The sequence below is a fragment of the Lepus europaeus genome, chromosome 5, assembly GCF_033115175.1.
Source record: "Lepus europaeus isolate LE1 chromosome 5, mLepTim1.pri, whole genome shotgun sequence".
NCBI lineage: Eukaryota > Metazoa > Chordata > Mammalia > Lagomorpha > Leporidae > Lepus > Lepus europaeus.
Window position 1 is genome coordinate 122,602,094 of NC_084831.1, and position 144,179 is coordinate 122,746,272.

At 43.5% G+C, this 144,179-nt stretch overlaps 3 protein-coding genes across 3 annotated transcripts in view; all 3 read right to left on the reverse strand.

Annotated features, from left to right (window-relative positions):
* Window positions 1-13,207: 13,207 nt before the first annotated feature.
* FCRL5 (Fc receptor like 5) lies at window positions 13,208-76,816 on the reverse strand. Its single transcript, XM_062190158.1, has 21 exons — window positions 76,786-76,816; window positions 71,724-71,744; window positions 70,269-70,523; window positions 68,809-69,063; window positions 68,213-68,497; window positions 66,398-66,682; window positions 64,874-65,149; window positions 61,143-61,421; window positions 44,516-44,794; window positions 40,707-40,985; window positions 36,965-37,243; window positions 36,406-36,522; window positions 35,746-35,773; window positions 34,700-34,782; window positions 34,445-34,513; window positions 31,787-32,059; window positions 21,234-21,294; window positions 14,995-15,182; window positions 14,155-14,220; window positions 13,948-14,106; window positions 13,208-13,323 (listed from the first exon to the last, which is right to left on the reverse strand). Exons 1-21 carry the CDS (start codon window positions 76,814-76,816, stop codon window positions 13,208-13,210), a joined length of 3,684 nt encoding a protein of 1,227 aa, XP_062046142.1.
* A 23,732-nt stretch (window positions 76,817-100,548) lies between these two features.
* Window positions 100,549-115,209, reverse strand: FCRL4 (Fc receptor like 4). Its single transcript, XM_062190159.1, has 8 exons — window positions 114,960-115,209; window positions 112,417-112,680; window positions 111,828-112,112; window positions 110,459-110,746; window positions 106,529-106,639; window positions 103,954-104,022; window positions 100,765-100,796; window positions 100,549-100,665 (listed from the first exon to the last, which is right to left on the reverse strand). The coding sequence occupies exons 1-8, from the start codon at window positions 115,207-115,209 to the stop codon at window positions 100,549-100,551; spliced, it is 1,416 nt and encodes a 471-aa protein (XP_062046143.1).
* A 27,265-nt stretch (window positions 115,210-142,474) lies between these two features.
* Window positions 142,475-144,179, reverse strand: part of LOC133760289 (heterogeneous nuclear ribonucleoprotein A1-like) — a 1,890-nt gene continuing 185 nt past the window's right edge. The window contains 1 exon segment of the mRNA XM_062192545.1: window positions 142,475-144,179. This exon segment is cut by the window's right edge and continues 185 nt beyond it. Within this exon segment, the coding sequence (XP_062048529.1) occupies window positions 143,172-144,179 (1,008 nt within the window). The 3' untranslated portion in view covers window positions 142,475-143,171.

The following is a 144,179-nucleotide window of genomic DNA, read 5'->3' on the forward strand; positions in this document are numbered from 1 at the left end:
CATTGAGACTATTAGCAACTGCTGAAGGGAAAAAAGTCACTGGATATCTCTGAAGTGTTCTTTTTAGAAAAAAGAAGTAAAGACATTTTCAGATAAATAAAAGAAACGATGCCAGCAGACCTACATAACAAGTAATTCCATACATTACCTCAGTCTGAAGGGGAGTGACTTAAAGGCCATCTCTGCTCAGCACAAAGAAACAAAGACACTGGAATTGCTAAAAATGTAGGCAAACATAAAAGGCCATGTACAAGTCTGGTTTTCTTCTCTTGATTTTTGAAAAATAGGTATTATTGTTTAAAGCAAAAATAATGACTGTGTTTAGCTGGGTAATAAGGAAAATGATAGGATGCAAATTATAATGAGAGGGAACATCATTACCTACTCAACACACATCAAAATGATATTGGGGGGGGGGTTGGTGCTGTGGTGGAGCAAGTAAAACCAAGACCAGTGGTGCCAGCATCCCATATGGATGCTGGTTCAAGTCCTGGCTCCTCCTCTCCTGATTCAGCTCTCTGCTGTGGCCTGGGAAAGCAGTGGAAGATGACCCAAGTGCTTGGGTCCCTGCACTCACGTGGGAGACCCGGAGGAAGCTCCTGGCTCCTGGCTTCAGATTGGCCCAGCTACAGCCACTGCAGCCATTTGGGGAATGAACCAGCAGATGGAAGATCTTTCTCTCTGTTTCTCCTTCTCTCTGTCTGTAATTCTACTTTTCAAATAAATAAATAAATAAATATTAAAAATGATATTAAGTAAACATCACAAACAAATTTATCAACAGATTTGTCTATGTGACAGTACAAATTCCTTGAACGAAACAAACCCCCAAAGCTTTAAAAGGGAGAGATAATATAAATCACCTTACACCTGTTAGGAGACAGGAATCCATAGTTTAAAGTCTTCCCACAGAGAAAATTCCAGGCCTGTGACAATGAAGGCAGAAATAACACAAACTCTATATTAATGCTTCCAGAAAATAGGAGAGGCTAGAACACTTCTCAACTTACTTTATGAAGCCAGCATCACCCAGATACCCAAGTCAAACAAAGACTTGACAAACAAGTAAAATGATTGACCATGATTCCTCAGGAACACAGACAAAAACTTACTAATCAAAATGTTAGCAAGTGAGATCTTGCAACATGTAGGAAGTCTACCATGGTGTGATTACCCGGAGTTCATTCCAAGGCAGGCAGAATTGAAAGAGAGCAGCCATTTACTCTATTACCATGTGACCATCTCAGTAGAGACGGAAAAATGATTTGGCCACATTTAACAGTATGATAAAACCTTCGGAAAACCAGAAATAGAAGATACCTTGTCCAAACTGCAAAAGCACATGTATGAAAAATCACAAGGGCAGCCACAACCTGAGAGAAAACATTTGTAAAAAAGTATCCGATAAATGACTTTTATCTAGGATATATGTAGAATAATTAGAACTTAATAAAACAAATGACTTGTAAAAATGAGCAGATTCTTTCGACAGACATACACTAAAGGAGACAGATAAGTTACAAAGAAACACTTAAAAGTGAAAATATGCTTAATACCACTAACCACTGGGGAAAAGCAAACTGAAGTCCTTGTGCACAACTTCAGAATGGTTGACACAGGAAGACTAAGATACCAGCTGCCGGGGAGAATGTGAGGACTGGAGTTCTACATACTGCTGGAAGTAATGGGACATGGGACAGCCACTGTGTGACCTAGCAACCCCACTCTTAGATGCTGGCTCAACAGTGCTGTTACTAAAGCAATGAAAACCGTGGCTGAGACTGAGTCCAGACAGGTATTCAGGGCACAACAGGGAAGGAGGTGCACCGTCCACTGGCTGCACTTGCACAACTCCAAGTGCCTCCTAACATCCTGTCCTCCTCATGTCTCCCTTGCCTCACCCCTGACCCAGTCCTGAAAAAGCAGGACTACGCAAAGATGTGTGCGTGCACCGTGGCTTTCTTTGAAATAACCAAAAACTAGAAACAGCTCAAGTGTCTGGCAAAGGATGGATCAACCTGAGGCATAGCCATATAATGGGTAACACTCAACGAGGGGGAAATCAACTATGAGTCCCCACTGCTCAGAGGCGTTATGCAAAGTGAAAGAAGTCAGACACAAAAGGCCACTACTGCAGGATCCTGTTTATACAAATTTGTAGAAAAGGCAAACTCTAAGGTAAGAAAGCAAATCTGTGTTGCCTGGACCTCTGGGGATTGAAAGGGTTAGGGAGCGATTGCAAATGGTGATGAGATTTCAAAATATATATTCTGTATCTCGATTGTGGTGGTAGTTTGACTGATGCATGAAAGGCAAGCAGGGCGAGTCGGACAGGCTGGTGGCTCTGCAGGCTCAAGGACAGTATGGACACTGGTGGGGACTCTAAGAGGCCAGACAGGATTTGCTGAGTGTTCTCCATGAGAACTTCTGCCTTCCACCACCCAAGGAGTGGGTGAGAAGTGGCAGTTCCGCCTCTCCACGCAGATTGTGTTCATCCAGTGATGAGAAAACAGCCCTTAGGAACATCCATCTGCAGATGGGAGCACACACTGGAGAAACAGGCACACAGTGCCCTTCATTGTAAATCAGAATAAATGCTTCAAGAGCACAGTAGAATGCTGGAGGCCAGATCCATCAGGAAGGGGCTGGGGGCTGGGAATGAACGTGACCTTGCAGGCAAGGGGGAAGGTGTGGGAAATGCCCTGAGGGAGGAGGGTGGGAGTTCGTTACTCAGGGACTTTGTATTTTTCATTGCGGTCTAAATTACACCCATTTTAAGTAGACATGGGGATTTCTTAACTTTTTAATAGTCATGTATTAGATTCATGTGGTTCTGACTATTTTTGTCGGGATGGGGCAGTCCGCTCTCTCACTGGCCTGAAGGTATGGTGTGTAAAGTTGCGGCCTCCCCTTTCTGTCTGCAGCTGCCCCCAAGAACCACGTGGGAGGGCAGAGGCTGAGGCTGTCGGTCTTTGTTTAACGACTCGGCTGCTCAGAAGGTTGGGTTTACACACAGACTGTGGGGTAGCTGCATTCTGGGAGCTTTGTCTCTGTGGTTTTTCTCTGAATTCGTTGGAAACCCTTGCACTCGAGGCCGATGCCTTGGATTTAGGCATTGAGCCTGTTGCCCAGCGACAGTAGTGCCTTTTGATGTGTGTGTGTGTGTGTGCACATTTTCATCTATGCAGAGCTCAGCCACCTTGGTAGCATGCACCACCGGTATTACCACCTCCACCTCCAAGAAGCAGGGCCTGGAGGAACCAGCATGCTGGCAAATGCAGCTCAGTGCAAACCCCGGGGGGGGGGGGGGGATCCTTTTGTCTTTTTCTCAAAAAAAAAAAAAAAGAATTTTTTTAAATAAACATGATGCAAGTTAAAATAAAGTGGATGTACAGGTTATCTCATGGACCAGGAGGTGACCTATGAACCAGGAGAAATTCTTGAGTGAAGATGAAGAGCTTTGCACAGAGACTTTGTGGGCCGATACTCAGGTTCACTTGGAATTAATCGGTTCACCCTTGAGATGCTCACTCAGTGCAGGCCAGCTTGCCCTGGGGATGTTGGGATTATGGTGGACTCTTTGGGACTTTTTCAACGGATGCCTAGTCACATCCTCACATTTCTTTCCATCCACAGCCACACCATGGTTAAGAACTAGTAGCTCAGGTGAGAGTTTGCACTCTTTTTCTTCTACTGTTCAAAAAAGATTTTATTTACTTATTTGAGAGGCAAAGTTATATATAGAGGGAGATATATAGAGAAAAGTCTTCCTTCACTGGTTCACTTCCCAACTGGCCACAATGGCCAGAGCTGGTCCAATCTGAAGCCAGGAGCCAGATGGTGCAGGGGCCCAAGCACTTGGGCCATCTTCTGCTATTTTCCAGGCCATAAGCAGAAAACTGGATCAGAAGAGGAGCAGCTGGGACACAAACCAGCACTCATATGGATGTCAGTGCCAGCTTCTCTTTCTACTTTTTTTTTTTAATTTAAAAGATTTATTTTGTTTATTTGAAAGGCAGAGTTACAGATAGAGAGAGAGAGAGGAAGAAAGAAAGAGAGCATTCTTCCACCTGCTGGTTCACTCCTCAAATGGCTACAACAGTTGTGTTTGGGCCAGACTGAAGCCAGGAGCTTCATCCAGGTCTCCCACATGGGTGCAAGGGCCCAAGTAGTTTGGCTGTTTATTTTTTTCTCTTTTCCTAGGTGCATTAGCAGGGAGCTGGATTGGAAATGGAGCTGCAGGGACTAGAAGAGGTGCCCATCTGGAATGCCAGCCTTGCAGGTGGCAGCTTACCCTGGAGGTGGCTAGGGTGGGGACTTGAGACAAAACCAGTACCTCCAGGGTGGGGAGGAGGAGCTGCACACCTCTGCCTAGGTTGCACCTGGTGCGGGTGTCAGAAATGGTGGAATGGACTTTGTAGTTTCTGCTCCCTAAGGTCTGGCCAGCTCTCAGTAGCTAAAAGCCATAAAGAAAATATCAATAGCTACTGGAATGATTTGTATTCATATTCAACTCTTTGGGGGAAATATTTCAAAGGTAATTAACATTATAATACATTAATACCACAAAAGGTTGGTATGGCTGAGTGAACTGGGGTGGCATTCTTCAATCTATTGATTCATCAAAAGAATTATAGATGGATTAAAATTAATTTTTAAATGGGAATTTAAAAGATAACTGAAATGATGATCCGCCACATGTGTGGTAGACTTATGTCCATATCCATGGACCTAAAATGTGAACATACATTACTCCTGGTCAAGTCCAAATCACCACTTTAGTTCCAGCAGAAAGACATCACTCAAATATATTAACTTGGATTTTATTGCTTTGTTTCTATTTTTATACTTTTAATTGTATTATTTTTGAAATAAGCATAAGATATATACATTTTTGTGTTTGTATACCTTTGAGTAATGTGATAACAAGACAAGTCAAAATTGAGATCAGAATATGTGTGGTTTTCAGGCATGGAAAGCCAAGACACTGTGGCAAAAAGTGTCCAAATGGAGGACCTCGGCAGGTGAGACTCCGGTGGAAAGAAGTGGTCATCAAGGAAGGAGGCACTTTTCTCTGAAGGGAGGAGAGAACTTCCATTTGCTATGGCCTTGTCTAAACACTGATGGAGTTTGTGGATTCAAAAGGCTTCCATAGCCTAGGAAGCTCATGTCAAGCGCCTCAGGTAATCACTGACATCGTACATAAGAATGTTAATTGTTAAATTAACAACAAGAGTCATTGTGCACTAACTTCCCATGCAGGACCTCTGTCCTCAAAGAGTTGCATTATAATTATGTCTAAGTGCTCACAAAAAGATGTATCATTCTTAGTTGCTTCTTTAAAGTTAATTAAGTTTCTAAAAAAAAAAAAAGAAACTAAATAACTTCAAGATGCAATGACTGAACAGCCCTTGGCTGTTGAGCAACAGTTTTTTTTTGTGCAAATTTTTGAACTCTTTATTTAGTATAGAGTTGGTCTTTTGTGTATAGAGTTAATAAAAAATGGATCTTAGTGGAGAATGCGACTGGGATTGGGAGAGGGAGGAGGAGGAGGTGTGGGAGGGCGGGTATGGTGGGAAGAATAACTACATTCCTGAAGTTGTATTTATGAAATGCATGAAGTTTGTATTCCTTAAATAAAAGATTTCTTTGGGGGAAAATAAATAAAAAATTAAATAAACTGAAAGAAAATAAATTGCGTGGTTTTACTTCTGTAATCAATTTCATTCTCAGCGTTCACACGTCTGTTACCTGTGAATTCAGTGACACCTAGTGGCTTAATGCAGAACTGAAACTTCACAGAAAAGCCTGGTCAACGGAAAAAACGGCTCCCACCCCCTTCCTCGCCCACCTTAGACATTTTTCTGGGCTTTGGAAAGGAGGGACCTCCGGCGTATTCCATACTGTGGCTCCTCAGCTACTTGAAACAACTATACAGAGGATGGAGTTATACTTCGTGTGCAAGGAATAGGCAGAAACAATGACTTTTTCAAGTAAGTTTTCACGTAGGCATTTCTGAAGTTAGAGTAGTTCAGTAATGCACACAGTGTGGCTAGAAAAACCTCTTATGTTTATTTTTTTGTGTATCTCTGACATTTCCTGACCTTATGCCCAATGGGGAACCAGGTTGCCTGTGCCAAAGGTGCTTACACAACAGTAAATGACTAGGGCTACAGGTGCTCTGAAGGGTCTCCTGGGTTTGGCGGGAGGATCAAGCAGAAGACCTCCTGGTCCCACTGCAGTGCCTCTATGGGTTCAGGATTCGGTAGGGGCCCCATGGCTCTGTGCAGGTAGGAGGAAGGGAAAGTGCTGTCCAGTGGGTGGTCAGTCTTCCCACTTGGTGCCAGGCTGTTGGGTTCAGGTCCACTCTGTTCCATCCCCTTCTGGAAAGACTCTGCTCGGGTCTCCATCCTCAATGTCTCTGTCGCTTGAGCTCTTGCTAGGATCAGTTGGTGCCAGCTCCTCTCGTGGGTTTCCCAGATATCACTTTCTTACTAGGGAACAGAGATACTTATTCCCTGGATTATCTCAGCCCAGGATGGAGGGGGCTGGAAATCTGTCTACTGGGATACTTGGCCAAATGAGTGAGGAGATAATCAGAATCCTTTTTCCTGGGGGTGGGGTTGGCCTGCCCACACCTGGGTATGGTGCAGGTGCTCTATGGAGCTTGAGACACGAGCTGCCCCATGATTGGAAGCCAAGGAGGCCTTTTCTTGATCCTGCCTTGAGTAGCCCAAGGAGAAAAAAGAGAAAAGTGGAAGTTTCTACTTAGCATCATATATAACAGCTTAAATAAATAGGACTCATTTTTCACCTGAGGACACAGAGCACAGATGTGTTCTTACTCTAATTTGCATCTGGAACTTATGTGACTATGGGAGTCAAAAATATGTATGACTACAACTAAAAAACTGGAGCCATCCCCTCCAAATCAATTCAGTGTGAAGACCTACCCTTTAAGAGAGAAAGTGTCTTGTGGGAAATACATGTAGAAGATTTCCCTTAGAGAGACAAGGCTCTGGCTTCCCGGCTGTCACTCTTGCTCCACAGGGATGTGGCTTCTCTTAGCTCCCTGAGGTTGAAGGAGCCTCTTGGGAAGCTGTGGGTCTCCTCTGCTTTGGAAGAAATCAAGCAGAGGCCAGAGGAGCTCTTAGCTGGGAAGTAACAGCACAGTGGCTCTTGAAAAGTTTTACTGTTGATAGACAATGAACACACATTACATCACTGGCCTATGGCATGCAATGAACTCTGATCATTTCCCTCCTGTTGCCTCTCCTCTTCCTTTCTCTTCTCTTGGAATGGGGCCCAGGAGCCTGTGGTCCAACAGGTCTTTCCAGTGATTCTGAGGCTGCCTAAAGTTTGAGAGTCCCTGGCCTAGAGAAAGGAGCTCAATTGCAGACAGACTGGAGGAGAGAATCATGCCTCTGCCACTGTGCAAGAACCACAGGTGGTTGTGGACTTCACGTATCATGAACAGATGGAGACTCCTGTCGGAACTGTAGATTTACATGGCAATCTCACTAAGAACGGTAGATGCAACCTGCTCTCAATAAGACCAGTTGATGCGATACCCACAAACCACCTCTCATGAAGCACTGTAGGTGAAACCAAATGATTCCCATCTCAACTGGAACAGCAGAGGCCATATCCACAGACCTCTATCTCAAGAAGAACAGTAGTGGGGCTGGTGGAGGGGTGCAGGGGGCTAAGCTGCTTTTTGCAACTCTGGTATCCCTACCGGAGTGCCAGCTAGAGCCTTGGCTACTCTGCTTCTAATCCAGCTGCCTGCTATTTTGCCTTGGAAGGCAACATGAAATGGCTCAAATGCTTGAGCCCTGCCACTTACATGGGAGCCCAAGATGGAGTTCTTGGCTCCTGGCTTCTACCTGGCCCAGATTTGGCTGTTGTGTCTATTTTGGGAGTGAACCAGTGGATGGAATCTCTGTCTCTTTCTCTCCGACACACTGCTTTTCAAATAAACAAATCAGTAAATCTTAAAAATAAGAACAGTAAGAGCTACATCCTCAACCTCCCATCTCACTAAGAAGAGTGGGTACAACACCCACAAACCCCATCTCAATAAGAACAGCAGGTGTGCGACCCACAAACCTCCAAATCACTAAGAACATTTGGTGTAACACCCACAAGCCCTATACTGCTAAGGACAGTGGGTGCAATACCCACAAACCCCATCTCGACAAGAACAGTGGGAGCAGCACCCACAAACCTACTCACAAGGATGAAACCCATCAACTATGATGCAGTAAGGAAAAACCCAGAGGCCAGGAAGAAGAATGAAACAACTCAAGAGGTTTCAAATGAATGTGAAAAATTTAGGAAGTTCACAGGAAAGGTGCAATGACTATTCTGAGGCAGTCATTGCAAGTACTCCCATGACTAAGGCTCTTGGACAGAAACAAGACATTGTGATCAGTGCTGTGGCACAATGGGTTAAGGTGCTGCCTGTGCTGCTGGCATCCCATTTGAGGGCTTGTTCCAGTCCTGGCTGCTCCACTTCTGATCCTGCTCTCTGCTAATGCACCTGGGAAGGTAGTGGAGGATGACCCAAGTACTTAGGCCCTTGCTAACCTCATGGGAGATGCAGCTGGAGTTGGCCTGACCCAACCCTGGCCATTGCAGATTTGGGGAGTGAACTAGCGGATGGAGAAGATTCTTGCCGTCTCTTTCTAACTCTGACTTTCAAATAAATAAATAAATCTTTAAAAAAAATCAAACAAAGAATGTACCACTCTAGACCTGGAAAATGGGAGCAGAACAAGAAAATTCTCATTAAATGAAGGAGACAGATTAATCCGTTAGGAGTAGTCTCCAGCCTCTAGCTCCTCCAGAGTTGGACAGAGGCCAGATGCAAATGATCTCTGCATAGGCCTTCCTCAGCATCAGGTTACCGGCAACGCCATCGCCTGTTGCAGACTCTGGACCTGTGCTGTCTGTGGGAGGTGCTGCCCACCATGGACATCCTGTGCTGGGTGACCTGAGCGTTCTCTCCATGTCTGATTTCCTGCCTGCAGATAGCCAGCTGGAGACGGGATGACCTGCTTGCACTTGACAAGAGTTCCCTTGGAATCAACGTGATACCAGGACCTTTCTCCAGGGAGCATGTGAATTCTTCAAAGATTCTGACCTTTGAGCCCATCTGGGGAACCCCTGGCCACATGGTAGCACTAGTGAGTGCAATTCCAGGCATTCTGCCTGTGAGCAGGAAAGTCCCTAGGAGACACAGCTGGGTCTGATGTCCTGCAGGAACTGGAAGAGGTTGTGTGACCTGGGGACAGAACGTGGGTCTGTGAGTGCCACCTGTGACGACCACCTGATGACCTACACTAGGAACAGAGGTTCAGGCTGCAGGCTCTGCAGACTGACTCCCTGCTCTGTCACTTTCCAACCGGGTGCACTTGGACGACTTACTGAGCTGGTGTGAATCTTAGTTTCATTTTTCTCTGAAATAGGACAGAATGCATTGATTGTACCTATTCCGTGTTTTGAAAGGACCACACGGTGAAATGCCTGGTTAAGAGCTGGGTGTGTGGTGGGCCTACAGCCGAGGTGATGTACAGTTGCTTCAACACCTGTGGGCAAGCAGATCAGGGCCACTGTGGCCCACTGGGTTGCACAGAAATTTCATGAGAGGGACGTTATAGCAGAAACTGTTTTTTTTTTTTTTTTTTCCTGACAGGCAGAGTTAGACAGTGAGAGAGAGAGAGAGAGAGAGAGAGAGACAGAGAGAAAGGTCTTCCTTCCATTGGTTCACCCTGCAAATGGGTGCTACGGCTGGCATACTGCGCCGATCCAAAGCCAGGAGCCAGGTGCTTCCTCCTGGTCTCCCATGCGGGTGCAGGGCCCAAGCACTTGGGCCATCCTCCACTGCCTTCCCGGGCTACGGCAGAGAGCTGGACTGGAAGAGGAGCAACCGGGACAGAATCCAGCACCCAATCGGGACTAGAACCCGGGGTGCCGGCCTGAAACTGTTGTTAAATGGTTTGGATTAGGAAGGTTGTTGGATTAAGAAAATGCAGAAAACCAAGAGTGACCAATCACGTGGCAACTTTCTTCCTCCCCTCTCTTCAATCTCTGATTGCAAAAAAGACAGTTATGCAAAGTTCAGAGACGTTTGGTGTCTCCATGATGGTACAAGGAACTTTCTCAGGAAGAACTGCCACTCAGGTGGGCAGGACCGCATGGTAAAGGGAGTGAAGTACACGCAGGCTCTGAGAGGGAACATCAGAGAGACCACGGCGGCCTTTAGACTCCGGTGATCAGTGGATTTGACTTTCACGAGTAATCCGAAGCTCTATGGCAAGTAGTAATTCATGCACTTAAACATAAAACATTTGAATCATGTGTTCTATGAGAATGGCATGCATTATAAACCGCTTAGTCATTGAGTGAGTCTGTAAGACTGGCTATCTTAAAAATACAGTGTTTTCTATAAAGATGTGTTTTATTTATCTGAAAAACAGAGTGACAGAGGGAGGGGTGGGAGGGGGAGAGAGAGAGAGAGAGAGAGAGAGAGAGAGAGAGAGAGAGAGAGAGAGAGGGAGAGAGAAGAGAAAGAGAGATCTTCCATCTGCTGGTTCACTTCCCCAAATGGCCAAAATGACCAGGGCTTGGTCAGGCTGAACCCACGAGCCTGGAACTTCATCCAAGTCTCCTATGTGGGTAGCAGAGGTCCAAGCACTTGGGCCATCTTTCCCAGGCACATTAGTAAGGAGCTGGGTTGGGAGCCGAGCAGCTGGGACTCAAACCAGCACTCTATATAGGGGACGCAAGTGTCACAAGCAGAGGCTTCACCCACTGTGCCACAACACTGGCGCCCAACAACATGACTGTAATGATTCTCTGTTCATGGCATGGTGACTCTAGAGATGTGATTAAGCGTGTGTGTGTGTGTGTGTGTGAAAACTTCCCAAGAGAGAAACACTGGTGAAAACACAAAGGCTGTTGACTTGTGTCAACAGGAAACATGGGAAAAACTTGACTCTCCATGAAGGCATGATTTTGGGACCAGGAGGGAGCCGGCCCCAGTGGCTCCTGCTGTGTGAGCTCGAGGTCTTCGGAGGTGTCCAGATAGCTCCTAGGAGATGCGCAGATGCCCTGGCTGGTTCTTGTCCCCTGCAGCCAGTGAGGCCTCAGTGTGTGCAGCTTTTGAGGGTGCCCCATCCCGCAGGGCAGGCACAGTCACAGGCTCCCAGCTGCTTCGAGAATTTGGCCTTTGGGGCCTGTGGTCTGCAAAGAGGTCACAGCTTGCAGAATGTCAGAGTGGCAGTGACACACTCTGGTGACCTTTCCCGTGACCGGATCTCAAGCTTCCCCTGCTGATGCTGGAGGTCAGAGGAGGGTTGAGTGGTAAAGAAACAGCGCTAAGGAAAACCTCACACTTGTGACCACTTCCCCTTTCTACCCTTTCAGCCATCAGGGCTGAGAAAACACGAGTTGGAATAAAAGGAAGGTGTTTCCTCTGCTCTTCCCACTTCTCGCCCACGCTGGAATAAATCCACATATATCTTCTCTGTTGGTCGCTGGGCACAGATTTGAGGCTGCTTCAGTTCCTGGTAAAAGGAACTTAAAGGCTTAAACTTAAACTTAAAGGCTAAGCTGATTTTTGGAGCTGATATTGTGGCACAGTGGGTTAAGTTGCAGCTTGCAATGCTGCATCCATTTCAGAGCGCTGGTTCAAATCCTGGCTGCTCAGCTTCTGCTCCAGCTCCCTGCTAATGCCCCTGGAAAGGCAGCAGGAGATGGCCCAGGTATCTGGGCCTCTGCCACCCACATGGGAGACCCAGATGAAGTTCCAGGCTCCTGGCTTCGGCCTGGTTCAGCCCTGGCTGTTGTAGCTATCTGGGGAGTGAACCAGTGGATGGAAGATCTCTCTCTCTCTTGCTCTGCCTTTCAAATAAATATAAAAACACATATTAAAAAGATAAATTTATTTTTGTGGAAATTGAATTCAAAAGATGTTTTCTTTTTCTTTCTTTCTTTTTTTTTTTTGACAGGCAGAGTGGACAGTGAGAGAGAGACAGAGAGAAAGCTCTTCCTTTTGCCGTTGGTTCACCCTCCAATGGCCGCCGCGGTTGGCGTGCTGCGGCCGGCGCACCGCGCTGATCCGATGGCAGGAGCCAGGGGCTTCTCCTGGTCTCCCATGGGGTGCAGGACCCAAGCACTTGGGACATCCTCCACTGCACTCCCTGGCCACAGCAGAGGGCTGGCCTGGAAGAGGGGCAACCGGGACAGAATCCGGTGCCCCGACCGGGACTAGAACCTGATGTGCCGGCGCCGCAAGGCGGAGGATTAGCCTAGTGAGCCGCGGCGCCGGCCAAGATGTTTTCTTTGGTACAAAAAGGTTTAGAAATCCATGCATATGAGCAGTCTTCTAAAAGCTCACAAAAATTTGTATTATTAAAAAAAAACTATGCATGGATTACATTTTTTGCACCCGAATAAACTTGTGTTTGAATCCATCTTTCCAGGAACCTTTTTGGAAGCAGTTTCCATGCTTTGAACATCTCAGCTTCTTCCCATGGGGCTCAACATCAGGATTTTCAGTTTGCTCTGTACCTTGGTCCCCACTCTGGGAGACAGTGAAGCTGAGAAGCGCCCAGCCTCCTTGCTCCCCTTCCCTGCCGGGGCCCTACCCAGCAGCTCTCCCTGGATGCTCTGAGCTTTGAGAGTGAAGCGCTGGCTTCAACTTGTCTTGCATTCTCTTCCTTCCCCTTCCAACACAGGCAGCTGCTACCAAGATGGAGCTGTTGCGCCCGCTCCACATGGTCCAGCCCGGCTCCTCTGCTGTGTCCCACTGTCTGATAGGTTCTTCCTCACGTGCTGAGGCAGCTGAGGTCCTAACAGATAGCCTAGCACCTCTCCATATTTCCACACTTTCAGCCACAGCTCATTGTCAACCATTTGTGGCAAGGCTGGCTAGGGTGATGGTGTGAGAATGGGGGAGAGAGACTGAATTCTGTGCGGAGAAGCCGTGAGCCCTTCGGTGGGAGTGAGGGACTCCCTAGTTCATTTGGCTGAGGGCACGACCCTCACTTGCCCTGAGGGTGTGTGTGTGTGCGTGGTGCTTTAGAAAGAAATGATTGTATTACTTAGATCGGCAGTGCTGTGCCAACAGTGTTTCACAAAGGGTGGGGCTGAGCGATACTCTGGAAGACACATTGCAAGCGCCTTTGGCATCCGAGAGGCTTCAGCTTATGAGGTCATCAGCCGTCACAGAGTGGACGTTCCCTTCTTGAAGATGGCTGTCGCCTCTCCACCCTGACGACGGCAGGCTGGCCTTGAAATTGGCCTGTGGAATGAGCCCTGCAAGGCCACAGGGCAATGTTTTATTGTCACGTTTTAATGTTTTGGTTTTATTTCTTGATTCGTCTTTTCCAACATAGTGCCTTATGAGAGCAGGCAGAGGTGGGTGGAGGTGGAGGTGGAGGCGGAGGGGGTTCCCGGGGCACCTGGAGCCTCTGAGAAGGGGCGGTCAGTGCCTGTGAGGGGCAGGGAGTGCACATGCGCAGTTAGGGCACCTTTGTGTGTGTGCTGTGTGCTTTCTTCACTGAGGACTTCCAACGTGGAAAAATCCCTTGCTAATTATCTCTGAGTTTTCTAGAAAATGCTATGGACAATGAAGCCTGCCTCCAGAGCCTGGACACTCACTGATCTCCCTCCTGCTGCAGGTCCTGCATTTGGCTCCCGAGCCCACACCCTGACGTCTGGGTCTCCGTGTCCCTGTGTTGGTGGCCTGTGCCGTCCTTCCCCACCACACAGGGCTGGTAGAACTCAGGGGCCTGGGATGACCGTCAGTCCTGGAGTTCCCTCCCTGTTCTGAAGCCAGTGACACCATGGAGGTGTCTCCCAGCCCACCGTGGACTAGGGGCCCGAAGAGCCTCCTGTGGTCCCAGTACTGCCTGCAGTGAGAAGTCCCTGCCCCCCGACCTCCCACCTCGCTGCCCCTGGGCCCAGGCCCTCTCTTGGTCATCTTCCCCTTTAAAGCTTCCAGCAGTCCCTCTAAGTCGGTCTCCTCTGACTTAGGTCCCCGCTCCCTCGTGCTCGCCTGTGCCTGGGCCTTTGTTTTCCAGATGTTAATGGTCTTTGCTGGGGATGCAGATGGGAGCTGTCAACGTAGGCAAGTTAGAGACGTACACTGAGGCTCCAACCCCTCGCCGAGAGTTTCAGTGAGAACGTTGTGGGCTGCAGGCTCTGGGGTAGCTGCAGGCAAGAGAAAGGGGGGTCAGGGTGGGAGGTTCTGGCTGAAAGCTGGAGGTGTGAGTGGAACTGGGCCAGGGCAGCGAGGCCTTGAGATGTGGGAGGCAATGCTTACCCTGACAAAACCATCACACCAGGGCTCTGTTCACCACAGAACTCAGAAATCACTCACAGTGCTTTCACAGGAAGAGTGAAATTGTTCCCCTTGACACCACAATGGTTTCTATAGCGTGAAAAATAAGTCCTAGCATGCTGTTCACTTGCACCAAAGTTTGGCGAGTTTATTGCAACATCATTTACATCAACGTGTATAACTTTAAAATCACCATTAGTTTTCCACTAACTATGCGCTTATGACTTAAACAAACAACTTATCTACACAGGTATCCAGCCCTTCACATGAATGAAACATGAAGCTCTGAACACGAATGACGTGAAAAATAACAGCAAATTTCAGTGGAGCAGGGGAGTTCTATTTCCCGTGCTCTGTTAGGAGGCTGAGGACGGAGCAAGAGGAGGAGATCAGCTTTTGGGCTGACTCTTCTGGGCATCCTGCCAGCGAGAACTTTACTGACAGACCTAGACTACAATTAAAGACTCCTTTTCTCTCCCTGATTCTCTTCTGCTGACCTCTCTTTCACAGAGGCAACCTAAGAGATAAGAGTTTCTTCTCGCTCTGCCCTAGCTGGAGGCGTGCATGGGGGCCGTGGTGTCCCGACTGCAGGATGGGGAGGACAGGGGTCCGCCATCCTCACGCCCTTGTGCCACCTGCACCACCTCCAGGGTGCCTCTCGCCATGGCCAGCAGAGAGGGCAGCTGTGTGCCTCCTCCTCTCCTTCAGCACCCGGTAGCCAGGGGTGAGGTGGACTGCATACAGCACTGTGTGAGCCTGGGGTCCCTGCCCTTGACTGCAGGCGGAAATGGGAGCCAGTATGCTGTGCAGGGCTTTTCCAGCCTTAAGGCCTCTGGGAGTGGCAAGAACAAGCTGTAACGTGGGCCAGGGAAAGTGCTGCTGGGCTGCTGGGCAGCAGTGTCACCAAAGGCACCGGGGGCTGCTGGGACCCTGTTGCTGTGGCCTTCCTGGGCGGCTGATGTCATTTGTCCCTTCCAGATTTGTGATGCTGCTTACGCAGAATTCGTGTCACCCTGTTTTTTTCTGTTCTGATGCTGCCACCATCTCAGGCCGAAGGAGACCCACTGTCCTGTGCCTCACACTTGCCTCCGTGGTCTGCTCAGCCTGGCAGCGAGTCTGAGAGTTGAACCCCCAGCCCATCTTTCACAGGCACCAGCAATCTCTATGACCTGAACTGCCTGTGCTGCAGCCTAGTCCCATCTTTTGAGATTAGAGTCCTTTTTTTAAAAGATTTTATTTATTTGAGAGGTAGAGTTACAGACAGAAAGGTCTTACATCCATCGGTTCACTCCCTAAATGGCTACAATGACCAGAGCTGGGCAGATCTAAAGCCAGGAGCTTCTTCTGGGTCTCCCACGCAGGTGCAAGAGGCCCAAGCAGTTGGGGCATCTTTCACTGCTTTCTCAGGTCATAGGCAGAGGGTTAGATTGGAAATGTAGCAGCCGGCACATGAACCAGTGCCCTTATGAGGTACTTGTGCCGCAGGCGAAGGCTTAGCCTACTATGCCACAGTGCTGCCCTGAGATTAGAGATCTTATTTGCCACTGATGGACGTGTGTGTGTGTGTGTACAGGTGCTGAAGTCAGCGCAAGAGCTGAGAGCAAAGAATCAGGAGATCTAAGTGTTCCTTCATTCCCGGACCCCTTCTGAGCCTGGGTGAATCCTCAGAGTCCAGGGGACGGCCCTCATCCCCAGGAGGCAGGAACAGGGAGTTGGCCCATGAGTGCACGGCGGTTGGCCTCACATCACTTCTGTCACTCCTTGGACTTTGCAGCAGCGGTTGTGTACCTGGATGGCCAGAAAGATGACAACCTGCCTTTGTTCGAGCCTTTGCAATGTGTGTAGCCCCTCAGCTGGGGGAGAAGAGAAGCAGCCCACTTAGGGCACCCCCAATGCCCTTTGTCATTTTAATCCAGTTATGCAATAAACTGTAGTATGAATATTAGCATTACTACTCATAGTAATAGATGCATACAAATGCTGATCTATAGTGCTGGCAGCAGCTCATGTTTAAGGAGTTCTTTCCGTGCGCTGGACATGGCCCTACACATGTTATTTGCTTATCATTCCTAAAATACGTGCGGAGAGCCTCCTGTGTGTTGAGTATGGATCTTAGAGGGAGACACACAGAGAGCAAGGCTGACTCAGTTCCCTGGAAAGCACCTTGGGGTGGGTCGGATGGAAGAGCGACGCAGGGAGGAGCAAAGCCACGGAGCGTGAGGTCACGCAGCGGTAAGTTTCACGAGGAAACCAGATGCAACAGAAAGGGATGGTGGGCCAGCGGGTGGTTGTGGGGCTGGGGATAGGGCACACGTTTTAAGTAGACTGATTTGAGCTGAGTCCCTCAAGAAGTGGCCTCTGGACCTAAAGTTGAACGCAGCCCAGCAATGACCTGCAGAGAGCTCTGGGGAAAGAATGTCCCAGCAGAGGGCACAGCAGGGCGAAGGCTCCAGGGCAGGAATTACCTGCATGGCAGGCAGCTGCCCTCCTCACAGGGGATCATGCATATTCCAGTCCGCGCGTTTTGCACCTGTGAGTTTTGACAAATACCCTCACTCATCAACCAGCACGCGGTCCAGATGGAACGCTCAGCACTTCCAGGAATTCTCCTAAGCATCCTGACGGTGAACCTCCTGCCTCAACCCAGGTGCAGGCAGTCATGGACGTGTTTGCTGCCCTTAGAGTCTTGCCTGCAGCAATATCAGAAAAATGGAGGCATGCAGTTCCCAGCGTGTGGAGAACGGTTTCTTTCACTTGGCTCAGTGAACTTGACATTTGTTCATCTTGCTTACATCAGGAGTTCTGGCTTTTTAAGTTGTGGAACAGGAATCCATCATGTGAAGTTTGTCCTCCATGTTCCTCCACTTGTTGTTTTCAGCGTGGGGAAATCATAAACTGATGATGAGCAGATATTTGGGTAAATCTAAGTCTTCATTCATCTCAGGTAGACACCCAGGAGTGGGACGGCTGGGTCCCACAGCAAGTATAGGCTTAACTTTATAGAGACCTGCAAAACTGAGAAAAAGTTCCAAAATGCATGTTAAAACGCTGCTTGGGGGCAGGTTCTGCTGTGATCTCACGTTCCAGGCCCGGATGGTTGCCGGGTGGTGGACCCAAGGATGGGGCTGATTTGCTGCTCTCTCACCACCGGCTTCTCTGGGCTCACAGCTCTGCCCCTGGCAAGGCAAGCGGGCCCTCTGTGGTGCCTTCTCCGCCCGCGGTGATGGCATCCCAGCTGCCCGGGGCAGGTGCTCTTGCCTCTTTGTGCCCACCTCTGTCCAACCTGCTGCTGCCCATGTCTGAGGCACTGCATCTGGGCGCAGAATTCCACCTTAGGCCACCGGAGTTTCTGGTGGCCGCCAATGGTGGCCTCGCTGGGCCGCGCTGGTCCAGTTTCCAGAGGCAGAGCCTGAAGCTCCTCCTTGCACCAGCCTCAGGACCTAGCGACATCTAGTGGTCCTTTGGTGAAACTGCGGTTTCTCTTGGGATTAGCAATTGGAAATAGCACTTATTACCCACACTGCAGGAAAGCTAAAGAATTTATGACTTCCTCTGACTTTCCTTCTTGGTTTGGGTCTGTAATATTACTAGGTTTTTCTAGTGGTTAGATTCAGACTTAAAAATAGTGTATCTAAATCTCGACTCCTTGATGTACCATTTCTGGAAAAACTCTGTTGCCTCTTCACAACACAAAACACAGAAATTATCGTACGTGGGCTTCCCTCTGCTCCCTGCTTCTGGATTTCTGTCAGCCAGACTATCACTTTTTTCAATTGAGCATATTAATGGTATTCAAATACTGAAGTCACTGTAATTAAGTGTTCTGTGCTTGGGGCTGATTCTGAAAATGGAAAACCCTTAACCAGTATTTAAGGTGCTCTGATCATGTGAACATAGTCACTGCAGAACCAAGTCCTGTGACTAGGCCCAGGGAAAAGGAAACAAAATACTAGGTAGTTAACCCTTGGGCACTCCAAGATGAGCACTCTGTGGATGGAGGTCTTTTCTCCACTCCCTCAGGCGATCAGGCATCCACAGTTACTTCACACTTTAGTTTGCATCAGATTTGAATCATGACTCTCTTAGATGCCTTGCTTTCCCCAGGATCACTAACGGCCATTCTATCTGTTGTATTCGTTATTGGAGAACACATATCTTCATCTTATCATTAAGTATCAGCTAAGACCTGTTTAGAATTTTTTTTAAAGTTTTATTTGTTTGAAAGGCAGAGAGAGAGAGAGAGAGAGAGAGAGAGAGAGAGAGAGAGAGAGAATCTTCTATTTGCTGATTCACTTCCCAAATGGCTGCAACATACTGGGCTGGGCCAGGTTGAAGCCAGGAGCCAGGAACCAGGAACTCCATCCAGGTCTCCCACGTGGATGCCAGGGCCCAAAGTACTTGGGCCATCTTCTACTGCTTTTCCAAGCACATTAGCAGGGAGCTGGATTGGAAGTGGAGCAGCCAGGATTCAAACCAGCGCCTATATGGGATGCTGGTGCTGCTTGTGGCAACTTAACCTGCTGTGCCCTAGAGCCAGGTCCTGTCCTGGAGTATTTCAGAATGGGATGTTATAACACATGCACTACTGTGAAAGCAGTGGCTGATAAAGGACAATACTAAACATCTGGTGGATTTGGAGAGGCAGAGTCACAAATCAGTTTCAAAACCATGTTTTGGAAAAAGCCATGGAGACATGGCCTCGGGGCATGCCCCTGGTGATTTTAGGCTGTCCCTTATGCCAATGACTGACATGGAGGTCTGAAGACTTCTCTCCAAAACCCAGACTCCTGTAGGTGACCGCTTGACATCCTATCCCGGACACCCAAATGCAGCTTGTTCAGAGCAGACTCCCGATTTCCTCCTGAACACCTGATCTACCCACACTGTTCTCCATCTCTGGGGGAAGGTCCCAGCCTCCTAGATGCCAAGGCTGAAGGTTTTTGAGTCATGTCAACTCTGTTTTTTCTCTTGGCCTCCACATCTAACCCATCAGGAAATTCTGAGTACTCTGTCCCCCAAATCTGCCCAGCTCCCCGTCACTCCTGACCACCTCCTTCAGTCTTGTGAGAACCACCATCATCTCTTACCTGGGTTGTGTAGTGGCCTCTTATCTGGTCTCCCTGCCTCCATCTTGCTCCCTGCTGTCTGTCCTCAAACTTGTGGGGCATAATCCCATCCATGGCTTAGCTTCCCTTTGGGAACACGTCTTCTGGTGCCCACTGGCTGTCTAAAGGCCATGGAAACTTCATGCCTTTGTTTTAGGGTCACCTTCTTCTTTTTAAGATTTATTCATTTGAAAGGTGGAGTTACAGACAGAGAAAGGGAGAGACAGAGAGAAAGGTTTTCTCTCTGCTGGTTCACTCCCCAAATGACTCCCCAAATGGCTAGAACTGGGCCTATACAAAGTCAGGAACCAGGAGCTTCTTCTGGGTCTCCCACACTGGTGTAAGGGCCAAAGCTTACACAAGCCCACTGTAAAATACTGCACTACTTTCAAAAAAGGTCACGAATGGTCCTAACCCATAACTAGAAAAGGGAGCCTACTAATTGGGCCAGATTTTGACTGCTCTCTTTGTGACTTCAACCTTCCCCAGGCAGTCCCGATCCCCTTGTTCTGTTCTACACCTTCATATCACCTGGAAAACACAGGGTAAGGCACGTATTTATCGTGCTTGCTGTGAAAGCTCTGTCTCCCGGCTGGAATGCCAGTTCCTGGAGGAGAAGATCGGTCCCTTTGTTCACGAGCGTGTTTTCAGTGCCTGGTTCAGGGCTGGGCGCTGAGTCCATAGCTGTGTTAGTGAGTGGCAGTGAGGAGAGGGGATGTCCTCTCATATTGGCTTGCTCCACTGGTCCAGCCACTTTAAAGGAGGCAATCTGGTTAACCCATCCAGAGTAAGTATTATGGGAGGAAACTTTCCGAGTGTGAGGAGGGGGAGAGGAAGCCTGTGGGTTTCCCTCCCCAGCACGTGTTGAGCCAGCTCATCTCAAGGGCTCTTTCCAGCATAACCACCTGTGATGTCAGGCTGTATGACAGGCTGAGGTCCTTGGCCCTAGCACAGGTGGGAAAGCTGTGGAGCCACAGAGAAAAAGTGGCGAGTGGGTGACCTTTAAGATGTCCTCTGTTACTGGAGCTTGATAATTAGATGGCTGTCCTCTCCCTGGTCACTCCATATCCCATAGCCCGAGTCACGGTCCTTGAATCCCTGGGTGGAGCCTTTCTGCCATTGCCTGCCCCTGCCTACTCCCTGCTACTCTGTGGTTATGGCCACGGCATCTCCTCCGTCGTCTCCTCTCCCACAGAACTTAATCGATGGCTAAGCAAAGTGACAGTGACCCGAGTGACAGGGCAGCCTGGTCAGGGTCGCCTGCATCTCAGCCTTATTCCTTCACCTCTTCTCCCACCTTTACTCCTGGCCCGCTGGCATGGTCGTAGGCTGGGTTTTCACTGTGGTTCTGCACTTACAGGCACAGGTGGACATGGAGTTCAGGGATGTGGAGTGAGCACAAAAAGTAGGAATGAGACCAATGACGGGGAGATGAGAAGGGAGGCTGAGGGCTGAGCAAGAACGACACAGCCCCAAGAAACCCATTGGCTTGAGCACTCTCACTTTATCTTGTTTCATCCTGTGCTTTATCTCTCAAGCTGCCTAATGCCAGGAAACCTACGGCTGCAGGATGTGCTGGGCCTGCCCAGCAAACCTTTATGAGCAAACATTTTTTTTTTTGGTCAACAGGAGACCCAGGAGAGCGTCTCTAGGGGAATCACCTGTTGGCCTTTGTTTCTTTGGAAAAATGAACAAATGCCATTCAAGTGAAGGAGGTCGATCTCCAAAGTGCTGACTGGGTATGTTCCCACACCTCCCATCGACCTCATCCCTCTTACCTTTCAGAGGATTTCTGAGGCTTTCTCCTCATTTTCTTCTGAAGAATCTGCAACTGCTCCACTGTAATGATGGGAGAGGGAGTAATAAAGGCAAACGGGAACCGGCACAAGCCTGGTCATAGCAGATAGGCCACACCTGCCTCGGTGAACATCTGTGTGCTGTTTACACAAGTCTTATCTCCTTCCTTCAGTGATTCTCTCAAGCAGCTGTTACTGTCTTTCCTGTTCTACAGATGAAGTCCCCAGAACTGAGAAGGGCCAAAGAGTGCGCGGTAGTGGCCTGTGCAGAAGCCAGGCCTCCTGGCTCCCGAGCTGGGTGTGCTGTTCTACTCCTCCACAAATGCTTCTGCCCTCATAGGGTTCAGCAGCCCGGGAGGCCCACCAAGGTCATCTGGTGGAGCAACAAAGAGCAGAAACTTCAATGTTGGACAGTCCTAGCTCCAATTTAATAATGTGTGGCCTTAGGTTAAAATAATTTCTTTAAGTCTCAGGAACTTCATCTTTCAAACAGGGATAGCGATGGATTCTTGCTGTGTAGGCTTTGTTGTGAGCACTAACCTGACTTAGTATGATATCTGACCTGTTCTCTAATAAATAGTAGCTGTTCTTATGGCTAGGGCTCTGTTGGGTGGACAGCGTTGGTTAGAGGAGGAGAAAGACAGCAGGGTTGACTGGTCCAAGTAAAATTAAATGAGATATCATGTAGGGCACCAGATGTCCAAGAGCAAGGTGGGTGTTGAGGAGGGACAAAGGACGAAGCCATGAGAGAAAGCAGGCACAATCTTGGACTTGTCAACTTTGGGTTCAGGTGCCGGCGCCGTGGCTCACTTGGTTAATCCTCCACCTGCGGTGCCGGCATCCCATATGGGTGCTGGTTCTAGTCCCAGTTGCTCCTGTTCCAGTCCAGTTCTCTGCTGTGGCCTGGGAAGGCAGTGGAGGATGGCCCAAGTGCTTGGGCCCCTGCACCTGCATGGGAGACCAGGAGGAAGCACCTGGCTCCTGCCTTTGGATTGGTGCAGCGCTGGTCGTAACGGCCATTTGGGGGGTGAACCAATGGAAGGAAGACCTTTCTCTCTGTCTCTCTCATTGTCTATAACTCTACCTGTCAAATAAATAAAAATTAAATAAATAAAAAAATTTTAAAAAAAGTCTCTGGGTTCTTTAAGGAGGCTCCCATGTTAACAGCCCTCCTCCCTGTCAGACATATGTGCTGAGAAACAAGAGGGTTAGTGAGGCCTAGACCATCTTCATGATTCTGAGAGTTCATTTTGTGTCAACTTGGTTGGGCCACAGGGTGCCCAGATATGTGGTAAAACATGATTACTGGTGTTTCTGTAAGGATTTATTTGGATACGATTAACATTTGAATCAGTTCAATAGATTGAATAAAACACATTGGCCTCTCTAAGGAGAGTGGGCCCTGGGGGACCCATTGAAGGCCTGAGAGTAAGGGAAGGGCTGACTCTTCTTCTGGAGAGGGGGGATCCCCCCTGCCTGGCTGCTTGAGTGGGACATAGGTCTTCTCACCTTTGAACTTGAGCTGAAAAATGGCTCTTCCTGAGTCTGGCGCTTGCCAGCATTTGGACTGGAACGACACCATTGCCCCCCCCCCCCCCGCCCCCTCCAGGTCTCCAGCTTCTCACTGCCTCCATGGTCACAATAGTAAATTCTTTCTAATAGCCTAATTATCTGTCTATCTATCTACCTATCTCATCTATCTATCTCATCTATCATCTAGCCACACACACCTCATTTGTTTTACTTTTCTGGGAGCCCTAAAACAGTGATCAAAACCACTGCAGTGTGATGAACAAATGGGCAGGCCAAGTCCTCATTCCGCAGGCTGGAACTTGAGGCAGCGTTCCTGAGGGAAGGTTTCAGTCTTCAGAGAAGACAAATTATCCGGGTTGCAGCCTTTTACTGAATGGAGAGGAGGGAGGAAAGGAATATATTTCCCATGCTTTGGACTGGAACAGGTTAGACCCACCGTGAAGACATGGGAATCCATGGCTATTAGTCACTAACTGGGGTTTTTAGGGGAAATCCTTGTATACCCTAGTTTTTGGTTCTCTGACCCTACTGGGCTTATCCTTAAAACTGTAGTCAACAGGTCTGTGGTGAATAGGAAGAATATTCACACCATTACCCCAGTAATGAAGGGATACTCCCTTAAACAGAACACTCTGCTTCTGTAGAACCTCTTGCGACCACTGTGGGGCAGCAGAGAGTTTGTCCTTCCAGAACTCTGAAATAGATTAGAACAGTGAACTAGTTAGGGTCCACTCCCAACCCTCCGCTCTGTATCCATCCCAAATTATTTCACTCATACTTCCTAGAGGTTCTACGTGTGACCTGATGGTATCGTTAAGCAGTCTGATCATAAAATGCCAATACAGAGATAACTGTATTTGTGAAATTCCCAGGGAAGCATTACAATTGAAAGATTAAATTCCTAAGAAAATGAAGCTAAAATGTTTTAAGTTAAAAATCCTGGGGTGCTTCTGAGGTGCAGTGGGTTAAAGCCCCAGTCTGCAGCACCAGCATCCCATTTGGGCGCTGGTTCGAGTCCCCGCTGCTCCACTTCTAATCCAGCTCTCTGCTATGGCCTGGGAAAGCAGTAGAAGATGGGTCAAGTCCTTGGGACCCTGCATCCACATGGGAGACCCTGAAGAACCTCCTGGCTCCTGGCTTTGGATCTGCTTGGCTCCCACTGTTGCGGTCATTTGGGGAGTAAACCAGTGGAATGGAAGACCTCTCTCTCTCTCTCTCTGGCTCTACCTCTCTCTGTAACTCTGTCTTTCAAATAAATAAAATAATAAATCTTAAAAAAAAAAAAAAACCCTGGTCATCAGCCTCAATGTCTTGTTTGGGTCTTTTTCAGCCAGGGAACCCTTCACTGCCAAGGATGAGTGGTGGTTCTTTCTGTACCTGGAGTGGAAAGGGTGGTTCATAGGACAGGGTAAGGTTCTATCAGCACCTCAGGAACCCTATAAATTCAACAGGAGAGGCTGGTGCTGTGGTGAAGTGGGTTAATCCTCTGCCTGTGGCACTGGCATCCCATAAGGGTGCCGGTTCTAGTCCCGGATGCTCCTCTTCTAATCTAGCTGTCTGCTGTGGCCTGGGAAAGCAGTAGAAGATGGCCCAAGTCCTTGGGCCCCTGCATCCACGTGGGAGACCAGGAAGAAGCACCTGGCTCCTGGCTTCGGATCTGGGTAGCTCCAGCCCTTGCAGCCATTTGGGGAGTGAACCAACGGAAGGAAGACCTTTCTCTCTGTCTTTCCCTCTCACTGTCTGTAACTCTCCCTGTCAAATAAATAAATAAAATATTAAAAAAATAAATTCAGCAGGAGGTGTCTGGTGTGCTCCATTCTCCTCCACACAATGTTTTATTTTAAAAATTCCAAATATAAGAAAAAAAGTTGAGAGGTAGAATAGTGCAATGAACACTGGTTTTCCCTTCTTTATGTTCACCAATTGTTAATATTTTTGGAGTCACATTTGCATTCTCTTGCTCTTTCTCTATACACACACACTCATACCAACCTACCCACATACAGATTTAAAACAAACTATCTGAAAGTATTCAAGATATTTTAAAATGCATTTTGAAAGTGATATAAAATTACTGATTTGATAGCATCAATAATACATAATCCATATTCAACTCTCCATAATTGTGGCCAGAATTGCTCCTATGGCTTTTTTAAAATACAGAACCCACCAAGGTTCATATTTGGCTGTCCTGGTTCTTTAGTCTCTCTGGGTTACACTGCCCTTGTGTTGTCACCGTCCATGAATTGAAGTTTTGAGGGCTTCCAGTCAGAACGAATCATTTTCTGGATTAGTTTTTTTCCTCCTGTAGGATCTGGATAAGCCTTTTGACAAGAGCTCTTCATGAGTGGGATTATACTCTCCCTGCATTGCATTAAGGAGCTCATGGGGTCAATATTCCCCACTGCTAATGATGCTGCATTTGGTCACGTGGTGAAGGCCTTGCCAGATCTTTCCATTGTAAAAATACCTTCCCCATCTGATGAGCCAGTACTGGGGGTGGTGATGTGCTGCGACCATGAGGATCTCCTCTTGCACAGAAACCTCTCATTGTTCTGTTTCAACACCTGTTGTGCTCCAGCGTCAATTATTACCATGGAATGCAAAGTGTGATTTCCTCATAGCAGCATTCCTTCTATGTTGATTATCTGTTGTCTTCTGTAAGGAAGAATTTTTTTCTCTGCTCTCTTTTTTTATGGGGGGGTGTGTGTATTTATCTTGTGATTGCTTTAAAAATTTAGTGTATTCTGTGGCAAAAAAAGTCCTACATGCCTACATGAAGGATCTCTGAGAGTGAGACCCCAGTGGAAAGAAGTGGTCATCAAAGAAGGATGTATTTTTCTCTGAAGGGAGGACAGAACTTCCACTTTGTTTATAGCCTTGTCTAAATACTGACAGAGTTTGTGGATTCAAAAAGCTTCCATAGCCTAGGCAGCTCATGTCAAGAGCCTTGGGTGGTCACTGATCTCATACATAAGAGTGTTAATTCTTAAATTAACAATAGGAGTCGCTGTGCACTTACATCCATCCCATGCAGGACTTCTGTTCTCAATGAGTTGTATTATGAGAATTAACTATCAAATTTGTTCTTAAACAATTTTTTTTGTGTGTGCAAATTGTTGAACTCTTTACTTAGTATAGAGTTGATGTATAAAGTTAATTGAAAATGAATCATAATGGAGAATGGGACTGGGAATAGGAGAGGGAGGAGGAGTTGAGGTGGGAGTGGGAGGGTAGGTATAGTGGAAAGAATCACTATATTCCTAAAGTTGTCCTTATGAAATTTGTACTCCTTAAATAAAAGGTTTCTTTGGGAACAAAAAAATTAATATATTATAGTTTAAAAGCTTAGAGTATTGTAGTTTGTTATAGCCACTGTTCTTTTTTATGTTCAAATTATCCTAATTTTAACTAGTAGGTTAAACTTGCTAGTGGAAAGAGTCTGGAGACGTAGTAGGACACACCGGTCTGCACTGGCTCCAGACCACTGACTTTAGGTAACAAGCCAAGTCCTATCTTCTATTCAGTTTTCTCAATAAAAATTATGTCCACAGAGACCAATGCTTAGTGCTGCTGAAGAGGCTGATGCTTAAATCGTGGAGGGTGGAGTAATGTTGGAGGGTGGAGCTTGTAATGGTAGTCTCACCAGAATGCCATACGTCTGTTACGTCTGACCAGAGACTACAGCCTATAACTTTAACTCAAGTGGTACAAATATTCTAGCAAGAAGTTTTTTTTGGCCACTGAGCAATTATCATTCTGGAACAGGGGCTGGAAATCCATCTAGGCAGTGCCATTCCTTCCTACTGAGGAATTTTTTTTTTTATTTTATTTTTTTTATTTTTTTTTATTTTTGACAGGCAGAGTGGACAGTGAGAGAGAGACAGACAGAGAGAAAGGTCTTCCTTTGCCGTTGGTTCACCCTCTAATGGCCGCTGCGGTAGCGCGCTGCGGCTGGCGCACCGCGCTGATCCGATGGCAGGAGCCAGGTGCTCATCCTGGTCTCCCATGGGGTGCAGAGCCCAAACACTTGGGCCATCCTCCACTGCACTCCCTGGCCACAGCAGAGAGCTGGCCTGGAAGAGGGGCAACCGGGACAGGATCGGTGCCCCGACCGGGACTAGAACCCGGTGTGCCGGCGCCACAAGGCGGAGGATTAGCCTGTTGAGCCACGGCGCCGGCCCCTACTGAGGAATTTTAAAACGTCCCCCTTTGAACCTAGTGCTTCTGTCTTCTGAGCTACATTGGGCGATTTGGAAATGTGGCCTCCCTAAACACATTGTGAACAGACTTTTTTCTTTTAGTTTTGAGCTACCCTTGCTGCTTTCCTCTCTCGATCTGCAGTTAGGCCAAAGAAACCTGCTCCCTTGTTACACTTTTATGGGAGCTGCATTTTGTGAAAGGCTCTGCTAAGGTTGGGTCAGGAGACCCAGCCCTGCCTATGTAGTCAAGTCCTTAACATGGGAAAGCTTCAAAAGCCAGGTGGCACAAAGAGCACTCAGCTGCCTTGCAATGAAAGCAGAAAATGCTGGTCTGTTCCCAATATGTCAAAGGATTTAATGAAAACATTCTCTTTTAATGGTTGAATTTTTGCTAGGGTCACAGCCGCTCATAGAAGCTACATCAGTTCAAGGAAAAGTAGGCACCTTTTCAAAGCTCCTGGCTTTGCCGAAGCTGCCACCTGCTGAGGCCATGTGTTTGGCAGCTTACCAACAAGCCCCACGTGCCCACGTTTGGCTGATACTCACTTAGCTCTGGCTCCCTGAAAAACAGTCTGAGGTAGGAGGTTGTGTACCAATACAGGATGGCAGAGTATAAACCCATGGAGCAGCAATAAGAGAGAATGGGAGAGGATAGGGAGGGAGGTGCACATGCTGTAAGGGTGTGTGTTCCCAACCTGGCCACCACTTTGCAGCGAGTTGATTGCTTGGTCTCTCTGGATGTCCCCATATCAAGCTTTTACATCTCTGATAGGTGCATTTGGAAGGATGGAGGAAGGAACAAGATAGAGGAGTTTTTAACACCAATATCTCATTATCAAGGTCGATTTCTGTACATTTCTGCACCAGTCCAGCAGGGAAGCCCAGGGTGGAGGTGGGAAGTACATGGTGTGCTAAAGAGGGTGCTGTTGGGTCATGTCCCCAAGTGCCAGCAGGAAATAGGACTTTTTATTTCTTTTTTTAAAAAGCTTTTATTTAATAAATATACATTTTATAAGTACACTTTTGGATTATAGCAATTCTTCCCCCCATACCCGCCCTACCACCCCCAAACCATCCCACCTCCTATTCCCTCTCCCATCCCATTCTTCATTAAGATTCATTTTTAATTATCTTTATATACAGAAGATCAACTCTATACTAAGTAAAGATTTCAACAGTTTGTACCCACACAGATACACAAAGTATAAAGTACTGTTTAAGACTAGCTTTACCGTTAATTCTCATAGTACAACACATTAAGGACAGAGGTCCTACATGGGGAGCATGTGCACAGTGACTCCTGGAAATAGGACCTTTGATTGGCATATATAGCAGGCTGAATTTACAACCTCAGGAACAGCATAAGCAGTGGCTACAGCCACTCCAGCTACAAGGGTACAGCACACCTGCTTGGCATTCGAAGCCCAGTTGCCCTGAGACAGCTTTATCCAACTCTGGAAACCGAGCCCCAAACCCTGGAGCCTGGGAGCTGGCATGGTCAGTAGCTAAAATTCACTTCAGCTGCAAACTGCTGGCTCCAAAGTGTTTGTAAACAGCCATGGTGCAAACTGACATGGCTCATGCCAGGTGAGCGCCACCAAAGCGCAAAGCCATCCTCGCTGGCCGTAGTAGAAGCCGTCATCTTTTCTATGCAGTTTGCTCGCCTGAAGTCACCGACTGATTTCTCAAACTTTGAAGCCTTGTGTGTCTGAAAGGAGGTCAGGGTTAGTTCCTGAAACTGCAGGCACTTCTCGGTCAGTAGAGGCAGATCCTTTTAAAGTTCATGGCACGGGGTTGCTCTTGTGGGCACATTTCACAGGGGACAGATGAATGAGTTTTCTCTTGTGTTTCAGAAAACTGCCAGTCATGCAGGTTTTTTTTTTTTGACAGACAGAGTTAGACAGTGAGGGAGAGAGAGCAAGACAGAGAGAAAGGTCTTCCTTCCATTGGTTCACTCCCCAAATGGCCGCCATGGCTGGCACATTGCACCGATCCGAAGCCAGGAGCCAGGTGCTTCCTCCTGGTCTCCCATGCGGGTGTAGGACCCAAGGACTTAGGCCATCCTCCACTACACTCCTGGGCCACAGCAGAGAGCTGGACTGGAAGAGGAGCAACTGGGACAGAATCCGGCGCCCCAACTGGGACTAGAACCTGGGGTGCTGGTGCCGAAGGCGGAGGATTAGCCTAGTGAGCCACAGCACTGGCCTGTCATGCAGGTTTTGCAACAGACAGCATTCACCTTAGCCTGACAGGTGGATCTGGCAAACATTATTTTGCTGCTAATATAAAAAAATTTTGAGAGCCAAGGACATGTATTGAATTTCCCTTGATTAATAGTGAGTTGGTGGGGCTGATGTTGGGATGTAGTGGATTAAGCTGCTACCTGCAGTGCCGGCATCCCAAGTGGGCACCAGTTTGAGTCCAGGCTGCTCCACTTCCCATCCAGCTTCCTGCTAATGGCCTGGGAAAGCAGTGGAAGATGGCCCAAGTGCTTGGGCTCCAGGACCCACTTGGGAGACTTGGATAAAGCACCTGGTTCCTGGCTTCAGCCTGACTCTGCCCTCGCCATTATGGCCATTTGGGGAGTGAATCAGCAGATGGAAGATGTCTCTGTCTCCCCTTCTGTCTTTCAAGTAAATAAATATGATGATGGATCAGTGAGCACCAGCTGGATGCCAGACACCATGCTGGGCTTGGCCTATGGAGCTACTTGGAAAGGTTTGTGGAAAAATGGAATTAAAAGATAAGTTTTTTTGGTGCAAAAATTTTAAACCCCTGCAGGTTTTTTTTATACTACGCATTTTCCATGAAGACCCCTCATATACATGTAGTGGACTTTTGCTGTCACCCTTGTGGGGAAACAGAGGAAGGCATATATTTCTGTAATAGGGAGTAATGTAGAGGACAAAACATGGCCCTGGGGGTCAGGGCCCCTGGGTTTATTTCAGTGTTGGCTTTGCTACCGATGGATTGTGTGACTTTCAAATACAGCTTCTCTTCTCTGGTTGTCCATTCCCAACTGCAAATTAGGATTGGCCTCATAATATACTCTAAGCTCCCTCCTAGTTTGAGCTACAGGTGATTCCAAGTCTCACCATGCCAAAATGCTGTGGGAGTCCAAAGGAGAAACTTGAATGCTGGTGAGGGCTGACAGTTGACCGGGCGCGTGTAGAAGCAGCAAGATTCCAGCAGGTGGCAGTGGCTGGGAAAAAAGGCTGTGCTGGGCAATAGAGAGGCGCATCCTCCACCCAGGGCAGCGATGGGGAGGCTGGAGATGCGGGTGATGGTCTTGAACATCCCAGGCAGGATTTTATTTCAGGGCAATGAGGTTAGACATGATGCCCGCTGTAACCATCCGCTGGGGCAGAGATCGAGATAAGGTGCGACAGACATCATGGGTGTGGAACAGAGCATCCCGGGGCTCAGACGCGGGAGAGGACAGCTTTGAATGGAAAGGGCTAAGGGGTATATTCATGTACTCTTCTCATGGGAAAATGTGAGGCCTGAGAGGGGTGGGGGGGAATCAAGGGGTGGCAGCTACCCAGTGTGCCACAGAGAAGCTCTCTCAACAAGGGCAGCTGGTGGTGCCCTGGCCAGAGGAAGGCTCAGTGCGGAGCTGTGTGATCCTGTGAAGGAGTTAGCAGAGCACAGCAGAGCCCGCCCGTCTTCTACACAGGCGTCTCTCCCTATGGCCCCCGGACCGACAGCACCAGCCTCGGCCGGGAGCTTGTTCACAATGCAGGCTCAGGCTCTCCCCAGTCCCACTGAATCAGAGTCCGCATTTTCACCAGCTCCTCAGGAGATCCACAAGCACGTTATGATTTGAGCAACCCTCCTTCCTGCTGAACAGTTTTTTTTTTTTTTTTGAGTGCCTCATGGATTTCCTAGGGAGCACACAGGATCAAATTCCAGTCTACCTACTTATAGTGTCTTCCTCACTCATTCATTCACTCATTCAATAGTAACCAAGCACCTTCTCACCTTCTCTACTCCAGTATACATTCTGTCTGCATCCCTGGTCCTCCTGCCTTGACTTTGCTCAGTTACTTTTGGCAAGAAGGGAAGGACCTGGGACTGGGATGTGAAATCCATGCACTTGACTGGCACATGGACATTATCCTGGCATCGGGGGCTGACTTCAGACTTGTAGACAGGAGAAGGGTGAAATCCAGCCCTACTATGGGGAGAACCATGAGAGGCTCAGCTCAGTGTCGTTGGTGTGTGTATATCCCACGTAGCTGAGCACCAGAGCAGCCCCAAGGACTGATGGTGATCAGAAATACACCCACCAGGAGCAGGAGCTCTGTGTTGGAGTGGAGGTTCAGTCTTCATGGAGAGATGGTGGGGTGTGTATAAAAGCAGGGCCTGAAATAGCAACCAAAGCTGAAGCCCTCTAAGGAAGCCAGGAGACACAATGTGTCCCTTGTTGGGAGTAAGACTGTGGCCAGGCAGAGCTGTAGCCTGGGAGATAGATGGAGACCTGCCGGGCCCTGGCTCTGCTCAGGCTGAGAGCGCGGGCACTGGATACGGTGGGCACGGGATGTGTCTGGGGTCTTCTACATCTTCCCTTTCAGGGCGTCCTCTCCCCCAGGGGCAATGTTGGGAGCAGAAGATGAGACAGCAATTGGGTGATGTGTGGACTCATCTGTGAGGGGCCAAGGAGGTCAAGAGCTTGGGCCTGGAGGCGGAGGCCCCCTTCACCTGGGAGTAGATGACACCGGAATCCTGGGAGGAGAAAGCACATGTGTGAGGCCAGAGCTGTATGTCCACGGGCGAGGCCACCTGTGGCAGGACACTCACCTTGTTCCCGAGGAGCGCAGGTGCAGAGGGCGCTGTGGAGAGAAGAGAAGTGCTCAGCTGTGGCAGCTTCTTGGAGCTCTCCCCACAGCTCGGTGCCGCCCTCATCCAGTCGGCCACTCCCCCTGGTCCTTCCCTCCCCAGCCTCACAGCGCTGCCCAGCCCTCCCTGCAACATCCCCTTGCGCTGTGTTCGCTGTTCTCAGCTGCCCGGGGCCTCGCAGAAGAAAGGCATTTATGTTGTGTCTCATCGGTTCTTTCATCACAGATTCGTCTTCTGCACACCGCAGAGGTAGTGGGGCCTGGTGCCTCTTTTACAGGCAGGCTCAGGGCCCAGGCTACCTTGCCACCTCTGGGACATCCACCTCAGTTGTCTTAGCTGTGTGACGGGAAAAGCCGTATCATCTGCCTGTAGGGTTATTGTAACGATACCTGAGTTTATACCTATGTGCGTGTTTATGTTTGTGTATGTGTGATTTTCTACCATCCATCATGTACTGAACAATTTCTACGTGCCAGTTAGGGATCTGGGTGCTATAAATAAATCATCCCCTCATATGTCTTTATGGTTCCATATATGGTACAGTTTTTTCTCTCTCTCTCTCTTTCCACACACACACACACACACACACGACCCAGTACAGGTACATTTCTAAGGGATATATATATATATATATATATATATATATATATATATATATATACATACATATATAATATATCTCATGTGTTTATTTGTAGCACTTAGAAGTGTGATTTACTGGTAATGTGGCTTCAGGAAAGTGATTTAAGGTGCCCATGCCTCAGTTTCCTTGCCTGTGAAACCAGGGTAATAACTGTGTTCACCCCAAAGGGAGTTGTAAGTGGGAATGAGTTCCTAACTGTTGGAGTGATGCTATAGAACCAAGAATGGGCACAGACACAATGCTCTTGTCTCATAGAAGAGATTGGCACAACTTGTACAGTGCTTTTTATGAAGCAAAGTTAGAGAGGAAAGCCCGTGCCCCGATTCCCTCGCTGCAGACCACCTGCCAGGAGTGACGACTGAGGACACAGCTGGACTGCCAGCATCTGGACACGCCACAGTTGTTCAGCACTCTGCTGTTTTCACAACATTTCCACATCTGTTTCCTCGTTTAACCCTCAGAATGACACTAAGAGACTGTGTGGTAGCAAGGGTAATGTCCCCCCAAAGGTGTGCATGTTCTGTTCCCTGGAACCTGTGACTATGCCACCTTAGATGGAAAAGAGGACATTTCAGATGTGACCTTTGAAGAGTGTTCTAGATTATCCAGGTGGGCCCAATCAGATAATGTGAGTCCCTGAAACTGGAGCATCTTCCCAGCTGTGGTCAGAGGAATATGGAAGCAGGGTTAGAGAGCTGCTTTGAAGATGGAGGAGGGACTTGGGCTGAGGGAAGGGCGTGGCCTGCAGAAGCTAGAAAAAGCAAGAAGCACATTCACCCCTGGATTCTCCAGTAAGGAATGCAGCTCTCCCAACACCTTGACGTAGCCAGTGAGACAGTGTCTGACTTTTGACCTACTGAGCTGGAATATTTTGTATGTTTTAATCCTGCCAAATTTGTGGTAATCTGTCACAGCAGCAGTAGAAAACTAATGGTAGGGGGTCAGCACAGTGGCTCACTTGGCTAATCCTCTGCCTGCGGCACTGGCATCCCATGTGGGCGCCAGGTTCTAGTCCCGGTTGCTCCTCTTCCAGTCCAGCTCTCTGCTGTGGCCCAGGAGGACAGTGGAGGATGGCCCAAGTGCTCGGGCCCCTGCACCCATATGGGAGACCAGAAGAAGCACCTGGCTCCTGGCTTCGGATGGGCGCAGCGCTGGCTGTAGTAATCATTTGGGGATTGAACCAATGGAAGGAAGACCTTTCTTTCTGTCTCTCTCTCACTGTCTATAACTCTACCTGTCAAATAAATAAAAAAAAAAAGAACACTAATGGTAGGTAGGTAAACGTTGTGGACCAGATAGCTGTGTCCCTCTCTGAATTTGTGTGCTGAAGCTCTAACACCCAGTGTATTGGCATTTGGAGGTGGGGCCTTTGGGAGGCAATTAGGCCATGATGTGATTCGATAAAATGAGACAAGATGAGATGAGAGAGAGAGAGAGGAGAGAGAGAGAGAGAGAGAGAGAGAGAGAGAACTGATCTGATCTCTTTCTCTGCCATGTTTGGACATTGAAAGGGGGCATCTCTTCCTGCGAACCAAGAAGACGGCCCTTGACAAGAACCTTACAGTGCTGGCATCTTGATCTTGGACTTCCAGGATTTAGAACTGTGAAAAATAAGTTTGTCCTTTAAGCCACACAGTCTAGGGTATTCTCTTATAGCAGGCCAAACTGACCAAGGGAATGATAGTCCCAGTCCATTTACAGCTGGGAACACTGAGGCTCTGAGCAGTTAGTGGCTGCCCAGGGAGGCGGTTTTGTGACTCATGTTATATTGGGGCCACCTGGAGGGAACGGAGACTGCAGTGGTGCTTGGTGGGCTTGGAGTAATCCCGGCAGCATAGCACAAGAAGCCCAGTGGGAGGGGCGGCTCTGTGACTTGTTGGCCCAGACCTGCTGAGGGGGTGGGGTGGAGACTGAGCTACATGGCAGCAGGCTGTCAAAGCTGAGGTTTGATTAGAACAGACTTTCTCAGGCCTTACCTGTGGGTTTGGTTTCCCCTTGGATTCTCCGTACTTCCGTGTAAACCACGTCACTTCCTCTAGGATTTACTTAGAAAAAAAAGTTGATGTTTCAGAGGATGCTAAGTTTCTTGCCTCTTGCCTGACTTCTTCCTCCTCCCCCAGTCAGAGTTTGTTCTCTGGAAAGATCAGATCCTTCCAGGCCTCTGTACAGTCCCTTTTCACCTCCTGTCCCAACTCTGCAGCTCCTGCCCAAACAGGGTCTGTGGTCCTCACCATTACTGTACACTGGCTGTAGTTCTATCCAGGCTGGTACATTGTGGTAAGTGGGCTCTTGGGGGTCTGAGTCTGAAGAATTCCTGTAAGACATAGAAACGTGGATGATTCCCAGAAATCCTGGCAAAGTAGCTGTAAGGATCACTGGCAGTTACTGAGTTTTTAACACAGGGTGGCTGCCAAACCTGGGATACAGAGCACATAACAAATGGTCTATGAGTTTGCATTACGAATCATGATAAAGTAATATCTATACTTCCAGATTTTTATGGCTTCTTGGGATGTAACAAGCATGGTGCTAATGCTTATAACAACACCGTTTGCTCAATTTTATACCTGTTTTATAGGTGAAAGAAATGGAGATTCTACAAGGTGAAGTGACTTGCCAAGATCACATAAACCAGTCAGGAGGAAAGCCAAGATCCAGACCTGGCTCCAGAGCCTGCACTCTCAAAAAGATCAAGGTCCCAGAGAAATCAGTAAACCAAGAGGCCCAGAGGAGCTCAGCATGGTTTGGATACTGCTACCACGAGCTTGCCCAGGGGTAGTTTGTTAGCTGTAGTGTGGCTGTTAAAGGCAGCCTTCAAGATCCAAGATGGAGGCCCCTTCTTCATAGGCACAACATTTTTCTGCCAGAATGCCCTTTCTGTAGGTACAGGATTTAACTTTCTCCTTCTGGCTGCCGTTAGAAGAGATGTTAATTGGATTGACCAAGTCTAGAGCTTTCTAGGCTGATTAAGCTAAATCATCTCAAGACATGGATGGATTCAATGGTCATAGTGGTCACTCAATCAACCAAGGCAACAATGGTACAAGGAGGTGAGTTGATAAAGGAAAAAGCAACTAACACTTGATATGAGGAGAAGGCCTCTATGGCTATGGGGGTGGGTAAAAAGTCCTGGTCATTTCCTTGAGGTATCCCCAAGGGCAGTGACAACATGAAGTGGATGGAACACACCTAGCAACTTGAAGCAGAAACTGTGCTCTTGGTGATAATCGATTCAATTCCATTTCATTAACAACCCAGGAATATAGCCCTGTCTTACCTGGAGGGATTAGAGGCAGGCTTTCTCTCTGAAAAATAAAGCAGATGAGCATTGGATTCATGAAAAGGAGATCCTTTCCAGGTGCAAACCTCCTAGGAGTCTCACCTAGAAAGTGCCAGGAGCTGCTGTCACGGGACCTGAACCTTTCTTTGCTAGGTTCAAGGGAGGTAACTGATTGGACAAAACTATGGGCCCTGCCCTCCAGAGGGCATAATTATAATGTGGAAGGGGAGTCCATGGACCATAATCCTTCAACCTGGAGTTTTAAAGGATAGTAACCGATGGCCGGAAGCAGCAAAATAGACTTGACTAGTTATAAAAATTTCATACATTTAAAAAAATTAGTAAGTTACCCAACCCCATTTGCTCTCTGTTTTCACTTTTATTTCTCAGTCTTTCCCTCCTCTTTCCATTGTTTGGGAGTCTTGGGAGGGTAGCAAGGGAGATGCTGCAGTTTACAAGGTTGGATACACTACGTTTCAGCAGGGCATCTTCCACTTAACAGGGTTGTTTTGGAAACTTTACATCCCATAAGGAGGAATTCTCGGGGACCCAGAAGGGGAGGGGCAGGAGCATGGGATGGAAGGGGAGGAGAATGGAGATAGGAATGGAGTTATGTAGGGCATGGGTTCAGGCAGAGATATGCAGGGAGCTGTGTACCTGTTTTTCTTGAGAGCCAGCAATGGAACAGCAGTGCCCCTGCAGCGAGACCAGCTATGCTGAGCAGTGCCCCGGTGACTCCTGTGGCAACAGGACCACTTCTGTTCTCAGTCAGCCCTGAGGAGGAGACCCAATGCATAAGCTAGAGGGAGAGGCATGAACACTTCTCGCCCCTGAAGCTGATGCCTGGGCCTAGCAGAGAACATAACCCTAGGTGACCATGGATCTGGGGCTGAGTGGATGCTGGTGTGGCACAGGAAGTGGCCCTCATCTTTCTGTGTGAGCTCATCTCTGTGCCTGGGTGTGGCTGATGGGCAGGAGGGGCTGTGGTCAGTGGGGAAAGTTGAGCCAGTTGATGAGCTCTAAATGCAGGAGCGTCCTTTGCCCTCGTCTTCCTTCCCGAGAACCATTGCTTTGGAAACACTTCAGAAACAGTCTGGAGAGCCAGCAGCTCTGCCTACTGCCCCTGAGAAGACCTCTCCTCAGGCATCGTGCGCATTTCCAGTTTCCTTGGAGGTACTGTTTGTCCACATCTGTGGCCCGAGCATGAGAAACTTACCTGAGATGGAGAGTGTCACCACCTCACTGCGCTCAGTCCCCACGCCATTGTCAGCCTCACAGGAGTAGTTTCCAGAATGTTCTGCAGTCAGGGAGAGGTTGAAGGATGCTCCTCCTCCAGAGGGGGCTGAGCTGCTCCCCAGGGTGACATCCTCGTGATAAAACCGGTACAGGATTGGGGGAGAGCCTCTTGGGGTCTCACAGTGCAGCTCCACCACGTCCCCCACCACAACCTGGGCCCTAAGGACCCTGAGGGCGAGGACAGGGCGAGACACTGGAACTGAGGAAGACAAAAAGTACACCATAATTTCTACTTTTAACATATCCACAAAGAAAAATATGTATTACAAGCAAAAGGAAAAAGATCTCAGTGTTGGAAACTAGAGTGGAATACAAGTGATAGACAAAACTAATTACCTTGGTCTGTAAATAGCTGTTGAAGTACAAAAAGTACCCAGTAGAAGAGTGTAAAAGCATAGGAATCACTGAAAACCTCAAATAGCTAAAAATGCATAGAAAGAAAGAGTCTCATCTTTAATGCAAATGAAATATATTCAGTCTATTCAGCAGCCATAAGGTACTATTCTTTTCCCATCCATCACATTGGCAAAGCTTAAATAGACTCATATATCACTGATAAGATTGTGGATTATCAGGCATCTTGCTGTAGGTAGGAATGCAAATATAAGACCTTGCCTTGAATGGCAAGTTGGCAATATTTACCTAATTTAAAATGTGCATAAACTTTGACCTACCAAGTCTACTTCTAGGTTCATCACCTTTAGAGATGGTGGCATAAAATATGCCAAGATATTTGTGAAAGGATTTCTATTATAGCCTTTTAGATTACAACAACAACAACAAAAACTAGACAAGGTAATGAAATAAGAAAGCTATCCAAGTTGTACTTTTAAACTAAAGGAAAGATTTAGTTTTAAGAGACAACTGCAAATTGTATAATATTCTAGTTTTGTAATAACAATTCTGTGCCTTTATGTTTGTAGGCTATTTATAGAAGAATATACATGAAAGAGTTAATAGTGATCATGTCTGGGGTTTGGGAAGTATATGGATATCAAGGGTACATCAACAGGTAAAAAGAGATCTTTATTTATTTTATATTTTTAGAAGATTTGTTTTATTTATTTGAAAGGCACAGTGAGAGAGATAGATAGATAGAGAGAGAGAGGGGAGAGCGAGAGCGAGAGAGAGAGAGAGAGAGAGATACAAGGGATACATATTTCCTCTACTGGTTCACTCCTAAATGATCACAACATCCAAGGCTGGCCAGGCCAACATCAGGAGTCTGGAGCTCCCTCCAGACAGAGGTCCAAGTACTTGGACCATCTTCTGCTGCTTTCTCAGATGCATTAGCAGGGAGATAAATCGGAAGTGGAGCAACTGTGACTTAAACTAGAGTTCTGATGTGGGGATGCCAGCATTGCAAGTGTCTGCTTAATACACTGTGCCACAGTGCCTGTGCTTACACATTTATTATTTTTTTAACATTGTCTCTTTTATACCATTTGAAACTTTATCATCAAGATTTATGTATTATTTCAGAATAATAAATTATTAAAGGCTAAAATGTTTTGTTAAAATATAGCCATGAAGGATGACACAGTTTAGTGTTGAGAGTTGGATAGGGCTATGTTTCAATCTGGATTTACCATTACTGCTTGTGACTGAGAGCTACTTCATCTCTCTATGCGTCAGTTTCCTCTTCTGAAAACTGAGAACCCTCAGAGGTGTGGGTTAATGGTTAAATGAGACATTGCTTGTCAAGCAGTAAGCACAGGGCCTGCCGCATGATGAGGACCCAGAGTGTTGATGATGGTGACGTTGCTAAACATGAGAATGAGAAATGGTTTTTTTTTTTTTCCAACAGTTCTTATTCTCCAGAAGTCATGTTGTAGTTCCAGAACTCAAACGCAATTCATCCAGGCTGCTCAATAAGCATTTCAGTTGTGATAACAGCAGCATTAGAAACAACATACATTTTCACAAGGAAATCATAGAAACAAAGAAGGGAGGTGAGCAGAAAATCATGGATGTAGCATGTAGAAGCTATGATGTACTGGTTTATTGTTGTAGGGAGAGAGGAAGCAGTACTTGGTCACTAGCATGTGCCTGTATGGGGGAATCTAAGAGGTAAGTGTGAAATGCATGTGACAATAGTTCCTGTGAATCTCAGGAAAATTGGCAGAAGCAGATGTTGCTGATGAGGGAAGAAGAATGAGCTAGCTGAATGGGAAGAATCAAATCAGAAATCATGTCACCTTCTGTATGCTACAGAAATGGCCAGACTGGTCACCTTGGTGAGATTCTGGATCCTGGGCTAGCATTCTTGAATCAGCTGCTCATTTAGGTTTTTCTTTATTCCTGGGACAAACATGGGACCAAGAGGGCACTAAAAATATGAGTCTATATTTTGCTTATGTTACTCAGAGTGTTGCATACCATTGCATGATCTCCTGATTCTCTGGGATGTACCCAGGAGCAGGGACAACCAACTTATCCTTTTGCCCATTTACTTCCAGGAACATTTGAGACTGCATGCTCATATTCTCTGTCTGCCCAAATCACAGAATGCTAGAGCAGAGGATGACCATGACTTCTATCTTGTCTGATTTTTCCCTCATTTGAGTGGAGAAATTTAAGTCAGTATAAGGTCATACAACTATTTATCTTCAGAGCCATGTTTAGAATCTTCAACTCAACAGCCTTAGGCAGAGTTTTGCTATATACAGGTCTCTCCAAACAAGTTTCAGAGATCTGGCTTTGTAGAGGGCCAGCACCAAAGAAATGCAAAGGTCACAAGAAGCATTTTGTGTTGGTTATTACCCTTCATGGCAAGAGAACAAAGAACACTTTTGAGAATCTGATTGATAGGTGACTGTTTCCATTCTATACCATTCTGATCTCCCCTTCTCTGCCTTGGTAACTTGTGTCTATTGCTTTAAGGCTCACTGGGTCTCTCTTCTGGAAGGCTATAGCACAGCTAATATTAACAAGAGGCTTTATTGTGGAAATGTAAGGAATGCTTATTTTCCTTGTAATGAAAGAACCTTGAGAGGAGTCAATGAGAGAAGAACCCAGACAAGGAGTGGTTTAGTCAGCAACTTATACTCAGAATTCTCTGATTTCCTTTCTGGATCATAATTGCAGATCAGAATTTAGTCTAGGACAGGCACTTGGTGCAGCAGTTAATCTTGGGATGCCTGCGTTTCCCTATTGGAGTGCCTGGGTTTCAGTTCTGACTGCTTTTAATTCCAGCTTCCTACTAATGCACACTCTGGAGGCAGCAAGTGATTACTCAAGTACTTGAGTCCCTGCTACCTATGTGAGAGATCTGGATTGAGTTCCAGTCTCCTAGCTTCAGCCTGGCCTAGCCCAAGCTATCTGTGGATATTGGGGGATGAAGCAACAGATGAGAGATCCCTGTCTGCCTGTCTGTTTTCTTTCAAATAATAAAAAAGGTTGTAGCCTATGTTCTAGAAAAGTCTGCATTTTTATTGAGATTGGATCATATTCAAGACTATGTGACCTGTAAGCTGGAAAGTCTGGGTTCCTTAAAGCTACCATAGGAAGGACCCCAGACTTTCTATACTGTAGGCATGAAGGATGTGAGCTGCTATGTCAGCAAATAACCCTGAAGAGCCCTGTGTCTCCCTTTTCAACTGATGGGAAGAGAAGACACAGTCAGTTCTTGGCTGTGCTGCTGGTGGGCAGAGCCATCTTACCTGTGACTTTGAGTGTCACCATCTCACTCTGCTGGGCTCCCAGTGTATTACTGGCCTCACAGGAGTAGTTTCCAGAATGTTCTGCAGTCAGGGAGAGGTTGAAGGATGCTCCTCCTCCAGAGGGGGCTGAGCTGTTTCCCAAGGTGACACCCTCATGATAAAACCGGTACAGGATTGGGGGAGAGCCTCTTGGGGTCTCACAGTGCAGCTCCACCACGTCCCCCACCACAGCCTGGGCCCTCGGAGCCCTGAGGGTGAGGACAGGGCGAGACACTGGAACTGAAGGAGGGAAAACGATTGTCAGCTCCTTTTGCTGGAATATATTCCTTCCGATTAAATACATTTCAAGCAGAACAAAACCATTTTTCTTGGTCCTTAAGAATCTTGTGACATTACTCAGAACTAAGGTATAACTTTTTAAGGTTTCAGGAAATAATAACTTAAGTGCAAAGATACACACACACACACACACACACTTTGGGATATACAAACTCAGGTGTATTTGAGGAATCTGAAAACAAAGATTAAACGGAAACTTAGGCCTATGAGAAGTCCAAGGACAACTGGGGAAAAGGAGAAATCAGTGCAAAAGAATAGGAGAGATTCATAGCTAACATAGCTGGGGATGTGATTCAGAAATGAAACCCACTAGAGAATGAGTAGTAATCAATCTATTTGCTCATTCTTATGTTCATTCATCAAATATTAATTGAGTAATCAGTAAGGAACAAGACTCTGATAGAGATGCAATGGTGAGAAAGATGTAGTCTCTACTCTCATAGAGCTTACAGTCTAAAAGGGATGATACGGGCCCGAGCTGTGGTGCAGTGGGTTAAAGCCCCAGTGGGATGCAGTGCCGGCATCCCATATGGGCACTGGTTTGATTCCTGGCTGCTCCACTTCTGATTCAGCTCTCTGCTATGGCCTGGGAAAGCAGTGGAAGATGGCCCAAGTCTTTGGGCCTCTGCACCCACATGGAAGACCTGGAGGAAGCTCCTGGCTCCTGGCTTTGGATCCGCGCAGCTCTGGCCAATGAAGTCATTTGGGGAGTGAGCCAGCAGAATGGAAGATCCTCTCTCTCTTTCTGGCTCTACCTCTCTCTGTAACTGTCTTTCAAATAAATAAAATAAATTAAAAAAAATTAATTGCTGATAGGAAGCAATTAAATAAAAATACACACATAAAATAAACTGTTGTTAATTGGGGCTGGCGCTGTAGCATAGTGGATAAAGCCACCACCTGCAGTTCTGGCATCCCATATAGGCACCGATTCAAGTCCCAGCTGCTCCAGTGCTGATCTAGCTCTTTGCCATGGCCTGGGAAATCAGTAGAAGGTAGCCCAAATCCTTGGGCCCCTACACTTATGTGGGAGATCCAGGAGAAGCTCCTGGCTCCTGGCTTTGGATTGGCATGGCTCTGGCTGTTATAGCTATCTGGGGAGTGAATCAGCAGGTGGAAGATCTCTCTCTCTGCCTATCAAATAAATAAATAAATCTTTAAAAATGTTTCTAATTAATAAAAACAAAGGACAGGGTGCAATGGATTGTATAATACTGGAATTTGACCTAGTATGTGTCAGTCAGGGGGGGTGTCCTCATGAAGTGACATTTGAAATTAATCCCCACGTGAAGAAGGGATCCAGTACATGCAAGGGCCCTGAACTAGGAAGACTTGCCCCTATGAACTACTGAAGCAAGGTGCCAGCAGCAGTAGAAACATCCGAATAGGGTCATAAAATAGGAGGCTGGAGAGCTAGGTAGAGTTTCATTGGCCACGCTGAGGATTTTGATCTGTCTTCACAGAGCAATGGAAAGTCCGTAAGTCGACTTATACAGGGGTGTAAGGTGACCCAATTTGTCCTTTTAAAAGACCATCTGACCTTGTTTTGCAAAATGGACTTCACCGGGACAGAAGTAGATTAGTGGGCAGTTGGGTGGCATTGCAATAATTGGAAATAATGGTGCATTTGACTGGGATAGCAGTGGTAAAGAGAGAAAGAGATCCAAGAAATATTTAGGAAGCAAAACAACTAATGAGTAACTGACTATGAGGAGTGAGGGAGAGAAATGTCAAAGAAGACACCTATGTTTCTGCCTTGTACTGTCTGAATGAGGAGGAGTGTCTGCCACAAAAAGAAGGGGAAGTCAGGAGTTCAGTTTTAGAGAAACTCAGGTGATGAGTTTTGAGATACTGAATGGAAGTGAAGTATGTGCAGATAAGGGGTCCCATTTAGAGATAGTAGTTTAGGTATAATTATTTATAGATGTCCAGGCCATTTATGGGTGATGTTTTCAAGATTGTCCAGAGAAAATTTAGATAAGTGTTCGGATCAAAGTTCTGGAAGATGCTGGTGCTTAAAGATGTCTGTAACAGGAGCAGGTAGTAAAAAGGACTGAGAAGGAGTGGCTGGAGAAACAAGAACCGCAATAGGATGGAACTGACTGAAGTCAAGGAAGGAAGGGTTTCCAGAAGGAAGAAATGCTGAGCAGTATGGAGTATTTTTGCGAGATCAAGTAAGATGCGTGATGGAAAATGGCCATCGGATTTAAAGCCATGGAGATCATGGGTAGTCTCTATGAGAACCATTTTGGTAAAGAGGTCAGAAGAACCTAGTGTATTAGGACCTAGTGGGTAATGAAGAAATGGAGCAAGCCTGGGAAGGTATTTCTGGAAGTTTAGGTATGGTGGAGCAGGGGGTGGAGGCATAAGTGGGATTAAGTGAGGAATTTTTCCTAGATGTGGAGAGCTATATCATGTTAAATGCCAATGGAAAGTAGCCCTCTGGGGGCCAGAGATAAAGGGATAGCAGGTCACAGAGTTCCCGAGAATGCATTAAAGTATGGAATCTAGGGATCAGATGGAGATGTTCACATGATATGAAGGGTAGAGTCCTCCCCCACATACCTCAGGAAGAATAGGCAAGAATTAATAAATGGATACAGAGATAGATCTCAGTTCGGTTGTAGGAGTTGACAGTGTTATTGTCTGATGGATTAGGGAGGATATAGAAGTTGTAATAAACTGGGAGTTCTATTGAGATATGAAAGAAAGTGATAGTAGGAGTTGAAGGAAATAGAAGGATAGTAGATTGTGGTCAGGTAACAGGTGCTTAAAACTCATTTTGGAGATGGAGTAGTGTGCGTTTGTGGGAGAGGTAACCAATGTGGAGAGGAAGGCAGGGCATGGTGTTGAATGAGACATGTGGAAATCCAAGTCATGAGATGATGGCAGAATGTCTGGTAGCGAGGAAGACAGTGAGATGCTAAAGTCTGCATTGAAAGTGGGCATGACCAGGAGGTCAGCCAATGACCAGGGAATGTGGAAGACAGGGCTATTGCTGAATGGAACAAGTGTATGTAAGAAGGCAGGAGAATCATGTTCCTGGGTGGGGACCCCAAACCACCCTGGGAAAGAAGCAGGAGAAACTAGAGAGAAATTTGAGCGTCAGTAGAGGAATGTTTGGCTTTTTAACGATTGACAGAGAAAACTGTGGCCAACTATCTTCTGAGGTGAGACACAATGAGCTTCAAAGCTTTCTTACTGTAAACTGCTGACCAGGTTACAGCTTGTGTTTGGAAAACTTTTCATCTTTTGTTGGGGGAATTTTGGCGTGGAAGGGTACAGTGAATAAAGTGCAAGTTCCTGAACATGTAGAATCCAAAACTCCCAGATAGAAATCATGTTGGAAGAATGCATGTCGCAATATCATATATTGAATGGCTGAGGAAACTGAGCTCCAATCCTGGCTGCTGGGGAAGGTGGGTGAGATGATCTGTTCCTTGTGCTGCTAGTTAGAAAGATCAGCTTACCTGTGACACTGAGTGACACTGTGTCACTGTGCTGGGTCCTTGGGCCATTGTCAGCCTCACAGGAGTAGTTTCCAGAATGTTCTGCAGTCAAGGAGAGGTTGAAGGATGCTCCTCCTCCAGTAGGGGCTGAGATGCTCCCCAAGATAACATTCTCATGATAAAATCTGTACAGGATTGGGGGGGAACCTCTTATAGCCTCACAGTGCAGCTCCACCACGTCCCCCACCACAGCCGTCGTCCTGGGAGCCTTGAGGGTGAGGATAGGGCGAGACACTGGAACTGAGGAAGGAAATGACTTAGTTGACACCAGTATCTTAAAAAACAAAACAAAACAACAACAACAACAAAAAAACAGAGCTCCTCACTACACACACACACACACACAATCAAATCCTACAGAATCATTTAAAGTAAAATATATGAAGTTCTACAATTTCCTTTATTTTAATTTTCTTGAGATTACTTCTATTGAGTGGTTCGTGATACTGTTTAGATCTTCTCTAAGTATAAGTTCACTCACATAATCACATAAATAAATACATAAATAACTCACATACATGGCAGCACAATAAACACACTGGTCTACAGCATGATTTTTCCCTTAGCAACATGTCATGGGCATCTGCCTATGTCATTACTTAAAAATCTCTACCATTCACTTTAAAAAATAAACTTTATTGAGGTATAATTTGCATACAATAAAATGCATTCTTTAAAATTTACAACTTGATGATTTTTGGATTGTTTTTAACAATCATAAAGGATTTAGTTGAAGGGATTTCCATGATAACATTTAAGCAAATCCCTAATGATGGATAGTTAGATTATTGTTTCAAATTTCAAATAGTGCTGCTTTGAACAATCCTGCGGAAAAATCATTGTACATTCATACATGAATTTTCTAGGATAAATTCTCAGTGGAATTTCTGGGATGAGGCATATGAACATTTTAAATGGAGATATATAATGCCAAATTGATTAGACAAATTTATACTTGTATTAATGTTATGTAAGAGTTCCTGTTTCCTCACTCCCTGATCAGATCATTGTAGAGGTTTACTTTTATTACTTATTGTCCATCTATAGTTGCTCCGCTTGCACAATTCACCCATTTTGTCCTTTGTGACTCTACAGACTACTAGGTTGGTTTTCCAGGGAATTTTGGTAACTCCTTAGTGATGAGTACTGCCCATAAAGTATTCAGAAATGATTTACAAAATAGGAGTTTTGAAATCTATCATTAATTTTAAAAATGTCAATTATTTTTTATTTCCAACTACCAAAAGATTAGTTATGAGAAAATAACTGTTCTTTTATTTCTCCTTCTCCTTCCAGCCAACTGATTTTTCTTCCTTATTCCTTTTTATATTTTCAATGTTACAACAGTATTTACTTTCTATTCAGTAACCACAATACTCACCGTTGATTACCCTGTGTCTCAAAATCTATATCAGTGGTTTACAATAGTTACAATTCTTTTTACTTTGGTTTGCTAACTTAAGATATTTAATTATCCATATGTGGTAGAGCTCCATTGTCCGATATCCATACTACAGCTTACTGCCTGTATTTTCTTCTTGTATTTTATTTTCTATTTGTATTCTCTATTATTTTCTCAAATGGATTCTTCATTCAATTAACAGATTTTAGAGACATCCATTCTATTATTACTGCTTGAAATTTGGATTTCATTCAAGTTTTGTTATTTTTTTATCCCCCAGAGTTTTACCAGATTTTTTGGTATCTTTTCTCAATACCTTATCATATCTCATTTGACCTTTTAAAATTATTTCTTGTGCTTTATTTGGAGTCCATGCTTTGTTTAATTATATGGGGACTATCCACAGGACTTTGGTATTGTTTTCTGTTTCTTAAAGTAATTTTTCATCTTCTTTTATATAAATTCTTTCCTTTTATTATGTAATGATTTCAGAGGCCTTCTATAAGTTACAGGCACACAAACAATTGTGTGTTTTAAGAAATAGCTAAATTAAGAAAAAAACTAAGTTATTATAACAATTTTGCCACCATTAACCTGGCCAAAAGTTTGTAATGGAAAATGTAATGACTGGTATGATGATGATGTTGTTTTATTGTAAAATTAATACTGGACCTCAAATCAAGAGCTCTGAGCATGAGTTTCAATACTACATTAATAGTAATGAAAGTTTGGGCAACATATAGCAAACTAGATTTAAATTTGTTTTCTAATTTGTAAAATAAGTAAATTAGTAAGTGTTCCCACTTCTACATAAGATTGTCATATATATTTTTAAATATATATTTTAATTTTAAGAATTAACAATTTTTAATACTTTGCCATATTCACTTCATATGTAGATATGCCATACGTACACATATGTACTATATATTCTTGAATTCAGGAATACTAATGACACAAAATGTGAGATTCATGTCTGAGAAAGAGGTATATTGTCATATAGATGGTATAATTAAGTGCAAACAATATTTATAATTATCTATATACCAAATAATATAACAACCATGTTTACACTCTTCTTGTATTACATTCTGCATTTAAGAGAAAACATTGTATTTGTCTTTCTGCATCTGGCTTATTTCTCTTTTGATAATGATCTCCAGTTCCATTCATTTTGTTGCAAATGTCAAAATTTCTTTCTTTTTTATGGCTAATATTCCATCATGTATATATTCCACATTTTCTTTACCCAGTCATAAGGTGATGGACATCAGAAGAAGGCAAGATGGAGGGACAGCAACAGGAAGGTCTACTCTACGTGAACATAGCAGAAGGTGCACTCAGGGGAAAGTTGCAGGGAAAACTGCCGTGGGAGGTCCTGTGAACGCAGTGGAAATGGCCTCAACCCGAGTGGAAGGCACAGACTCACAGCAACGAGCAGAGAACACAACACAAGACCCCGCAGCCTGCTGCGCTGAGCAAGGTGAGGTCAGGCTGCACTGGTTGGAGACACTGTTGATACAGCTGGAGGGAGGGTCTAGTGGACTGCACTGTCCAGAACCCTCAGGGGTGCTGGGTGACTGCTCACCTAGAGGAGGAGGGCAAAGTGGCACATCTATCTCTCCCCTCCTCCCTCTCTTCACCGGCCCCTGTGGCTAGCTGTGAAAAGGCTAGCGCCATTTTGGACAGAAACAGGCAGCAGCTACTGCAGCTCTTCTGTGTGCACCCAGCAACTTGTGGGGTCTGTCAGCAGGGCCAACCACAGCAGTTTGAGTCAGTTGGACTGTCCCCACCTTGTCATTGGGGCAACAACACTAGCTCTGCTGTGCCAACCTGGCAACAGGTGGAGAGAGGGAGCCATCCTGACCGAAAGGAAGAGCTGCCCACAGGGCTCTTGTACTTCCCAGCTCGATTGTGAAAGGAGTAGGACTGCATCCAGTGGGTATTGTGCATGCTTGTGGTCCAGGGATTTTACCAGAGGGAAAAAAATCCACATTTGCTACTGACTTTGAGTCTGCCTGGGCGGGTTGGATTCCATCCACTTGGGTGAAACACACACTGGCAGTAGCTCTGGGAACCCCTTAGTCTCTCTGTGGACAGGGCAGGCTAGTGGAGCAGAGTGGACCCTCTTGTACTCCTTGACCATGGGAGCCCTGGGTGCTGAGATTGTGAAAACACTGTGACTGCATGAGGAGGGTAGAGTGAAGCTGGGGTTCTGGACAAGCTCTGAGTGCAGAGCCACACTCTCGGAACTCCATGGTTGCCGGGGCAGCTCGCTGCAGCTGGAACCATGTTCACAGTGAGGACTGCACAGGTCATTCATGCAGATGAGTGTTGAACACACTGGGGACTAACACCCAGGCATTGCTCAGCTTGAAAGAGACGAGGTGAGGGGGTGATCACAACAGAGTGACCACCCCCCTTACCCCCTTCTGTCAATAAGAGGAGAGCTATCACTTCCAACTTGGATGTTACCCTGGATACTCATTCCACACTAGAGCACCAACCAGAGCTCCCTGGATACAACCACCACATACCTCTTGGTGTTCATTGAAAGTACAGACATTCCACTAAACCACAGAGGCACTGCTGAAAGATAAAAGCAATCAGAGGAAAAAAACAACAATTAACTCCACAAATGCCTGAAAATAAGTGTAGAAATTCAAGAAACAAGAATAAGGAAGACACCATGATTCCCTCAAAGGAACACAACAACATTTCAATACTAGAATGTCAATATGAAGAGACTGATGAAATGCCAGAAATGGAATTCAAAAAATTAATCCTAGGATTACTCAATAGCAATCAGAAGCAAATTCACAAACTAAAGAAAATTACATGTGACATGAATGAAAATTTTTCCTTGAAATTGAATTTTAAAGAGAAATCAAAATGAAATATTAGAAATGAAGAACTCGATAGATCAAATAAAAAATGCAAAGCCTTAACAGCAGACTTGGCAAGGCAGAAGAAAGAATATCTGAACTAGAAGATAATCTTTGGAAATCTTACAGTCAGACCAAAAAAAAAAAAAGAAACAAGAATAAAATATAAAATTTAAAATCAATGTTGGACAGGAGTCACTGTGCACTTACTCCCCATGTAGGATTTCTGTGCTTAATGTGTTGTACAATGTGAATAAATGCTATAACTAGTACTCAAACAGTACTTTACACTTTGTGTTTCTGTGTGGGTGCAAACTGTTGAATTCTTTACTTAATATATACTAAATCGATCTTCTGTATATAAAGATAATTGAAAATGAATCTTGATATGAATGGAATGGGAGAGGGAGCGGGAAAAGGGAGGGTTGCGGGTGGGAGGGAAGTTATGGGGGGAAAAAAGCCACTGTAATACAAAAGCTGTACTTTTGAAATTTATATTTATTAAATAAAAGTTAAAAAAATCAATGTTGGGGATTTATGGGGTACTATCAAACAACCTAACATATGAGTATGAGTTCCTGAAGGTGTGCAAAGAAAGAATGGACTAGAAGGCCTATTTAGTGAAATAATTACATAAAAATCCCCCAATTTAGAGAAAGACAACAAAGTAGAGGCAGCACATAGAACTCCTAACAGACATGACCAGAAAAGATCTTCACCACGACACACTGTAGTCAAACTTTCCACAGTGAAACATAAAGGAAAGATTCTAAAGTATGCATGAGAAAAATACCAGATTACTTTCAGAATATTACCAATTAGACCCACAGCAGAACTTTCATCAGAAACCCTACAGGCTAGAAGGGAATGCTGAGTTATAGTCCAACTCTTTTTTTTTTTTTTTGCTTTGGGGGGGAATAGTCCCAATAGCTTGCTGGCTAGCTGGCAGCTAACACTCCCCCAAAACCCCAACAGCCACCCTCCTGATAACTGGTTTGATTCTGCCTTTCTACATCTTATTCCCAACTGGAAATTTGTAGTCTTTGCAAATAAATCCTTTATACATTCCTTTTTTTAAAACTTTTAATTAATGGATATAAATTTCCAAAGTACAGCTTATGGATTACAATGACTTCCCCCCACCATAACTTCCCTCCCACCCGCAACCCTCCCCTTTCTTGCTCCCTCTCCCCTTCCATTCACATCAAGATTCATTTTCAATTCTCTTTATATACAGAAGATCAGTTTAGTATATATTAAGTAAAGATTTCAACAGTTTGCACCCACATAGCAACACAAAGTGAAAAATACTGTTTGAGTACTAGTTATAGCATTAAATCACAATGTACAGTCCAAGTTTTAAAAGAAGAAAAACTGTCAACCTAGAATACTGTACCCTGCAAAGCTCTTACTTATGAGTGAAGGTGAAATGAAGACCTTCCATAACAGACAGAAATTGAAAGAATTTGTTGCCACTTGTCCAGCCTTGCAAAGGATGCTTAAGGATGTGCTACATACAGAAACACAGAAAGATAGTTATTACTATGAAAAAATGAGAAGACAGAAAATCCTCCAGTAAAAGTACAAAAGAAATCCAAAGTAAACAATAGGACAATTGGAATCTTTATGGAAAAATGGCAGGGTCAAGTAATTACTTATCAATACTCCCCTTGAATATAAATGGCCTCAACTCTCGAGTTAAAAATACAGACTGGCTGAATGGATTAAAAAACAAGACCCATCTATTTGCTGCCTACCAGAAACACATCTCATCGACATAGATATGTGCAGACTGAAAGTTAAATGATGGAAAAAGATATTCCATGCTAACAGAAACCAAAAAAGAGCCAGTGTAGCTGTCCTAATATCAGATAAAATTAGACTTTAACACAAAAACTGTTAAAAGAGATAAAGAAGGACACTATGTAATGATTAAGGGATCAATTCAAAAGGAAGGTGTGACTATGCCATAAAGCAAGTCTCAACAAATTAAAAAAAATCGAAATAATACCATGCATCTTCTCTGAGAACAATGAAATAAAACTGGAACTCAACAACTCAAGAACCTCTAAATCACATGGAAATACATGTAGACTGAACAACTTGCTCCTGAATGAAGAATGGGTCATAGAAGAAATCAAAAAATTTCTGGGAACAAATGGATATAATATATCATATCACAGTTTATGGGATATAGCAAAAACAGTGTTAACAGGGAAGTTTATAGCAATTGGTGCTTAAATGAAAAAATTGGAAAGGTACCAAATAAATAATCTATCAATGCATCTCAAGGACATAGAAGAACAACAATAAACAAATCCCCAAATTAGTAGGAGGAAAGAAATAATTAAAATTAGAGAAGAAATAACAAAACTGAAACAAAAAAATACAAAAAAGTGGTGAAATTAAAGCTGGTTAAAAAAAAAAACAAAATTGATGCACCATTAGTGCAATTAACCAAAAAGATAGGGAGAAAACCCAAATCAATGAAATCAGAGATGAAAAAGGAAATGTAACAACAGATACCACAGAAATAAAAAGAATCACCAGGAATTGAAATTGAGAAACCTAGAAGAAATGGATAGACTCCTAGACACACACAATCTACCAAAATTGAGTCATAAAGACATAGCAAAACTAAACAGACCAATAACCAAGACAGAAATGAATCAGTAATAAATACCCTCCCAACAAAGAAAAGCCTCGGAATTCAGCTTCACTGCTGAATTCTACCAGACATTTAAAGAACAACTAATTCCAGGTTTTCTCAACCTATTCAAAACAATAAAGGGAGGTAATCCTCCCAAACTCCTTCTATGAAACATGCATCATTTTAATCCCTAAGCCAGAAAAAGATGCAACAGAGAAAGAGGATTATAAACCAACATCCCTGATTAACAATCACAAAATAATCCTAAACAAAATATTAGCCAGTCAAATCCAACAACACATCAGAAAGATTATCCACTCAGGTCCAGTGGGATTAATCCCTGGTATGCAGGGATGTTTCAACATTCACAAATCAATAAATATGATACATCACATTAACAAATTGCACAAAAAACCCATATGGTTATCTCAATAGAGGCAGAGAAAGCATTTGATAAAATACAACATCATTTCATGATGAAAATCTTAAGCAAATTGGGTATAGAAGAACATTCCGCAACACAATCAAGACAACCTATGACAAACCCATGGCCAGCATCCTATTGAGTGGGGAAAAGATGGAAGCCTTCTCTCTAAGATCTGGAACCAGACAAGGATGCCCATTCTCACCATTGCTGTTCAATATAGTCCTGGAAGTTTTAGCCAGAGCCATTAGACAAGAAAAGGAATCAAAGGGATACCAGTTGGAAAGGAGGAAATTGATTACATGATACTTTACATATAGGATCCAAAAAACTCCACTGAGAGATGATTGGAACTCATCAAGAATTTGGTAAAATGGCAAGATATAAAACCAACAAAGAAAAATAAATAGCCTTTGTATACACAGACAAGGTCATGACTGAGAAAGAACTTTTAAGATCAGTCCCATTCACAATAGCCCCAAAAAGAATCCAATACCTTGGAATAAATTTAACCAAGGATGTCAAAGATCTCTATGATAAAAATTATAAGACACTAAATAAAGAAATTGAAGAAAAATTTTAAAAATGGAAAAATTTTCCATGTTCATGGATTGGAAGAATCAACATCATCAAAATGTTCATACTACCAAAAGCATTTACAGATTCAATGCAATCCCAATCAAAAGACCAATGACATTTTTTGATGACCTAGAAAAAATGATGCTAGAATTCACATGGAAACACAGGAGACTCTGAGTAGCTAAATCAATCTTATACAACAAAAACGAAGTCAGAGGCATCACAATACCTTATTTCAAGACATACTACGGGGAAGTTATATTTAAAACAGCTTGGTACTGGCACAAAAGCAGACTTGTAGACCAATGGCTCAGAATAGAAACTCCAAAAATCAACCCACACATCTAGTACCAACTTATCTTTGATAAAATAGCTAAAATCAATCCCTGAAGTGAGGTAAGTCTCTAGTGCTGTAGAAACTGGATCTCTATGTGCAGAAGTATGAAACTAGACTCCTACCTTACTCCTTACACAAAAATCCACTCAAAATGGATCAAAGACCCAAATTTATGACCAAATACCATCAAATCATTACAGAACATTAGGTAACTCTGCAAGACATTGGCATAGTCAAAGACTTCTTGGAAAAGACCTCAGAAGCACAAACAATCAAAGCCAAAATTGACAAGTGGGATTACATCAAGCTGAGAAACTTCTGCACTGCAAAAGAAACACTCAGCAAAGGAAGAGGCAACTGACAGAATGGGAGAAAATATTTGCAAGCAACACAACTGATAAAAGGTTAACATCAAGAACCTATAAAAAGCTCAAAAAATTCAACAACTACAAAATAAACAATCTAGTTAAGAAATGAGCAAAGCACTTGAACATGCATTTTTCAAGAGAGGAAATTCAAGTGACCAACAGACACTTGAGAAAATGCTCAGGATCACTAGACATCAGGAAAATGAAAATCAAAACCACAGTGAGGTTTCACCTCACTCCAGTTAGAACGGCTGACATACAGAAATTAAGAAATGACAAATGTTGGCGAGGATGTTGGGAAAGAGGTGTCCTGGTACACAGTTGGTGGGAATGTAAACTGGTGCAGCCACTGTGGAAGATAATATGGAGATACATCAGAAACCTGAATACAGACCTACCATTTGATTCAGCCATCCCACTCCTAGGAATTTACCCAAACCAAACGAAATCAGTATATGAAAGTGTTAGCTGTACCCCCATGATCATTGCAGCACAATTCACAATAGCTAAGATATGGAATCAACCCAGATATCCATCAACTGTTAACTAGGTAAAGAGATTATGGTATATATACACTATAGAGTACTACTCAGCTGTGAAGATAAAATGAAATCCTGTCTTTTGCAACAAGATGGTTGCAACTGGAAACCATTACATTTAGTGAAATAAGCCAGTCCCAAAAAATGATGTCATGTTTTCCCTGCTCTGAGGTAACTAATAGAGTACCTGAATTATAATGTATTGGAGTGAAATAGACATTTTGAGAATTAGTGATTGTTTACAGCCCTCATTTCTTTCATTGAAGGCCAGTTTTTTTTTTTTCATACTATTTGTTGAACTCTTTTACTTAGGGTACAGTTAACTATATGAACATTAAGTGTACTGAAAATAGATCATTGTAAAAATTAAGAGTGGAAATCTGAGAGGGAGAGAGAGGAAGGGTTGCAGCGTGGGTGGGAGGGAAGGTGAGGGGGAAGTGCCACTATGTTCTTAAAACAGTATAAATGCAATATATGAAACTTGTATAACTTAGATAAAATATAAAAAAGTTGATGGACATCTGGTTGATTCCATATGTTTGGTAGTATAAATTTTTCATCTAAACTTTCATATGAAGTTTCCATATAAATTTTCTATGCTATAAATGTAGGAATGCAGGTATTCCTTTTTTAAATAAAAAGCTTTATTTTATTTATTTGAATGGCAGAGCTACAGAGAGAAAGGGAAAGAGAGAGAGAGAGAGAAAGTGAGTGAGAGAAAGAGATCAGTCTTCCATCTGCTGGTTCATTTCCCTAATGGCTGCAATGGCCAAGGCTGCGCCAGACTGAAACCAGGATCCAGGAACTATTCTGGGTCTCTTACATGGGTGCAGAGTCCCAAGCCCTTGTGCCATCTTCTTCTGCTTTCCCAGGCATATTATCAGGGAGCTGGATCAGAAGTGGAGGAGCTAGGACTTTTTTTCAGTGCTCATATAGAATGATACCATTGTATGGTGCAGTTTGACCCATCATGCCACAACACTGGCTCCTGAAATATAGGATGTTGATTTCCCCAATTATTAATGTATAATAAGAGTCTATTTCTCCTTTTAGATTTAATAATGTTTGCTTTATGCAGTTGGGACCCCCAGCATTTAATTGCATATATGTTTACAGTAATTCTTTCCTTTTGTTGAGTTAATCCCTTCATCACTACATAGTAAAAAAATGCTCAACATCACTAATCACCAGGGAAATGCAAATGAAAGCCACAATGACATATCACTCATTCTACTCAGATTAGCCATCATCGAAAATACAGACGAGAAGTTCTGGCAAGGATATGGAGACAGGGAAACTCTTGTATACTTTCAGTGGTGATATAAATTAGAACAGTCACTGTGGAAAGGACAAGCCAGTTTCCTCAAAAACTAGAAAGAAAGCTACAATATGATCCATTTATCCCACTACTGTGTGTTTATCCAAGGGGAGTTAATTCTGTCAGAGAGACATCTGCACTCCCATGTTTGTTGCAGCACTATTCATAATTACTAATAAATGTAAACAACCAAGTTTGAATCAACTGATAAAGAAAATGTGGTACATGTATATAATGGAATACTATTCAACCATAAAAAGATGAAATTTTGTCATTTACAATAACATGGATGTCATGTTAAACAAAGTATGTCAAGTACAGAAGAAGTACTGCATTATCTCACCCACATTTTGAATTAAAAAATTGAATTCATAGAATTCGAATATAATGGTGGCTAAGAGAAGCTGGGAAAAGTAAGGGATAGGGGAGGATGAGATAAAGTTGATTAACATATTCTAAGTTATTATTAGATAGAAATAAGAAGTTCTATTGCACAGAGGAATGACGATAGGCAATTATGATGTACTATTTATTTCCGTAAGAAAGAGCTACAAGATAGAATTTGTCTATTGCATAGAAGGGTGAATATAGGTAATGATAAAGTATGAATAGTTCTCTAATAAATAGTAGGTTAAGCCTCTGCCTGTGGTGCTGGCATCCCATACGGGTACTGGTTCATGTCCCAGCTGCTCCTCTTCCAATGCAGCTCTCTGCTTATGGCCTGGGAAAGCAATGGAAGATGGCCCAAGTGCTAGGGCCCCCGTACCTGTGTGGGAGACCCAGAAGAAGCTCCTGGATCCTGGCTTTGGATTGGCCATTTAGGAAGTGAACCAGCAGATGGAAGATCTTTCTGTCACTCCCTCTCTCTGTAGCTCTACCTCTCAAATAAATAAATCTTTAAAAAAAGACAGGATTCTGAATATTTTTACTATAAATAAATATTAATTTTTGAGGATATGGGTATGTTTCCCATGATTTTGCATTACACAATGTATACATGTATTGAAATAGTACACAGTATTCCACAAATTAGTACAATTCTTACATCAGTTAAAAACAAAAAAAATGTTAAAAAAAGAATCAGTTCTGTTTGGGATAGACTCATAGTCAAATAAGAGAGAGAGGCTTGCACACTAATTTATTAACTTGTAAAACAGCCAGAAGTGCTTTGTGAATGCATGGTCTGAAGGTAGCTAGAAGCCATTTGAGACTCCTGCTTCAGATTGAGACAGAGGCATGGATAACTTATTATCATAGAAACACAAAATTTAGATGCTGTATTTTTTCTAAAAAAAAGACACATAATTTTGAATGTTTTCAGCATAAATAAATGATAAATGCTTGAAGAGATAGCTACATTTACCATGATTTGCACATTATAGAACATACACATGTATCAAAACATCACGAAGTTCCTCATAGACCTGGACAATTTTATGTGTCAGTTAAACATAAAAAATTAATCACAGCATAAATCTTTGGACACAATAGAATAAAAGTAGAAATCAGTAAGAAGAGAAACTTTAGAGATCACATGAAATCACATGAAAATTCAGTAACTTTCTCTTGAATCACAACTGGTGAGTCAATGAAGAAGTCAAAAGGAAAATTTTAAAAATTTCTCTAAACAAAAGAAAATGAAGATATGCTAAACCAAATTCTATGGGACATAGCAACAGCAGTACAAAGGGAGATGTTTTAGCAGTAAGTGCATACCTACACAAAAAGAAAAGATTTCAAACAAGCAGCATACTGATTCAACTTAAGAAAGCAAGAACAAATCAAAAGTAGTAGAATGAATTAAAAAACAAAGATTGGTGGCACACATAAACAAAATAGAGACTGAAAAAGCTAACTGGTAAAGAATAGCTGGTGTTTTAATGAGATAAATAAAACTGACAAACCTAGACTAAAAAGTCCACCCCCAAAACTGTTAGAATTGACAAACAAATTCATTAAGGTTGATAGATGACAAATGAACTTACAAATTTTATTGCTTTTTTACATACCAGTTATGAAACCGCTGAGAAAGAAATCAAGAAAGAAATATTGTTCATAATAGCTCTCCAAAATACCTAGGAATAAATATAATCAAGGAAATGAAGGAGCCTTACAATGAAGACTGAAAAATAGTGGCGAAAGAAATTGAAGAGGGGCCGGTGCTGTGGCTCACTAGGCTAATCCTCCGCCTTGCGGCGCCGGCACACCGGGTTCTAGTCCCGGTCGGGGCACCGGATTCTATCCCGGTTGCCCCTCTTCCAGGCCAGCTCTCTGCTGTGGCCCAGGAATGCAGTGGAGGATGGCCCAAGTGCTTAGGCCCTGCACCACATGGGAGACCAGGAGAAGCACCTGGCTCCTGCCATCGGATCAGCGCGGTGCACCGGCCGCAGCGCGCCAGCCACGGCGGCCATTGGAGGGTGAACCAACGGCAAAGGAAGACCTTTCTCTGTCTCTCTCTCTCATCCACTCTGCCTGTCAAAAAAAAAAAAAAAATTGAAGAGGACACAAAATTAGCTCAAAGTGGATTGAAGACTTAAACGTTACGAAACTACTAGAAAAAAACAGAGGGAAAGCATGTCAGGACATTGTTCCTGGCAAAGAAGTTTTAGATAGGAATCCAAAAGCATACACAACAAAAGCAAAAATTGACAAAATGGGATTATATTGCACTGAAAAGTTTCTGTACAGCAAAGGAAACAGTCAACAATGTGAAGAGAAAACCAGCATAATGAGAGAAAATACATATTTGCAAATTCTTCAACCATGGAAGAATTAATTTCTAGATTATAGAAGGGACTCAAACAACTCAAAAGTGAATAAATAACCTACTTTAAAAATAGGCATATAGGCAGGCGCCGCAGCTCACTAGGCTAATCCTCCGCCTGTGGTGCCAGCACCCCAGGTTCTAGTCCCGGTTGCAGCGCCGGATTTTGTCCTGGTTGCTCCTCTTCCAGTCCAGCTCTCTGCTGTGGCCCAGGAAGGCAGTGGATGATGGCCCACGTCCTTGGGCCCTGCACCCGCATGGGAGACCAGGAGGAAGCACCTGGCTTCTAGCTTCTGATCAGCGCAGCACGCCAGCTGCAATGTGCCGGCCGTATTGGCAACTTAGGGGGTGAACCAATGGAAAAACGAAGACCTTTCTCTCTCTCTCTCTCTCTCTCTCACTAACTCTGCCTGCCAAAAAAAATAGGTATATGACCTGAATAGAATTCCTCTAGTTAAATGGCCAACAAGTTATATGAAAAAATGTGCAACATCACTAATCTTCAGAGAGATGCAAATCAAAATCACAATGAGATAGCGCCTTACCCAGGTTAGAATGGCTATTATCAAAAAGACAAAAACTAAGAAAAACTGGTTGTTGGTGAGGATTCAGAAAAAGGGGAACTCTCCTACATGATTGGTGACGATGTAAATTAGTAAAGACATTATGGAAAATTGTATGAAGTTTTCTCAAAAACTAGAAAGGCATCTGTTGCATGATTCTTCTATCCCTCAACTGGTTGTATACTCAAAGTAATTGAACTCAGCCTGCCAAAGAAATATCTGTAGTCACATGATGATTGCAGCACTGTCCTTAATAGCCAAGGATCAACCTGTGTCCATTGATTGATAAACAGGTAAAGAAAAGGTCTTATATAAACACAATAGGATGCTATTCATTCATAAGGATGAATGTAACCCTGTTATTTGCAGCAATGTGGATGGAACAGAAGGACATTGTCTGGGACTTTGACAAGTGCTTCTCAGACCCTTTCTCTCTTCTTTCTCCTCCAGGGCTTCAAGAATTCCTGGTCTTTTCTTCCTGTTTCATCTCAGTAACAGTATTCTGGAGTGGAATGGATCCTGATTACTGTTCTACCTAACATTTAATATAAATTATGACACTGAGACAAACTTAAATGTTTTGTCCAAAGCACGAAACATCTATTTTCGTAGCCAGAGATGGAATTCAGGTCTTCTGACACAAGGTTATATGAACAACCCAAGCAAGATATTTTTGATCACAATCTCTAGGAAATTTTTATGGTCCCTGTTATGCATATAGTTCTCTTAAAAGTTATTTTCATAACTATAGTTCGTTATATACCATGTTGTCCACATGAACCTGCTGTCTTGGTCATAATTTGTTGAATGGGAGGGGGGCAGCTGGTTTAAGAACAGTCCATGTGTGGCCATCATGGTGCAGGAGGTTAAACTGTCACCTGTGACACTGGCATCTCATATCTAAGCATGAGCTTGAGTATAAGCTACTCCACTTTCAATCCAGCTCCCTGTTAATTCTTGTGGGAAGGAAGCAGAATATGGCCCAAGGGCTTGAACCCCTGCCACCCATGTGGGAGACCCAGATGGGGTTCTAGCCTTCTGGCTTCAGCCTGACTGTTGTAGCCATTTGGGAGTGAACCAGTTGATGGATGATTCTCTCTGCCTTTATCAATCAATCAATCAATTAATAAGTCTATGTTAAAAAAAAAAACAGTCCATGAATAAGGTTCCCAGTGGCCCAGGAGGGGCTCATAGGCTAGGTTGTTCAACTAGTCAGGCCAGTTAGAACCTTGACTTTGGCAGTGGCCCACATGGCTTTGCAGTTAGGGCAGGCACTGAAATATGGAGAACAGTCAATAACCAGAGAACCAAGGTGGTAGATTTTCATGTTAGTAGAAGGTTTTGGAAAATAGAAGTCACGGGGCAGAGGAAACAAGAGTAGAGAACACTTAAGACCAAGGGCAATGCAGGCAGGAGAACTGAGAATGAAAATAGTTGGTGGGCCAGGTAGTAGAAAGTAATGGAAACTCCTAGCTCATCAGGTGTCAGTGGAAGATATTTTGAGAAATACATTATCTTCTGCGGGATCTCTCAGTTCTTCCTTGAATTGTCTATGCTGCCTTTCTTGTGTTTTCTACGCCTTGGGCTGTCTTACAACTGACCTTCATCCACCAGGGGATCTTTGAGTCTCTCTTGTGATATAAAACAGTCTAATGTACCAGACTCAAATTTTTTTTTTATCACACCATTCTGCTTCTCTGAGAAAACACTCTCCTAAACAAAGATATTAGTGTAATTGCAAGTAATTTTTCTCCTAAAATGACACATTTTGGTGGTCATGTGGGTAACCATGAGTTAGTTATACACTTATGATTTGTACACTTTGCAGAATGCATGTCTAATTTAAACAAAATTTTTAAAAAGTGATGCAATAAATTATATTTATTTTAATGTGTTAGAAGATGAGGGATCACAAAACCCACAGACAGCTGAGGACTGGTTCCCAGGGAATCATTTCCTCCTTTCTGTATACATTCATCCCTCTCCAAATCTGTGAACGTTCATGCTGCTTGGGGACCCTTCTATGAAATTAAGGTCTTGATCAATATTTATCCACATGACTGTTTTTGTAGTTAAGTTAATATGTAGCTGTTCTGGTAAATGCACGATGCTTCTTTGCACCATGTCACAAACTTGACTTGGGACTGAACATGCAAGGCATGAGAAGACAATCTGAGACAACAAATTAATTTGGTTAAGAAGGGGAGTCTACAGAACTTTTTTAGCAGTCTGGCTGGGTCAAGACTGGATGAGAGGGTCGGTGCTTTGGTGCAGCCAGTTAACGCCCTGGCCTGAAATGCCAGCATTCCATATGGGCGCCAGTTCTAGTCCCAGCTGCTTCACTTCCAATCCAGCTCTCTGCAGTGGCCTGGGATAGCAGTAGAAGATGGCCCAAGTCCTTGGGCCCCTGCACTCACGTAGGAGACCCAGAAGAAGCTCCTGGCTCCTGGCTTCAGATCAGCGCAGCTCTGGCCATCGCGGCCAATTGGGGAGTGAACCATCGGATGGAAGACCTCTCTCTCTCTCTCTCTTTCTCTGCCTCTCCTCTCTCTTTGTAACTCTGAATTTCAAATAAGTAAATAAATCTTTAAAAAATGTTGGATGAGGACTGAGGCCCACAGATAGTTCACTTAGAGGAAAGACAAGAGTGGGATCAGGTTGAGTTGATTGGAAAATAGAAGGTACATACGGTCTTCTGAAGGGGTTGATGATGGGGGATGTAGATTGGGGATGGGTATTAGCAGAAACCTAGGGCTTACCAGTGATGGAGAGGCTCACTGGCTTACTGTTCTTGATGCCAAAGCCATTGTTAGCTGTGCAGTAGTAGTTGCCGGAATGTTCTGTTGTCGCAGAGAAACTGAAGGATGCTCCTCCTCCAGAGGTGGTTAGGCTTCTCTCCAGGGAGACATCCTTGTGAAAAAACTGGTACTGGATGGGGAGAGAGCCTCTCCAGGCTTCACAGTGGAGTGTCACCAAGTCTCCCTCCAGGGCCTGGCCCTCAGCCGTGCTGAGAGTGAGGACAGGGAAAGACACAGGGACTAAAGGAGAGAAAAAATTAGTCAACAGTTGCTTCTGCCTCTTCCTGTCAATTTTAATCCATGGCAGTGAAATGCCTGTCTCTGATCTCCACCAGCCCATTGGGCATCCCAGCAACCTTGCAGACTCTCCACAGCTGTCTTATACTCCAGGCTGGTTTTTCCAGTCTGTTTCTTTCCCATCATACTTTTAGTTTCTTCTTGCTTATTGGCTTCACTCTTAGGTGAGTTGCTTCTCTTTTGCAGAGATGATAACTTCAGGTAGAGAAGCCTCTTATCTCCCTCCTATCGGACATAGACCCTCACCCCCACCAGCTCCTTACTTCTTTCCTCTGCCTTGTGACCAAGGAAGAGCTGTTGCTTGTGTGAAGCGAAATAACAGAGAGAGATTATCTAAAGATGAAATTTATTTGGCAACAGAATGGCATCACAATGGGAATACACAAGCCATAGTGCCCTTGGAGGTAGAAGCATGAGGCGGTTTTTTATAAAAGGCAGAATGAGAAGGTTTACATAAGATATTTTGAAATAATAAACCTTGGCTATTAATGGTCAGTAACAAGGGTGTTGTCAGTCAAAGGTCAAACACACAGTCGGGCGGACGTCTTTGCACAAGTATTTTTTTGTGCAAGATTGTGGTTCTGGCAGGCTTTTGTGAATTGTTCTTATCACCAGGCACATATGCATAAGATCCTCTCCTTCATAATTTCCTGGATTTACCTATTTATTTATTTATTTCTGGTGAGGGCTTTTGAAATAAAATACTCCATTTTGATGGACAACTTTCCCAGTTTCCTGACCAAGGTGGTGTCTTTCCTGTCTCCTGACCCTGCACCCACCCATTTCTGTCTTGGGTGTAAATTCTCTGCCTCTCTTGGCTTCTTCCAAACACCACTTGGATGTGTTTAATGTTCTCTATATTAGAAAGCAATAAAACAACACAAAAGCAATCTTGGCATTTAATGTCCCCCACAGTCTCTTTCTCCTCTTTTCTGTGGACACCTTTATGGAAGAAGTGGTTTACAATTACTGTCTTTACTTCTTTACCACACACTAGTTTTTAGCTTGTTGCAACCTAGTTTTTATCCCAATCAGTCTACTAAAGTTGATTTTTCATATTTATGAATATGATAATGATGATACTTATAAACAGTATAGTGCTTTTTATCTGTGTGCCTGGTGTGTAGGTATATTTATTATACATAGTTTATAACTATATGTATGCAGAAACTAATTTAATGATCAAAGCAATTCCATGAGGTGGGTACTATTTTTGTCTCTATTTTACAGGTGAGGAAACTGGAGTCCAAGGAGATGGAGTCATGACACTAGTCAGCGATGGGGCAATGCTCAAAGTCTGTTCTGAGTCTAGCCTGTGCTCTTCTGCTAAAGAGCTCTCTGTGGCTTAAACTCAGTGCATGTGACTCATTTCTGATCAACCATCTTCCCTCAGCTCTGTCATAACTGAATTACTCTACATTTTTAAAAAAAGATTTACTTAAAAGGAGAGAGAGAGAGAGAGAGGGAGAGAGAGAGAAAGAGAGAGAGAGAGATTTCGATCTTGTATCCACTGGTTCACTCCCCAAATGGCTTCAATAGTCAAAGTTGGACTAGGTAGAAGCCAGGAGCTTGGAACTCCATCCAGGTCTCCCAGGTGGATGCAGGAGCCCAAGCACTTGAGTCATTTTCTGCTGCTCTCCCAGCCACATTAGCAGGGAGCTGGATCAAAAGTAGAGCAGTTGGGACTCCAACCAGCACCCATTTGTGATGCTGTTGGCATTGCAGGTGGCAGTTAACACGTTCCAGCACAGTGCCGGCCCCTACAGTTTGCTCAATGCACTTTCTTCCCTTGGTTTCAGTGGTTCACACTCCCTTAGTGCCTCTGCTGTCAGTCACAGTACTTCTCAGGGTCCTTTCTCCTCATCTGGGACCAGCTTGAGGGTTCCATCTGACTAGATATTCTCTTCATGGGCCCTCCCTTCAACGTCTGGCTGCTCCCCAAGTTAGCTGTCTTATGATTCCATCTTAACCCTATGGCTGTAATGATCATCCCCGGCATGCAGACCCTTTAGGGACCACAGATCACCATTTAAATGAAGCCCAATGCTTCACCATATCTTCTAAGGCTGCCCTGGCCCTGCCTCCTTCCTCACCTTGCATCTCCTAGCCCTTCACTCAATGCTACTGTCAGTAGGAACTGACCTTCTTCCAGTTCCTTGAACTTTCTAACTTCCTTCTCCCAACACATCCCTGTTCTCCTCAGATGCTCTTACTCATCCTCAGTCTCAAGTCACACGTGAACTCTCCTGAGAAATCTCCCCCCATCCCCCAACTCAGATTGATGCCTTCCCATTTGCTCCTGCATCCACCAGGGACTTTTATTGCTTGGGTTGGTGTTTTCTCTATCACTCATCTGTATCTGCCTCTAGGTCCTCACAGACAGGGCAATGTTAGTTTAGTCTGCTATGTCCTTGGACAGTCTGGTATGCAGAGTATATACAAGCATTATGTGCCAGGTGAACAGATCAGCCGTCATACAGAACTTTGTACATCCCTGACAGCACTGTCACTGTCTCTGACTTCCTTGGACCTTGGGATGTACAGAGCACCCTGTCTGTTTCCTCCATCTGAGATCTCCCTCCAAGGTTCCCTGATCCTTTCCTTTATAATCCTGTACATAATGTTGTGGAACAGAGTGGATTCTGGCTTATCTGCAGCTGAGTCCATTGTATTATGGGAGAGGAAACTCAGATTCCAGGCTTAGCCAAGACTGGATTCTGCCAGAGTACAGGCCCAAATTACACTGTCTCCCTGAAATCAGGCCTGAAATTTGGCCATGCAAGGATGGTGCAAAACTGAGATTCAAGGCATAACAGAAACTGCCTTAACAGCTATCTGACAACTACCGTAATAGCTGTGAAGGTATTAAGCCAAGCAAGCAGAGGTGAATCTGTCTTCTGATCTGCTTCCAGTCCATCCCCTGTCTGGGACCCCCTCCCATCACTGCCCAATCAGCTCTTAAAGTACCTGAGCAAGAGGGAAACCTTAGGTATGGGCTGGCTGTCCATTGCTGACATTGATCAATGTCAGATATGAAAGGGATAAGAGGCACCTCTGTGTCCCAGGGAACTGATTTTGTGTAGCTACTGAAAACAATTTAATGAATAAAAATCATGTGTCTGGAGAGAAAGACAAAGATATTTGACTCCTCAGGAGTTAGAGGTCAGGAGGGAGAAAGCTACTGTGAGATAGCCTGGGTGGGATGACCCTGGGCTGCACAAGGAGCAAGGCTTAAAGAGGCAGAGAGGTGCTTCTGTGAGCTGGAGAGTGAGGAGGACCCTGGCTTGGCTGGGGCCAGAAGCAGAGGAGTCTGGAAGGAGAGCATATTTCTGATGGAGTTGGTAAGAGAGAGACCAGGGCCAGGGATGGGTGAGCAGCAGGTACCCAGGGCTTACCTGTGATGGAGAGGCTCACTGCCTGGCTGCTCTTGTTCTTCAAGCCATTGTTAGCTATGCAGTAGTAGTTCCCAGAATGCTCTGCGGTCAAAGAGAAGCTGACAGACCGTTTCCATGAAGTGACTTCTATCTTCTTCAGAAATACATTTTCACGAAAAATCTGGTACAGGATCGGCAAAGAACCTCTCTGGGCTTCACAGCGAAAGATCACTGTGTCTCCCTCAACAATCCGGGACTTCACAGTGCTGAGGGTCAGGACAGGCTGAGACACTGGGACTGAGGGAGAGAAAATTAGTCAGCATTCACTTCTGCCACTTACTGCAGTCTGTGGCCAGAGCAAAAGCACGGTCTGCAGCCTCTACCAGCCTCAGAGCAGCCCGGCAACCTCCCAGGCTTTTCACATTGGCTCTGTCCCGGTCTCTGTGCTGGATTTTCCATTCTATTCCTTTCCCATCAGACTTCCAGCCCCTGCTCTCCTGGCTCCCCTTGCTATGTGATTACTTCCTGTTTTAAGAGATGATGTCTTCAGGGAAGAAGTCCCTTTTCCTGCTTTCACCTGTACTACTCCTCTGCTTGCATCCTTCCCACTGCCCTGGGACCACAGAAGAGCTGCCCCTCCTGTGCATGTCATTCTGCATCTCCTCAGTCCCTTTGGTTCAGTTGGCCTCAGGGCTCTGCCCTTGACCCCCTTTCCCATCTGGAGTCTTCCAGGTCCTCTGCTGTACTTCCACCCACCCTGCACCCAGACTGACCTCTATTTACAGGTGAGAAGACCAAGTCAAGAAGAGGCCCTAGGAGAATGGCTGTGGATGGAGTTCCTAGCTTGTGGGGAACACACAACCTGTCCCTGACTGATTCTAGTGGCCAGGTTAGCTCACTTCATTAGCTCACTTCTGACGGAGAGTGGCCTCTTCTTGCTGGTTGGGGCCCCAGGCCATTGTGTAGGCACAAGAGTCCTTCCCAGAGTACTGTGGGGACAGAGAGATGGAGGGATGATCCTCCTCTGTCCTCAGGATTTCAGCCTCATGATAAAATGGAGAGAGGACAGGGAGTGAGCCTCCCTCGATTAAGTGTATCTCTAGTGCATTTTCCACAGCATCCTAGTCCCCAGGAGGCTTGAGGATGATGAAAGGAAATGTCCTGGGGGCTGGAAAGAGACCACAGAATGTCCAGGGAGGGTCCCTGCACTTTTTTAAATCAAGGAGCCTTGTAGTCTTGAGGTTAGCACTCTACTTGTTCTGGCTTTATTTTCAAGGGTCATTCATTTAAACTGAGAAGTTGTATGCTAAACCACTGGACATTTCTTTAACGTCTATTTCTAAGCGTTTCCAAAAGCTCCCATTGTCTACAGCCTTTTATATCCCCAACTCCTTCTGTTCAAATCTCAGACTAACCTACTGGTAGGTTATTCAGAGCTTTGAGTTATGGATAACCGTCTAAACCTCTGCCAGGTGTGGTCTTCACTGAGAGTCCCTATATGCATTTTGAGAGCCCATTCCTCAGGTGACAGCTAGCAGGACGCACCTCTTACATTGATGGTTATGGGAATGCTGGTATAGGAGCGACGACTGTTGCTGGCTATACAGAAGTACTCTCCAGCATCGCTGTTTGCCACCTCGTGGATCTTGAATTCTGCTTCTTGGGAATCCTGAATTTTTGTTCTCTTACTTCTCTTGTTGAGTAGCTTATACCAGGACACTGTGATGGGCCCTGGGACCCCCTCTACCGAGCAGATGAGCACCAACTCTTGCCCTTCAAACACTGACTCTGCGGTTGGGACAGTGCGTATTTGAATGTTGGGAGCAGCTCCTAAATGAATAAAAATGACACATGAGAGCCCTGGCAGTGGAGTGCTATTGGGTGGAGAACAGTTACAGGAAAGAAAGAGCTAAATTTGCTGTTCTTATGTGGGAAGTTGGCCAGAAGTGGAGTTAGGCTTGGGAAGAGGGAGGAAGAGGGGAGAGAGCATGCTCCCACCTGCTTAGAGAGAACCTCTGCTTCCAGTGGTCTTGTGGAGAGTTTGGGAAAAGAAACAGAGGTAACTCTGTCTACCTCCTCTCATATTTACCTGTACATCCCAAAGAACAGACCAGAGGTTGGGGAAAATGGTGAGGGTGCCAAGGGGTCAGGGAGACTTTGCATCAAAGATGACCGTCCAGTGGCTTCAGTGACCACAAGCTAACTTGACAATGAACCATTGGCACATGCAGTATACTTGCTTTTGAGAGAGCACTTCTCAACCCCTCTGTGTGTCAGTTAGCTGGTCAAAGGATGTGGAACCAGGACAGTGCTTCTGAGCAGGAAAATCTGAGATATAAATGTCCCACATCTCAGATGGGTGTGGTTTTACACAATGATGTTGGCTTAAGGTGGTGCCTTTTTGAGTTATCCTGAGGTCTTGAAGAACAATAGAAGATAACTAAGAAGGGGAGAAAGGTTGGGAGTTTGGGTTCCATTAATTTTGTCGGGGGGAAGTTTATGTTGTAACTGATGGGTAATACCCTCTCCATCTTCTCTGAATTGTCCTTACTTGAACCAGTGCCCCAAGAAATACCTGTTACTTGCATCTGCGGAGAAAATCAGTAACATTTAGACAGTTAAGAAAAAAAAGTCAGAATAGTTCTGTTTGCTCGCCTTCTGCCTAAGAATGAGGGTAACTTTAAGGGAGAGGCTATCACTTTTCACTCTCTCTTTACTTAGTAAAGTGTGTGTCCCAGGCTATGTGTCCTTTCCCAATGCTCAACCATATTTCCCATGTAACAGACCAAATTTAATCTGGATAGCATTTGACTATCGGTTAGCAGTTACACTTGAGAACCTACACAAGTTTAGAAATGTAGGAAAAACTGACAGTGGTTGCAAGATCACCCCTGGTGGCATCGGGTTGGAATGGTTTGTGCTCCAAGCTTCTGTCTTTTGGTTTTCCTGTTCTTTAGCTCTTTGCATCAAGCTTCTAGTATTCTGAGAGTCTGTCTTTAAGGCTGAACAAGGTCTATTCAAAGCAGCCAGAGGGCTCTGCCATGCCCACAGCTTATACCTGCAGGCTCAGCAGAAAAAAAAATTATGGTGTCAGGGAAGAGAGCCTTCAGAGAGAAAACCAAGAGTTGTATCTAATGGCATTGGAAGGCAAAACAAACCTCTGTCTCTTTTCTTGGACTTTACTAGTTCCAAGCTCTTCTTAAGGGTCTTCAAGAGTTGGGGTCTCGTCTTTCATACAGTTCCCTTTCCTACACACATGAGAACCACTTTCTACGTGGACCAGTGGCCCAAACTGATGTGCAGCTCTGTCCATCTCTCAGCTCCATGCCTGGGAAAATCTTAGAACCCACAGATACTCACTTTGCACTTGAATTCGGGATCTCGTGCTCTCTTTCCAAATGAGGGAACTCATTGTGCCTGCCTTGCACCAGTAGGACCCCGAATCTTCAATCCACATGGCAGGAATCTGGAGCTCCGGAGAGTCACGCCAGTCTGTTTCCAGGGTCTGGCTGTCTCTGAAGAAACGGAACTGGAGCTGGACATGCGACTTCTGTGGAGGGAGCTGGGTCTTACAGGTCAGGGTCACTGGGCTCCCATCAATGGGCTGGAAGGAGCTGGCTGCCAGCACAGGACGTGGAAACAACTCTAGAGAGAGGGATCACAACAGCCTCAGAGCAGTGAGGCTTGGAACTGCTCTGGAGGAAACCGCAATTCACTCTCAACACATGCAAGCAGAAAATGTGGAAGCAAGCAAAACGGATGTCATTTTTGATTCCTAACACTCCTCACTGACAAGCACTAGTGTGCTTGCTCTGTCCATTTTGAGAATGGGCCCTGACATTCAGTGGTATTCCAATCCATCCTTTTCCTCTTCAACAATCCACCCTTTTCTTCTTCAACAACCCCAGGGACCCTCTTTTTGACTGATCCATTTCCCACTAACATGAAGGCTTTACCTAGAACTTGGATTTTGATTGCGTTGGAGGAAACAGCACAACAAGTTTGCTTATGTCCGGTACACTGATAGTCACCGTTGTCCTTCAGACTTGCATGACGAATGTGGAACTCCGGACTTTCATCAAGCCGTTCTAGGTGCTGATTATTCTTCTTAATGGTCTTTGTAGTCATTGCTACTTCTGCCTTTGATTTGCACCTCAGGACCACGGAGTCCCCTTCAAAAATAGCAAGTGGAGCCTGCAGAATCAGTGGAGCTATAGGAAACACAAGATGAGTTATTTGGTTCATTTCATTGTTTCCCTTTCATTTTAATTATCATCCTCATTGGATTTCATAGGAAAAGGGACCCCAAGAGAGGATTATTAAAAGGGACCTGGGGAAAGGATCATTATTATTATTCTTTTGCTGATTGTAAAATAAACACATGAACTTTCAAAAAAGTTGAAAGGTAGACATGCAAACAAAATCACCCATCACCTCAACACTCACCTTTAGCATTTTTTTTTTTCAAATTTCTTTCACCTATTCTTGTAGGTGAGAATTTGTATATTTTCTTATTATGGAATAAAGTAATATTTACATATTTGATAATCTGTCTTTGGCTTGCCATGCTATGAACCCTTTCCTACGTCATTATTGAATGTGATTTTCAATGGTCACAAAATTTTCCTTCAATGACACTAATGTCATTTACTTCATGAGTCATCTATTCCTAAACCTTAGGGGCCCTCCATTTTGGGGGTAATGTCTATGATTGTTTGCTTAGAGGGAAATTGTTAGATTGAAGAGCACAGGCCTATTTTTCACTCCTTGTTGCTATGCTGCTTTCTTGTTCACAAATCAAAGAGCATTGTATCTAGGACAACACAGCTGTAACTTCAAAACAGCAGCTTTAGGACTAAAAAGGAAAATTGGTCTCTGTCTCTTTTTTATCTATCTTTAACTAACTATCATTTATCTAGATCTTTAATGTGAAAAATCTTCATGCTACTTATTGTTTCAAGTAAATAATATGACTCAAAACTACACATAGAACCAGGAACAATTCATATAGATAACTTCTTAAGTTTCCTCTTATCTAGCAGGCTGTGAAAAAAGACAGATTCTCATGTCTCACCCATCAGATTTTGATCCAATAGCTTCATATCTACTTGATTAAAAAGCTGCATAGCTTTTGACTCAGATCAAACTTTTAAGAGTCCCAGATTGAGTAAAATTGTGTTTGTATGGTTCATCCATAACCTTTAGCTGTTATGCATGACAATTATTGTCTTCTGGATACATGACTTGGGGTCACTGGTTCAGTGAGTTTTTAACCCATTATCTTGCATTTTCTTAATTTTTGTAGAATCTAACCACAGTGTGGGATAAAAGTTGTTTACTCACAAGTTGTCTGACAACTAGAAAGGGAAAATGGATTGATACAGCTTCCAAAGTTCTCCTCTCAGGTCTTGCTCACCTTTAGAGAAGATCAGGTGCACAGAGTCACTTGAAGCTGAGCCCTTCGCCTGGCATCTGTAGTCTCCAGACTCATGGACCAGGAAGGTGTTTCCTGGGATCTCCCTTGACATCTCAGCACCAAATCGCTTATGGTACCATACTGTTTTCCGGGGTGAATAGGGGTGAAATCCATTGCAAGTCAGATTCACTGTCTCCCCTTCAAAGTTGACTGTCCACGGAGGATGGAGGGAAACAAAAGGTTTTGGCGTAGTTGCTGTGGAGAAGAGAAAGACTGAGTATGAGGTGGAAGGATCTGTGGTTCTGGCTGCAGGCATCAGTGCAAGACGGACTGGAGAAGGCCTCAGAAGGCCCCTGGGAAGGCTGTGTGTCATCCAGGAATGCTTGGTTCCTCCAGGGGAGAGTGAATGACTGCTCAGGGGATGGCAATGAACAAAATGATTTCAAAAGGGCAAAACCAGCAGGATCCTTTGTCAAATGCCAATGGTTGGTTTTCCCATTGCACAAGTAGATCCTACAGAAAATGACCCTTGCCTCCCATTTTATCATGCTCATAATGTCCTAAGAATTCTCAAAGGTGCTGTTAAGATCACAATTTTGCTCTTTCTCTGAAATATTAAATTACATTATCATAAGAATTTTGTCCTGAGAGAAGCTTGAGAGATCAATTTCTCTGACATCTTCAATTTTTCAGATGAGGATTCAAATACCTAGAAAAATCTCATCACAGCTAATTGTGGCAGGGCAAGGAATGGACAACTCACTCACAGGAATCCAGAAATGACGTAGACATGGGCACAGCTGGAGCAGCTGGTTTAGAATGAGAGGAGGGGTTTCAGAGAATTCCTGCTGTTCGTGGGTCCAAAACATTTTCTGACCCAAAATAATGGCATTATGAGTTAGAACTAAGAAACTGTGTGATACAGATGGCTTTTCTTCCTTATCAATCTCCCTTTTGTGCATTTATTTCTTGTTAAGGGCACACATGTTGGATGTTCTTCTGGGCCCACACATTTCCTGGAGGATTTTACTCCTAACCCTACAGAAGGTGCAATATTCCTGCTGGCGTGCATCTCCACAGTGGGGTGTTTTTAGAGGAGTTTTCCTGGCTCGCTGTTTGGAATGGACCCTATCCTGAGTCCTACACATTTACCATGGAGTTGAAGATGTCTTGCTGGGGTAAGAGGGGTCCATTTGCAGTATGAGTAAATGCAGGGCCTGGCAAAGGCCATGAGCTGCTTGTGCACACACCACCTTGATTAAGGAAGGTCAGAGGGAAATCATGAGGTTATCCTGGCCCTTGGGTGATGCCAAGAGACATTTTCGCATGTCTGCTGGCCTTGGCAAGAAAACAAGAGACATTAGAGATTCCCAGGCAGCTAAGGCAAATGTTGCCCATGTATTAGGAAAACACTCTTCTCCAGAGATATTGAAGGCAAAAAAAGGGAGAACTCACCAAACTGTCCACGAATAGAAGCTGGAAGAAAAAAAAAGACCAGACATGAACAAGGAGCAAGGTAATGGCCACTCTTTCCCCTCATCCATTTACTACTTATTTCATTAAAAATTCATTTAAAATAATTTAATAGTTATTTCCTATCCATATATACTCAGGCATTACACCTTGACTTCTAAAATGAATGAAAAATGATATCTGCTTGCAAGAAGTTGACTGGCAGGATCGGTGTTGTGGTATAGTGTGTTTCTATATCTGAGTGCTGGTCTGAGTCCTGGCTGCTCTGCTTTATATCCAGTTCCCTGCTAATGTGCTTGGGAAAGCAGTAGAAGATGGCCCAGGTCTTAGGGTCCCTGAACCCATGTGGGAGACCCAGAAGAAGCGCCTGGCTCCTGGCTTTAGTTGGGCCCAGCTCTGCTTGTTTGGCCATTGGGGAGTGACCAGCAGGTGGAAGACCTCTCTCTATCTATCTCTATCATCTCTATCTCTATCTCTATCTCTATCTCTATCTCTATCTCTATCTCTTTCTCTGCTTCTGCATCTCTGTAACTCTACCTTTCAAATAAATAAATAAATCTTCTAAAAAAACAAGTGGTGGAGTGTCCAAAAGGTATGGGGCAGTGGGGGAAATAATATTAATAAGGAATGCAGGGGCTGGTGCTGTGGTGCAGTGGGTTAAAGCCCTGGCCTGCAGTGCCAGTATCCCATATGGATGCTGGTTCGAGTCCCAGATACTCCACTTCGGATCCAGATCCCTGCTAATGTGCCCGGGAAAGCAACGGAGGACGGCCCAAGTCCTTGGGCCCCTGCACCCACTTGGGAGACCTGGAGGAGGCTCCTGGCTTCAGATTGGCTCAGCTCCAGCCCTTGCGGCCAGTTGGGGAGTAAATCAGTGGATGGAAGACTGCTCTCTGTCTCTACCTCTCTGTAACTCTGTCTTTCAAATAAATCTTTAAAAAAATAAGGAATGCAGGGCTCAAGTAAGTAGTGCTGATTTTATTTTGAAAGCCATTGGGAACCTTGGAAAGGTTTCAAGCAAGAGCATGACAAGGTTGAAATCTGGACCTTAGATGGAGTAGTCTGGCAGTGGGCAAACTTCAGTGGGACAAAATGTGAAGGGAGAGACTGGGTTAGAAGGCAGGACAAGAAGGAATGTTGATACATAGTTTTCTTTCGTGTGTTGATCTAAAATTAGTTTTTAAAGATTTATTTTATTTATTTGAAAGACAGAGTTACAGAGAGAGGTACAAACAGAGAGAGAGGTCTTCCATCTGCTGGTTCACTCCCCAGATGGACACAACTGCGCCGATCCAGAGCCAGGAGCTTCTTCCGGGTCTCCCATGCAGGTGCAGGGGCCCAAGGACTTGGACCATCTTCTAATGCCATCCCAGGCCATAGCAGAGAGCTGCATGGGAAGAGGAGCAGCCAGGACTAGAACCAGCACTTGTATGGGATGCCGGTGCTTCAGGCCAGGGCTTTAACCCGCTGCACCACAGTGCCAGCCCCTCTAAAATTAATTTTTAACTTGTTTATCTTATCTGCTTGGGTATTGTTTTCTCTCTAGAATGCAAGCCCTGTAAGAGCAAAGATTTCTCTTCTGTCCATTGTATATCCTGAAGGACTTAGATCAGTACCTAGCAGGGGTGAGACAGATGAGAGAGAGAAAGAGAGAGAGAGAGAGAGAGAGAGAGAGAGAGAGAGAGAGAGAGAGAGAAAGAGAGAGATCCCATCTACTACTTCACTCCTGAAATGACTGCAACAGCCAGGGCTGGGCCCAGCCAAAGCCAGGATCCAGGAACTCCATCGAGCTCTCCCATGTGGGTGTCGGAGTCTCAAGTACTTGAGCTGCCACTTGCTGCCTCCCAGGGTGTACATTAGCAGGAGACTAACTGGAGGTGAAGGTGAGAGAGACTTGAATCCAGGCATTCTGATAAGGGACATGAGAATCCCAAATAGTATTTTAACCACTGTGCTAAATGTCAGTTCCCCGTGAGTATATATTAAATATTAATTTGCTGAATAATGAACTAAAGAATTAGGTTGGCAACGGTAAAGAGAGAAGGATACAGGTTTGAGAAATGGGTAGTGAGAGAGAAGAGGTAAAATTGGCAGGATTATACATTGAGGAGATATTCCAGAAGAGGGACAGATTTGGCTGATTCCTTCAATAAAAATGTTTAGAACGCCAACCACAGACCAGGGCAAGGCAATGAAACTCCAGCAATGAGTGAGAAACACATTGTCCCTGTTCATGTATGGCTGGTGGAAGAGTTATCTAAACCTAAGTGGTTCTTTATTTCTGAGAACCATGGATTATTTTCCATTACCTAAATATCTTGGTCACCATGACTTTTGTATTATTTTAAAATCAGCTAATATCTTTCTGAGTGATTTCTATGTGGTATGCACTATGTACACTGTTTTATGAAATTTTAATAATCTTGTGAGGTAGGTACTATATCATAATTATAAAAATCAGCAAATTATTTAAATAGGTGATAAGTGACAGGATGGGGTTTTGATTCCAGATCCTTTTTGACCCCAAAGTACACAACCCTGGCTATTTCCCTATCCTGTGCTTCTATGTTGCTGCCTCACTGGGATGCACTTCCTATCTCTGGAAAAATAGTTCATGCACCTTCCAGTGTGGGGTCTTTTCGTCTTATATCATGCCCTGTTCCACCCCTCCCCCCTCATCTTTTGGGTTTTACAAAGTGTTTGTGTGTTTTATATAAGATACTTTTCAACTTACAATGTGGTTACCTCCTCATAAACTCACTTCAATTTGAAAATATTGTTGAAAGGCATTTAATAAACCTAACTTACAGAACTTTATACTTTAGGCTAGGCTAGCTTGAATGTGCTCAGAAAATTTACATTAGCTTACAACTGGGCAAAATCATCTAGTCCAAAGTCTCTTATAAAAAATCATGTGGTAGTTAATATACTACAATAAACGTATAAGAATGAAACTGACATCTTATGATTGATTGTTGTTTTAGCTCATGTCTATACTACTGTGAAAGAGTGGTCTTTCTACTTTTTACTTGTTGGATTTTATGGTTAGTGATGTGGTAAATCCTGTGATTATAAAGTAAATTGAAATTATGTTTTTGCAAAAATTAAAGAAAAACAAATAAAGGAAGGAGGGGGCTTGAGGGAGGGAGAGACATGGAAGGAGAGAAATATGGTTCTCTTATAATTAAATCTATGAAATAAATGAAATCTGTTCTCTTATATATATATATTAATATTTATTTTCATTTATTTGAAAGGTAAAATTAGAGAGAGAGAGAGAGAGAGAGAAAGATTGAAAGAGAAATATTTTGTCCACTGGTTCACTCCTCAAATATCAAATGGCTGCAACAGCTGGGCCTGGACCAGGCTGCAGCCAGGAGCCAGGAGCTTCTTCCTGGTCTCCCACATGGATGCAGGGCTCCAAGCACTTGGCCATCCTCCACTGCTTTCCCAGACACTTTAGCAGGGAGCTGGATCAGAAGTGGAGTGGCCAGGTCTCAAACCAGTGCCCCAGTGGGATGTCGGCCTCGTCAGGTGGTGGCTTAGCCCGCTATGCCACAACTTCAGCCCCCTCTCTTACATTAACAAAAAATGAGACATAAAAAAATCAGGGTCTCTGGGGGTGGGGCCCTTCACTAGTGCTTTTTTAAAAAATATTTATTTTATTTATTTGAAAAGCAGAGTGAAAGAGAGGGAAATAAAGAGACAGAACAATCCTGCCTCTGCTCCCCATATAGTTGCAACAGCTGGGACTGGGCCAGGCCAAAGCCAGAGGCTTTGGTAATACATGCATCCAGGTTTCCCATGTGGATGGCAGGGACTCAAGTATTTGGGCCAACATCCATTGCTTTCCCAGGCCGATTAGCAGAGAGCTGAATTGGAAGTGGAGATGCTGGGACTTGAATCAGTGCTCCAATATGGGATGCCAGCGTTGACTATCTTGTATAATATATTGAAGCCAGGACAGAATGCACAAACACAAGAACAAAAACTTTCTGACAACACAGTATGATATAGAGTATTTGGTTGATTCCCCTGGTGACTGAGTGAATGACTGGGAGCCACGGTTCACTACCACTACCCAGCATCATGACAGAGCACCGCACAGGAAAATATCAAACTTAAACATTTGGAAGACAGTTTCTACTGAATAGGTATCACTTCAACACCACTGTAAGTTGAAAAGTGATCTGTCAAGCCATTGTAAGTTGGATGCTGTCTGTAGTTCATGACCTGCCTGCACCGTGCTTTAGTACCTTTGCCTGAACGATTATTTAACTGGGATCTTGTTACATAGCTGTTTTGTATACATTGGTTCTATATCATGTGCTATATACCATGAGTTTGCTGAGCACAGAGATCATGTCTCCCGTGTATTACCAACATCGTCAGCAACTGGCACAGAATTGTGCACAGATATTACTAAACAACATTTGCTGAACAAATTAACATTGAATTTTAATATGTAAACCTTGATAAAAATCAACCAATTAGTGTACACCCAGGCGCAATAGGAATGTCATCTTCCTTGCCTGCCTCCCCCTCGGTATCTGCCCCCTCCCATGCTCTTAATGTCCCAGTCAGGACTGTGGCTTGCATTTGTGCGCAGAAGGAGGCATATCTCATGTTAGAAACCCTGCTCTCTTATGCCCAAGGCAAGGATCTGGCTTCGCCATACAAGAAATAAATTACTCTCTTTTGCAAAGAGGAGAGAAAGCTCTTCACTGAAAAAGACAACACAAATAAGCAAACTTAACACAATTACTGGACTTCATGAAGTATTTGCTGTAGAAAAATAAATGAAACCTTGATTGTGGTCACTATGGTTTCATTCTCAGATAAGGGGGAGGTTTTTTCCCACTTGTGACCACTTTCTTTAGCCTCAAGAGAGGAAGCTCTGAGCAGTACAGTAAAGCCTGAAAATCCATTCTGTTCATGTGGGAAAGATTCCCCAGCAGGGGCTGGACCCCAAGAAGGGGCCAGATACAGGGTGGGGGCGGGCTCCTCGGCCTCACCCAGTGCCCACGTGGGGCCGTCCACTCACCCAGGACCAGCAGTATCGCCCACAGCAGCATGAAGACCTGGACAGCCCAGGCCTGAGAGCAGCCGAGGTGCCTTCTCGGGACTCCTTGCAGTCAGTACATGGTTCACAGCAGCCTCGGGGGGCACAGCTGAGCACTGCTCTTTTGAAAGTGCATCATGCAATAGTGAATCAGAAAGAAGGAAGTAGGAGTTCCTGTCTTCAGCTACTAATCATAGTTTCCTGCTCTGTAATCAAAGTGAGAAATAAATGTTAGGGTTTTTAACCCTTGACTCCGCGCTTTTGCTTATAGGAAATTACCTTTAGGAAACTCCGTACTGATAGATCGATAGCATTTTTATTGTGGCATCGTTCACTATTGTCTACACACTGGAAGCTACATAAGAGACTGTGAATATAAGACTGTTCAAGAGTATTCTGATTCAGCTGTGCAACTACAAGCATTGAAGTTACTAAGAATGAGGTAAACCTGCATATTCCAAGAGGTAAGACACCTGGATTCATGTGAAGAGCAAAAAGTGAGGTCTTGATTGGTATTTGTAATATTAGTCTATTGTGGTAGATGCAAAAACCAAAGGAATAAACTCGTACATGTATGTTAACTACTGTACCTTTTTTCCCCCTGGAAAGTACATACACCAGTAATGGTTATATTTGAGGAACTGTAGGTGTGAAGGAGCTGTCTCAATTCACTGTCTCTATGCTGTCTGATTTTAAAATAATCCCATGTGAATGTAATAGATTTACCTTTTATTAAAAAGAGATTTATTTATTTTATTTGAAACACAGAGTTACACACACACATACACACACACACAGAGGTCTTCCATCTGCTGGTTCACTCTCCAAATGGCTGCAATGGTTGGGACTGCACCAGGCTGAAGCCAGGAGCCAGGAACTTCTTCCAGGTCTCCCACACAGGTGTAGGCCTAAGTGCTTGGGCCATCTTTTGCTGATTTTCCCAGACTCGTTAGCAGGGAGCTAGATTAGAAGTACAGCAGTCACGACTCGAACCAGCACACATTAAAATGCTGGCTCTGTGGGCAGCAGGTTAACCTGCTGTGCCCCAGTGCCGGCCCGACCTTTATATATATGTTTATATATATTTTTGTTTAAGGAATAAAACTTCACATATTTAATATACACAGATTTGGGAGCATGATGATTCTTGCCCCCATCTCCCTCCTACCCACACTCTCACCTTTCTTCCTCCTCCCTCTTCTTTTCCCTAAATTTACAGTAAATGTTGAGTTTCCATTCTTGCATACCGGTCAACAAAAGTCCCTGAGACATTAGCTGCTGAGAGGTGTGCCAATTTCTTCTTCCAAATAATTTTTCCCATTCTTTCTCTCTGGGCTATATCTTGGCCTGCCTAAGGAGGCATTTAATCTCATATCTATAAATGCACATCACCTTAAGTATATTATGTCCCATCTGACCTACTACATGCCAAGACAAGAAAAGCATACACAAATAAATAAAGATTGATCTGTCTCAGTCCAGCAGGAGGGCCTCAAAGGGGATACAGACTCCCTACATGCATTTGGAGCTAAAACAAATAGTATTGCTATGAACATTCTTGTCTATGGCTCCTGGTGCCTGTGTGTGCATGTTTCTGTTTTGGGGTGGAATTCCTGGCTCATGGGGTATGCATATACAGTATTTAGTTTAGAAATTATTACTAAATTGCTTTTTAAAGTGATTGTGCCTGTTTGTATCCAATCAACCAAACTCTGAGAGTTCTCGTTGCTCTAGAATCCATGCTGGTGTTGGTATTGTGATCTTGTAAATTTTAGGTACTCTTCTAGGATTCTGTGGTTTTCATTTTCATGTCCTGGTGAATTATGAGATTTAGACCTTTACATATCCAATTGGTGATCTAGATACCCTGTCTATGTCAAATTCTGTCTAAATCTTTCCCCATTTTTCTATTGGTTTTTAGTTTTCCTCTCTCTAGTTTGTAGCTCATTTAAACTCTGGGTATAGGTGCTTTGGTGCATATGGACATATTGCACTTTTTGTTCACTGATGGTGCCTTTTGATGAATAACCATTCTAACTTCAATATGGTCCAATTCATCAACTTTTCCTTTTATGGTTAATTTTTCATTCCTTCTAGGAAATTTTGTCTACTTGAAGATAATAAAAATATCCTCCTAGGTTATCATTGAGAAACTTTATTTTACTATTCATTTTATACCCTTAATATAACTGCAATTAAATTTGCTTATACCATGTATGAATGCTTATATTGACTTTTTAAAAAAAGATTTATTTATTTACTTGAAAGGCAGAATTACAGAGAGGCAGAGGCAGAGGCAGAAAGAGAGAGAGAGAGAGAGAGAGAGAGAGAGAAAGTCTTCCATCTGCTGGTTCACCTCCCAAATGGCTGCAAAGGCCAGAGCTGGGCCAATCTGAAGCCATGAGCCCGGAGCCTCTTCAGGAGCCTTTTGGGGAGTGAATCAGCGGATGCAAGATCTCCCTCTCTCTCTTTCTACCTCTTCTCCTCTCTCTGTAACTCTACCTTTCAAATAAGAACTCTTAAAAAATTTAAGATGATTTTTTTCAGTCTTATTGAAAATTATCTTAATATTCTTAATTAAAGATAAATCTGATTTTGTCATGAAATACATAACTACTATCATATGAAGGAATGATGCTTCTATTCTTAATTTTTGTGTGATCTTGGGCCATTTAAGTAAATCTGCAATTATCCATTCTTTGAAAATTAGAAAGATTTGACTGTAGAACTATCTTGTGCTAATGGTTTTTTAAATTGAATATTTTCTTTAAAACTGTCTCAATTTCTACTATGACAATTTATCTGTTTATATTTTAGATAAGAATCCCAAGAAAATACTGTTTCTTATTTTCTGGCATTTGTTTGTTTATTTCAAAAGAATCAGCTCTTGAATTTAATTATCAGGTATTTTCCCTAACTTATACATTTCTCTTTTCTTAAGTATTTCTCTCTCTCTCTTTCTCTTAAATTAAAAGTTTATCTATTTTCATTTTTCTTATTTTATTTAAATATTCAAGGCTAAGAACTTTCAAGTGCTTTAGGAATGTTCTTACATTCAGATACAAAGCCTTTTCATGATAATATGCTGCAGTGAGTTGACAACTTCAGTTTTGATTTATTCTAACAGGAAATTTAAAAAAATTTAAAAATATAGATAGTGGATTTTTCTTTTTCTATTTTTTGCTATTAGTAATGACATTTTATTATTCACTGCATTTTAATACATGAAGGTGATGTGTATACTTTCTGGAACTTACTACATTCTGGAATTTATTGAAATTTCTTTGTTACCTAATAAGGTCTTTTTTGGGTATTTCATGAGCCTTTCAAAAGCAAAGAAGCTACATTCTTTATCATTAAGATAGAGAGTTTAACACATTCATTGTAACCAGCCTATCAAATGTGCTATATAGGTCTTCTATATTCTCATATAAAACAATTATTGTTGATTTATAAATTGCAGTACTATGATCTGAGATACAGATATATATTAATCAACATTTTTTCAGAGTTTACTCTAAAATTTTATAGTGCATAATTTTTTGGCCTGGTCTAATTTTTTTTTTCTTAAGCTGAATTAGAATCGTTTGACATTATATCATGATTTGTGTTCTTTTTGTTTGCCTCCTACATTTCTATCATCTTTTTTTATTATCCTTTTGGTTGCTTTGTTTTGAAAATATTTTTTACATATAATAATATATGGTTGGGCTTTGTTTTTAGATCACAAATATCTTTCTTTTACAGAATTATTTTTCATATTTACATATTCATAAGACAAATATTATTGGTCATATACATGTTGAAATATCACACCACACTCTCTCTCTCTATATATATATATGTATATATATATATAATTATTAGGTGTCAACTTAAATATTTTAAAAATAAAGAGAAAAATATCCATAAAAATCAATTATTATTGGTCTTAACACTGGCATATCATTTCATGTTATCAAACTATCATTTTAAATGATTTACTTTCTTTTAATTCTTTTCTGTTTTTCTAAAGTGTAGGTTGCATTGATTGTATTTGAAAAGATGATAGCTTGCAGTTAATTATTTTATTGGTTAATTCTATAATGCTAGTATCTTTATAGCTGTTTTCGTTGATTTGATAATATATATTTATTTCCTGCTAAACAAAGAAAAATGCCAGATTACTTTTCCCCATATTCTGCATATGTTGATTTTTATTACTAATAATGTAACTTCTATTATTTTCAGTGTTTATAACTTTTACAGTATGTTCCATAACCATAATTTTTATACCTGCTTGGTTTTAGTGCTATGTTTAAATGGATTTAATATTTATCACAAGTTTTAACTCAAGTTTTATCTGAAGGCATTGAAGTCACTGCATTCTCGCATGTTAGAGAGTATCTGCCTCCGTCTTATTCTTGAAATATCTGGATTTAAAATTCTTGAGTTAAACTTTCTTCCGTGAGGGCCTTTGCACATTGGTGCATTGTCTTCTGGTTTTGAAAGCAGACGTATGATTGCAGACACGTTTTTTACATTTCCCATAAAATGTAAAAGTCTTAGGCTGGCGCCGTGGCTTAACAGGCTAATCCTCCGCCTTGCGGCGCCGGCACACCGGGTTCTAGTCCCGGTTGGGGCGCCGGACTCTATCCCGGTTGCCCCTCTTCCAGGCCAGCTCTCTGCTATGGCCCGGGAAGGCAGTGGAGGATGGCCCAAGTGCTTGGGCCCTGCACCCGCAAGGGAGACCAGGAGAAGCACCTGGCTCCTGGCTTTGGATCAGCGAGATGCGCCGGCCGCAGCGGCCATTGGAGGGTGAACCAACGGCAAAAGGAAGACCTTCCTCTCTGTCTCTCTCTCTCTCACTATCCACTCTGCCTGTGAAAAATAAATAAATCTTTAAAAAAAAAAAAAGTAAAAGTCTTTAAAAGAATTTTCTCCTTTTGCTAATTAAGTTATTTTTGAAGTACAATGACTATCCGAATCTGTCTTTTTGTTAACTCTGCATCTGTTTCTGGATACTGTCTTCTGTTATGTCTTTAAATACTTACTGTTTATGTTTATTCTGTTGACCTCTCCAAATTACCTGTAATGGTATACTGGATATCTTTTTTCTGTCATTCATATCAATTATTTTTCTTGGAGCAATCATAATTCTTTATTGTTTCCTATTTTATTTTGCTTAGTTTTCTTAGAGCTGTTTTTCATTACTGACTCTTTTCAGTAGTTTTTATTCTTTTTCTTTTTTCTGATTTTAATGTCAAAGATTTTCTCTTCTACCTTTTGTGCTTTATTAGCTTACTTTCAATATTGTTCGGTATCTTCCATTTTTCGACTCCAACGTAACCATTATACAAAATAGACAACAAACCTCTTTGATGTCTTGGAGTGGTGTTTTTTCCCTTTGCCTTGGTAGGGTGGCTCTTCTGGTTATCCTTTCTGCCTGACTTAAGTTGTTTTATTCTTGTGTGTGTGCCTGAATCTTATGCTGCTGACATTGCGACTCTAGCTTGTCTCTCAGTAAGGGTCTTCCTGTCTAGCTCTCCATGAATTGAAGACGATGTGTGGGATTATTAAGGATGTGTGTTGTGGCAGCAGACAGATTCAACTTAGGTATCTTGCTTCTCACCATTTTCTCGCCCTGCCACAGTTTCTTTCTTGAGAATCAGGGGCTGGTCTACCTGGCTTGATGTGATACCCTGCATTTCATAGATTTTTCTGGTGTTGATTTAACATGTCTTTTTCTCCAGCTAATAAAGTTCACAGCTATAGCATCAACACTGCCTACCTTCTCTCCCTTTGCCTAGAAAGGGCCTCATTCAGCATGGCTGTGCCTGCTTTTTGAGAAGCTCAGTGGGATTCAAAGAAGTTCCTACAGCCTCCGTATTCCCCAAGCCACTAAGAGTTCACTGGTTTGGAGCTTCAGGGCTTTGCCCCTTACTTTTGGAGAACTTGGGAGCTTTTCCTGCAGGGCTGTGTAGTGTTATGCGTTCACTGTCAGCTTCCTTCTCTAGCTTTGTTTGAATTTCGCTGTGGTTGGAAGCTGTCTTCAGAGTTTGTAAATTGAGGATGTGGGTTTTTAAAAGTTTCACCAAAGATGGAGTTTCATTTTTCATTTCTTTTTTGTTGAGTGTGGATGGTTTCAGAAAGTAAAATGTGTTTGATATGTTTTTATTCTGAATTTTTAATTTTTATTTATTGGAAAATTAGAGTTACAGAGACAGAGAGAGGGAGGGAGGGGGAGAGAGAGAGAGAGAGAGTTCTTCCAAACATTGGTTCACTCCCCAGATGACTGCCATGTCTAGGGCTGGGCCAGGCCGAAGCCAAGAGCCAGGAGCTTTTTCCGGGTCTCCCATGTAGGTGGTAGGGGCCCCAGTACCTGGGCCATCTTCTAATGATTTCCCAGGCCATTAGCAGGGAGCTGGATCAGGAGTGGGGCAGACATGGCTGGAACTGGTGCCCTTATGGGATGCAAGCATATCAGGCAGTGGCTTAGTCCACTGTGCCACAGCACCAGCCCCTTTATTCTGAATTTAAAGAGATCCCTTTCTCAATAATAGCTGTTGTTTTTTGGGCAGTTACTGTAAAAGAGCATTGCATTGCCTTATTTCACCTTTGCATCAACACTAAAGCAATTCAGCAGGGAAACAATATAGGAAATGTCTTGTCAGACAAGTCTCGTTCTCTTCATTTTATAGATAAGGAAAACAAAGGCTCAAAGATAGGCCATGCCTTAATGTCAAGCACCTTGGAAATCTAAAGACTCACAGATGGTAAGTGGTAGAGCCAAGATTGGCACCCAAATATTTCTAAGCAAGAGTGTAACAAATTCAGTAAAGAGATGCAGCAGTCTCGGGCACTTGGACAGGAATCCAGATGCAATGCAATTCTACCACCAGCTGGGGAAGCAACAGTTTCTATGGTTAAGTGAATACTTCTCAAGAGATGACAGGAAATGGAAACTTGGTGTTCTGAAGTGTATAAGTGAACAATGCAGACAGATCAAAGACAAAGGTTTTTGGAAGGCATATTTAAAGCAGGAAGTGGGGAAGTAATTGCATTAATCTCCTGGTTATTTGTTGAGCCTGGAAGTTTTCAGGGCCCTGTCAATCAATTTGGAGAAGGGGTAGAACCTCCAGGAGCTCTTTGAGTGGTGGGGAGAGTTTGATATGCTGATGAGGATGCTCTGGCCATAGCAACCAGGAGAAAATGTCATATTCTTGTCACAGAGAGGAGAAAAAGCATGCATATGGCTGAGAGGGAGTCTTGGCAGTAAAACAATTCTAGAAAAAGGATTCAATTTCTTAAATGTGAATGTTGGATCATCCTGAGAGAAAATCTGATAGGCAGTATTCTGTCACAATAGACAGGTGAAGTACAGGCTCTGTCACAAGAGACTCAAGGCTTTGATGCTTCCCTGCTGGGTGACCTTCAGCAGATTATGACACTTGAGCTTAAGTTACTTTGTCTTTAAGATCAGGACCGCAATGCCCACTTCACTGGGTCCCTGTGAAAATCAAAGGGATTAATTGTTGCTTGGTATCTTTAAAACTCAGTTCTGTTGATGCCCGGATCTGCTGCTCTTTCCAGATTCTCTACACTGCCTACACTCCAGCCTTTCCACCAAGTTGCCTTATTTATAGTAATGATGCTTATTAAAAGTCACTGGGTGAATGCATATAATGGCTCTACCAGGGTAAAATTTTACTGCTAAAATTTCCTTGTTTTATCACCATGAGTTAATTTTAGAACATTTCCTCTACCCAAAAAAGAAACTAATACCCATTTGCAGTCATTCTCAATTCTCACCCACAGATCCAGTCATTAACTTACGAATATACTTTCTTTCACTATAGATTCTCTTATTTTGAGCAGAGAAATGAAATCATGTGATACGTGGTCTTTGTGTTTAGCTTCCTTCACTTAGTATCAAGTTTCTAAGACTTACGTGCATTGTAGCATGCATCAGTACTTTATGAATGCATGTTTTACAGTTTGAATGATATAATGTGATTTATTAAGAGGCTACTGGAATATTACACCACTTTCTTTAGACTGCTGCCGACATCAACCTGAGTCTGATGAGCAAGGGCACCAGTTAGAGAAAATGAAGAAAGGAACAGTCTGAGAGCCCTATAAACAGCTTCTCAGTCCTTCTGCAGAAGCCACTTCCTTAGGGTCATTTTGCATTCTTGCTAATATCATCCTGACCACATTAGAAGGGATACGGGGTTGGATTAAGCTGGCCCTTGGCTTGTCTTGCTGGCCATACTCGTTTTGTGTGCTGTGGCTTTCTTGTTGGAGTGGGCTCCAGGACCAAAACCTTTCCCGCCTTTATACTCCCTGCTGGTTCTCCAACTCGTGTCCATCTCTGCTGCCTTGATCAGCCTCTAGATAACCCCTCTTGGCTGGTTCATGTTGATTTTTCTTCCCAATTTAGTGATCTGTTTATATTTAGAAAGATTTAATTGAAACAGGGACCTATCACACACACAGAGAAAGAGCTGTTCTATGTGCCGGTTCATTCCCCCAAATGGCTTCAACAATCAGATCTGGGCTAGGCCAAAGCCAGGAGCCAGGAACTCCTTCTGGGTGGTACTTGGACTGTCTTCTGCTGCCTTCCCAGGTGCATTAGCAGGATGCTGGATTGGAAGAGGAGCAGCCAACACTGTAACCAGCATTCTGTTATGGGACCCCAGCATTCTGAGCAGTAGCTTAACCTGCTGAGCCATACTACCAGTCCCCCAAAATGGTTTTATGCTCTCCTGCTGTCATGTTGACATTCTTAATAATTCTATCTTTGAAACTGTATTTTGTAAGTGAAACTTGCTGAGGCAATAGAGTTTGCTCAGGAGCTGAGGAAGTACCTGCAATATGCGTGTCTGCTTTCCCTGTTGTCTGTTTTCCAATAACATTCACAACACCCCAGGATCACAGAATTCCAAGTGAACTTACAATGTGTGAGAGTTCACTGAAGCTCAAACCAAATCTAAAGTAAGTGTATGACTATGACCGGCAGCCCCGAGAAGCCACACTTTCCACTTGAACCAGAATTGGTTTCTTGTATGGAAAGAAGGCAATGTGTTCTGAGAAGTGTGACCACCCAACGAAACCTTTCATCTCCTTTCTGACATGACTTCCTTGTTTTAGGTAATTGCTTATGCTGAATGTAACACAGAAGGAAATGGAAAGACAGAGCAACCTAGTGTTGCTCCTCCTTTCAGTCCTTCCTTACTCTGCAGCAAGCCAAAATTAGAAGGTGTTGGTAGAAAGTGTACGTGCCAATTCACGATTAATAAAGACACCTGAACACATTTTTATTTTGCAGCATTTCCACTGCTCAGATAAGAACAAAATGCATATTTATAGATTAGTGATGACATAGGAATTTACCTAAGTTTTGTGATTCTACATTAATTACATGTTCTTGGATTTGCAAAGTTAGCTTGTAAAATATGAAGATGAATAGTAAGTTTTACTTTTTCTTAGAATGACCTTAGATAGCAGGAGAAAGATAATCAAGACAAGTTAGGGGAGAGATCATACCATAGAAAAAAGGAAAAACTTTATATTTACTTTTAATATATTTTTACTTTTAATATATACTTATTTATATATATTTACTTTTAATATATTTACTTTTAATGGTAAATTTTCCCTCGCCTTTTGAACAAGGGGTTTTGCATTTTAATTTTTCACCAGGCCCTACAAATCATGTAGCCAGTTTTACATAACACTTTGCCCTATTTTCTGCAGTCCCTGGGCAACATGGGGAGAACTTTGACTTCCTGAATGGATGTGTTCTCAGGAAAAGGGAGCCTGGTACAGATGCACTGGCTTCCTTGTCTAATTACATTCTTAATTTTAACCCATAAAATAATAGAAGCCATCTATCCTGTTTGAAGATTTCTCCTTGGCCCTTTAGGTTATGTAAATAGTTGAGGTCTTATTTTTCCATGCCCCTGGAAAGTCCAACAACTCAACACACTTTTGCATAAACATAAATGATATATTTGTCTTGGGGTTCCTCTTTCTGTAACACTTGAATTGACGTTTGGGTGGGGGATATTTCTACATCTTGTTTCAAGTTCATGCTCAGCTTTGAGATTTTAATAAATATGGCCATGAGATTCTGGGATGGAGCCTACGTGTGCTGAGGACCAATGGTGTGCACAGGGAAATCATAAAACAGACGAGTTGGCAGGATGAGAGAGTGTATCAGTAAACTTTCTAACTTGGCTCAAGAGTAAAGGCAAGGAATTGACCAGTGATGGTCCAGGAGGAGAGAAAGCTGATGTAAACCTTGAAGTTCCTAGATGCTGTTTGGGAAGAGATTTGGACAACTAAATCCTGATGCGTGAAGTACAATGTTAGGGGGAACTGAGTGAGGCTGGAGTGTGGCCGAGCAGCTTTCGGATCTTGATTCACTCTGTCTCCATTTACAGCACTGTCACTCCCCTGGTGCTCACACCGAATTCCTGGACATCATCCTAGACTTCCTCCTTCTGTCAGTCAACTGCTTCCACTGAGCTTCCTACAAAAGCCATATTGCCTCCCCTCAGACACATCTGTGGTTCTGGTGGTCTTCATCTAAGCTAGATGACACTGGCCATTCATAACCACATTTCCGCCCCTAGACAGTCTCTCTTACCTAAAAGTCACCCCTCGCACAATCACAAAGGAGCTCTCTGAAGGCGAAAGCTCCTGAGGATGGCACCAAGTTCTCTAAGAAATTAATCTTTCTGGACTGTCTTCCTGATTTTCCAGTAAAGAAACTTTTATTCTGCAAACATATTATTACTGGTTATAATTTCCTGACTACATTTGTGTCTCTGTAAACTTCCTATTTCAGCCTGAAGCCCAGCCCCTCTATCTAGTCTTCCTATTTCATCTCCTTTCCCTCTTCTTACTGTTCTTCCTTCTCCCTTTTCTCCTCTTCCTGGGGACTAACATTTGCTAAATGATTACTGTGCTCCAGGCACTGTGCTTAAAATTTCATGCATTCCACTTCATTATATTCTACTTTTATTCCCATTTTTTAGAGATGAAAACATAGGTTAGAAAGGTTAAAGTGGGCTGGCGCCGCTGCTCAATAGGCTAATCCTCCACCTGCAGTGCCAGCACACTGGGTTCTAGTCTCAGTCAGGGCGCCGGATTCTGTCCTGGTCGCTCCTCTTCCAGTCCAGCAGCGCGCTGGCCGCAGCAGCCACTGAGGGGTGAACCAACAGCAAAGGACGACCTTTCTCTCTGTCTCTCTCTCACTGTCCACTCTGCCTGTCAAAAACAAAAAAACAAAAAAAGGTTAAAGTAATTTAGCCAAGGTCACATAAATGCAAGGGTGCCTCAAAAAACTCATGAAAAATAGAATTAAAGTATACTTATTTTGTGCAAAAAATCTTGAAATACATGCAAAGTTTTTTTTCATAATGTGCATTTTCATGAATTTTTTGAAGACCATTCATATGCATTCATATTCATTTGCACTAAAAAGCTTATTTTGATGATTTTGCAATACATATATGTTAATAAATATTTTGAAATTACCTTAAAAATCTGTTTAAAACCTGCAGCATCTCCTTTTAATAGTTTTTGCTCATGGTGACTTTGTCAGTTTTCTAAACAGTTCCAGTAAGCTCTCTTCTCTTCCCTATTTCTGACTCTGTTAAAATTGTTCCAAGTTATGGGATATGATTCGATGCACTAGCTACCATAGAGACACAGATTTTGTGTCCTGTTAAAATATCCATTGTGTTCTATTAATGTCTCTGTTAAGTTCTAATTGTTTAAAACAGCTGAGTTTTTATTAAGAGATATGGTTTGGGGGCCGGCGCTGTGGTGTAGCAGGTAAAGCTGCTGCCTACAGTGCCAGCATCCCATATGGAGGCCAGTTTGAGTCCTGGCTGCTTTATTTTTGATCCAGCTCTCTGCTATGGCCTAGGAAAGCAGTAGAAGATGGCCCAAGTCCTTAGGCCCCTGCACCCGCATGGAAGACCTGGAAGAAGCTCCTGGTTCCTGGCTTTGGATTGGCCCAGGCCCAGCTCTGGCCATTGCAGCCATTTGGGGAGTGACCCAGTGGGATGGAGGACCTCTCTCTCTCTGTCTCTACCTCTCTGTAATTCTGCCTTTCAAATAAATAAATAAAACCTTTTAAAAATATGATTTGTTTAAAGGTATGCTTACTCTAAATCATTTGAGTAAGCACTTTGTATCAGTGATCAAATCTGGTTTATATTATGTCATGATGTTAAGGGATCCTGTTTCTGCCAGATATTTTAAGCCTTCTTGGCATCCTCAACAGGCATTCAAAAAAAAAAAAAATCAAAGTTCCAAATTCTTTGGACTTTGATATTTCCAGCAGGGCCTCTGGAAAGGTCAACATATATTTCTATTATCTTGTAAAGACACCAACTAATCAGGCTATTTGGATGATGTTACAGGTACTGTCAAGATGTGAGGTGATGCTAATTTTTAAGTTATGATAATGTAAAATGCTCCTGACACAAATGTCCAAAAGGGTAAAAGGTCTAATGCTCTTGTGTTATCAGACATGATGGTTATCTTAATAAGAAAGGCCCAGAGGCCTAAAAAGGATGAATGTTTTGTAAAATCCTACAGGTGCTTTTGAAAATACTGTGTGGAGTAAGCAAGTGCCTCTTGTTGGTTAACGAATTTATAGTTTTAACCATGGCTATTTAAAGTCTTTTGTCATCCACAGTTTGTGATATCCTCCAAACACTAAAAATCAGATTTGCTGCTCACAAAAACTAAACATTGTTGGTTCTGTGTTTAAATGTGTCCCCTTATAGGTTCTGAAGGACTTTTTCCAGTGACTTATATTGTACTCAGCACTTCGGGATGGCTCTGCAAGCAGATAAACCCAATAATGGACTACGGGTTCCAACTGAGAGAAAATGGGAAACTGACTCCATACTGCAGGACTCTACAGGATGTACAGTTTGATCTTTAGACCTTATAACATGGATGGATACCATTTTTCTGTAATAATAGCATAGCCAAATCAAGAGCTTAAATTATGATTTCATGGCTATATGACTTCACCATGGGCACACTACACAGGCAAAACCTCTCTTTCTGACCAAGTGAAGGGAGAAAAAGTTTTAAAGTGAAGACATAGCTTACCTCATGGGCATTGTCTACCTCACAGAGAAACCACTATCGGAACATGCCTGTGACTATGGATTTCTAGTTTAGGCCACCAAAGATTAGGGGTGGAGCACCCCCTTGGCTTGCATCCTCTTAGAGGTCTCAAAACCTCTGGTCTGTTTTAACAAAAAGCAGGGGAAGCTAGGCAACAGAAACAATGTAAAGATAGGTGGCAGCTCTACACAGTGATCTGCCATCAAGGAGACCCAACAGGTCAGTCCACTGCACTGGTTTTCGATGTGGAAAGCCAGGGCTTCAGCAGACATCAGCTTATGAAGAGCCTTGGCAGCTCTGCCAGCCAAGAGTCAGGTTGCTGGAAACAGAATTGTCCTGGAGTCAAAGGAATCCCAGGTCAGAGCTGCAGACCTTGTTGGCTCTAAGCTGAAAAGCCCTTCACTCTGCCTAGCTTCTGAAGAAAGCACCACTACTGAGGGTCGTCCAAGTAGGGTCAGCACCATTCCACCCAGAACCGTACATTTCCTGTGGAGATGCCACCTGCCTTTGCTTGGCCAGCTCTCCTCCCAGGCCAGCTGGGTAATGGAGGTCAATAGGGTGCCTTCCCTAAGGAGGGTCACACCTCCATTATGCTGTACTCCATGTGAAGAGATGGATGGGTCTGGGCCTCATAGCTGGCAAGACCTTAATGCCCAACTGATCACTATCAAGCCCCTCCTGTCAATTTCTGTTTGCTTCTCAATGGGAAGACTTGCTGGTAGTTTGGACAGCACTTTCCTTAGGTTCTTTAGTAATGACTTTGTCCTTTGTTCTAGACCCTGTCTAGTCCACTTGGGGCCTCATTCCTTTTTTTTTTTTTAAGATTTATTTATTTATTTGAAAGGCAGAGTTACACAGAGAAAGGAGACAGAGAGAGAGAGAGGGAGAGGTCTTCCATCCTCTGGTTCACTCTCCAATTGGCCACAACAGTTGGAGCTGTGCTGATCCAAAGCCAGGAGCCAGGAATTTCCTCCGGTCTCCCACGTGGGTGCAGGGGTCCAAGGATTTGGGCCATCTCCCACTGCTTTCCCAGGCCACAGCAGAGAGCTGGATCGGAAGTGGAACAGCCAGTACTTGAACCGGCACCCATATGGGATGCCGGCACTGCAAGTGGCAGCCTCACCCACTATGCCACAGTGCCGGTCTTGCCTCATTCCTTTGTAATCATTACCTCTACTACATCTCTGGCTCTACTCCAGACCTCTGTATATTGGTGGTCCTCTTCCCCACTTAACATTCTATGATTATTCAGAATTCTTTCTACAGACAAACCCGTCTACCCACAGGAGATGAGCGGTCTCTCTCCCAGTTTTGGTTGGGATCAACTTTGCAACCTCCCTCTCCTCAGTAGTGATCTCAGGACCAACCGACTCCAAAAACAACTCCACAGTTATAAGAGGAGGTCACTAGGTACATTGAGACCTCAGCTGACACCATCTGAGGTATCCAAAGCCATATCATCTCATTAACACGTGTGGTACTACAGAACAAACTGACCCTAACAATTTTCCTATTATGTTAATCAATTGGGCAGTGTTTATAGGAGGTGATAATGGAACAAACCAAAGTCTTCACCAACTAGGTGGTCAACCAAATGCTGCTACAAGGGTATACTCATCTCCTACCCAGGAGATTGTGGCTTGAGACATCGCCCCATGCCAGTGGGGAATAACTCGTTACCCCATGTCAGCAAGAAGCAGCTCTATCATCATCCTTCGACCCCTCCTGGGCTTTTGGGGCCAATGTAACTCCATATAACACTTGTTTTATAAAAAACCAAATGGGAGAATGTTTGTAAAATGGTACAATCTTATCTTTGGTACCATCTTAAGCCTTGGGTGCCATCTTAGTTTCTGGCCCCATTGCCACCTTGTACAACAAGCTTCAATCCTAAGCCCAGCCTGGCTTACTAGACCAAATGGCCCAAACATAAGTGTCAGCTCCACCCCACCCTAGTGGGATTTGCTGCTTCCACCTCCTTACCTCTGCAAAGCTATATAAGACCTGTTCTCCTAGTACAGGCTGTTGTTCACTCATGCATTGGGAGGTAGCCTGTTGGGTTTCCCCCACCCGACAATAAACTTTTGCTTTAACTCAGGTGTTTGGTGTGTTTTGTGATGGCCTTTCAGTAAGAAGCCTGAGTTCTTGCCTGATTGTGGAGCAGAACCTTGCCTTTCTCCCCGGCAGCAAGTGATGTTGTTTTGTTCTGGAAGATTCTTGAGATTTCTGGGATCATCTGTTACAACTGTTAGTGTTACCTCCCTTAGCACACAGCCTAAGTACACTTCTTTTTTTAAGATTTATTTGATAGAGTTAGACAGTGAGAGAGAGAGACAGAGAGAAAGGTCTTCCTTCCATTGGTTCACTCCCCAAATGGCCGCCATGGCCGGAACTACGCTGATCCAAAGCCAGGAGCCAGGTGCCTCCTCCTGGTCTCCCATGCGGGTGCAGAGGCCCAAGCACTTGGGCCATCCTCCACTGCACTCCCGGGCCACAGCAGAGAGCTGGACTGGAAGAGGAGCAACCTGGACTAGAACCCGGCACCCATATGGGATGCTGGTGCCGCAGGTGGAGGATTAACCAAGTGAACCATGGCGCCAGCCCCACCCCCTTTTTAAAATTTATTTGACAGAGTTAGACAGTGAGAGAGAGAGACAGAGAGAAAAGTCCTAAGTATACTTCTGATATTACTTTTATCTTGTGTGGAAATTGTCTTTTTATGTATCTTCCTCTTCTAGGACCTTATTTTAGAAACTTCTTAAGAAGAGGTACTTTTTCTGATCAGTCTTTGTGTTTGGTATACTAAGTGTTCAATATGTATTCATTGACCTGAAAATAATATCACAGGAATGAATACTAATATTAATAATTCACATGTATGGAATGCTTATGTGAGAAAGGCACATTATCAGTAACTTAGATTCATTGCTTTATTTAGCCCTCATAAGGCACAAATTTAGTTAAGTGCATACTATGTATTGGGCCCTAAAAAATGCACTGAAGATCTATTAGTGAACAACAGAGGTAAAAATCCCTGTCCTCATCAAGCTCACATAGGTGGAGCAAGCAGATGAACAAATAAGAAAGCATTTAGAATGTCAATTGGTAAGACTGGCATTGTGGCATAACGGGTAAAGCCACTGCCTTCAATGCTGGCATCCCATGTGGGAGCTGATTCCTGGTCCAGCTGCTCTACCTTTGATCCATGTCCTTGCTAATGGCCTGGGAAAAACTGTGAAAGATGGCCCAAGTGCTTGGGCCCCTGCCACCCATATATGTGGGAGAGCTGGTAGAAACTCCTGGCTTCAGCCTGGCCATCTGGGGAATGAATCAGTGGATGGAAGCTCTCTCTCTGTCTCTCCCTCTCTCCGTAACTCTGGCTTTCAAATAAATAAATATAATTTTTTAAAAAAAGAACAGAAAGAATGTCCGATGGTGAAAAGTGCTTTGGTAGAACATGAAGTAGTATAATGATGAAAAGCGTTGATGGGTTTAGGGCATATCGCTCTCCTAAACAGGTGGTTACAGAAGACTTCATAGAAAAGGCATCATTTGAACAGGCACTGACACTTGTGAGGGAGTAAGTCATGGCCATCAGGTGTAAGGGTTCCGCAGCCAGAGAGACCAGCAAATGCAAAAGCCTTGAGGTATTAAGGCGGCACAACAGCTCTACAAAGGAGAAATTATCTTCATTTTTATAGAGGAACATGGAACCCAAGAAATTTAAATAACTTATGTAAGCACTTATAGCCAAGAAGCCACACATTGTGGACTTAAACTGAAATATCTTGAATTAAAAAAATATTCTATTTAATGCACTCTGTAATTTGTACTAGTTATGCTATTAGTGTATACATATAGACAACCATGCTACAAAAACTATTGTGGCAGATAATTAAGAGTAGCTCTCTTAACATCAAACCGGCCTTCTAAAGTGTCTTCTGGTTCACTAGGGACTAATGGGGTGAAGCCTGGGTCTCTGTGTGTAGCTTCTCTTTCACTAAACAGACTACCTACTGGACAAAGAGGTGAGCTTGATGTAATGAAGTCATACCTGCATGACTCTTCAGGAAGTTGGGTGATGGAAGTGGGTATTTTGATTCTTCTGAGCTTCTGCATTTGATTAGTCTCAAATTTTGAGCAGCAGTTAAAGTGGCTTCTTAATTGGGAATTTTCCCTTGGAGGCAGAGGCCCTATGGATCTTCATTCATCTGCAGTGACAGCGGCTGTCTCTTGCCAGGCCAGGTTGGCGATTTACTCTGGGAGTTGTTCCTGAGGCTCACTTTATTTCCTCCTCTCCAGCCATCCTCCCAATCCTTTCCTCATAAACCAGCTAGAGTGGATTCTGTTGTCTATCATCGAATGCTAAGTAGTATAGTAATTGACACACACACACACAATGGGTGGCTAAGGCTCTTTTTATGGAATTAAGCCAGGCTTTGGATAGTACACGTGGAACCTGTTCATCTATTTTGGTCTCAGGATTCTTATTATTCATAGTGCTCTGATTTCCAATTTGGTGTTGCTTCCTGCTATTGCAGCCATGCCTTCTTTAGTCTACTCTGGTCCCGATAGTCTAAGACTTCATCATAATCAGGGAGTCTAGTACAGCAGTGGCATCTTCATCATTGTCACTGCCCTGTTCCCATTATGCTTTTCAAAGATGCTGGTACTTCTATTATTAATGTATTCTTCAGAGCTGTGGGGTAAAGAATTGTCCTCTTAGGAGATGTAGTTAGTGTGTATGTTGAGTTAGGGTTACAAGTGATAAATCCACTTCCACAATCTTGTCTCTAAAAGTTTTTGAATTCTTCCTCTCCATTATCTGAGCTTCATTTACACCAGACCACTCTTGAGTATAGATGTTTTTAAAAGATTCATTCACATATTAGAATTACAGAGAGAGAAAGAGAGAGAGAGAGAGAGAGAGAGAGAGAGAGAGAGAGAGAGAAATTTTCTATCTACTAGTTCACCCCTCAAATGGCTGCAATAGCCAGGGCTGGGCAGGCTGAAGCCAGGAGCCAGCAGCCATGGGCCAAGAGCTTCCTCTGGGTCTCCCATGGTGCAGGGATCCAGGCACTTGAGCCATCCTCTCCTGCTGTCCCAGGTGCACTATCAAAGAAGTGGAGCAGCTAGGACTTGAACCAGTGATGCTGTGATGCTGGCACTGCAGATGGTAGCTTAACATGCTATGCCACAATGCCAGCCCTGGAGTATAGATTTTGATCCACCAAGAAAGTAACTTTTTGAGACCACTGTAGTTGCTTTTTTTAAAATTTATTTGACAGGTAGAGTTACAGACAGTGAGAGAGAGAGAGAGAGAGACAGAGAGAAAGGTCTTCCTTCCATTGGTTCACCCCCCAAATGGCCACACATCCGGAGCTGCCCTGATCCAAAGCCAGGAGCCAGGTGTTTCTTCCTGGTTTCCCATGCGGGTGCAGGGGCCCAAGCACTTGGGCAATCCTCCACTGCCCTACCGGGTCACAGCAGAGAGCTGGACCGGAAGAGGAGCAACAGGGACTAGAACTGGAGCCCACATGGGATGGCGGTGCCACAGGTGGAGGATTAACCAAGTGTACTATGGTGCCAGCCCCCCGTAGCTTCTTGAGTTGGTACACTGAATCCAAATTGTCTTTCAAATGTCCCTGCATAAATTCATTTAGCTCCAATCATATTTATTCCTCCATCTCTGGGCTACAATCTTCATCAAAATATCTAGGCATTTGAGACTATAAATTACTAAATTATTTTGTTTCTGCTACCATCGAATCCTTCCTTTCCTAGATTTTACTGTGCAATTGGCCATCTGAAACAAGTGAGGCAGTCCTTTCAAAGAAAGTTAAGTTGTTGCTCCCATTCTGTTAAGAAAGAAATCCAACAGTTGACAGGCTCTTCACGTTGGACTTGGTAAGTCCTGTTTGGACCGATAACTGAATAACCCATAAAGCTTTTAGTTGGCCCCTGAGCCAGCAAGACGCCTTCAGCTTGTCCCAGTTATGGTGCCCCCAGCTCGTGCTTGGCTTTTGCGATTCAGCATGTTCAAAGGGCCCTAAAGAGCATAGCTTATCAGGATGCTGAATGAAGTCTGTAGTAGGACTTAACTGTGACTTTGAAGTCAAGGACCCTAGGGATTTGGAGCAAAGCTATGACATTTTCAAGTAACCATCTTTTTTTTTTTTCTTATGAAACTCTTGGCTAGAATTGGGTCATGGTACTCACTGAACACTCGAACATGGCACACCAGAGACCCAAGCTGTTCACCATGAACTGGGGTTGTCAAACCACTCACCAAAAAAATCACTCCTGTTTGGATCATTCCACCATTACTTGTCTGTGATTTACAGGAGATCTGGGCCTGGCATGACCTAAAGTCCATGGTTAAGTTGAATGAACAATAACTGGCTCACACCCTTCTGCCCTCCCACTTCTCTCAACCAACAGTTATGGCCCAGTTGTGAGTTCTGTATGACCAGCTGACAGAGGAGATAAAAGCATCTCTATTCGTGTTTAAATATATCAGTTTGAGATGAAGATGACTAATGTAACAGGACTGTGAAAAAGGCAGACAGCCTGAGTGTTCCACCCTGCTTTCCAGAAGTGCAGATCTACTGTGACTCATGAGCTGTGTCTAGGGGTTGGATTCATATGGTCAGGGGTTTGGAAAGATTATCATTGGAAGGTTAAGAAGCAGTCAACCTGATGAACCTCTCTGGGTGGACTCAGAATATGAGAATATTTGTGTCTTATGTGAATACTCAACTACGACCTTACTGCAGAGAAAGAGTTCAAGAATCAGGAGGGCAATGCTAACTAGCCCTGAATGAGTGTTAGGAAGTCCTTCCCCTCCACTCCATTATTGTTCAAAGGACTCATGTATAAGGTAGATAGGTGGCAGCTGCAGAGGTTACAAAAGCATCTGTCAAGGCCACTCTGACCACTGAACTTGACCCTAAAACTTTCAGAGTGCCAGATCCTTGGCTATGTGGTAATATATTGTTTATATTAGATCCCCTCTTTCCTGGGGAGGGCAATAATTTTCCTCACTGAAATAAATTCATTCATTAAAAAATTATTAGTCATCTACTATGTATCAGGACCAGTTCTAGGTGTTAGGGATATATCAGTGAACAAAAAAGATGAAGGTGGCTGCCTTTAAGGATCTTACTCTCTAGAAATAGTAATCATAATAAGCAAGCACATTTTATAGTATGCTTGAAAATGATAAGTGCTATGGAGAAACAAAGTAAACCGGGTGATGGGGATGACAGTGCAGAAGAGAGGGAAAGTAGTTTCCAAATGTACATGTCGTTCAGGGTAGATCTCAGAACCTTGGTGGATATGTGGGAAGAAGAACATTCTAAGCAGAGGAATCAGCCAAAGGCCTTAGAGGGAATTTTTCTGATGTGTGCAAGAAGCAGCAAGGAGGGCAGAGTGTCTGTGGTAAAGTGAGAGGAGGTCAGAGAAGCCACAGGGCAGTAATCAGATAGAAGCTCGTGGACACTTGAGGACTCTGGCTTTTACTGCAAGAGAGCTGAGGAGTCATTGCAAGCTTGGACCACCATGATCACAACTCTGAAAATGGGTTGTGGGGAGGAAGCAGGTGAAGGAGACAGGAAACCGCTGCTATAATAGAAGTGAAAGTTGCTTTATGTAAGGGTGGGGGATGATGGTCAGAAAATGAAGTAGTATTCTGAGTATTGATGCTTCAACTCTTGACTGTAGACAAAGTAGAACATAAAATAATCCCTCTTCCTCCTACAATGTACCCGTTACCCACCTTCAGAAATGGAGCATTCATAGCCACTCTTGTGTCATATGTATCTCAGTCCACTTCTTACCTACCCACCCCATCAGGTGAGCTCAGACCAAATTACATCATTTAATTTCATCTGTATTAATGCATTTAACTTAATACTTCTGTATGAGATGCTTTTATTTTTTACAAGGAAAACCATGGTACTATTATTTATATACAAAACACAGAATACTTTTCCAATATTACCACACAAATTTCTCTCGGCATTTTGTGATTATTTACTTGAAATGTAGAGAGACAGAAAGAGTCAGAAAGGAAGAGCTCCTATTTGCTGGTTCACTCCCCCAAATACCCATGGTGTCCCCGCACTGGGGTAAAAGCCAGGAGCCTAGAATTTAACCTGGGTCTCCCACTTGAGTGGCAGGGACTCAAATACTTGAGTCATCATCACTGTCTCCCAGGATGTGCATGAGCAAGAAGCTGGAACTAAAAGCAGAACCAGGGCTTGAACTCAGATACTCTAATATGGGATGCTGGACCTCCAAGCAATAGCTTAACCACTTCACCAAATGCCCATGCCTGTGAGTCTTGACTTAGCTGAATTTGCTTGAGTCAGGATTCAAACAAACGCCACCCATTCGTTTGGGTCAGCATGTCTCCAGTCTCACTTTTTTAAAAAAAGGTTTTCCCACCTTTATTCCTCCCCTCCCCTCCCCTCCCCTTCCCTCCCCTCCCCTCCCCTCCCCTCCCTTCCTTTCCCTTCCCTTCCCTTCCCTTCCCTTCCCTTCCCTTCCCTTCCCTTCCCTTCCCTCCTCTCCCATTTTCTCCCCTTCCTTCCTCCTTCCTTCTGCCTTCCTTTCTTCTGCCATTTATTTGTTAAAGAACATAGATCATTTTGTAGCAAAAATTGCGAAGAATTTCCCTACAGTTTTCACTTGTGGATTGCAGTTCCTTGGTGTGATTTAATGTGCTCCTTTGTCTCCTATGCTTTCTGTAACCTGGTAGTCAATCTCAAGGGTACATGGAATTCAGTTTTGACATTTGTGGCATAGACACTTTGTAGGTGGTATCCGATACCACCTACAGGAAGCACAAAACATTTGTCAGGTTTTTTTATGTTAATCAGTAGGTGTGAAATCAAACATTCTTACAAAATATTAGTTTTCTATTTTTTTTCATTCCTCATTCACTTATTGGAAAAATAATTGCCACATCAACTTTTTGATAACTCATAGAGTTTCTATGAAAAGGCAGACCTATTTCTATTGAGTAAGAAATAGTATTGGTAGACTACAACTTCTGCCAGGGGTTCTCACTGCTGGGGAGTTGGTAATTTTTCCTAGGCCTTTTCAGTGGACAGACCTAAGAAACACATTTTGCTTTCTATTATTTAATTTTGTCTTTACATATTGTTTTTTTAAATGCAGCATTTCTCAAGAGTTTATGTCCATGTTTCCAATATAAATTTAGGTTTGCAGAATTGTTACTTAACTTCTTTTTTTTTTTTTTAAATTTTTGACAGGCAGAGTGGACAGTGAGAGACAGAGACAGAGAGAAAGGTCTTCCTTTTGCCGTTGGTTCACCCTCCAATGGCCGCCGCGGTAGCGCGCTGCGGCCGGCGCACCGCGCTGTTCCGATGGCAGGAGCCAGGTGTTTATCCTGGTCTCCCATGGGGTGCAGGACCCAAGGACTTGGGCCATCCTCCACTGCACTCCCTGGCCACAGCAGAGAGCTGGCCTGGAAGAGGGGCAACCGGGACAGGATCGGTGCCCCGACCGGGACTAGAACCCGGTGTGCCGGCGCCGCTAGGCGGAGGATTAGCCTATTGAGCCGCGGCGCCGGCCTTAACTTCTTTTTTTAAAGATTTATTTTATTTATTTGAAAGACAGAGTTACAAAGAGAGGTAGAGACAGAGAGAGAGAGGTCCTCCATCCCACTGGTTCACTCCCCAAATGGCTGCAATGGCTGGAGCTGGGCAGATCCGAAACCAGGAACCTGAGGCTTCTTCCAGGTCTCCCATGCAGGTGCAGGGGTCCAAGGACTTGAGCCATCTTCCACTGCTTTCCTAGGCCATAGTAGATAGCTAGATTGGAAGTGGAGCCACAGGGACTTGAACCAGCACCCATATGGGATGCTGGGGCTGCAGGCCAGGGCTTTAATCCACTGTGCCACAGCAATGGTCCCTTAACTTCTTGATTTTATGTTCGTGCCTCTTCTCTCTAATGTTAAAAGTCTTTGTCCTCAATGTCATTAACATAACTACATTTTACTTTCAGAAGCTCAGCCTAGAACCTGCTTCTCTAACTCTTCTCATGATTCTGTAGAACATTAATATCCTTGTTGAAGTTCCAGTCTCTGTAAACAATTTGAGGCCCATTTTTCTGTCTGCATCTGGAACCTGACAGTGTGAGCTGTGTAGGCTGAAGAGATGGGCTAGGCACTGTCACTGTGCAGCTACTCACAGTTCTAATGACTGATGTAGGTGATTCCCCAGTGAGAAATGTAAATGCATTAAGCAGCAATCATGGTCACTCACTCTTCAACCTCTGTGCCAATCCCAGTTCACCAAAAGCTGTACTTCTGTTTTTTCAAAAGTAATCATTTTCTCTCCTTATTCCTTACCCCTAAGCCAAACCCTATGCATTAGGTCAAGCCAGAGTATGTAACAGTGACTTCTTCTCTGAACTGTGGGTGCCAATCACTTTAGTAGTCTTCCAGAGGCCATCCATTACCATTTCAGCGGGAATGAACCAGCCTAGTTCTTGCAGTGAATGAACTCAAGAGAGATTTGGAAAGCTGGACCTAACTGGTCACTCCAGGGACTTAAGGACTTGGGGCTCTGGATCAAGTCACATGGGTAGGACATTCTTGCCACCTTTCATGGCGTTTTCCTCCTTGGAGCCAACCTTTTCAGCTGATTTATCTGGGAGCTTTGTCTTCACCTCAGAGTAGATAATTGAGGCACACTGGAATGGAAAGAAGATAGAAGTAAAAGTGGAAAGAGATAGGGAGTAGGAGGAGGTAGGAAGTAGGGGGAGAGCAAACAGTGGGGGGATGAAACTCACGTTATCCTCTGGAGGTGCGCTGGAGGTGTTGGCTGTGGAAGGAAAGGGAACCACGTGGGCTTAAGATTCACTTAGATCCCAGGCCGCCAGCTTATTGGCCACAGTCCATTATGGTCATGCTTTCTCCTCCCAAACCCAACATGTCCTACAACACATTTGGCTTTTGTTTTACCATTTCTGAACTCAGCCTTCTTCAAGTTCTTCTCAAGCTCCATTGATCTGTAAAGTTCTCTGTCAGTATCAAAGAAACCACTTCCTCCACCCACTGTGGAGAGAGTTATTTTTTTCTTTGTTTTAATTCTTACTTCTCTTAACTTAACAGTGCATCAGTCTCAACATCCCTGTTTCTTTGGTAAGTTCCCAGTAGGGCTCTCCACCTGTATGTTCTGTGGGAAAAAATTCTCTCTCACATTAGCATGTTTTAGTTCTGGATTCTATTGCTATGTTTTCTTGGAGATGGGGGTACATGAGAGGAAAATGGAGCAGATATGATTTCTTTGATCATGTGTATTAAAAATTAAGACACCCAAAGAAAAGGATAGATCATGGCTTTTTTTGTGATGAGATGGAGCCCAAAGAGGTGTTGTACCCTGGGGCACTCAGCATTTCTGTTTCACCACATTCTTACCATAGGCCACTTGAGGCCACAGATTGTTTTAATGATATGAGAAAAGCTATATACTTACTCCTCCAGAATAATTGTCCTATGCACTGAACTTTGCACATGATTTCAGGGGCTTCATGCAAACCTTGAGGACTTGCTGAAGGAACTTTTCTACAGATCATTAACACAACTAGTCTCTCAACAGAATGGTCATTTTAAGCAGTGTTTTGACGAGTGTGTCAATGATAGAGTGTGAAGAATGGCAAAATAATCAAGGGAGCTCTGCAGGATGAGATGCACTCCCGCACTCCATCAGCCCAAGAAAGGTGATGCCACTGCTAATTCTAATGTTCAGACTCCTGATAAACAATGGCTCAGGGAAGCAGAGTGATAGACAAACCAGGCAGTGAGGCGGTACACGTGAGTCAAAAAATAGTAGTAGGCCACAAACAGTAAATATGGTGATGAGACAGAAGACTTGGTCTAAATCTTGTCTTTTCCTGGCTTTATGACCTTGGAAATCTCCTTTGCCCCCTCTGAGTCTTATGTATTTCATATATAAAATGGGTTACATTTAACAGCACTAGGTTGTGACTGAAATTCCCAGTAGGTATAAAGTTATTGATAATTTTAAGTTCCCAAGATAAGATAAGAATCTATGTATATGTAGGAACTTTAAAAATTTTGTGGAAAGTGGAATAAAAGAATGCATATTTTGGTGTAAAACTTTGTGAAATTCTATGCAGAGCTTTTGCGTAATATGCATTTCCACAAGCATTTTGAAGACCCTGCTTATGCACGGACTTTAAAATGTGTCAAAAATACACTTATATTTAAAAAGGAAATAGAATGATTTGTTTCCTTGATTCCAAGAGTCTGGGTTAATCACCTAGATTGAGCAATTATGGGGAGGAAAAGGAGTGTTTGTAGGAGAGGCTTCCTTGGAAGGAGAGATCACTTGCTCAGTTTTCATCCGGAAGCTCTACTGTGGGTCTCTCTCTCTCTCTTTCTCTCTCTCTCTTTCTCTCTCTCTTTCTCTTTCTCCCTCTCAGGAGGTGGTGAGGGAACCCTCAGAGGTGCTTCTTAAAAATTTTGAAATGATTTCCCTGGCATTTGGGAAATAAAATCTCATACCTAAGAGAGCCAAAGATTAAGAAAAATGAAATAGGCCTGCTCATTCTGGCTAAGACGAAATAACAGGAACTATATTTACCTTTCCATTTTTAACAAACAAACAAAAAACCTAAAAAGACAAAACAATGATTTTCAGGCATTGGACAACAGGCAGTATATACCATTGTGGGAAAAGAAAAAGGAAGTAGACAAGCTGAGCCCGACAGTTGCACAACATCACCACACGGGGGCAGTTTCTAAGCTGTAGCACAGGTTAGGGAGCGCAGAGTCTGCCTCTTGCTGAGGCAACTGGAATTTACAGCGCAGAGTCCCACAGGGATAGCAGTGAGGCCGACTGAGAGCTCCGGGTATCGGTGGAGAGGGTCCTCAGGTCTTTGGCTGAATACTGATAGGCATATGTGTGAGAGCAAACTATCATAGGCCAAAGGAAGAATCACCAGAAAGGAACAGGCAAAATAATATCTAAAACTCATGTTGATCTTGTAGAATAAGGGGTATCTGATGTGGAATCTTCTGGAATGCATTGCTTTAACATTTAATTTAATAATCTGCAGAACAGATTAGCTCTGATCTGAAGATTGATCGGGACCTGCCTTTTAAAAATCAAGCTTAAAAGTAAGCCTGGAAAAGATACATTTCATACCCAATAATTTAACTAATTTTTCTCCAGAACAAAATCCAAACTCCATCAACAACCAAGGAAATTCACATTTTCTAGCACCTAGTAAAAAATTGTCACACACACACATACACACACATAAATATATGCATACCTACATACAGTCTCTGACTGATGATTTAAGATTTTTCAATATGCATTCAGTAGAAACAAAACTTTGCATTTTGAGTTGTGATCTTTTCTGGGACAAGTGATATGATAAGATACTCTTTTGAGATGCTGAACACTGGCAGTGAGCTCCAGTTTTCAGTCAGCCATGAGATTACTGACATGAATAACTGATGTTCTACAGGGTATTGTGTGGCTACACCATGATCAGCTAGATCAGTTACATTAAATGTGCTTTTAATTTACAGTGTTTTCAACTTGTGATGGGTTTATTGAGATGTAACCAATTGTAAGTTGAGGAATACCTATACATAATATTATATGAAAATATTCTTAGCAAGATGCCTCTCATATGATAGATACTTTATAAATATTCATTTATTTGGATCTGTGGGCAGCCTTGTTTTGTACACCATCAAGAGCACAATATTTTTCAATAAGATGCTGAATTTTTGTCCTAATCTCCACTTATGGCTTATTACATATTGGTTAGTGTCTATCTTCCTTTAGAATTTAAGCTTCATATTGTAGGGTTCTGTTTCTGTCTTAATTGTGGATTGATGTCCCATACTTACAGCAGTACCTAGCAATAGGAGGTGCTTAATAAATATTTGTTGAATGAATGAATGTAGTTTTCATCCAGAATCTCTTCCCAGAGACGTACCTTTCTCTTTGTCTCCCAGCTGAATTATCTGGATCTCAGAATATAACAAGTCTTCCTCTTTGGGATGCACTGGAAAGAAAAGACAACACTTTCTAGGTAGTCTCCCTGAGTGTTCATTGCTACAAATGCACCTTCCCACGTGTCTCCACTACCCCGCTGGACCACAATGAAGTTATTATTTTTTGGAGGTATCTGAGTATGGAACACCTTAGAGAGATGAGGGATACATCACAGGACACCAGACACATCATCTTTGTCTGACTGAGGCCAGGGGAAGCTTCTTACAGGGGAATCCTCACCATTGCCAGGTGACAGCTGCAGCTCCACCTGGACAGGGCAGGACCTTGTTGGCCAGGGGATGGGAGGGCTCCTGTGAGACAGAAACATAATTATCCATGGAGCATTATAACATGAACAACAGAGAGACGGCCAGGAAGAGAGGCTGAGGAACATGGGAACTGGAGCAAGTCAGCAGTCAAGAAGAGCTAGGAATTCTGAATGGTTTAATTGGAGCTTCAATAATATATATTATGATAGATTCTATAGATATAATATCAGATTGATATTTTGAAAGAAACCCTGGGGTTGTGGTATGAACAAGTTGCCTAAAAGCAAGGCCAAAAAGTCTCTGATATCCAACTAACAAGCTCCTCTTAAAAGTCTGCCTCATTATCAGGGAGTAGGGACTAAATATTTTCACACTGTCACGTCAGAACTGCTCAAAAAGGAAGTAGAATTAATTTATGCCCCAATGTCTGGCTTCAACCCAAGACTGAGACAATGACATAGAAGCAAAAATAAGATGACATGTTCCAAACCAAAGGATACAAAGTCTGTGTAGATGTGCATGTCTAGGGCAAAAGGAGTATTAGAAATGTGGACTTCCCTGGAAAATCTAGAACGTTTGCACAAAATCTAGAATCTAGTCACACTAGCTGTAAGACTAGTTAAAAAAATATCCTGGGGCTGGTGCTGTGGCATAGTGGGTAAAGCCACCACCTGCAGTGCTGGCATCCCATAAGGGCACCAGTTCAAGTTTTGGCTGCTCCACTTCTGATCCAGTTCCCTGCTAATGTGAATGGGAAAACAGTGAAAGATATCCCAAGTGCTTAGGCCCCTGCACCCACGTGGGAGACCTGGAAGAAGCTCCAGGCTCCTGGCTTCGGATGGGCCCAGCTCTGGCTATTGTGGCCTTTTTGGGGAGTGAATCAGTAGATGGAAGATTTCTCTCTCTCTCTGCCTCTGCCTCTCTGTAACTCTGCCTTTAAAATAAATAAATAAATCTTTTAAAAAAAGAAATATCCCCTGGCAACCCAACAAAATATGTAGCTTTTGGTATTATTTGTTTAGATGAGTGGATTAATTTTAGCTAAGAAACTGCTCTAAACACATGCAAAATCTATAATGCTACTAGATGATAAGAATTGTTCTGGGAAACTTCATTTTTGGTCAATTAAAGGAATGTGAAAATAGAACACCTAGTCACAGGATCACATAGAAGTAACTTGGCCTTGGCCAGCGCCGCAGCTCAATAGGCTAATCCTCTGCCTTGCGGTGCCAGCACACCGGGTTCTAGTCCCTGTCAGGGCGCCGGATTCTATCCCGGTTGCCCCTCTTCCAGGCCAGCTCTCTGCTGTGGCCAGGGAGTGCAGTGGAGGATGGCCCAAGTGCTTGGGCCCTGCACCCCATGGGAGACCAGGAGAAGCACCTGGCTCCTGCCATCGGATCAGCGTGGTGCGCCGGCTGCAGCGCACTGGCCGCGGCGGCCATTGGAGGGTGAACCAACGGCAAAAAGGAAGACCTTTCTCTCTGTCTCTCTCTCACTGTCCACTCTGCCTGTCAAAAAAAAAAAAAAAAAAAAAGAAGTAACTTGGTCTAATTTTGCAACCCCACAGTTTTTCATATTGTGTGCTTGGGGAACAAAAATGGTGTTTGCAGAGGTTCAGGGCTCACCTGGTTTCTTCTGCCTGGAAACAACCTCCTGCAAAATAAAGCAAAGGCACGTTTCTGTCAGCAGAGGGAGCTGTTTCTCAAGGACCTTACATGCAGGTGCTACCTCAGAGCTGTTCTCAAGAAAATTCTACCAAAGGCTCAGTCCCGGATGCTCATGAAAATGATGTGAAAAAAGGTTGAGCAAATAAATAAGTAAAAAAAGAAAAAGGACTGAACAAAATATACAAATTGCTAGGGTGCGTGAAACACACTCCTGCATTAAATATTCAGTTATTTGAGAGCTCTTTAGGGTTCAAGGCTGTGTGGATGTACATCCAGAAATAGTAAATATAACCAAACTTCCCACCACTCTTGCAGAGTATTGAGCTGTAGGTGGACTTTGAGGAACACCTGTGGTCATGTGCAAGGGAACCTTGGGTCATTACTGAGGCTTATTGAGGACACTTGTGGTCAGAGGTCCAAAGCTCACTATATCCAGCCCAACCCAGGGCATGAGATGTGCTCACAAGTATCTGGAGAGGTGAGCTGGATTGATTACTGAGGCTGGCCATCAGCTGGGTGTATAAGGCAAGGCTGTGGCAGGGACTCCAGCAATGACTCTAGCAATGATAAGAACACAAACCTGGTTTCCTCCAGCACCGGTGGTAGAACAGCAGGGTCACAGCCATGAGAAGCATGAGAAATCCCCCGCAGGTTCCCAAAGCGATAAGGCCACTTTTTTTCCCTGGAATCCCTAAGGAGAAATCACCCCTGTGAGCCCCAGGGGAGAGGTTTAGGGTTTGAAGCTGCCACAGAACCCTGGAACATTGCTCAGCTTGGCTGGAATCTTAATCCCCGGGTGAGAGAGGATCTAAGAAAAGAGAGGCATGAGGATGCCTTGGGCCAGGTTATGGCCAGAAAAATCACCCTGGGTGGGCTACGGGGGAATGGCAGAGGAAATAACTGTCTCTACCTTCAGTGGTTCATTTTAGAAACCAGCACTTAGGAGGAAGTGTGTATACAAGTACAGATGAGAGCGTTTCAAAAATGTTTGTGGAAAATGGGATAAAAATTTATTTTGGTAAAAATTTGAAATCCATACATTCCTCCTTTGCTGAGCGTCCCCTTCCCCAAGCTGAGCCTCGACATGGCACTGAAATGATATTGGCCCAAGCCTTCTCTGCTGGGGATGACACTCCATGCTTCTGTTCTCTAAGCTGCCCCCAGACTGAAAGGCAAACCCTTCAGGGGAACCTCATTCTGGGAAATCATCTCAGTCCCCTGATCTGGGGGAAGCCCCACTTCATCACAGGATTTGCCTCAGTGGAGTTGAAGGGAAACTTGAGCAGCTGGGCCTTGTGCATAGCAGCTCCTTCTCAGAGCATCTAAGTCATTCAGGTTCCTGGAGATATGGGAAAGGCAGCTAGCTGAGCCGGCGGTCACAAAGCATGAGGCCCCACTCCATGTTTCTATCCTGCCTGTCAATCAGAGTATCCCTTTTCTCAGGATGCCTTATTTTCATCTGGGACCTGGGGAAAAGTCACCATGTATATAAGCTCCACACGGAATTTTATGGAGGCATTGGAAAATTTCCAGATGACCACATTACCTCATAAAAAGAAGTGCTGGGAGGTGTTTGTCCCATCTTTGTTTGACAAGACTGAAAGAGGTGCTGAGCTTCTCCTCCTTCTCTCTACTTCCCCTCTCCCATCCCTCTTCTCCCTCTAGGCTGTTCCACTCCTCAACTATGTCCATGTATGTGTGTGTGTGTGTGTGTGTTTTCTCACCTTTTAAATAAACATGATTACTTTGCGCCCTGTATATGTGCCTGTGCTTAGAATGCTTCTACAAGTAGAAGGTAAGGAACTGGAATACAACTAAATCTTACCTCTCCTACTTCAACAGCTACAACTGTGGTAGTTGACCAGTTGTATAAACAGTACAGTTCTCTGATATTTAGCATGACTGATACTTGACCATGTGGCACATCTTAGGAGAACACTTACATTGCTTTCTCTCTCTCTCTCTCTTTCCCTCTCTCTCTCTCTGAGCCAAATGATTGCACCAAGATTCAAATCTGGGATGTCATGTATAAGCTCCATGATGTAATATAAATAACCACAACTCTGAGGCCATTGGCTTTCCCTTTTTTGGTAGAAAGTAGATAATAATATTTCTATATTCTAGGATGGTTACTATGATCAATGAAGTTGATGTGCACAAAACTAACTCATTCAGTAAGTAGTTAATGAAAGCTGAGTTGAGTCAAACACTCTTACAGACATATGGGATACAGTAGTGGTTAAAAAAATTGTCCACTCCTATGAGACTAATATGAAAAGCATGGAAGGAGTGGGAGAAGGCAGTAACAAACAGGGCATACAAGGCAGAGCAGTTGATGATAAGTGCTGTGGAGAGGGAATCAAGCAAGATCAGGAGGGCAGAACTGTGGTGAGAGCTGCTGTGTTAGGAAGTATGGTTGAGGCAGGACTCCCTGAGAAGGTAAGCAGAGCTCTGGGGAATTAAGGAGGTGAGCTTGAGGATACTGGGGAAGAGCAACACAAAGGCTCTGACCTAGAGAATGCTGGAGGAGTTTGAGGGAGAGACTGAAGGCCGGAGTGTCTGGAGTGGAGAAGGTAAGGGGGAAATGGTGGGGGTAGGTCAAAGCAACAGGGGGCCAGATAATGCCAGTCCTGGTGTGTTGTTGAGAGAATATTGAAGGAGATGGGAAGCAAAGGGATGCCTTGAGCAGAACAGTAACCAGATCTGGTTTAAAGGTTCTCCTTCCTAAAACAGAAGACCAGCTATTATTGTAATAATACAGGCCATGGACACTGGTGGATTGAACCACGTGATGGCAGTGAAGTTCATGTGAAATAGTGATATTTTGGCTGTGTTTTGAAAGTAGAGCCACCAGGACTTACAGGTATATTGGATGTGGAAGATGAAATACAAGCAGTTAAGGATGGTGTCCATATTTTTTACCTGTGGCACTAGAAGAAGGGCATTTTACATTTACCTGGAGGAAGCTCTAAGCAGGAATCTATTTGGGGTGAAAATCAAGAGTTTAGTTTTTGGCGAGTTAAGTTGCAGATACTAATGAGCTACTGTTGTGGAACACCTGAGTTAAGTACTTTGGTGTAAGAGTTGAGTTCAGACTGCAGGTCTAGGCTATAGGTTGAGTGTGGAGTCATAAGTATATAGAGTCATACGTGCATGCAAAGTCTTGAGACTGGATGAGATGATCACAGGCACAGGGAATGTACAGCCCACAGGCCATACGAGACCTGTGAAATTGTTTGGTCTGGCCCTGCCAAGATAACTGCAGGTGGAATTCAAAAACCCAATAAATCTGCTGCAGCCTAATTTTAAAAGTTGATATTTTGTATGGCCCATGAATGACATTATAAAGATCCACATGGCCCTTGGCAGAAAAAAGTCTCTCCACCCCTGGTCGAGAGAGTGTGCAGAGATAGTCTGAGATCAGAGCCCCAGGAATCTCAAAATGCAGAGGTTGGATGGAAGTACAAAGAGGATCCAGAAAGAAAACCCAATAGGAGTGTCTCATGGGTAGGTAGACCACCAAGACAGAATTGTGCTTCAGATGTCAAGGAACAAAGTGTTTTAAGGAAGCAGGGACGAGTTCTGTTCAAAGGCAAAGACAGGTCAAGTAAAGCAGAAACTAAGAATTGCCCATTGGTCTTAGTAGCATTGAGATCATTAGTGATGTTCACAGAGTAATTCTGGTGGAGAAAGCCAAGCCTGATGGTGGTTGGTTTGAGAGAAAATGAGACAAATGAAGAATGTGAATACAGATCACTCTCTTGAGGCGTTTTTCTGTGAAGGAATCAAGTTTTTCAGTAGCCTATCAATGCAAGCTAACTTTATTGGGTATCCAGGGATGCAGCTCAGTCTGCAGTAGAGAATGACTGAAGCCCAGCACAGACCAATTCCTTACCACGGCTGTTGCTGAGTGAGAAGCTGACTTAGTCCACTGTGGCTTTTTGGAGGGCAGAGGAAGAGAAGAGTGGTGTAAGTTTGCAATCTCAAAATAAGTCTTCTCCCTTCCAAGGGCAAAACTGTGTTGTTTCTGCTCTCTGCACTTGTACATTTCCCGACCTGCATAGAATTTGATTACTGAGACTCCCTCAAGCCTACAGTATTCAAGAAAGGAATGCCTTAAACCTTTGATTCTGTTGGACTCAGGGGCACTGTGCTGTGGATGACTGACAGGAGAGGCATAGGGAGCACTTGGTTGTGAGAGAGCTGTGCCCCACCATAAGGTGCTGTTAGTGAGGTGAGGGTGCTCTTTGAGAGTAACAACCAGTGGATTAGAGCACAGACGTACAAAATCTCCAAGAGGCGAAATGGCTCCTGGCCAGCAGCCCCTCACTGGAATACCTTACTCTGATCTGAGTTATTAATACTCTAATAGAATAAATTGTCTATCACAGGGAGGACAGTAAAATAGGGACCAAAAAAGGAGAGTCATAAAAGTGGCATTGTCTATGTCTACTCCCAACTTGAGGAAGTTTGCTGAGAGTAAGTAAGGCCAATGTTTATTACAGCTCACCTCTCACAGTGATGTTCACCACCCCGCTCTGGATGGGGCCGTAGCTGTTGTCAGCTGTACAGTAGTATCTCCCGGTATGGCTTTCCCTGATGTTAGGGATCTCCAGCTCTGCCCTCTGGGAACGCTGAGTTTTCTGCCCCACATGCTGCTTCGTGTTCTCTCTGTGCCAGGAGAATGTGGTCTCTCCTGTACCTTCAGCCACAGAGCAGACAAGGACCAACTTCTCTCCTTCAACTGCCTGGCCGTCTGGGGGCAGAATCTCTATGGACACTTGAGACACAGGGATCCCTGCATGAACAGGAAATTGCAGGTGAGGGCTAAGCGTGGGGGAGTGGGTATTCAACAGGGTCATTTTTTCCTTTTTTTTTTTAAGGGTTTTTTTTAAAAAAAATTACTAGAGAGGTAGAGTTACAGAAAGTGGGGGGGGGGTGGTGGTCTTCCATCCATTAGTTCACTTCACCAAATGGCTGCAATGGCTGGAACTGAGCTAATTCAAAGCCAGGAGCCAGGAGCCTCCTCTGGGCCTCCCACAGGAGTGCAAGGGCCCAAGCATTGGGCCATCTTGCACTGCTGTCCCTGGCCATTAGCAGAAAGCTGGATCTGAAGAGGAGTAGCTGGGACTAGAACGGGTGCCCACATGGGATGCCAGCACCACAGGCAGCAGATCAATCTACTGTGCCACAACTCTGTCTCAGACAGGGTCATTTTTCTTGGGCTTTTAAGATATATCTTTCATAGATACTAGAATATAACCAAATATGATCAGATTTCAATCCTAATACAGAGGACTCCATGAGAGAAAAACTGGCTATCCCTGCAGAAGCATTTGGGTTTTGTAGGATATCCTGGCAGGTGGTCTGAATTGTTTTGAGGGCCAGCTAATAGCAACAGTGGCCATTAAGGCTGTAGGCCAGACCCCACCAGTTTCCAGAAGTTCTACTTTAGCACTGCATTGCTCTTTGTAGATCTCCTCCTTTTCTGCTGTATGCATCACAGGCACTCACATTGCTTGTTGCAGTTGATTAGGAAGAAGCAAATGCTTGTCTTCTAAATAGTTTGCCCCAAGATCTGGCACCCTGGAATCTGCCAACTCAGCAACTGGACACAGCCTTTTCTTGTATCTAACTCCATGAGTCACCTCTACCTCTTCAAGGTGGCAGAGTTTGAAAGGAAGACTGAATTTTTAGGGAAATAGAGCTGGAAAAGAAATGTTGCATTTCTGGTATTACAGTTTCTCACTTTGCAGTCTAAGCCCGGTGCCTCTGTGAGGATGACCAAACCCATCTCTGTTGGACATTCCCCACCCCAATAGGGCCAAAAGGAGCACAGGGAGGAGCCTCCCTGGCCCACCTGGCTCTCCCACACTCACTCTGCACGTGGATCTCTAGTGGGAGGCTGTGCTTGTAGACGCTGTGGGTCACTGTTTCAGCACCACATGTGTACTTCCCTGAGTTTTCTCTCCAGATGGTTGGGATCTGGATCTCTGAGGAGTTGCTCCAGTCGGAGAGGATGGCCTTGTCATCTCGGAAGAAGATGAAGTGGAGTGGAGTGTCCAACCGTGCTGGAGGAAGCTGTGTTTCACAGCTCAGATTTACAGGATTCCCCTCTGTGGGATGAGGGTCTGTGGCTTTCATCTTTGGATCTGGAAATAGTTCTAAGGAGAAAAGGTCAGGCAAGCTCTCAGCACCAGGGGATTTAGCACTCCGGCAGAGGCAGGCTCAGAGTCTCAGTTTCAGGAAACTCCAGGCACACAGCCAGACAAGCTCATCAGGCTCTCCATCAGAATTTTCTTCCCTGGGTTGATTCCAACCCAGTTATTCTACGTTCTCTGCCTTCTAAAGGCCTTTTGCCTTTCACGGATGTAGAGTTCCAGTATTAAACCATAAATTCCCTCCAGACACGCCCAATTTACTTGCCCTGATGTTGCTAAATGAATCAATATGAAACAAAGGGTTTACCTTGAATTTTAATAATTTTAGTATCTGACTTGAAAAAAGTATTTTTGTCTTCATATCCCCAGCATTCGTAGGAGCCACTGTTACTCAAACTTGCTTGAGGGATGAAAAGATCCAAGCCTTGATTCGAATCCTTAGAATCAAAGACAGTTTCTCCATTCTGTTTATATTTTGCAGAAATCAGTTTATCTTTCCCCCTTCTCTGGCATCTCAGAATCAATGTGTCCCCTTCAAACACAAGATGAGGGGCCTGAAGGATGATAGGGCCTGCAAAGGACACAGAGGTGACATCGTTCAAGGGCTACCTCCTTCCTCTATGTCTCTTGATTTACAGAGACTTCATTGTCTTCTCCCTGGGATTTAGTTTCGTTACCCAAGCACATTCATCTCCTTTCAAATCAGCATGAAAGGAGTTGGATACAATTTGTAACAAAACCCTAAACACATCTATTCAATCATTCAAGGGCAGTTTCAAAATATTAACATTCTAACATTGAGAAGGAAAGCCAAAGTAGGTGTGAACAAAATCCCTGACATAGAATCAACTCTGATCTATTTAGCAGATCTGAGTGGGAGCTGTCAAGGAAGGAACATTTGGAGAAATGTACAAGGAAGCATTACAGTGCGTGGGAGATGTTATGCGGCAGGGCTGTTGTCAGAGATGCAAATCCAGGTACAACGGACAGGGATGTGGTCCTCTCTGGAGATTCTCATGCTGTTCAGATTCTAATTTGAAGATAGCTCTACCTTTTCTCTTCTCTGACTGTGGTGAGTGCCTCCTTCCATGAACCATGCCAGGGGACATGATCCAAATAATTTCTATACCTTTTTTTTTTTTTTTAAATTTATTTGACAGAGTTAGTGAGTGAGAGAGAGACAATAAGAAAGGTCTTCCGGGCCGGCGCCGCGGCTCAACAGGCTAATCCTCCACCTCGCAGCGCCGGCAAACCGGGTTCTAGTCCTGGTCGGGGCACCGATTCTGTCCCAGTTGCCCCTCTTCCAGGCCAGCTCTCTGCTGTGGCCAGGGAGTGCAATGGAGGATGGTCCAAGTGCTTGGGCCCTGCACCCCATGGGAGACCAGGAGAAGCACCTGGCTCCTGCCATCGGATCAGCGCGGTGCGCCGGCCGCAGCGCGCCAGCCACGGCGGCCATTGGAGGGTGAACCAACAGCAAAAAGGAAGACCTTTCTCTCTGTCTCTCTCTCTCACTGTCCACTCTACCTGTCAAAAAAAAAAAATAAATAAATAAAATAAGAAAGGTCTTCCTTCCATTGGTTCACCCCCAAATGGCTGCCATGGCTGGATCTATGCCAATCCGAAGCCAGGAGCCAGGTACTTCTTCCTGGTCTCCCATGCGGGTGCAGGGGCCCAAGCACTTGGGCCATCCTCCACTGCCCTCCCGGGCCACAGCAGAGAGCTGGACTGGAAGAGGAGCAACAGGGACTAGAACCCAGCACCCATATGGGATGCCGGCGCCGCAGGCGGAGGATTAACCAAGTTAGCCACGGCGCTGGTCCATCTTTACTTCTTTTTTTTTTTTTTTTTTTTTGACAGGCAGAGTGGACAGTGAGAGAGAGAGACAGAGAGAAAGGTCTTCCTTTGCCGTTGCTTCACCCTCCAATGGCCGTTGAGGCCGGTGCGCTGCGGCCGGTGCACCATGCTGACCCGAAGGCAGGAGCCAGGTGCTTATCCTGGTCTCCCATGGGGTGCAGGGCCCAAGCACTTGGGCCATCCTCCACTGCACTCCCAGGCCACAGCAGAGAGCTGGCCTGGAAGAGGGGCAACCGGGACAGAATCCGGCACCCCAACCGGGACTAGAACCCAGTGTGCTGGCTCCGCATGGCAGAGGATTAGCCTATTGAGCCATGGTGCTGGCCCCATCTTTACTTCTAAACTGGGAAAACTGCTCAGGGAGAGGCCTGGGAGTTCAGAGGGAAATGTGGGGATGGAGAAGAGAAAGATGCCAGGGAAAGTGGAGATGAAAGGCCTGAGGTTGGAGATTTCTCTCCTCTGAACTCCCTTATAGCAGTTTTTGCTTTCTGCTTTGGGCTCCATACATTCCTGTGTATGTGTTACTTTTTTCTGTTATGAGGTCGTAAAGCCTGCTGGGCAGGATGTCAGACCAGCAGCCCTAACTATAGCAGAATGCCACAGTCTTCATTGGCTTTAAATACAGTCTTGAGAGTTGACTAGGGTTGGAGTGACTTCCTTGTTTCAAAAAGAGAACTCACCATGCCTGCTCCCACCCCAATGCCCAGACACAACCTACTGTAGTACAGCCATTGCTAAACTCTATTCTGTATCAGGGGAGAGCTTCATTTTTATATTACCTTAAAGTAACTAATTTCCTTGACTTTCTAAGTATGCAAGAATGTGTGTTGATCAATGGTAAACATTTAAAATTGAGTTTCAAAAGTAGTTTGGAAAGCACTTGTAGGCAATGAGGAGAATGTGAAACTGAAATAGGTGAGGTCAAAGGTCAGAGAGGGAAGTCCCGGGAGCGGAATTAAACCAAAATTGTGCTTACGAATTCAGCATCTTTCTCACCTGTTACAAAACGCAAGGACACAGGGTCACTTGGAAGTGAGCCCTGGACCTGGCATTTGTATTCTCCGGATTTACAGACCACAAGGGTGTTTCCTGGGTGTTCTGTTTGTGTATTTTCCCATCCATCCTTATAGAACCATGTTGTGTTCTCTGGAGCATAGAACTGAAATCCGTTGCAAATCAGATTCACTCTGTCTCCTTGGAAGACTGTGGTCCATGGCGGATGAAGAGAAATCACAGACTTGGGCATAGTTACTGAGGAGAAGAAGAGAGGTGAGTCTGGGGTGGAGGGGCCTGCAGTTCCAGCTGCAAGGTCAGTGTAAGACAGACTGGAAGACCTAGCTTTGGAGAGGCCCCCAAAATCCCTGAAGGAGGGCTGCTGTTTCCCTAGGTTGCCAGTCTTCCAACTCTGCTTACCTTGCCCCAGAGTGCAGTGGCTTCCCTGTGGTCCACAGGAACAGGCTTGCCTTTCAAAGGGCGATCCTAGCAGCATGTACTCACTGTTTGTGGATGATAGACAGCTCATGGACCGTCTTACCTTTTCCAGTGGACCAGGCCCCCCAGGTAGGTACTTGAGAATTGCTGTTTCTCTTAGACTCCTACTGGGGCTCCTCATGTTACAGAGACCATTCTCAGCTCAGGGTTTGTGTGTGAGGGCTACCAGAACATACATCCCCAAACATGCCTTTTTGGCTTATGGCTTATTTTAAGCTAAGGGCCACAAAGAGCCACTGGAAGTTAGGGAAAGTTCTAAAAACAGGACATGGGTTTTCCTTTTGTGAAGGAAATTTCCAGTTTTAAAATTTCTCCCTCTCCCGTACCAGGAAGAGGAGACCTCTGGGTAACCCTTAGCAATGGAGAGACATTGACTTAAGTCTTAGTAATAAACCTTACTAAATAGCCTCTGTTACCATATTTTTCATGGTCACTTCTCTACAACTGACCTCCTGCACTCAGAAGCTCCAAATTGTTTTTCCCTTGTTTAGCCTAAGATGGTATATAATCCTCAATCACCTGCTCACCTTCTGGAGTCACATTATTTTTTGGTAAATTCTTCTGTGAATATATGTAATTAAAACTGTTTTTTTTTTCACTTGTTAATCTCTCTTTTACCGGTTTGATTCATGGGCCATAGTCAAGAAACCAAGATGAGTAGAGGGAAAACTCAGGTGTTTTTTTTTTTTTTCTTTTTCTTTTTGCTACATGTGACATGGGCTTGTGGTGAGCTGTGGATTGGAGATGGAGGAAGTATAGAAGTTTTGGGGTCAATTATAGAAAATGGTCAAAATTGCATTTTTACTGAAGAAGTGGGTATGGGAGAAGCAAGCAGGCTGTTGTCTGGAGTGAAAGATCCATCCAGACAGCTACAAAAAGTCAGAGTGCAGGGAGCCAGGTGCTCCTCAGCCCCCAAAACAACAAAGACACTGACTGGTGACAATAAAACGTTGATCTCATACAAAATTGGGCCCTCAAATTCTTGAAATATTCATGGGCAGAACCTGGAGAATGTAAGTGTAAACACAAATTGAATACAGAAAGCTTCATTCTCCCTGCTGAAAATAAACAATGGCACTTTCACTTTCTGAGCCCTCTTCAAACTAAGCCCCCAGTTAGTGTCCCAACTCCTGGGCGGTAGCTCCCTCACCCCCAGGTGCTGTGAGAGGGCAAAAACCTCAGTGTGGCGCTTGTTTCAGTGTGCAGAACTGCCTGCTCGCATGCAGCTGTGAGGAGTTTGTTTCTCCTCTGCACAAAAGCCAATTAGCTCACACAGGTGAATAGCAAAGGATGCTGTCTGGTCCTCTTACTGAGGACCATTATTCTTTATCCTCCTGGGGGCACAAAGAGTTGAGATTCCCTTCTGTCTTTTCAGTGGACTGCCTGTGATGCACATCACATTCTGATTTAATGATTATTCAATCATTTACTTTTATCTGCAAGATTTATTTTATTTATTGAAAGGCAGACTTACAGAGAGACAGTGGTAGAGACACACACATACAGAGGGAAGTCTGCCGGCTTACTCCTCCAACAGCCAGGGCTGGGCCAAACCAAGGCCAGGAGCCAAGAACTCCATTCCAGTCTCCCACATAGATTACAGTGGCCCAAGCACTTGGACCATCTTCTGCTGCTTTCCTAGGTGCATTAGCAGGGAATTGGATTGAAAACAGAGCACCAGGACTGGAACTGGTGCTCCAGTATTGTATGCTGTCCCTGTAGGCAGCGGCTTAGCCTGCTGTGCCACAATGCCAGCCCCTCAATCATAGGTTTTCTTTCTCTATGACTTTGTGGAAGGGATTTCTGGGTTGAGAGAAGATTTTGTGTTTAATCATATTTCCCCAGAGAGCAGGTGTTACTGAGGCTCTTTTTAATCTAGACTTTTTTTTTTAATGTGTAGCTATGAGCTATGTTAGCCTATGAGGGCTAACAACCAAAGTGATTACACTCAAATTATTCACTAATAGACGTGTTCATACAGGCATTCTTCCTGATTTAATGCTACTCTCTAGCCTGTGGAAAGACGAGTGCTTTCGATGAGTCACAAATACAAAATGATTCCATTGCAGGTTCTGCTCAAGATGCAGCAACTTGTGAAGCTGGTGAAAGCTATGTAGGGACAGGCACTTGGCCCAGCAGTTAAGATGTCAACATTCCACACTGGAGAACCTGGGTTTGATTTCCTGGCTCTGCTCCTGCTTCCAGTTTCCTGTAAGACAGACCCTAGGAACCAGATGGTGATGGCTCCAGTAGTAGGAGGGTCTCTTTTGCCCACACGGCAGGCCTGGATTGAGTTCCCAGTGCCTGGCCTTAGCACTGGTGCAGCCCCATCATTGCAGGCTTTTGGGGGGATGAACCAGCAGATGGGCACGTGTCTGCCTGTCTGTTTCCTTTTCTCTATCTCTCTGCCTCTCAAAAGAGTTATGTGGAACCACAGCTCTGACAGCTCACAAAACCACCAAGGAGTGAGGTAGAGCAAGACTGTTATCCCTGAAAAAAGAGAAATCAGTAACAAGGAAAATGCTTGCCTGCCTCTTGAAAGTTAGTTCCAGTGCTCTCTTCGCCTAGCCTGCTACCTACCAACAGTTTTCAAAAAGTGAGATATTAATTTCCCAGTTACATGCTCCAGGTCTGGATAGAGAGATGGCAGAGGAACAAAGGTTGGGGTGGATTAGAGAATAGAGGTACCAGGGGAAGTTTTTTCCTGATGTTGAAAGAAGAGAGGTACAGAGGAAGTTCTTGGGTTCTTGGACACCTTCTGTTCCCTATTCTGCCTGCCTTCTCTCCTACCTTAAACACAGGATGTTGAAAACGGTGACAGCCACTATATTTTTAAAAAATCAGTGTTAGGTGCATACTTTGTTCTACAAACTACCTAAGGTAATCTGACTTCTACAAAGCAGAAAATGAAACAAGTTTTCCATTTGTATTATTTTTCAAAATAAGCATCTCATTTCTGGGCTGTGCTATTAAACATAATATTTTTAAGTGGAATCACTAAATGCATTTTCTTCCTGGTAAATTTTCTACTCAGATAAGGGGAACTGTTTACACTTAAAAGCTTATCAACAATTGCATTTTTAAAGTCTGAGACTTCAAATATTCTTACCTTTTTCTGAAAGAGCTGCCCATATGGATCTTTTAGTTACATTCAAATGTAAAGGGAATATTGTCTCTTTTTGGGAGCACAATTTGTAAAGTAACCCAAAGGTATGTTTTAGATAAAGAAACTAAATGTTTTTGGGGATATTAAACCATTCATAGCCTTTACAAATACCCTCTGCTTAAGCATTTGGACAGAATGCTGTGTCCCAGTGGTAACTGGGTGTGTTTTCTCTGAAGAGAACAGAAATTCCAGCAGCTACATACCTGGGAAGCACTTGGGGAGCTGAAAATGGGAAATTGGCCAGTGGGTCGTCTACTGGAGAGAAGGAGAACTTCTGTCCTGCCGCTTGGACCTCTTTGGCCCCTACTCTGTGCGGGTGGCCCTGTGGCCAGGAGGAGACACCTCTTGTCAGGACCTTCATGAAGCTGCCACCAAGCCTGGCGGCTCTGAGATTAATCACATCTAGTAGCTGATGTAAGGCACTGTCTGTCTTATTTCTCTTTCTGAGGGCCAGTAGCAAAGTCTTCCCAGGTTACAGTCTTATCTAAGGGAAGCAGGGATGTATGGGAAATGGTCTTTGTCCACACGCTGATGGGTGTATTACAGGAAACCCAGGAACCACAGGAGACAGTGCATACTGAGGGAGCTGTGGCTCTTGCTGACTTGAGTGAGGAGAGCAGGCAGCCCCCTGAAAGCATGTGGTGGACATCAAGGCTTCCAACAGGCATTGACAGAACACCTGTGAGACAGCTCCAAGTGGAAGACAAGACTTCTGGACACTAGATGGATAGGGCCTTAGAGTCACCATGACTTGAACTATTAACAGAAAAATATCTATGCAGAATGCTGTAGCTTGGACAAATTAAGTACCCATGGTTAGGGACAAGATTGTTGGGGCCTAACCTCCTGCTTTGAAGTAGTGGCTTATTTTGGTCCTGGCCCTCAGTGTTGATGTATTTTGTAAGACTCAGATCGAGTTGCACCTCTTCCTCCTGTGACCTCTGTAACATGTATCCCAGCCCCTGCATGTTCATCCATGATGGTGGGTTTGATCTTAGAGAGTAGCCCACTCACCCCCCATAGCCTGGTTCTTAGGGTCAGAGTCATCAGAATGACGGAGGTGTTGACATTTCTACAACCCTCAGGAAAAGGATCAAAGGGACAACAGGGCCTCGTCTTACCAGTATCTGAGATAGAGGACAGTTATTAAGGTGTCTAACAGAGAAAAAAAGGGAGGATACTTACAGAATTGTCCATTGACTGGAGCTGCAAGAGAGTCAAGAACCAGTCATCAGCATAGGTGAAGGGTCCCAAGCCATGTTCCCCAAGAACCCATCCCAGAGAAGCCAGCTCAGGCTCTGCCCCAAAGCTCAGGCAGTGACTCAGGTAGCCTGATTTGAGTTTTAGCTGTGTGACTCTGGGAAAACATAAATTTCCAAGATTCAGTTTCCTCATTTGATAAATGAAGATTGTCAAAGCAACCTTCTAACAAGATTGTGATGAGTTACATTAGTAAGTCCTCAGTGCTTGTTGTCATAATCATTTTAAACATGGGACTGTGGTTGAGTCCTGGCTCTGCTATCATCTTAGGAATCTTCTTGACTTTTGCACTAAGCACCACCAAGTCATACCTATGCATTAAGACCCAGATGGGGGACCGGCATTGTGACATAGCTGGTAAATCCACCACCTGCTGTGCTGGCGTCCCATATGGGCAACGGTTCATATCCTGACTGCTTCACCTCTTTTTTTTTTTTTTAAAGATTTATTTATTTACTTGAAAGTAAGAGTGACACAGAGAGAGGAGAGTTAGAGAGAGAGAGAGAGAGAGAGAGAGAGAGAGAGAGACACTGGTTCACTCCCCAATTGGCCACAGTGGCCGGAGCTGCGTCAATCCAAAGCTAGGAGCCAGGAGCTTCTTCCAGGTCTCCCAAGCAGGTGCAGGGGCCCAAGGACTTGGTCCATCTTCTACTGCTTTCGCAGGCCACAACAGAGAGCTGGATAGGAAATGGAGCAGCCAGGACTTGAACCAGCACCCATATGGGACGCTGGCACAGCAGGTGGAGGCTTTACCCTCTATGCCACAGTGACAGCCCCTGCTCCACCTCTGATCCAACTCCCTGCTATGGCCTCGGAAAAACAGTGGAAGATGGCCCAAGTATTTGGGCCCCTGCTATCTATGTTGGGGACTTGGATGATACTCCTGGCTCCTGGCTTCAGCCTGGCCCTGTCCTGGTCATTGTGGCCATCTGGGGCGTGAACCAGCAGATGGAAGATCTCTCTCTTTGTGTGTGTGTGTATGTGTTTGTGTGTGTCCATCATTCTCTGTAACTCTGACTTTCAAATAAATAAATCAATCCTAAAAAAACAAAAGACCCATGTGCAGTCATACCTTCTCCATGAAGCCTTCTGAGATGCCTCTATGCTGGAGCAACCTCCCTCTTTTCTTGACTCAGGACACTATCATAGCTTATTTGGAATCATGACTGGAAATACAGTGTGGGGTAGGGGTTAAACACCTAGCTTCCAAAGTCAGGTTGAGAGTTTGAACCCTGATTCTGCCACTGTACTAGCTGCATGAATCTCAGGCATGATATTAAAGTCTCTGTGGTTTAGTTTCCTGTTTTATAAATGGAAGTGATAACAGTCCCAGTTCATTAATTTCCAATAATTTCTTAAGTTAATACATGGAATATTATTTTTTTAAAAAAAATATTTTTGGGGGAGAGCGGCAAGATGGCGGAATAGGCAGGGAGCACACTGATAGTCCGGGGAGAGACAGTTTAATAAAAGTGTAGATACTGCAGGTTCAAGGAAGAGTAGGGGAAGAAACAGCAGAGGAAACTCTTCTGGAACTAGTGATTCACAGTGGACCTGCGTGGAGAGCGTGGGAGCCCAAGTTCGGGACACCAGCAGCAGAATCAACACACCAGCGCTGGAACACGAGGTGAGCCAAACCTCAATAGCCCGAGACACTAGCGGGAAAGTGGAAAGAGGAGACTAGAGGGAACGAGGCTTGAAACTCTGTGGGGAAAAGTTCACCAGGCTAACTAGAAGAGAGAGAGAGAGAGAGAGAGAGAGAGAAAGTAACCGATACGGACACGAGTTTCTCTCTCTCCATTCACCTCTCAAAGGCAAGCAAGAAAAAGAGCAGGCGCCATTTTGGACATACGTCATAAGCAGGGCGACCTCAGGTCTGCACCGGCCCTGAGCCTAGCAGAAACACCTGACTCTGGGGGGGAGGGGTATGTGTGAAATAACAGGAGATTAGGATCTAATGAATGTGTGGTGCTAATGAACTGAGACTGTGAAAAAAGAGACGGTGGGGGGAGAGAACTCACGGAATTCACGTGAGTACTCTCCAGAGACACTACAATTCGGTAACCTTGGCAACCCAGTGGGAGTCTGCAGGAGAATTGGAGCCCACACTGAGGGCAGCACAGATTCCCTGTGTGGTCCTTGGGAAAGAGCTTCCGATCTCTGGCTCCTGTGGGTATATCATTCGCCTGATAACTACCTCCAATTCTGTTCAGCTGTGCGGAATTACTTCCCTTTTGAATCAAAAAAAAAAAAAAAAAGAGAGATTTACCACGCCTAACCTGGGAGTGTCACCTTTGGCACACGCTCAACCCTGAGGAACCAAACAGAGTTCTCAGGCCACACCCATCTCAAGTCTCTAAGGCTCCATTGAAAGCAGACAGCCCACTTATTCTAGAGTCATAGTATAAAAAGAAAAAACACCACAGTGAAGAAACCAAAGAATATCTCCAATATGTCAAACAACAAACGCAAAAACCGAGGTAACAAGAACAAGGAAGACACTATGACGCCCCCAAATGAAAAAGACACCACAATTCAAGATTATGAAGATGATGAGATAGAAGAAATGCAAGAAGCAGATCTCAAAAAATTGATAAGAACATTAAGAAGTTCTCAAAAACAAATTCTTGAACTACAGAAATCCTTAATGGACAAGATAGAAAATCTCTCTTGCGAAAATGAAATGTTAAGGAGGAATCAAAATGAAATGAAACAACTAGTAGAACAAGAAACTGTGATAGTGATGAGAAACCATAATGAAATGAAGAAATCACTAGATCAAATGACAAACACATTAGAGAGCCTTAAAAACAGAATGGGTGAAGCAGAAGAGAGAATATCGGACTTAGAAGACAGAGCACAGGAAAGTATAAAGTCAAACCAAAGAAAAGAAGAGGAAATTAGAAATCTAAAAAAAATATTTTTGGGGATCTACAGGATACTATTAAAAAAACCAACATTCGGGTTCTAGGAGTTTCTGAAGGCATGGAGAGAGAGAAAGGATTAGAAGGCCTTTTTAGTGAGATACTTGCAGAGAACTTTCCGGGTCTGGAGAAGGACAGAGACATCCTAGTACAGGAAGCTCATAGAACCCTTAGTAAACATGACCAAAAGAGATCCTCACCACGACATGTTGTAATCAAACTCACCACAGTGAAACAGAAAGAAAAGATTCTAAAATGTGCAAGAGAGAAATATCAGATTACTCTCAGAGGATCTCCAATTAGACTCACAGCAGACTTCTCATCAGAAACTCTACAAGCTAGAAGGGAATGGCAAGACATAGCCCAAGTACTAAGAGAGAAAAACACCCAGCCCAGAATATTATATCCTGCAAAGCTCTCATTTGTGAATGAAGGTGAAATAAAGACTTTTCATAGCAAACAGAAATTGAAAGAATTTGTTGCCATTCATCCTGCCCTGCAAAAGATGCTTAAAGATGTGTTATACACAGAAACACAGAAACATGATCATCAATATGAAAGAAGGTAAAGGAAGGAAACCTCACAGCAAAAGATCACAGGAAGCTCAATTTCTCTTTGACATAGAATTAAACTCTGATGCTCTGTTAAAGCAATGTGTTAAAGTAATCTATTATGTTCTCTTGATGTCTGTTAAATTCTAATTGTTCAAAAACAGCTGAATTTTTATTAAGAGCTATAGGTTATTTAAATATGTGCTTATTTTCAAAGATTTGAATAATCACCTTGTAACAACGATCAAATTTGGTCTATATTATGTCATGATTTTATGGAATCTTATTTCAACCAGATATTTTGGATTTTGAGCCTTCTTGGCATTCTTGACAGGTATTCAAAAAATCAAAGTTTCAAACAATCTGGACTCTAAAATTTCCAGTAAATCTTGGACTTTGGTTTTTCCAGTTTGGGCCCAACTGAAAAATTCGAAGGACCTATGTCTCTCATCTTATAGAGACACCAACCAATCAGGCTATTTGGATTATATTAGAAGTACTGTCAAGATGTGACGTGGTACTAAATTTTAAGTTTCTATAATGGAAAATGCTATTAATACAAATGTTTGAGAATTAAAAAGTCTAATGATCTTGTGTTACTAGACATGATAGTTATCTTAATGAGAAAGCCCCAGAGGCCTAAAGGGTTAAATACTTGTAAAATCCTACAGGTGCTTTCAAAAATACTGTGAAGTAAGCAAGTGCCTCTTGTTGGCTGATGAGTTTATAATTTTTTTTTTGACAGGCAGAGTGGACAGTGAGAGAGAGAGACAGAGAGAAAGGTCTTCCTTTGCTGTTGGTTCACCCTCCAATGGCCTCTGCGGTAGGCGTGCTGCGGCCGGCGCACCGCGCTGTTCCGATGGCAGGAGCCAGGTGCTTCTCCTGGTCTCCCATGGGGTGCAGGGGCCCAAGCACTTGGGCCATCCTCCACTGCACTCCCTGGCCACAGCAGAGAGCTGGCCTGGAAGAGGGGCAACCGGGACAGAATCCGGAGCCCCGACCGGGACTAGAACCCGGTGTGCCGGCGCCGCAAGGCGGAGGATTAGCCTATTGAGCCACAGCGCCGGCCCGAGTTTATAATTTTAAACATGGCAACTTAAAGTCTTTTGTCATCCACAGTTATATATGATTTGCTGCTCATAAAACTAAAGTGTTGTTGGTTCTGTGTTTAGCTGTCCTCCTATAGGTTCCTATGGACTTTTTCCAGCCACTTCTATCGTATTCAGTACTTTGGGATGGCTCTGTAAACAGATGAAGCCAATAATGTATTAACAGTACCAACTGAGAGAAAGTATGGTTAACTGAGGTTACTAAAAACAAAAAGCAATTCAAATCAACTGGCCGGCGCCGCGGCTCACTAGGCTAATCCTCCGCCTTGCAGCGCTGGCACACTGGGTTCTAGTCCCGGTCGGGGCACCGATCCTGTCCCGGTTGCCCCTCTTCCAGGCCAGCTCTCTGCTGTGGCCCGGGAGTGCAGTGGAGGATGGCCCAAGTGCTTGGGCCCTGCACCCCATGGGAGACCAGGAGAAGCACCTGGCTCCTGCCATCGGATCGGCACGGTGCGCCGGCCGCAGCGCACCTACTGTGGCAGCCATTGGAGGGTGAACCAACGGCAAAAGGAAGACCTTTCTCTCTATCTCTCTCTTTCTCACTGTCCACTCTGCCTGTCAAAAACAATCAATTGGGAATTTACAAAAAGAGTCAAAGATTTTAAAAGCTATTATTAAAATTGCTATATTGGTCTATTATGTTATGTTTTATATGTGTACATATTGTATGTCCACATGGGAAAATTTTATTAAGAATTTTATTTTAATTGGTTTATAGATAAGATTGTCCATAAATTTAAGCTGCTAAATTTAATCAAAGATACATTTTAATTCGTGTGACCTGAATCTGTGTATCATATGTTTTAAACTTGTTGGTAGAAAGAAACTAAAAACATTTTATATGTCTGTGCTTAAGTTTACTGGTTAAACAAACTACACCATGTTAGATATTTAAGAGCTGTTTTCAAATACATGATTCTTAAAATTTATAGAAGGCATTGGACCTTCTGGTAAATGTTTTCTTAAGTTGTTATCTAATGGTTGAAACTGTTTGCTAAGTATTCATGTGATATTGATTGCTATTGTCAGCAAGCGATCTAGGACTTGCTCCCTCATTTCTCTATTCTAAGCCCAACTTGTTCTTTCATTTCTCTATTCTCTTCAAGGTAGATAACTAATTCTATTATGAAGGAATCTGTAGGACGCACAATTTAATCTTTAGACCTTATAAAAGAGATGGCTAACATTTTTCTGTAATAGCATAGCCAAAATAAGTGCTTAAATAGTAATCTCATAGCTAGATTTACTTCGCCATCAGCGAAGTAAACAGTAAGTAGAAAAAACCTCCCTTTCAGGCCAAAGGGAAATAAATTTTTTAAGTGAGAATATAATTTTCCTCATGGGCATTGCTACCTTAGAAAAACTACTACAGAACATGCCTGTGACTATAGACTTGTAGTTCAGGCCACCGAAGATTAGAGATGGGACATGGGCACTCCCTTGACTTGCATCCTCTGGTCTGCTTTAACACAAACCAGGAGGAAAAGAAAGCTAGGCATCAGAAGCAATGGGTGGCAGGCCTATTAATGGCTGATCTGTACAGTGATCTGCCCTCAAGGAGACCCAACAGGCCAGTCCACTGCAGTGGCTTTCAATGTGGTAAGCCTGGACTTCAGCAGAAGTCAGCTTGTGAAGAGCCCTGGCAGCTCTGCCAAGAGTTGGGTCACTGGAAATGGACCTGCCCTGGAGTCGAAGGATGCCCAGGTCAGAGCTACAGATCTTATTGGCTCTAAGCTGAAAAGCCCTTCACTCAGCCCAGCTTCCAAAGTGACCACTGCAGCTGAGGGGACGGCCAAGTAGGGTCAGCAACATTGCAGGCAGAACTGTAAATTTCTTGTTAGAGATGCCACCTGCCTTTACCTGGCCAGCTCTCCTCCCAGGCCAGCCAAGTAATGAAAGTCAACAGAGTGCCTTCCCCCAGGTGGTTCACACCTCCCTTAGGATGTACCCCATTCGAAGAGATAGATAGGTCTGGGCCTCTTAACTTACAAGGCCTAAAGCCCACCAGATTATTATCAAGCCCCTTCTATCAGGTTCTATTTGCCTCTCAATCAGAAAACTTAATTGTAGCTTAGACAGCACCTTTCTTAGCTCCTCTAATAATGACTCTGTCCTTTGTTCTAGACCCTGTCTAGCGCACTTGGGCCTCATTCCTTTGTAATCATAACCTCTCCTCTACCACCAATGGCTCTACTCCCAACCTGTGTGTACTGATGGTCCTCTTCCCCACTTAATGCTGTATAATTGTTCAGACCTGGTTAATGCCACTCTTAGGATCATTGGTTACTATCCTCATCCTGTCTTTTATGACCTGTCTAAATATGATCAGAATCGGCGAACTTGGAAGGCTTCCATAACCTTGGCAACTCATGACGAGAGCCTAGGGTGGTTACTGGCACCATAAACTAGAGTGTCAATTTGTTGGGTCAATAACAGGAGTCACTGTGCACTTGCTCCTCATATGGGATCTCTGTCCTTAATGTGCTGTACATTGTGATTTAATGCTATAACTAGTACTCAAACAGTATGTTTCACTTTGTGTTTCTGTGTGGGTGCAAACTGTTGAAATCTTTGCTTAATATATACTAAATTGTTCTTCTGTATATAAAGATAATTGAAAATGAATCTTGATGCAAATGGAAGGGGAGAGGGAGCGGGAGAGGGGAGGGTTGTGGGTGGGAGGGAAGTTATGGGAGGGGGAAGCCATTGTAATCCATAAGCTGTACTTTGGAAATTTATATTCAATAAATAAATGTTTAACAAAAATATTTTTTCCTTGAAAGGTAAAGTTCAGAGAGAAATGGAGAAACACATAGAAAAAGAGATCTTTCATCCATTGGTGCACTCCCCAAATGGTTACAATGGGTGGGTCTGGGCCAGGTTAAAGCCAGGATCCATGAACCCTGGGTCTTCAATGTAGGTACAGGAGTTTAAGCACTTGGGCCATTTTCTGCTGTTTACCCAGGCATATTAGCAGGAAGCTGGATTGGAAATGGAGAAGCTGGGACTCAAACCGGTGCCCACAGGGGATGCTGGCATTGGAAGCAACAGATTAGCCTGCTAAGCCATAATACTATCCCCAAAAGGGATATTCCCAGAAGAGTGTCTGGGGCATACTTGTAATTAGAACCCAGCAAGTATAAGTTGTCATCATCAGACACTATCCTATGATCCATTGTGTAATACATTTCTTACACTGCCAAATCAAATATTCTTGCACTCATACTTGGATCTCCTAATCAAAGTGATGGCTCTTGTGGGAAGCAGCGCTCTCCTAGGTTTCTCTGTTGTATAATGCCAAGTATATTCTTCCGTTCACTATTAACTGAGTTCCCTTAAGGTGCCAATCACACTAATAACTCTTCCTTTAGTTAACACCTTAGATACAGATGGGACAAGACAAACACACTTAATACATATTTAGTGTACAAAAGATTGACTGTTGTTTGAGTTCCCTAGCCTGAATTTCTAGGAATTCAGTGCCTCATGTGGACAAATATTGACAAGGTATACCGAAGTGGAGAGTGGAGGATGTGGGGAACTAAAGAAAAAAATCATTTCATTTCTTCTCACGTTCTTTTCAATCACCACAGCAGGTTACATCTTCGGATAAGGAGAAGGAAATAACTATTTTTGAGAAATCATTTCTACTCCAGCTCACAATTAGGATATGGTCCTTTCCACGTGGAATTTAACTCATCCTTCACCCTGGCTCTCCAGGAGCTGTGATTCAAGCAGGTAACTGAATACAGCTGTAATTTTGTTTTGCTTTGTTTTCACCTGAATGATAAGTTCACTTTAGGGTAGGAGGGGTTTTTCCTAGGCAATTAAAAACAATGGTGGATGAGGACCACACCTTTGGAAACCAATGATTATTTCTCTTCATATCAATAAACCCATATCAACCCTCCCTTGCTTATTTTCTGCTGTTCTGAAATAGAAATAAAAGTCTACGACTGCAGCATTTCAGAAGAGAAGCTTTTTGCTTATGTTGGGAGCCCAGCTGTGTAGCAAACAGAAGTTCCTCCTTGTCACTTACCGAGGACCAGCAAGGAAGCCCAGAGCAGCATGGACGTCTTCTCCAGGGACTGGAGGAGGAGAAGCTCTTAGGAGGCAGGCCAGTTCCACCCAGATCACGAGAGCAGTGCCCAGACAATGAACCCACTCTGGCATTGGGAAGTGAGTAAGGTGCTCATCAGAGAACAGCGGGTCACGTCAATAAAGTGAAAAGGGGAAGTAGCAGAATCTTCCTTCAAACACCAAGCACCACATGACCCAGTGTGAGAGAATCTAGAGTACAAAAATCAATATTTAATAGAATTACATAAGTAATGAGCTGACATCCTGGCATGAAGAGCTTCTCAAGGCTTTAACTGTCACGTGTTCCAAATAGTCCAGCCTCCGTCTTTCTGAGAAACCACAGCTTCATCCTCTCTGCCACCAGATACCAGGCAAGACTGCGGTTCCGTTGCGAGTCACATAATCCAAGAATGTACCTGAGTCGCTCCAGGGATGGAGAAGTTCTCATTCAGTGCAGGAACACCCTCCTCCAACCTCTGCTGTCTATGTCAGATCACCTTCCGCTGGCCATCCACACACCTGATGAAACCCCTCAGCCGTCAGACAACTCCCACCTTGTCTCACATATATGAAAATGTCCTGACTCATCTGTCTCAGGGGAAGCCACAGCTGTGATCTGACCTGGAATCAAACTGAAGAGGAAATTACAGCCCTGTAATGCTCTTCTTAGACCATCAAGCATCACTGTTAGATTTTTTAAAAAAACTTATTTGTTTGTTTGAATGATGAAATTACAAAGAAAGAGGGACACACACACGAGAGAGAAAGAGAGAAACAGAGAGACAGAAATCCTCCATCCTCTGGTTCACTCCCAAGACAGCTACAAGGGCCAGGGTTGTGCCAGCTTGACGCCAGGAGTCACGATCTTCATCAGGGTCTCCCACAGAGTTGTCAGTCTTCCACTGCTTTTCCAAGGCCATCAGCAGGAAGCTAGATCAGAAATGGGACATGAATCGGCACCCACATGGGAAGCCTTACCTGCACAACAGTGGCCCCAAATGTCAAATTTTTATTTAAGGTCCCAGAATCAAAATCTTCCACAGCAATGTCTTGGGAAATACATGGTGATATGAGTGCATAAATGACTCTTAACCTTCCTGTAAGGGGAGGATAACAGACAGAGGGCAAACTGGGATGTCTGTATTTTTCTGATATAACATAATTTTTTATAAAATCATAATAGTTTATTTTTCTGGCTGAGGTTTGTATTGAACATCAACTATATTCCAGACAATGCCCTTAATCTTTGATTATAAAAAGAGGGCTCACAGCAGACATAGGCACCAGGCACCACAGGGACACACAGAATATCAGATGGCACTCAGGTTCTCCTTGCTCTGTGACTTTCCTGTCATCTTTCAGCTCCCTTCTCTCTGCCTAATAAGAGTTGTATGACTTTAGCTCCTGTAGGTGTCAATTTCACGCTGATAAAAAGGAGATTAAAAATAATCCCCACTTCAAGGGGATGTTGCTGTTGCTCCATGGAAAAATCAATTATGGCTGTAAAACTCTTGGCCCAGTGTCTGGGATGATGTAAACACTCAAGAAGTAATAAATATGATGAACTAGATATCCTGTCACATTTGAAATCCTAACTACAATCAACTGAAGAGAACTTTATAATTGGTATAATAGTCTATCAATGTTTCTGTAGCCCTTATCACCCCAGAAAAAACATTTTACATAAGTTTAGAATTCAAATATTTATTAATTGAATAAGGATTTTGAGGAAGTTATAATTGCATTGCTTATTTTCTTGTTTCTAGCCTCAATTTTGTTGAATGAATGAATTTCAATCTTCAATATAAAATTTGACATTTATGACATCATAGAAGATGTCCCAACATAAAAATCATGTTGTTTACAAATACTAGGTGAAAGTTTAGTTTAAGTAAGTTGAGTGCACTAGTTTTGTTGTTGCATTTGAGTCACAGGTATTGATGCCAAAAGTGTAGTTTCACTTTTAAACATTGGCTATGGACAGCATGGCTTATTAAGCAATTTATTGACTAATCAGGGATAATTTTTATTTTTTACATTAACGAAAGGTAAACACACTTGCTTTTTTTTCCTTAAAATGTATTTTTCATTTTAATTGAAAGAGAGCAAGAGACAGACAGATAGATAGAGAGATAGCTTTCAGCAGCAGGTTCACTCTCCAAATGCCTGTAACATCCAAGTCTGGGGAAGCCAGGAGCCTGAAACTCCATCTGTGTCTCCCACACGAATGGTGTGGATCCAAACACTCGAGCTGTCATCTGCTGCCTGCTAGGCTTTGCACTAGCAGGAAGCTGAGTAGTCAGGACTCTGACCAGGCACTTTGCTATGGCATGTGGGTATTCCACATGGTGGCTTACCTGCTATGCCAAACAAATGTGCTTGTGTTTAGTGACAATGTAAGAAACTGAAAGCTCTACACTTTTCATATATATTTGGGGTATGCATTTGGCACAGTGGTTAAGACAACATATGAGACACTCATAGTCCACATTAGAGTGCTGGCTCTGTCTGCTATCCAGCTCCCTGCTAATGTGCACCTTGGGAGCCAGCAGCTGATGGCTGGATTACTTGTGTTGCTACTACTGACATGGGAGACCTGGACTGAATTCCACCCTTCTGGCTTTGGCCAGGTACCATCATTTGAGGAGTGGACCAGTGGATGGATGCTTTCTCTCTGTCTCTTTGCCTTTCAAATAAAAATGATTTTTTCAAAAAGGAAACATCTAAAACTGTACCTTTTAAAAATTAAATTTTAATGTTGTTGTTTGCAACAAAATGGATGCAAGTGGAAACCACTATACTTAGTGAAATAAGCTGATCCAAAAAGACACATACCAAATGTTCCCATTGTTCTGTGGTAACCAATAGAGTACCTAAAGGTAATCTATAGGAGTGAAATTGATACTTAGGGATGTGTTGATTTTGAACAACCCTTGTCTTGATTGTTGAGGAACAGTTTTTTTCTTTTCACACTATTTGTTGAACTCTTCACTTAGTGTAGGGTTAATCTTATGTATATAAAATTAATGCAAAATAGATTTTTGTAAAAAATAGGAATGGGAATAGGAGAGGGAGGAGAAAGAAGGGTGAGAGTGTGGGCAGGAGGGAGGGTAAAGGGGGAAGAATCACTATGTTCCTCAATTTGTATATATGAAGTGCATGGAGTTTGTATACCTTAAATAAAAGGCTTACAGGTAAAAAAGAAAAGAATTGTAAGGAAGATTAAAAACTATCCCTTCATATATAACATGATACTATATCTGGAAAATAAAAAAATTAAAATTTAATTTTGAACAATTCTAGATTTACAGAAAATAGCAAAGAAAGTACAAAGAGTTTCAGTTTCTTTTTCTGGTATAATCTCAAATGATGATAGAAAATTTATCAAAACTCATAAGTCAAAACTGATATGTTTCTATTAGCTTAGTCCCAGGTGTTTTTCAGCTTTCATCAGTTTTCCCATTAAAGTCGTTTATAACTTCCAGTATCCCACTCGAGATACTACGATGTATTTAGTTATCTCTCCTTCAGCTTCTCTGACCTGTGACCAGTTTATCAGCCCTTCCTTGTTTTTTTTTTATGACCTTGACAGTTTTAAGGAAAGTGGGCCAGGGGTTTTGTAATGTCTTGCACTTGCACTTTGTCTGATATTTTAGTCATGATTAGAGTGGGGTTGTGAGTTTTCAGAAATGAAGTGACATGTCCTCAAAACATCTTATCAAGGTGTAAGTGATATCAACATGATCCATAGCTGGTGGTATTAACCTTGATAGCTTGGTTAATTTAGTGCTGTCCAGGTTCTTCAATATTGAGTTACTACTTATCTCCTTTCCATAGTCTTTTATTTGGAAGCAAGTCACTAACTTCAACCCCTGCATGGGGGATGTGATGGGGAGGGGGCTGCCAGAAGATTTGTCTTTTCTCTCCTATCTATTTACCTATCTATTACTTAATTAAATAAATCATTTATTTATGCTACCATGTACTCTTGTATGTTGTTGACTCTGAGTGATAACACAATGCTATTTTATTCTGTTGCTCAAATTATCCCAACTATGGACATTGAGCTGTCTTTCAGGTTAGTCCCAATGTTTGTGTCCCACCATTGGTCTGCTTATGGGAGCACTCCTTACCTCATGGCACAACAAGGTGCTCCAGGCTCATTTGCCTGTCCCAGTTCTAGAATCAGCCAGTTCTCCAAGGATCCCCAGTTCCTTTCAGAGGAGAATGGTAGTTAGAAATCAAGATCTAGGCATGTTCCTTACTCCTGGGAGACAAGTGCACATTGTCAAGTGAAGGAATGTGTGATCTTGACAAGGCTTTATGAGTGGAAAAATACTGGACAGATAATGTGTTGTTCTTGTTATTAATAGTGCTGCCTTGGCTCCAAAACCAGCGGCTATATATACAAGTATATATACTGGTTTCTATAGCCATTTGTTAGTGCTGGAGAAACAATCACCTAGAATAATCATTGTTGAATTTCAAGGAAAAGGCAGTGAATAAACTAAATAAGATTCCCTTGGAAACTAGTGCCACCTGGAAGTCTTGTTTTATTTTCACTGCCCACAGATCAAGAATATTTCTAGTCTCCAGTCGTAAAAGACTTTCTTCTTTGCTTTTAGAGACTTTTCTTAGATTGTTTCTTGTTCTAAGTTGAAACTCCTCCATCTTCATGAAAACACAAATTGGTTTGCTTAAAAGCTGAACCAAAATGAAACCAGGATTGTAGTGAGTGAGTAATCTCTGTTCCAGATGCACAGACTTACACTGACGTGGCAGTGGGGGCAGAATAAACATTAGATCTGAAGTCTGAGGTCTGGCGGTGGTTTTGCTGCAACACTTACAAGTTATGCAAGTTACTTTGCTACTTGGAGACTTTTTATAATACTAAAACTTTCATTTCCTCCATGTTTCTATTTTGAAAAGTATTAAACCTTCAGGAAACTGACAAGAATAACACAGTGAATATCTGAACAATCTTCACTGAGATTCACCAACTATTAACGTTTTGCCAAGCATGGTTATCTGTTTCTGAGGAATGGCCAAGGTATGACTGTTTGTGGGATGCATAAGAAAAATGCATGCTGGCTTGTCTCGCTATTGTGCTGTGTGATAGAGAAGGAGGAAATTTCTGGCTTGGGGCTGGAGACTGTAAACTTGCTTTTCTTACTGAGCCATGTTCCAGTATGAAATTCCAAGGATTCAGGATTTTATATTTGAATTAGGATTTCCAGGTTATTGTGAACACATGGGTGTGTCAAGGTAGGAGACAAAGTATACTTTATGAATTCATTCGGTTGATGTATAGCCTCAAGTGTATGATACTACTTAAAAAAGTTTTAGAAAAATGGAATTGAAGAGCAACTATTTTGATTCAAAAAATGAAATGAATGCACAGTTTTTATAATAAATATTTTCCACGAACTTTTTGAAGCTCCCTTTTATACAAGGAAGGCCTCCATTGTTACTCTTGTTCTGGCCCTTTCAAAAGTTAGGGGTCACTACCACTTAACTGGAAGAGGAAAGGAACTGAAGTTTTCCCATTACTTTCATTTTATGTAGAAATGGATTTTCTTACTGCTTTACTTCCATTGGCCAAAACTGAATGAACATTTTGAAAAAGAATCACCAACATAAAAAATTTAAAATTGTAACTTTTCACTAGATTTTATGATTTTCTAAAACCAGGCCATTTATCAGAGGACTGTGTAAAGAATTTAAGATTTAGGGGCTGGCATTGTAGCATAGTGGGTGAAGCTGCTAACTATGACACCAGCATCCCATGGCATTGGTTTGCGTCCCAGCTGCTCCACTTCTGACCCAGCTCCTTGCTAATGGCTTGGGAAAAGTAGCAGAATATGGTCCAAGTGTTTGGGCCCTTACACATATGTGGAAGACTGGAAGAAAATCCTGGCCCAGCCCCCATTGTTGTGGCCATTATTTGGGGAGTGAAACAGTGATGGAAGATCTCTTTCTCTCTGTCTCCTCCCTCTCTGTAACTCTGACTTCAGATAAATAAATAAATCTTAAAAAAAAAAAAGAATTTTAGATTTAAATACTAAGATAATGTTACTCACCTACTGTGCATGATATGGCTTCCAAATTTCATCTGTGACTATTAATTTTTAGCTGGACCTGCATGTTACACAAACATTTACCTGGGAAGTCTACTTTGGAGAAAAGCATTTAAAAAACTGCACTGGAGGGTGCTCTCCACTTTATGGGAGTGAATCAAGTTTGCATTTTACTGGTTTGTTTTGGTTTGACTGCTTTTCAAGATTGGTGTTTGTGGCATCTGTTTTAATCTGACTTAGCCTGTTACATGGCATGAAAACTCAAAGCTCATGGGAGCCAGACAGGCAGTGTAGATTAAACAGAGGGAGGCATAAGAAGCATCAACTGGCAGAATGCAATACAATTTAATTATTTGTATTGGAATATTGGATATGTGTGTTACAACATAATGCAACATAAGCACTACATTTTAAATGCAAAATTGAAAAATACAAATTGGAATGCAGGTATGATTAATTTCCCCCCTTTATTCATTATTTCTTAGCTGCAAGTTGGAAACTTGGCATCTGTTTTGCTTCAGGAAATCAATATCAGAACTTACATTTCATGTTTTATGTACCACGTAGGACTCAGCTTTATATCCTTTAAACAGTTGCAATCCTTAGTTTTTTTTCTTTTATAAAGGTAAACATCTATTTGAAAACATAAGCACTTCTGACCATGGATAGACATTCTGCATAACTGTTTTTTACATTTAGAATGATTTCTGAGATATTTGTAGAATCCTGGTACTCCTACATTGCCATGTTGAATTTTTTTTTCACTGTTGCCAGGCCTTAAATTATTTCTATTTGTAATTCTTCAGCTCCACTACGAATATTAATTGAAAAAAGGTAATTTAACACTGTGGATTTATTTTCAGGTTTCTATTTTTTGAATTCAGTTTTCAATTGTACAATTTAGGATTTGTCACAAACAGATTCTACCCATTCCTCTTATTTCTGGAAATTGATTTCAGTGAATAGGATCATAATTCTGAATAATTACTCATTAATTTTTATCTGAGAAATAATCAAATTTTTTAATGAGTTGCATTATCTACTAAAAAGGACAAGTATTTGATCAAATATTTATTGAGAGGCCAAGTTCTAGCTGTCCACTGGATGACATGAGCAAGACTTCCTCCCTCCCTTCCTCCCTCCCTCCTTCCCTCCCTCCCTCCCTTCCTCCCTCCCTCCCTCCCTCCCTCTCTCCTTCTTCTTCCTCCCTCCCTCCCTTTCTTCCTTCCTTCCATCCTTCCTCTTCCTTCCTTCTTTCCTTTTATTCCTTTCTTCCTTCTTTTGAAACGCAGAACAATAGAGGAAGAGGGAGAGACAGAGACACAAAGACATCTTCTGTCCATTGGTTTGCTCTCCAAATCTTCACAACAGTCAGGTCTAGCCAGGCTGAAGAGAGGAGCTGGGAACTCCATCAGGTCTCCCATATGAATGGCAAGGATAGAAGTCATCTTCCACTACCTTCCCAAGCACATTAGTAAGAAACTAGATAGGAAGCAGAGCAACTGAGACTTGAACTGGCAATCTGATATGGGATGCTGGTATTGTAGACAATGACTTAACGTGCTTTGCCACAATGCCAGCCCCAAATTACTTTAATTCATCGTGTCGCAAGTTAAGTCATGTATAGTTGATCCCAATGTTTTGCAATTTATTCATCAAGTAAAGTGTTAGTAGTCTGTGCTTCTAACCTGAAACTAATCTAGTTCATGGTTTAAATTACTGAGTTTGAAATATCTCACCTTTCTAACTTTTTAGCACAGAGTGACTGCTGGTGGATGATGTAATGATAGATTTAAGTTCTCTACCATTAGAAAACAATGCCATTTTGAATTTAAATTTCATAACAAGTTCAATGTTAGTACAGATCACAATAGGGACACATCTATATTCTGCTTACTAATGTGCACAGGTTGTATCCAACATTTCAAGATTTATGGTAGTTTGAAAAAATGGCTACAAATTCTTCCCCTTCTTGTATCTATATCCTTATGATTTTACTTTGTAGCTCCTCCTCTAAAGAGGTGGAATCTATTTGTTTAGCCCTTGAATATTTTGACCTTGTGTCTTTGTGACATGATAAGAAACTTGGTTTTGATTTCTGCTCTTGACACAGCTTCTAAAACTCTTGTAATTTCTTCAACATCAGAGGTACTAGGAGCATCTTTTATAATAATATTTGATCTTTGACCCCAGTTTCTGGTCTTGAGCTCCTAGAACCCTGGGGATTTCCTGATAATAGGGGCACTGTTTGTTTTGGTGAAGCAGCTCTTTGTGTTCTCTTTGATACCTTCAGAATGAGGACTTGTTAGAAGTTATGGAAGACAAAGCCATAAGCTGACATTCAGAGCTTTCCTCCGACATCTGGGAATGAGAAAAGTGGTGGAGATTGAGTTAACAATTAATCATGTCTGGGATTGGTGTCGTGACATAGTGGGGAAAGCCTCCACCTGCAATGCCAGAATCCCAGATGGCTGCTGGTTCATGTCCTAGCTGCTCCAGTTCTGATCCAGCTCCCTGCTAACCGCCTGAAAAAAACAGTGAAAAATGGCCCAAGTGTTTGGGCCCCTGCCACCCACATGGAAGACCCAGATGAAGCTCCTGTCTTTGGCCTGGTCCTACCCCAGCTGTTGCAGCTATCTGGGGAAGGAACCAGCAGAAGGAAAATCTTTCTCTGTGTGTCTTCTCCCTCTCTCTACATTACGGTGATTACAGTTAGTAACAATATGTTATGTCCTTAAGGATCACTAAAAGAGTATATTTTAAATGTTTTCAACACAAACATGCATATTTGAGGTGATAAATATGTTAATTCACATGATTCAGCCATTCCATCCATGTATCAAAACATTGTGGTGTATACCATAAGTATACACAATTTTTATTTGTCAATTAAAAAACGAAAAAATAGAGACTTTTGGTAAGATGGCTAACTAGAACACCAAACATGCTTCCTCCCACAAAGAAGCATGAAAAGCTAAGAGTAAATAGACAGCTACTCTTCAGCTAGAGTAGTCCGAAGAGAGCCCTGGTACGCAGTGTGGATGAAATGAAGAAATTGCAGAATGCAGAGATCCCAGACAGTCTGGTGAAGAATGGAGGGAAGTGACATACATTGTCTGCCTTAGCAGCCCACAGTCTGGACCAGTTTGAACTTGAGAAAGTTCCCCCACAATGGAAAAAATGTGAATGCGAGACTCCTGACAACCCACATTGACACCTGAAGTTTTTGCTGCTGCTGGAAGATCTTGCAGCCCTTGAAGGCACAAACCCAGATGAGCAGCTTTCGGGGAGAGTGCACCATTGCACTTTTCTGGGGGTGGGGACACAGTTCATGAGATACATTTCTCCATCTATGCAGATGCTGTATAGCACCATTTTGAAACAATGGAATCCTGGCCCACTGCTGTAAGTGATACATGCTCATACCTGCTGGAGTGGTTTTAACTCTGTACAGCCTAGCAAGACTTATCAGCACAGCCACTGGCACTCTGCACAATAACCCTGGCATGCTGGCCTCAGTCTCACACAATACTTATAGGCTTCACAGGTGTGCTCTGCACTGCACAGCAACCCTGCACCCACTGCCACACAAGCTGTGCCTCATTTGCCAGATTCACTAGTGAGATCTCACCTCACACAGTCTCCACAGACTGACAGATGTATGCAGTGCCACATAGACATTCTGATGTAGGCCGTGCAAGCTGTGCCTCAATCCTTTCATCTGCTGGGGTGCCCACTCCATCCCCATGTGTAGCCCCTAAATCACATAGATGTCCTGCCACCACTCCCAGGCAAGTGTACTACACCTGTCTGGGGCCCATCTGGAGTAGCTCCACCCCTGCAATGCCCATGAGGACTGACTATACCTTCCTACTGCTCATGCATGCACTGCACCACCCCTGACAAGGCACACCAATGTGTCCCCACAACTATGTGGCCAACAGAAACTGACAGGCACACTTCTGCTGCCACATTTGCACACTGTACCTTACCTGCATGTGTACTTAGGAGCAGCCAAGCAGTAACAGGTGTCCTACCCCTACTGCTGTATGTGCCACACCTGCCTGGGCCGCTGGAGTAGCTCCACTACGTGTGGCTCAGAGACGGGCTTTTCAATTACGGACACATAGACTGCACCCATAAGCATCAATTGCAGCTGAAGAAACTACTTGGAAGATGTACTGTACCAAATGGGAGCCAAAGCAAGCAGAGCCCATCAAAATAACTTGCTAAGATGCATCATAAGGAGAACATCTTACTACGAAAGCTACTTGATAATATTAGTAGAGAGAACAGATCCATGAGATACACAAATACCAAGGTAAGGACACAAAGAAGTACAAAAAGCAAGGCAACATAGTACCTCCAAAGCAACATAATAACTCTAGAAACAGACCAAAAAGGAGAGGAAATTAGTGAAATACCTGGACAATACTTTTAAAAGAATGATTGTAGGGTACTCTGAGATAAAAGAGGATGCAAACATCTAATTCAATGAAATTAGGAGTACAATTCATGATATAAATGAGAAATCAGCAAAAAGGTAGAAATTATGAAAATGAATAAAGCAGACATCTTGGAACTGAAGAATTCAATAAATAGAATAAAAAAATATAATTGAGAGTCTTAATAATAGTCTTGGTCAAGTAGAAGAATTTTTGACCTTCAAGACAGACCTTTTCAAATAAACCATTTAGCCAAAGAAGAAAATAATAAAATAAAGTATTACAAATGAATGAAGAAAGAGGCCTTCAAGGCCCATGCAACACCACTATATGAATAAATATTTGAAATATAAGTGTTCTAATAGGAGAAGAAACAAAAAAGACACAGAAAACCTATTCAATAAAATAACTAGAAACTTTCCAAATCTTGGAAAAGGTGTATGGACATTCAGATCCAGGAGGCCTGAAAGATACCAAATGAATTTGACCAAAAAAATTATATCCACACAGTGTTAACTGTCAGCAGTCTAAGACAAAGACAGAATCTAAAAACAGCAAGAGAAAAAATACCATGGAGCATTTTAGGGAACCATATTTGACTAATATCAGATTTTCAGTCAAAACTTTACAAGCTTGGAGGGCTTGGGAAGACAGTCAATGTTCTGGAGGAAAAGCACTGCCAACCAAGAATACTGTACTCAGAAATGTTGTCTTTCAGAAGTGAGGGAGGAATAAAGACTTTTTGAGACACACAGAAACTGAGGAATTCACCATCACTAGACTGGTCTTACAGAAGATGCGAAAGGGAGTCTTACATCTTGAAGCAAAAGAAAGATGACAATCTTTGGGTTTAGATACTCAGATTTCCTAAGCTTTTTCCTGATCCTGTTCTTGGCAAAATTGGGTGTAACTCCTACCTGAAGAATTCCAGAATAAAAGAAAAGATGTCAGCATAAGTGCTGTTGGTTATCAGAGCTGAATTTGGATAGTTGTTGTCTTGTGGGAGGTAAAGATGACATAAATTAAAACAGAAGTATGAAGACATTGATTCTGTATGGAGGTAAGTCACACCAGCAAGGGCATTTTAAAAAAAATAATTAAAAATCTTTCACTAAGAATAGAAAATATGGAGTCAAGAAAACATTTCAGATAGTTAATCAGATGATGCAGTGATTGGAAAATCCAAAATCCAGGACTTCTGAGACTCAGATTCCTCCAGTGCCTTAAGAGTTCTCCAGGGAAGAAAGGAACCGGCGTGTGTGAGTATGAGTGGCTGCTGGGGGTGAGGTGTAAAGTGCGAGGTGCGAGAGCCAATCCTAATTATTTTAGTTATCTATGGAGTAGAACTAGCTAGAGTTTAGCACCCTCACAGAGATGTCCAGGGACAGATAATGGAATATAAATAGCACCCCTGATTGGGAAAATCTTGATGCCTTGAAGCTTGTATGAAAGTTGTGGTATTTGAGGTACTTTTGAGGTTAGAATTATGCAATTTGTAGGAAGGAGAAGTTCAAAGAATTATATCCCCCTGGGTGTTTTCTGAAACTAAAGAAGGGAACTAGGAGTACAGTTAGATTCTGAGATGGCCATGTTACCGTCTTTAGCAGATTCTTGTTGCTTAATGACTCACTTATTGTCTTGGGTACAAAAACACCCATCTTATTAGCACTTTAAATTATCGTCCATCAAGACTGCACAAACACCAGGTAGATCTCTCATTTAAAAAATCCAGGTAACAAGATTCTTCAGCTTGCCACCTCCATCTGTCAAAGGATGGGCAGGCGGCCCATGTTCAGCTAGTCAGGTCTCTACTGTAGGATTTTGCAAAGTGAGTTGGTGGCACTGGTGTGGGGAGCCTCTGGGGTGGATGGATCTGCGGATTGTGGATCACAGCATTTCTATAGCATGACATTGTGATGGTTCTTGTTGCTGAGTCTGCTGACTCTCTTGTTTCTACTCATTTTCTAATCCAGGCCACCCACTTTCCAAGTCCCTGTCCTTCCAGCAAAGTATGCTCTTTCTGAACAGGGAGTCTGAGAAATCTGACTGAAACAATCTCTGAAAATTGGAAGAAGATACTCAGGCTTTCTGCAAAGAGCGTTCCCATGATGATAACAAACTAATCTATGTAGGATTCACGAATGAAAGCAAGTTATTTCTTGGTATGAAAGCCTTATTTCATAATTGTTAGAAATTTATAAGACTGGGGATGAAATGGGTATGAAAGTGAGGCTGATAGAGTGCACAAAATTGAAAGAAGTCAGTAGAGATCTCCTGAAAAGTTGTTTCTGGGCTGTCTATAGGAATAATGTTTCTCATAATAATGATCTGACTTTACAGTTACCATTTATTATATACTTCCTCTGCAACAGGCATTTCTTAGAAGGTCTCATACAATCTTCCAACAACCCTTTGAGTTATCTCCATCCTACTGCTGACTGAGGTTCAGAGAGGATGATACGCTCCTGAGGTTAGACAAATGGTAAACAATGGTCAGCATTCTCATCCAGTCCAAGCCCTGCATCTCTGGTGTAGAAACAGAATAGGAGAGTTTTTCCTTAAATATACATCACAGAACTTTATGTTGTTACCTTGAGTCTCTGTAGTGTCTTTTCCAATATGTGCCGATCGGATATTCTCAAGCTCTCATCTTGTCTTTATATCTTACTGGTGTATAACTTACTGACAGGTGTATGTCAGGATTGCCAGGCCCAAAACATAGAGGCAAACTCTGCTGGATGGCCTGTGGATGTTCTTAGCCCAAATATCCCTCTTTTTTGTGTACCTGGATTGTCCCTCATGCCTCTGCTTTGCCCAAGGCACCTTTTTGTGCTTCCACTTTTTTTTTCCACCTTGCCTTTGTCTAAGCCATTTTTCTTATTTATGCAGCATCCAGGGGCTGTGTTACTCACCATTCCTCCTTTCTGTTTTTAGAAATTTTTCCATCTTTATTTCAGAAACATTCACTTTTCTACTTTGCTTAAACAAATTTTTGGAAACATTTGAAGAATTTACATTTTTCCTACTCCAAAGAGTGAAGAGGTTGATAACAGCATGTGATGTGAAGTGGGGACAAAGAGGGCTGGGGAGAGGTTTTGTGGCATCTGGAGGGCCAAGGACTCTGCAAAATATGGCACAAAAGCAGAGAATTGCATTGAAATTCCTGTAAGAGGTTTATATGTGTCTCAGTGATTTTGTATTTCTTGGTATGAAAGCCTTATTTCATAATTATTAGAAATTTATAAGACTAGGAATTAAATGGGTATGAAAGTGAGGCTGATAGAGTGCATAAAATTCAAAGAAGATAGTCACATTCAAATTGCCCAAGACAACAAAAATTTTTTTTAAATTGATGTCAAGTTGAAACTAATGTAAAACCTGTATTGAGAATGAATTTTATTTATTTTTTTTCAAGAGAATTAAATCGTTTATTGATTACACATGATAATGGATGATACACAGCTTCATTCCCATCTGTAATTTTATCTGGTACCATTATTCAATTTAGATATATTGCAAAGGATGCGCCAACAATCATTCTTATAACCAAATAACCCCATGACTCTGCTTGGGTGGCTTTTAATGGTAAACTTCAGAAGGTCACAACAGTAACTCATGTATCTGAGAACAGCTTCTCCACCCAAGCAGTTTGTATATAAATCTCAAATGGAACCTGGCAACACCCTGATGAATTCTGACTTTACACTTTTTGGGGAAGTTTACCAAGATGGCTTCAGAGTAGACTAACTTTACACAGCACATTTAAAAAAAAGACACATTTATTCAGCGTCATGATCAGACTATTACATTTAGCAATCAACAGCATGGGTGCAAAAGAAAAAACTACATTAAAACCCTTTGTTGGAATGCTTTACACTTTCCACAGAACAGAAACTAAAATAACCTGTTATACAATTAGTCACAAATACAGTCCTCGAGTTTTTTTGCCCATACACATGAGTATTGTCTAAAACATGTCTTCTTTGTAGCAGCTAGGCCCTGCCACCACTGTGCTTGGCTGAGTTCACAAATCTGTTGTAACCTGTAGCTTCCCTGTCACTTCTCTGGCTCTCCTCTCCTGCTAAGCTTTGTGTCCTGGCAGTCATTAAAACCTTCTGCCACTGCCATAGCTGCTGCTGCTGCTAGAGCCGCCATAGCCACCTTGATTTCGTGGTTTGGCAAAATATTGGCCGCCACCACCATAGGGGCCAGAGCTTCTGCCTCCAAAATTTCCTCCCTTCATGGGTCCAAAATTGGAAGATTGATTGTTGTAATTGCCAAAATCATTGTAGCCTCCACTGCCTCCAAAATTGCTTCCACTACCACCGCCAAAGCCGCCTCCGCCGTTGTTATAGCTGTCATAGCTGCCACTCCCGCCATAGCCACTGCCCTGGTTTCCATAACCCTGTCCACCACTTCCATAGCCTCTGCTTCCTCCAGAGTAACCAGGGCCGCCTCCTCCATAACCACCGTCATTACCAAATCCATTGTAACCATCCCCACTGCCACCATAACCACCACCACCGCGGCTGCCGCCAAAGCCACCACGACCACTGAAGTTTCCTCCACGACCAAAGTTGTCATTGCCACCAAAACCACCTCCACGACCACCACCAAAGTTTCCAGAACCACTTCGACCTCTCGGGGTGGACGAAGCGCTGGCCATCTCCTGCTTCGACAGGGCCTTCCTCACTTCACAGTTGTGGCCGTTCACAGTGTGGTATTTCTGAATGACAATCTTATCCACGGAGTCATGGTCGTCGAAGGTCACGAAAGCAAAGCCCCTCTTCTTGCCACTGCCTCAGTCAGTCATGATCTCAATCACCTCGATTTTCCCGTACTGCTCAAAGTAATCTCGGAGGTGATGCTCTTCAGTGTCTTCTTTAATGCCACCCACAAAGATCTTTTTCACAGTGAGGTGGGCACCTGGTCTTTGGGAATCTTCTCTCGACACAGCCCTCTTTGGTTCCACAACTCTTCCATCCACTTTGTGTGGCCTTGCGTTCATGGCCGCATCCACCTCCTCCACGGTGGCGTAGGTGACAAACCCAAAGCCCCTGGAGCGCTTGGTGTTCGGGTCTCTCATTACCACGCAGTCCGTGAGCGTGCCCCA

Excerpts from the sequence above, each read along its gene's own strand:
- FCRL5 (XM_062190158.1), bottom strand. The coding sequence starts at position 76,816 with ATGCTGCTGTGGGCGATACTGCTGGTCCTGG. Across the intron at positions 36,523-36,964 it reads GGTGACACTCTCCATCTCAG|GGCTGACTGAGAACAGAAGT; the intron begins GTAAGTTTCTCA and ends TCTCCTCCTCAG. Across the intron at positions 14,107-14,154 it reads CGAGGGGTTGGAGCCTCAGT|CAAAGACCATTAACATCTGG; the intron begins GTACGTCTCTAA and ends CTGCATCCCCAG.
- FCRL4 (XM_062190159.1), bottom strand. The coding sequence starts at position 115,209 with ATGCCCAAGTCTGTGATTTCTCTTCATCCGCCATGGACCACAGTCTTC. Across the intron at positions 100,797-103,953 it reads GCTGGGAGACAAAGAGAAAG|CCAACACCTCCAGCGCACCT; the intron begins GTACGTCTCTGG and ends TTCCTTCCACAG. Across the intron at positions 100,666-100,764 it reads GCGCACCTCCAGAGGATAAC|TGTGCCTCAATTATCTACTC; the intron begins GTGAGTTTCATC and ends TTTCCATTCCAG.